At 42.6% G+C, this 108,794-nt stretch overlaps 1 protein-coding gene across 5 annotated transcripts; it reads left to right on the top strand.

Annotated features, from left to right (window-relative positions):
- The first annotated feature begins 16,749 nt into the window (after positions 1-16,749).
- Positions 16,750-93,573, top strand: Spop (speckle type BTB/POZ protein). 5 transcript variants are annotated; one of them, XM_052194330.1, is made up of 12 exons: positions 16,836-17,073; positions 56,029-56,079; positions 61,682-61,790; positions 71,535-71,678; positions 72,213-72,334; positions 75,192-75,343; positions 75,446-75,573; positions 82,514-82,691; positions 85,926-85,981; positions 86,483-86,605; positions 90,860-91,002; positions 92,243-93,573. In XM_052194330.1, exons 4-12 carry the CDS (start codon positions 71,601-71,603, stop codon positions 92,385-92,387), a joined length of 1,125 nt encoding a protein of 374 aa, XP_052050290.1. In that variant the 5' UTR covers positions 16,836-17,073; positions 56,029-56,079; positions 61,682-61,790; positions 71,535-71,600; the 3' UTR covers positions 92,388-93,573. The 5 variants fall into 5 exon arrangements, with proteins under 5 accessions (XP_052050292.1, XP_052050290.1, XP_052050291.1 ...); XM_052194332.1 differs by lacking the exons at positions 56,029-56,079; positions 61,682-61,790 and adding an exon at positions 16,750-16,829 and having other exon boundaries at positions 17,001-17,073; XM_052194331.1 differs by lacking the exon at positions 56,029-56,079.
- Positions 93,574-108,794: the final 15,221 nt, after the last annotated feature.

The following is a 108,794-nucleotide window of genomic DNA, read 5'->3' as shown; positions in this document are numbered from 1 at the left end:
CAAGGTACGTTTTGTTCAGGGCCAGATATGTTATTTCCCTGGTGGCCCAGGGAAGTGCAGTACCAGACTTCATCAGCAGGGGGCACCACTCTCCTAGATGAGATTCCCCAGCCGAGTTGCTGGGGGCTTCAGGAAGGAAAACGTGGGGACACCGAATAGAAGGTTCTATTTGTTGTTCTATTCGCCCCCACCCCCAGCCCCCTGGATCTCATGTCTCACCCCAATACCCTGCCAGAGCTATTTCTGTGGATCAAGAACCTGATCCCGTCACTTGGCTCCGAAATCACTTCCAAGGTTCCACAATTACCTTTTCGACGCAGCTTAAAAAGCCCTTCAGGATCCCACTGGCGTCTATTTTGCCTCCGTCAACTCCCTCTACTTCCAGCCTGCTCTATCCCACCCACCTCTCACTCCCAGCTCTCCCATTCAGCAGGAACTATTTGCAGCTTCCCCTGTATGGTATTTACTGTCATGCCTTTGTGCCCAGCGCTTCCTTTCCTTGGAATCCCCTTTTCCATGTGGTACTTTTAGCCACTCTGCTCATTCAACACTCTGCGGTGGTATGAGCTGAGACAGACCGTGGCAATGCGCTGTGTGGAGCAGAAGGCTGCCTGGAACCCTTCCCCTATGATTCCCACCGGGGGAGGGATGATGCAAGTAAATATATAACAAAATATTTGGACTCCGTTCAAGGGTTGACTGATCTGTCTTCCTCAAATAGAGTTAACCGCTCCCTCTTGGATTCTCTGATGGCTTTCACGTTAAGGGTCCTGAATCCTGTCACCTGCCCGGTCACCGCAGACAATACACATAAAATGAAGAAACGGGTTTAAGTCAGTGGGGGAGGGGGCGTGTGAAGGGGGTCAGGATGAAATTGTCTGTGACAGACTGAAATGCAGGTACCGTCCAGAGGATACCGTAGCTCTTCACCTCCTCCGTTCAATGATGTTTGTCATTTCAAGAGAAAATGGGAGGCGGTGGATGTAGTTCAGGGGGTAAGCCACTCACCTAACATGGACAAAGTCCTGGGTTCAATCCCCAGCATTTCTAAAAGCCAGATGTGGGGGGTGCATGCCAGTAATCCCAGCGCTTGGAAGATAGAGACCTGAAGACCAGAAGTTCGACCTCATTCTCAGCTACATCGTGAGTTCAAAGTCAGCCTAGACTAGGTGAGGCCCTGCCTCAAAGAAAGGAAAGGAAAGAGGGGGGATGGAGGAGGAGGTAGAAGAGGAAAAGGGAATAGAAATAAAAGGTCTCTTTGTTTTTCAAGGACTTTCCCGGGTTTTTGTTTGATTCTTTGCTGGCTTAAAGTAGACGCGCCTTCTGATCAGATATGCTCTGGACAGCCAGGCGGCCATCACCTTCCCTATAGTTGTTCCATCAGAGCCTACTATCAATGCTTTAACGGCAAGACTGACCGGCTCACTGTGCGTGTTCAACAAATGCTTATGAAAAGAGAAAGAAGGAGGGGGGGGAGGGGGAGGAAAGGCAGGAGACAAGGAGTGACAGTTTGCTGATAGAAGTTCTTACTGCCATTGCGTTGGGCTTGGAACAGATGGGACACAATAGCCTGACACTGAATTTATTGCTGAGTGTGCGTGTGTGCATACACGTGTGAGTTCTCATGTTAGCAGGTGTGACAGCTGGAAAATATGTCTAAGAGCCATCAGCTCCATTCTCCAGTGGGCTCTCGGGCTCAGCCCTTCCTGTTCTGGGAGGATGGGGGCTGGGGAAGAAGGCAGGGCTCACGGTGGACTTCCTGGCTTCCCTCCAGGACCTGCAGCCGCCTGCATAGAGATGAGAAAGAGTTTATGTAGGTTTTTGGTACCAACGGATGCATCCTCAGGGGAAGGTGTCTGGCAGCTGCTGCCACCCACTGCCCACACACCAGAGTGCCCACTGCATAACAAGCAGCCTGAGTGGGTCAGAGTTAAAAAGCTTTCTCTTCTCACTTGTCCAAAATGAGATCATCAAAATGACCCTTTCCCCTGCGTCGGGGGCGGGAGGGTGAAGATGTGTGAGTGATCAAAACTTCCAAGTGACAGAGAAGGTGGGGGCGGCTCACACTCCTCCTCGCGGCCCCCAGAAGCCGAGCAGTCTCTTGACCCTGCCTTAGTCTGCTGCTTTTCTGGAAGGCTAGGCTTTTCATCTAGGGAGGACGCTGCTTCCTGCCCACACAGGGCAACCCATAAGCATTCTCACTGCCCCAGTGAATAAGGGCATATCTTTGAAAACATAGATACCTGAGGCTTCCAAAGTCTATTTTATCTTCGAAGTACCTGGATCATTCAAGAAGCAGAGACTCCATCTTGGCCCTGAAATGCCTCTAGAGTCTTTCTGAATGGGGTAAAACAGAGGGGACTAGGGCAGTGGCAGTAGACTGAAATCACTCTCTAGGGGAGACTTTGGAAGCGTCTGCCCCATGCTGTTCTCTCTGATGAGAGGAACTTTGAAAGGTAAAAACTTACCCAGCAGCCAGACTCAGCCTGTGGCGGGCGGATGGCAGGAGGAAGCAAGCAAGACTTTCCAGGAAGCAAGCCTTGGGCAGGCTGTTCTGGCTGGCCCAGGCTAAGCTCTTAGTCTGGTCCTTGTCCCAGAGTGGCAAATTAGGCATGGGTGCTCAGAGAACTGTGGTCCAGGGAAGTACCAGGTCCAGTACCAGGGAAGGGGAGGGGGTTGCGGGGAGGGGAACGGGATAATGAGACACAAGACCCTGAAGCTGGGAGGCTTTTGCAGGAAAAGAGAAAAGAGAATCAAAGAGATCTGGTCTTCCTGTTTGCAGCATCCTTTTGAAAGGGTCAGCTCAGGAACTTTGGGACGGTCACCGAACACTTGCCCCTCCCAGAAGGGAGAGGCTAAATCACATTCCTCAGACCAAGGGGAGTTAGTTCCCTGTGGCTAGGGAAGGCCCAGAGACCATTGGCCAACTACCTCGTTTCCTAACAACCAATTAGATTAAAGGAAACACTGTTCTGCCAATCATATTGTGCCTAATGGCGGCTGCCCTGAGGACTGTATAAAGGCCCACACAGCCAGAATGCTGGAGTAAATAAAATTCCTCTTGTTTTTTACGTTGATTCCTGTCTCCACGTTGTTTGCTCAGGGGGTCTCCGGTAAAGTTAAGGCTCCCCAAGTCTTAAACCTTAACGTTTATCTTTCCTAAACTCCCAGGGACAGGGATGGTGGCAAAAGCAGATTTGGTTTGTTTGTTTATTATTTATTTATATGTGTGTATGTGTGTGTGTGTGTGTGTGTGTTAGAGACCAGAGGACAACCTTAGGTGTCATCCCCTAGGCTCTATACACATTTCTTGGTGACAGGGTACCTCATTCATTAATGATTCATCAAATGCGCTGGCTGTCCCAGGAGCCTGGGGGAGCTGCCTGTGCCTGCCGCCCCAGCAGAGAGATTACAAATGGATACCATCAGGCCTGGGTGTTAGGGATCGAACTCAGGTCCTCATGTTTGCAAGACAAACACTTGAGCTACTAAATCATTTCCCTAGCCTTTATCTGCTTATCTGAATATTCATTTATTTATGTGTGTGCTTTGGTGTATGTATGTGATACCACATGCATGCAGTGTCTGAGGAGGTCAGAAGAAACATTGGAGCTCATGAAACTGGAGTTATGGGTAGTTGTGAGCAACCGTGTGGGTGCTAGGAACTGAACCTGGGTCCTCTGGAAACACAGTGCTGTTAACCACTAAGCCCTCTCTGCAGTGCCCTATATATTTATTGGACGTGTTATCTTGTAATGTAACCCAGGCTGGACTCATCTCATAATCCTGTCTCAGCCCCTCATGTGGTAAGATTATAAGAGTATACCATGACACTCTTCTATAAAGTCTGGGTGTTGAATCACAGAGTAAAAATATTCACGGTTACATTGCCTAGACTTTTGTTAGTGTTTCTCTGTCTTGGTCTCCCTGTCTTCCTCCACCTTCATTTTTCCTTCCCTTCTTCCTCCTTACTTTTCTTCTTCTTCTCTTTCTTGAGACAGAGTCTCATATAGCCCAGGCTGGCCCCAGTATTGCTATGAATCCAAGGATGGCCTTGAACTTATGACCCACCTGTCTTTGTCTTCTGAATCCTGGAACTGCAGGTGTGTGCGAGTACACCTGGTTTCTTGGATGTTGGGGATTAAACCCAGGGCCTTGTGCATGTTGGACAGTATTCTACTAACTAACCTACTTCCACGATCTTCCTCTTCCCCTCCCTTGAGACAGGGTCTTACTGCATGGTTCAATCTGATCTGAAATTTCCAATCCTCCTGCCTCAGTCTTCTAAATGCTAAGGTTACAGGCATGTACCACCATGCTGTGTCCTAGTCACGACTCAGGACGGGACTGACCATCTCTCTGGGGCCACCACCTTAGTCTGACCTGCTCTCTGCCCTCCGCTCTACTTGGATTGAAGAGGTATACCTGCATCCTCTCTTTCCTTTCCCTCGACCCCTTCCATCTCTGCTGTCCCCTCTTCCCCTCCTTCTCTGGGGCTTCCAACCCCGTCCCAGTAGCCCCTCCCCCACTCCTGTGCTCTCCTTCTTCAGCTTTGCAGTGGCCGTACCAAATCCCTTCCTTGGCACAGGCTCTGCCCTGCTGGGTTCCCCTCCTCGTTTCTGCACCTTCTGTCCAATTATCCCTCTGGCCAGGCTGCTTGGGAGCCCTTCCCTCTGGCCATCCTGCCTCCTTCTAACATCCAATGATTAATTTCCATTTGGGGGGTGGGGCTGTGGAAACAAATCTGAAACAAAACAAAACAAAACAAAACAAAAACAACCGGAGCTGGCACAGTTAGACAAGCTACTCTGCGTTTGGCCCTGAGACGCCAGCAGAGCAGAGAGACTCTCAGGGAAGGTGACACCACAGGCCAGGTCATTAAGGGCCACCGGATCTAGTTTTAAGGAGACTAAGATCAAATGCTTTTTAGAGTCGGGCGGGCCTCAAAAACAAGGGCTGGTGATGGGAGGATCCGAGGCTCTTACACACACACACACACACACACACACACACACAAACCACCAAAGCTCTGACTCAAAGGAATCCTTGCTCATCCGCGTTCCTGAGTTTAATGTCCTTGGCTTGGGAATTAACTTTGAGGCTTTCCAGCACAGATAAAAATAGGTCTCATAAATGCCATCTCGGGCACTTTCCGATAAGGTGGCCTTTTAAGGGAAGCTTGGCTCCCAGCAGAGGGTCTGAGTCAAGGAGCCTTTTGGTAGAGTGTTCCTGTTCCCAGAAGCGGCGGAACAATGGATGCAGGAAGAGGAAGCTAATGGCAGCGTCTGGGACCCGAAGACCAGGAGTCACGCTCTTGAAACGAACGCTGATGTCGTTCCTTCGTTTGTCCATTCAGCCCACATGCCATTTATCCGAGGACCTGCCAGGTGCTAGGAGTGCTGCTGGGCTGCAGAGTCACAGAAGAGGGGGAGAGAGAGGGAGAGGAGAGAGAGAGAGAGAGAGAGAGAGAGAGAGAGAGAGAGCTCTGCCTTTAGGAGTAACAGTTTGGCAGTAATATGAGGGAGGAACCAGCCAGACAAGTGGAACGAACACAAAACAAGAGTGCAGTGCAGGAGTCAGAGGTAGAAAGAAAGGAAGGAAGGAAGGAAGGAAGGAAGGAAGGAAGGAAGGAAGGAAGAAAAGAAGAAAGAAAGAAGGAAAGAAAGAAAGAAAGAAAGAAAGAAAGAAAGAAAGAAAGAAAGAAAGAAAGAAAGAAAGAAAGAAAGAAAGAAAGAAAGAAGCTCAGGGATATGAACACCAGACAGACAGTGTCTTGAAGGCATGCTGGGTAAAGGGCCTCAGCAATCACCAGGAAATTAAATGTTTTTATTATGCTAATCTCTCTCCTCTCTCTCTCCCGGTCTCTCTCTCTTTCTCCCTGTCTCTGTGTGTGTGTGTGTGTGTGTGTGTGTGTGTGTGTAAGGGAGCATGCCACAGCACATATTTGCATGCTACGGCATATAGAGTTCAGAGAATAACTTGTGGGTGGTTGGCTTCTTCCATTATCACGTGGGACTTGAACCGAGGTCGTCAGGCTTGGCAGCAAGCACCGTTGCTCACTGACCCATCTTGCTGGCCCATCAGCAGAACATTAAGATGGGCAGCAGTGGGTGGGTAAGAGCCCAGAAAGGCATCATGGGAACGTGATAGGTGCAGGTCCAAGTATGGCTGGGAATCCCATTGCTTAGGGAAGGAGGAACCTGGGGACAAAGCATAGGTCACAGAGGCACAGGTCATCTGGCAAAGAGTCTTTCTTCTTTATGAAAGAGTCTGGACTTTATTTCCCTGAGGGTAGAGTGGCGCCATTGAAGGGTTTTATGCAAACAAGTGATCAGATTAGATTGGTATTTTAGAGGGTTCGCTCCGGCTGGAGAGTTTGGAGAATGAAAGGCTTCGAGGCCTGGGAGGAGGCCTGGGGGGAGGCCTTCTCCATCCACTGAACAACTGGGGATGTGTCAGCAGGGATGGAAGGAAGTGGGCGGGACTGAGGGATGAGTAAAGGTTGATGCATGGCATGTGGCCTGGGGGAGCTGAGCCTGCTTCCCAGTTCCTAGGCTCACCATGCTGGTAAGACAGGGAGGCAGGCTCAGGATCTGCTGTTGTCAGGTGTCTTTAGGTCACGCAGGAGGTATCTGGGCACATCTACAGTTGGAGAAAAGGGCCTGGGTCGAGGCAGACTGGGAATCTTCTTTAGCAGATGGATGGCAGTGAAGTTGAGCGGGAGGGAGCCGGCTCCAGGCAAGTAAGGACACCGTGACCAGAGGACATGAACAGAGCCAAGGGAAGCCAGCCCTCAGAGAGAGCAATGGAAGGAGGAGTCAGAGCCAGAGGGGGAAGCAGGAAGAGGGGTCTTCAGGGGATGGCCTTCCTCTCTCTCCAAGGGCAATCTCTAACAACTTCTCTTTAGAAAGTTCCCTTTAGGGGCTGGAGAGATGGCTCCGAGATCAAGAGCACTGACTGCTTTACCAGGGGTCCTGAGTTCAATTCCCAGCAACCACACAGTGGCTTACAACATCTGTAACGGGATCTGATGCCATCTGAAGATAGTGACTGTACTCACATACATGCAATAAATAAATCCTTTTTAAAAGAGAGTTTCCTTTAGCTCCAGTCCTTCTCCCTGTCCTCATGCCCATGGTTTGTCGCCCAAGGCCTGACTCTGTCCAGCTCCCCAACCCCATCTCACACTCCCCTCCCACTTGGTCTGTGCCCTCCATTCACACACACACACACACACACACACACACACACACACACACACACCCTGGCCGCTAGCTCTAGACTAGCTCTCCCTCTTTGTCTTCTCTATTACCCCCTTGCTTATCAGTTTTCCACTTAGGTCTCTGGCCTAGTTTGCTCTCTGGCTCTGTAATAAAACGCTGACCGAAAGCAGCTCAGGAGGGAAAGGTTTTATTTGATAATCTAGCTTGCAGTTCGTTAAAGCCTTTCCACAATCCCCCTGTCTACAACATGGCCAGGTGTGTCACAGAAATATCCCACAATCCAGATAGCGACTTTTGTCTTCGTTAGGTTTCTTTGGCTGTGATAAGACACTCCAGGGGCAGGTAGGTGGGCCTCTATGAGTTTGAGGTGAGCCTGGATTACAGAACGAGTTCTAGGACAGCCAGGGCTACATAGGAAAACCCTGTCTCAAACCAAACCAAACCAAACCAAACCAAACCAAACCAAACCAAACCAAACCAAACCAAACCAAACCAAACCAAATAAAACAACACCACGACCAAAAGCAACGTGAGAAGGAAAGGGTTTGTTATTTCAGCTTACAGCTTACTCCCTCGTGGTGGGAAGTGAGGGCAGGAACTCAAGGGTAGTACCTGGAGCACGAGCTGAAGCACAACCCATGGAACGTCAGGCTGGCTTGCTCATGGTGGCTCACTCACGTGCCTTTCTTGTGCCGCCTTCCTAGACCATCTTCCCAGAGGTGGCATCACTTACAATGTTCTGGGCCCTCCCACATCAATCATTAATTAAAAAAAAAAAGATGCATGATAGGTTTGCCCAGGGTCCGATCCAATGGAGGCATTTTCTCAATTGAGGTTTCTCTTCCCAAATTACTCTACCCTGTGTCAAGTTGACAAAAAACTCCCCAGGACAGCTGCCAACATTCAGTCAAGTCTTCTCTGACCTTCTAGACGAAGCTATGATCACCATCCATTCTCCCAGGAAATATGTGCTAAGCACTTTCTAGCCACGGTCAGCATTGGGCTACATACCAGGACTTCAGGGCCAGCAGAACTGACCTGTCCTCAGGGAGATGGCAATCTCAGCAGGGGAAGATTCATTAGCAAATGATTACACAGAGACACAAATTATTGTTCCAGTTAAGGAGAAAATAAAACCAGAGTACAATGATGGAACATAATAGAAGATCTGTACTTTGGGGCTTGACTAAGTGACCAGAGAAGGGCTTCTGAGGATGTAGAGGATGTAGAGTTTCTGTTTCAGGCAGAAAGGATAGTGTGTACAAAGAGCTACGTAGGCAGCGAGGTCGAAGGGCTCTCCATACTCTGATGGTTCTCCTGAGTGGAGCAAGATCTGAAAACAAAGCTGCTTTGTGGGATTTCCAGGAATTTAAACATCTGCAGCTGCCAATAAGATGCAGGCACCGTTCGAAGGGGTTCCCCCCCTTAAGATTTATTTGTTTTTATTTTTTGTGTACATGGAAGTACCTACGTGTGTGCATTGCTTGGTAGCAATGGAAGCCAGAAGAGTCACAGGATACCCTGAAACTGCGTTGGCATGTGTTTGTGGACAACCTCCTAGGTCCTTTGCAAGACCAGGAAGTGCTGGTTTTTTTTTGGGATGGTGGTGGTGGATGATAGCTGCATTTTTGTTTGCAGTTCTAGTAAAATATAACAAGTAACTTCTCATTTATTTTAAGCAAGGTTCCCCCCACTCCGCTCCCCCGGCCCACAGCTTTTCTTCAAATAATCTCTTTGCTCTTCCATTAGAATTTGAAGTCTTGGAGATTTTGAATAGCAGGGTTTTGAGTGATAAGCAGTCACTGTAAATCATGTGTTGGCTCTGTGGGGAAGAAAGAATACAGGAGGATGTCAGAGACGGCGGTGAGTGAGTGAGAGAGAGGGGGGAGGGGGAGAGAGAGAGAGAGAGAGAGAGAGAGAGAGAAAGAGAGAGAGAGAGAGAGTGTGTTGTTCCTCGGACACACTGGAAGGCAGCAAGCATCTCAAAGCTGCTTTCCGTATCTCACGGAGTCCCAAACTGCTACTGTGGTGAGGACAAACACTGGTAGCAGCACTGTAGCTACAGGAACTCCACTTGGGTCTCCTCCACCTCCAGGGACTATTGGTCCATTCTGCCCTGGTTACCTCTCAGGCACACAGCACATGCCACATTTCGTAGACGAAAGAGGTCTACGACATCTTGGTACAGCAGGCTCTTCAGGTCTTGGCCATTTACCGGAGGGTCCTCTCATCAGGCTGATCTCTTCCTCTGTGACAAAATAATTGTCCGTTCATATCTGACTGCTCTCTGGGGGTCAGCGGGTGCCCAACGCAGGTGAAGGCGAATTGAGCTCTGCCCCGCCTTCCCAGCACAGCTTTTGCCCATGATGTGCTCTTATGAGCAATCTCTTCAGAACCTTGTTTGTTGTTGTTTTTGGTTTGTTTTTGAGACCGAGCCTTCTGGATCTCAGGCTGGCCTCAACCTTGATTTGTGGCTGAGTGCGATCTTGAACTCCTGATTTCCTTCATCCTTCTCCTCAGTGCTAGGATTATAGGTATGTCCTACCAGTCCTGGCCCATTCAAAGATTTTCATTAGGACTTACAATTGACTTCAGTTTTTGTTAGATTGCCCTAGTTGCTAAGGGAAAAATGGATTAAGGGACACTTAGAAGATTAGGAGAATCACTGGCCATGGTGGTAACACAACTTTATTATTTATTTATTTATAAAAGAATTCTTCATTTTATATATACGAGTACACTGTAGCTGTCTTCAGACACATCAGAAGAGAGCATTGGATCCCATTACAGATGGTTGTTAGCTTCCATGTGGTTGCTGGGACTTGAACTCAGGACCTCTGGAAGAGCAGTCAGTGCTCTTAATCGCTGAGTCATCTTTCCAGCCTCATAACACACCTTTAACATCAGCCTTGGGTAGGCAGACCTCCCCGAGGTCTACATGTGGTCTATATAGAGATTGCTAGGTTAGCTGAAGCTACGTAGTTCTCAAATTTAAAAACACAAAACGATTAGGAAGACCAGTTAGGACTTTCTAGACCCAAGCCAGTGAGGATGTTAGCTAGAACTGGAATAAGTGAGTGAAAAGTTGTAGATTTCAAAGCTATTTGAAATTGGGCTTTATGGGAGTTCCCGAAAGATTTGATGTGAGGTTCTGGGAGGCAAAGTCTAAGAGACTATTAGTACCTAACTTCTGCTCTGAGGAGAGGAAGGTGTGACTTAGTCTAGCTTAGCTGGTCCTGTCTTCTTTCTTCTTTATAGCCCTGTCTGTCCTGGAACTCACTCTGTAAACCAGACTGGCCTCGAACTCAGAAATTCACTTGCCTGTGCCTCCCAAGTGCTGGGATTAAAGGTGTGTGCCACCATTGCCTAACTGGTCCTGTCTTTCTAGGAAGGCCCTGGACAAACTGTCAGAAGCCCAGAGCTAGAGAAACAAGCACAAGTTGAAAATGGCAATCTCTGAGGCCCCTTCTGGTCGCAACCTAGTTTTGTTTTGGACTGAAAATTGGAACAATCTTGTGATGTTTCTGGACTCATCCCGTAGTACCTGTCCGAGCTCCGGGCCTGAGGAGCATTCTACAATTGCTGCTTGAATTTTCATGTGAGTACCAAACTTCTGTAATTGAATTTTAGATTAACTTAAAAAAAAAACAACAACCCCAAAACCTTCTAACATAGGGTAAACTTTCATTTGAAATCAATTTACCTCGAGAAAGTAGAGCCACGGTGAGGCTAATCTAAACCTGTAAAATCCAAAGTAATTCCTACATAAGTGGAAACGTTTTGTTTCCTTAATTATTTGCACCTGCATTTAGTGCAGATGCTAGCAGGCAAATCGATCACATTTGAAGTAGCAAAGAAGGAAAGAGGACAGGTGTGCTGGGTGATGTCCCAGCACCCAGGAGACAGAGGCAGGCAGGTCTTCTTTGAGTTTGAGACCAGTCTGGTCTACCTGGCAAGCTCTAGGCCAGCCAAGGCTACGTAGTGAGATCCTGTCTCAAACAAACAAACAAACAAACAAACAGATAAAATAAAATAATAAAAAGCCAACCTCTTCCAAATACAGATAATAATTGATAATAGGGCATGCAACCTGGATAAAATCTACTCTTTCCTCTTTACTGCATCTTCCTCATCCCCAATTTATTTTGTTTGTTTGTTTGAGATCTGCCTGCTTCTACCTCCTGTCTTTAGTATATTTGCTTAAAGCAAATGTTAATAATTCTACAATTTATTTTGAAGTAATGAGTTGTGATAAATCTTAGAATATTTATTTATCATTGATTTATTTGGAATAGAGTCTCACTCTGTAGCCCAAATTGGCCTGGAACTCGCTACATAGTCCAGGTAGGTCTTGAACTCATGGAAGATCCTCCTGCTTCAACCTCCGGTGCTGGGATTACAGGCTTGAGCTGCTACATCTGGCTTTAGACCAGTCTTGAAAGTTAATGACATGCAGATGGAGTTTTGTGGCTGGTGTGGCCAAAATCTAGGATTTAAAACTGCGCCCCCCCCCCCCCCAAACCCCTACCCCTGCCTTGTCCTTTGTCTGCAGCTTTTTTTTTTTTTTGGCCTGGCGCTCCACCTTTCACATAGCACGTTTCCCAGCCATTTTCTAGGGTTAAAAATTCAGAACCTCAATATCTATAAGCTTATTGAAATCAAATACTCAAGTAAGTACATCATTCCCAGCCTTTTGTTTTATTAACGAGAGAAGTAAGGTGACAGAATACCTTTTATATGCCAAGAGCTTTTGAACAAACACACCGTTCAATGCTTTGTATTATCCTGCAGTGCATGGTCCATTTCACCAAGGAGATAGGGACGGCAGTGACCCTGCTTCCCTCGCCACGGACATCATCTAGGAATAGGAGTGCTTGCAATCTGCCTCACACACCGCGCCACAGCAGGAGGCCTCTCCTCACTGCTCCCTGGGTGGTCAGGGTCTCAGAAGTGGGTTGTCCAGATGGGGGATTGGAGTTGGCGATATAAAGCACAAGATGGTGTGTGTGTGTGTGTGTATGTGTGTGTGTAGACTTGGTATCCTTTATAGGTTGACGTGTCTGATGGTGGCATTTAGCAGCCATGCCCTGAGGCTAGCTCTCTGCACCACACTATCTGAGGGTGGTTTCTTTTTACACCAGCCTTTGGTTTCCAGCTGAATTTCCAAATCAACCTCTTGAGGTCCTGTCAGTATTTCTTTAGGAAATTCTGGTTCAGGTGGAAAGAACCAGAGTTGGCACAGTTCCTGCAACCAAGTACTCTTGTCGAAATGTAAAGAAACTGGCTCCAAGGTCAGAGAGTTTGTTCAACTGGCAGGAGGCGGTGTTCTGGCTGAGACGGCTGTGCTGCCATGTTTCCTTGATTCTGTGCTGCCTGGAGAATTCTACAGAAGGGCACCACGTAGGTGCAGGGTTAAGCAGGGCACGCAGATGTGAGCGGCGAGTGAAGAGCATTTATCCCAAATCCGTGCTCAATGACACGTGCATAAATGAGCAAGTCTACTCGTGTCAGGGATGAGTTGTAATCGAATACTATTTCAGTTCATCCTCATCACCATATACTAAGTCAGAAAACAGTGAGTCTTGGGAAGGCCTATCTATATTCATACCATAGAGAATGTCAGCTGGGTAGTGGTAGCGTATGCCTTTAATCCCAGCACTTGGGAGGCAGAGGCAGGTGGATTTCTGAGTTCGAAGCCAGCCGGGTCTACAGAGTGGGTTCCAGGACAGCAGGGGCTATACAGAGAAACCCTGTCTCGAAAAACCAAAAAAGAAAAGAAAATGTTAGTGCTGGGTTTGAACTTAAGTCTGCAGAAAAGAAACATATTCATTAAGCCACAACTTTACTATGGAATTTGTTTGTTTGTTTTAAGAAGATTTATTTATTTTATGTATATGAATTCACTGTAGCTGTCTTCAGACAGCACCAGAAGCAGGCATCGGATCGCATTACAGATGGCTGTGAGCCACCATGTGGGAGTTGGGAATCGAACTCGGGGCCTCTTAAAGAGCAGCCAGTACTCTTAACTGTTGAGCCATTGCTCCTGCCCCTTTACCTTGAAATTTAATCAACCAATTAACATGTTTCCCTTGTCAGTTTTCTATTAGCCTTATCAAGGCCCTAAACACTGTCAGTGTCTTCTTGGTTTTTTATTTATTTATTTATTTTTCTTGTTTGTGATCTTACAGGTGTCCTTGAATGTGTCACCGGTCTTTTTCTTTAGACTGGACATTGTCAGGACACAGGACTGTATTCCCTACTGATCTTCCTGTCCGTCCGTCTGTACAAAGGCATCTCTACAAAGATTCAAATATAGCTGACGTTGGGTGGTTGGGTGGGAAACAAAGCCATCACTGAAGCAACTGAAGAACTCTACAAAGGCAAGAGACTTACCTTCTTAAAGTGCTTACATAGAAAACAGTAGTTCGTATTTCTCTTCAGGCTGGCCTGCCTCTACATCCCTTATGGTTCTAGGAAATAAAAATGCTGCCTTTGTTTATTGAACTGCTCAAGATCCATGTTGGCAAAATAAATAAACACGAGACATCTCAGGGTCTTTGGGGAAAGATCCCTTGCCCAGACCTGGCTCCTGACAGCCAGTGAACGTTTTGTCGTTTGTGTTCTGGATTAAGAAAACGAGTTCTGCATGCTTCCTAGCTTCACAAGGGGCACTGAATTGAATTGGTGCCATTGTAAGCTTGATTGTTGTTGCATAGATAAAAGCCTCATTAAGTCCCTCATGAGGAGAGAAAAATTTTATTTTGAGGAAAGAGGAGCAGCAAGGGCTTCTTTGCTTGTTGTGGTTACAACAACAAAACATTAAATGGAGGAAATAATTAAATAACTGAACTTTTTTTTTTCTTTACCCAAACCTTGTCAAGAGGCTGGGTGAGTTTTTAATTAGTGCTGCATTTTCAATAAATCCAGATCAGTACGTGGTACCGATTCTTTCCTGGATAAGGGAAAGATAATAATGAGAATCTTATTTTTCAGTCCCACACTAAAGGGATGCCTGGTATATTTAATCATGCTGTAGAAATCCTGGCAGCCTTCTCTGAGCCTGGCCTCTGCTCTAATTACATTTCTAGATTTTAGTAAATTGAAAGGGAAAATGTAGGAACAAAATAATTAAAACCGAAGAGGAAGTGCATATTAAAAAGGAGAAGCTGTTTAAAATTCTTACACGTAGTGCTTCCAAGGACATCCACAATCGCTTAATCAGCTCCACACCAAATCAAAGCCCTTTGTGCAGAGCCTGGAGGGATCATATCTCAGGAGGGCGGTGTGGTCCTTACAGGAAAATGGAAGCCTCATTGCACAGAGCTACAGATGGTGATAGGACCTCTTATGGCCCTCCAGATCACTGGGGATTCAGACCGGGGTATGGAGAAGCTCCTAGCACATATTCCATACCCAGAGGAGCCCACTCCCATATCCTGGGCAGAGTCTGGCTAAACTGTAAGGATTAGTCTCAATTGTAAGGAAGCTGAAACAGCTGTCCATTCTCCATAACCATCTCTTTCTGCACCGCTTCCCCACGCTCCTTTCCCAAGGGTCTCTCTCTCTCTCTCTCTCTCTGCTTTTCTGTGAAATCCTAAGAGAATAGGTGACTAAAAAGCCTCAGTGTCACCAAGAGCTAGTTAGTGACTTGTAACTGGTTACTGGGTTACCTATGGGACAGTTTGAATTTTTACAAGAAGCAAACACCTCTCTGGCTTCAGCTCAAGAGAGGAGGGTTTGTTGACAGTGATGGTAAATGAAATCTAATTGAAAAGTTTCAAGACTCTGACTCAGGTGACAAGAGCTCTTTCTGCTTTAGAGCCAAGCACACGGACCACATCAGTAGAGAATCTAGGCTCTCCAGTTCTTAAACCAACCATTTAGGTTGGGAATAGTGGAGTACACTTGCAAGCCTAGCATTCAGAAGGTAGAGGCAGAAGGATCAGGAGCTCAGTGCCAGCCTCTGTTACATAGTGAGCTGGGGCCAGCCTGGACTATGCGAGATCATCTCAAAACACAACCCCCCCCCCCCAAAAAAAGCAGAAAACAAACAAGAGTAATTTTATCTAGAATATAGGTTGTGTGAGCCCTGGGGCTTTGGAGGGTTTTGCCCATGATTCCTGGAACATTTAACATGGGGATTACGGGGTCGGCTTCTATACTTGAAAGTGGAAAGGCGCTTGGCACTGTCGGGGGTTCTTTCCAAACCCAGTGGCATGGTTCCTGGGCTGCCAGCCTTCCCTGTGAACAGGCTCACCAGCCACCTCGTGCCAAGAAGCATGTGGCAAGAGACAGGAACACAGTCTCCTGGAAACTGTCCCACAGGCCTGGAAAGCAGTAGGGCTCCAGGAAGCTGCTCCCAAACAGGCTGCAAACTTGTTACCTCATGACCTACAGGGTCACTGGGTAGATCTCTTGTGTCCAGAGCTAGGTGTGTGCCTGATTTGTGTGTGCAGGAGGCAGACTACTTTTGATTTTGAGAACTTGATTCAGTAATAAAATCTTTTAAGTTTAAGGTTAATCAAAGAATGTAACAATAACGAATATCCTATTGCTGACATTACTTCAACACAAAGGTGACAGCTTTCTTCCAGGGCCAAGATGTTCTGAAACAATTCTACCCAACTCCAGAATCACTTTTGGTCCATGGGAGCTAAGACATGAGACAGAAATTGTCACAGAATCAGACTTCTTTGTAGGGTCACACACACACACACACACACACACACACACACACACACACACACACACACCTGCCTTTCCCAGAAAGAATGACTCTTTGGTTATGGTTTTCAAATGCTAATTTATTTATTTAGTTTTTGAGACATGGTAATCACCTTGAAATTCTGGCTGACCTTGAACCCAGTATGTAGAACCAAGTTGGCCTTAAATTCACAGAGCTCCTCTGCCTCCCGAGTTCTGGGGTTAAAGGTGTGCCTCATAGTACCCTAGCAAAATACTTTATAAAAGTTAGCATTTGCAGGCTAGGCTTAATGGGCATGGATCTCTATGAATTTAAGGCCAGCCTGTCAACAAAGAGAGTGCTAGGCCAGCCAATCCTACATAGCAGGGCCCTATCTCAAAAAAATTAAATAAATAAAACAAACTAAAACACATGTAAAAAGTTCTTTAAAAAGTCTTTTAGCGGAGAGTTGGCTAAAAAGAAAGTAAGAGCAAAGTCATCAGTAATCCACAAACTGCACATCTAGGTTTCAGTTGTGAAATGCCTGTTGCTGCTCCACCTACTCCGTCCCTGGATCTCAGCTTCCTTCCTCCATTCCGTCCTCGCACCTCAAGGCGAACTTCTGAGCGCTGCACGCGACCCCCTCCGAGTTCCCGCCTCTTTCCACTCTGGCCCCGCCTTCCGCTTAAATCCCCGGGCTCTGGCACCACCTCGCGACGCTTGCGCACTAGGGAAGGTAGGCGGAGTCTTAAAAGAGGAGGAGCTGGAGAGTCCTAAGCAGAGCGGGGTGGGGCGGGGCCGGACGGGGCGGGGCGAGGAGGGGTGGGGCGGGGCGGGAAGCCGGGGGAGGAGGCCGCGCGGGGTGGGGCCCGGCGGGTACGCGCTCGCTGCGTCGACGTGCTGACGACAGGACGCCCAGGCCGGTGTGTGTCGGTGTGTATGTGTGTGTGTGTGTGTGTGTATGTGTGTGTGTATGTGTGTGTGTATGTGTGTATGTGTGTGTGTGTATGTGTGTGTGTGTATGTGTGTGTGTGTGTGTGTTTGTGTGTGTGTGCGCGCTCCAAGAGTGTATTTGTGTATCGGCGGTCCCGCAGGTCCCGGATGTTGCGGGCAGTATGAGGCGAGCGCAGGGGGACAGGGACCAGCAGCTGTCGCCGCCGTTCTCAGGTGAGTGTGTGTGTGTGTGTGTGTCAAGAGTCGAAGAAGGGGGTTGGCCTGTCGGGGTGCGGGGGTTTTCCTTGAGAAGTGACTAAACCCCCAACACACACTTTCCCTAATGTACTATTCTCTGCCCCATTTCCTATGTTGGTTTCATGGCCTGAGGAAGCCAGAGCCTAGTCAGTCGTCTGTTCTTCCTACCTCAAGCATTCTGGAAACACAAACGCGCCCCCTGCCTCCTGCCTCCCTCACCATCATATCCCCAACCCCATCCCCCTTGCCAAATAGTGAGCTGTCGCCTGCGGCGAGATGGTGAACTGCGCATGCTCGAATGTGAAGGAGCTCCGGGTGCCTGTTCGCTGCTTCAGGACGCATGCGCATTGCTGTTTTGCAGGGACCTGCGGGATAAAGAGCCCCTTGACCACGAGCCCGCCTTCTTCACTAGACTTGCCACCCAATAGTGAGCTTGTCGCTCCGATCCGAGAGGGAGAATTTAAATTATGCGAGGGATTTAAGGACAAAGCACTATTTGCATCTGGTGTTGCCCTAGAGACTCCCAGACTACCAACGCCTCCCAGAGCCAACGTGTCCCACACTGACCCCTCTTTTTGAAACTTAACTGCAACTTCTAGTTCTAGAATTACTTCCCTTTCCACCACTCCTGCCGTCATGCTGAAACCTTACTACAAACTTCCCCTAAGTTTAGGAGTAAGTCCAAGTCGTTTGTTTTGGCAGGGGATTTTGTTAAAAAGGACTTGTTAAAAGGTCCATAGAAAAGAAACTACTGTGGGAATTTCTCTTTAGTAAAATTTGGAGTAGGCCTTTACAGAGTAGATTAGGAAGAGATAAGTGCGACACACAGTTTAAGGCTTGAGGTAACAACAAAACGGAAATCAAGACATCAGTAGCTTCATTTCAGCCCTATTACTTCGTGTGACCTATTTGGTCCTTTATGTGTGTGTGTGTGTAAGTTCTTCCATAGTGTTTCAGTTTAGTTTTACATTTAGTTGTACAGTTTAGTTATACATTCTATGACCATAAGAAAACAGAGTCAGGCTGAAACAATTGAACAACTTGTCCAGAAGTATTAGTTTCAAATAATTTGAGCGATAATTCTTTGGCAAGTTTTAAAAAATTAAAATGAGGAACTTCACAAAAATATTCCAGTAACTTAGGACCCAGGGTTTTAGCTGACAGACTCTACTTGGTTCTTTAGTTTGCTGCTGTGCTGTTCCTCTTAGAAACTTTGTCTTAGTTCTATCATGGAGGGAAAAAGGTTTTTTATTTGTTTTTGACACAGTCAAATTCTTGTGTAGCCATGGCTGGTCAGGAATTCCCTATGAAGACCAAGCTGGTCTTGACTATGCACAGAGAGCTGCTTACCACTGCCTCTCGAGTGCTAGGTATACATTTGGTCCCAAAGATAAACATTTTCTACTAGCAAAAAGTTTGCTGAATTGTATTGAAATGAATAGCTAAATTGTTGTTAGGTGGAGAGGATGGAAAGGGGAGGGGCATGTTCTGTTTTTCAGTTGTCTGGCTACCTAATGCCTCAGACTCTTGGGAGTGGGACATGAATCACCCTTGTTTTGAAATTCCCTTTCCTTTGTGTTCTTTCATTGGTATTCTTACAAGGCATATTTTAGTTGGCATTTTAACCATAGAACCTTATGTTCTTGGGCTTTAAAGTGTATACATACTTTTCACTTCCTCATGTAACACTGGGCTTTATGTGGTTCTGCTGCCCATTGTGCTGTTTCCTGTTGCCACGTTGCACTTGGAACCAAGAGATATAACACGAAGCAGCACAGGGGTTGGGGGCAGGAGCACCTATATCATCCTGTGTTGGGAAAGAGCTGGGTACTCACTCCCCCGACCCCTAATATCCCCAGTAGTATAAGTTATTGTGTCAACTTCACATTTAGGATTAGGGCACTTGGCGTCCTTTTGGTATTTTGGTGACTACACCTCTTAAAAGAGGTTATTACAGTGGCTAGTTTGGTAGTTGGAAATATTTTATGTGGTGTACCTCCTCGCCTGGATCAGGCTGTTGTAAAATCTAGAAGTGAAGCTAATGAGGTAATCCCTGTCTTTCTTCTCTGTAGGCTTTCTTCCAGGATGCTTTGTTCTTATCTGGAAACATTTATCTCTGAATTCACTGAAAGCCTTATTTACATTTTTCATGATACAAAAGCATGGGATGCTTTTAGGATTAAGATAAGTTGTTAATTAATTCATATTGGTGCAGAAATTTGTTTAAAAAATAAAAACATGTCAAAAAAAAATCCGAAAGATCCACAGTAAGAATGAAAAGCTTCCATGGTTCTGTCTGTCAAGTTACCTTCTCAAAGGCAGCCTCTCCTTCCAGTGTCTGAACAACAAATGCATACAGAGTTTTTGGTGTCTGTTTTTCACAAATGATAAGACACTGTACATTTTTTATTTTTTTCACTCAATTTATGTTCGTGATCATGTAGTATATGTAGTATCTCCTTTTAAAAAGTGACAAGGGTTGTACTGTATATGATATGCCATCGTTCAACGAGTTCTTAGGAAGCATTAGGTTTTCAGAGCCACAATTTATGTGTACTAGTGTCTATTGGATTAGATTTTTTTGTGTGTGTGTGAAAGTACCAGATGAATGGGTGTATGCATTTTTAATGTTGGCAGTATTGTTTTCCATAGAGGTGTGTGAATTTATATTATTGCCAACAGCTCATCTGTGTGTTTCCTCTGAGACTTTTAATCTCATTATATAGTTTCATAAATTTCATTACACTGAGGAGTTGTGGACAAACTGTCACTGATTTGTATGTCAAGAGTTTTGGAGGGCACTCTTCCGTGAGAGCCATGCCATAGGGACAGCAGACGCCTGGGTAACAGCAAGCCCAGTGCAGTTCTGGGAAGGCGGACGAGACAGATTCCAGTCTCCGCATCGTCACTCTCAGTTCTAGTTTCTTTGTGTGGAACTCCAAAAGCTTATGTAATGTTTTGCGATATCATTTTGGTAGCTATGAGCAAAGGCAAGTGAGCTGTTTTTCGTTGAGTTGAAAAGGTGGCTAAGATGGTTTACTAAGTGTGAATCTTCTCCACCAGAATGTTGGCCTTAGCAGTCTTCTGACTGCAGAATACCTGATTATGAGCTGTAAAGAAAGAGGAAAGGCTGGGTATGTTGGAGCACACCTTTAATCCCAGTTCTCAAGAGGCAGAAGCACACAGATCCGATGTGGGTTTAAGGCCAGCCAGAACTTCATAGTGACCCCTCCCACCCCAGATCCAGCCTCCCCCCTCCCCCGAAAAGGAATGAATGAAGGAACGAAGAGATGTCTGTACCTGAAAGAGATTGTGATCTTACCAGATGTACTGACTGTGAAATAAGAGATAGAAAATAAAAGTAAATAATACTATGGTTGTGTTCTACTCTGAGAAGACCTGAGAGGAGTGACAAAGGGCTGAAAGAGTTAGTTTGGGAGGGCTTTCTGGAGGAAGTGTATGCTGGGGTCTGTGTTGTTTGGTTCAACTATTGAACGTTTCAAACATACAGAAAAGTAAAAAGGTACAGTTATTACCCTTCTGTCTCCCACTTTAATTGTTCACACTTGTTGTATTATAGAGCCACCTGCCTCTGCCCCTCAAGTCCTGGAATCAAAGGCGAGCACCACTGTACCTATCATTGTATTATTCCCCTTCAAACACGTTTCTTTAGTTTCAGAACTATTTGAAGCTACTCAGGATTAGTGACTTTTGCTTTTTGAAGAGATCAGGCCATTTGTGTTCCAGTGTACATCATCTCTTAGAATTTTCTGATTGTTTTCTTGGTTTCAATAATAATCATATAAGATGATCCTGAGACCTACAGGCTTGTGTAGATTCCTGTAAACAGTGTTAGGAGAAACAGCACTAGAGCTTCTGTTAATGTTATACAGTTTAGTTGTATGTTTTAAGGTGATGAAGCTCAAACTTTTCAGTGAAATTTCCTCCTTCTATAACTAGGAGATAGCATTTAAAATGGTCCCATTCTGACTGCTGTTACTTTTTTAGTAGCCTTTCTCCTAATGTAATGACCTTCCTGTTCTCAGTTAATTAACTAGTTGTAAAATGGTGATTTAAAAAATTCTGCCATTCTTTTCCTTTGGCTAGTTTTTTATTTTCTATAAAACTTTCCCTTATCTGTTAGGAGTAAATTACAGTTTCTACAATAAAAGGTTGAGGTGACTCTTTCTTTCCATTTAATATTTTCTGAATAAGGAGGTAGTATAATTTTTTTTGTTTTGTTTTGTTTGCATTTGTTTTTTTTTTCCCGAGACAGGGTTTCTCTGTATAGCCCTGGCTGTCCTGGAACTCACTCTATAGACCAGGCTGGCCTCGAATTCAGAAATCCGCCTTCCTCTGCCTCCCAGAGTGCTGGGATTACAGGCATGCACCACTACTGCCCCGAGTAAGGAGGTAGTGTAATTAATAGGCAATTTAGAAAGGCTACAGACAAACCACAGGCCTGGAGATGTATTTAAGGCCTGGAACATGAGAGGCAAGTAAGCTCTCTGTCTGGGTTCTCCCATAGCTCAAGTTGTCATCTTTACTGGTAGCGAATGAATAGTTTCTTTTTCTTTCTCTTAGTATCATCTTGAAAGCATGGATTTTAAAGTATTGTGTCTTACTAACAGTTACAACATTTTTATGATGCTCAAGATGTTCTCTGTTTTGCCTCTGGAGGCCTCTCAACTCAGCGATCTGAGTGCATTCTTGCTTTCTGGTACAAGAAGTTTCTGACTATTTTTTTCTGTCCCAGATGTGCAGCCCTTGCTTTACCTTTCTTTTTTCTTATTTTTAAATTTTTAACCCTATTTTTATTTTATGTGTATGGTGTTTGGCCTGTATATATGTCTGTGCACTGTATGAATGCAGTGCCCTTGGATACTACAAGAAATCCCCTGAACAGTTATGAACCGCTATGTGGGTGCTGGGAATTGAACTTGGGTCCTCTAGAGGGGCAGTAGTGTACTTAGCCAATGAACCATCTCTCCAGCCCCACACTTTACCTTTCTGCAGTTTCTCTTTTATTACATTAGGTTGTTCATGTCCTTTATGAGGCTCTGCAGCTAAATTATGAAAAACAAAGTTGCCCTTATTTTAACTCTTTATTCCTAGTGTTTGACTCTCTGTGCTGCTGGCATTGCTAAGATCTAGATCTTAGAAATCACAACTTCTTTATCTTGAACATTCTTTGTGAAAGATAGGTAGTGTCCCAAGTGCTATCTTCCAAGTGTCCCATTGCTCTCTTCCATGTAAACATAAAGTTGGTTTTAGAAAATATTGGAGTTCTCTCTCTCTCTCTCTCTCTCTCTCTCTCTCTCTCTCTGTGTGTTTGTGTTTTGTGTGTCCTTCTCTGTCTCTGTCTCTGTCTTTCTCCCGCCCCCCACTCCCCAACCCCACTTTGAAGGCAGTGTTGCAATGTTGCTTTTTTTTTCCTGGGGTGAAATATAAGGAAATGAGTGCTGGGATGTAACTCAGTTCTTAGAGTGCTTACCTAGCATACAGGAAGCCCTGGATTAGATTCCTAGCACCACCAAAACTGGGCTTGCTGGCCCACACCTATGATCCAAGCACTTGGGAGGTCAGAGCAGGAGGAAGTTGAAGGCATTCATTAGCTACATAGGGAGTTTGTCACACAAGCTTTTTGGAGCATGTAGTGTTCTAACATTATATAAAAGAGGTCTTTGTGGGGATGTGCATAAGTATTTGCTTTTCTTTCCTTTTCCTCATTTAAAGCATTTCTTTTAAAATTTCCACATGAATGTTATGTAAGATTCTGCTGTTACAGCATATATTTTTCATTATCATTAGATTTCCATCTTTAAAAAGGAGCAAGACAAATTGTTCTTAATTAGGGAAAAATTTCAGCCAAACCATGACCTCTGATTTCCAGTTGTCTTAACTCAGGGTCTGGAACATTGGTGCATCCTGTGATACTGTGTACTATAGACTTAGGAAAAAGTCTGCTCATCTGAGTGCTTTCTGCAACTCTGTCACACTAATGAAGGCTAATTTGTACCTGTTCTTAGGATCTAGACTAATTCTTGCCTTAGTAAAAAATGTTTAATGAGATGCTTCCTATGCAGTGATACTTGGAATAATTTTATGTTACTAAGAGCAAGACAATAGCAGTACTTTGATACCTATCTAAAATTCATTTCCCAAGTTCTCTTTACCATCTTGCATTTATAAGGTTATTTATTCTCAGTCTGGTTTCATAACAATACTGGCTCCACATTACATTCTGCTTGTGTATTTGAGGAAACACACCTGTTTCTTGTGTTTGTTTTCAGGCATGGTAAAATTACTCTGCAAGGCTCTGTGGACATATTTGCTAATAAATTGAATCCAGTTCCTTCTTTCACTTTTGTATTTATAAAGCTCCCATTACAGGAAAATACTTTAAAGTTAGTTTTGAAGGAGCACCTGGGCCATTATTCTTATTACTATAGTCATACTTTATTTTTGAATTTATTTATTTATTGTGTTTGTGTAAACATGTGCATATCAGGTTACATGTGTACCACAGGGCATGTGTGGAAGTCAGAGTATAACTTCCAAGAGTTGGTTCTCTTTTTCTTTAAAGATTTATTTATTTATGTTATGTATTTGAGTACAGTAGCTGCACAGATGGTTATGAGCCATCCTGTGGTTGCTGGGAATTGAATTCAGGACCTGTGCTTACTCTGGACCTGCTTGCTCTGAGCACCACTCCCTCCAGCCAAAGATTGATTTATTATTATATGTAAGTATACTGTAGCTGTCTTCAGACACCCTTCCAGAGGTCCCTAGTTCAATTCCCAGCAACCACATGGTGACTCACAACTATCCATAATGGGATCTGATGCCCTCTTTTGGTGTGTTTGAAGAGTGACAGTGCACTCACATATATAAAATAAATTAATAAATCTTTAAAGACACACACATACACAAAGTAGAGGCTAGAGAAACTCACTTGATAAATTGAGTATCGATCTCTAGAACCCACTGAAAACCAGCAAGGTACTTCATACCCATAGTCCCAGTGCCAGGAGGCAGAGACAGGAATATTCCTGGGGCTTGACAGTCTAGCCAACTTAGTGAAGTCCAGTTTCAGTGACGAGCCTGTCTCACAGGAGAAGACGATTGAAGAGGACACCTGACATTGACCTCTGCCTCCTCATGCACTCATATTCACCCCCAAAGTGATAGATAATCTTAAATGTGATCTCCTTTAAACATGTAGAAAAGTATAAAGAATAATGCTACTCTCATACCATCACCCAGTTATATAAAATCATTTTTTATGTATGTATGTATGTATGTATGTATGTATGTATATATGTAAAGGCCAAAGGGCAACTTTGGGTATTATTCCTAGAACACTTAACCAAGTTCTTTGAGACGTGTCTCTTATTGACCTGGAGCTTAGGAATTGGTATAGATTGACCAGCAAGCTTCCCAAGGATGCTTTTAACTGTCTTCTCAACACTGGGATTATAAGCCTTTTAAAAAACGTCTTTTATTAGAAAGATTTATTTATTTTTAGTTTATGTTTGGATGTTTGCCTACAAGAGTGTTTGTGCACATGTGTCCACAGGGGCCAGAAGAGGGTGTTGGGTCACTTGGAGAAGAAATGACAGGTAGTTGTAGATTGCCATTGGGCACTGGGACCCAAATCCTGGGTCTCTGGAAGAGCAGCCAGTGCTCTTAATAGCTGAGTATTTATTTCTCCAGTCCCTTTGTCTGACATTGTTGACTTTCAGAATCTAGCTTAGAAATGCTGTGAATAATCGGTATACAAACTTCTCTTTAAAATGTTGCTTTCAATTCTTTAGTGTATAGACCTAGAGTTAGAATTCCTAGATCATATGGTAATTCTATTTTTGATTTTTTTCAAGATCCTTCATTCCATTTTTCATGGTGCCTGTACCATTTTACATTCCCATCAACACAGGCGGTCCAAGTTCTCCACATCCTTACCAACACTTTTTTTCTTCTTGATACTGGCATCCTAACGGGTGTTGTTGAATTCTTTTTTTAGCTTTATCTTTTATTGAAGTTGAGTTGTAAGTTTTATTTTATTTATCTTTAATTTTTAAAAGATTCATTAGGGTTTTATGTATTTGTTTATGTGTATGTTTCTGTGTGCTGAGTATGTGGGTGGCCATGCAGACCAGAAGAGGCCGTGGGATCCCTTGGAGCTGGAGTTACCGGTGGTTTTGAGCCACATGATGTAGGAACTGAATTCTGGTTCTCTGGAAGAGTAGTATGTGCTTTTAACTGCTGAGCCATTTCTCCAGTTCCCTAAGTTTGTTTTTGGGACTGAGTTTCACTCTATAACTGGGCTGGCTTGAAACTCATGATCCTCCTTCCTTAGTCTCTCAAGTGTTAGAGTCTATATTATAAGTGTGAGTCATCATGACCAGGATAAACTATATCAGACCTATTTTGTTGTCCCTTTGATGTTTATATAACCTGGTCTAGCCTCAAACTTGTAGTTTTTCTACTTCCCTAGTACTAAACTTGCAGTCATATGCTACCATACCTGGTTTTGTTGTTTGTTTGGTTTTGTTTTGTTCTGTGTGTTTGCTTTACAAACGGAATTTTCTTATATTAGGGTAATAATTGCGTCTTATTTTCTCATGTGTTTATAGTTGTGCTTTTTACATATAGGTCTCTACTGTCAATTTATTTTGATAGTGTGGGAAGGATTAAACTTTTTTCTATAAGAAAACTTTAAAACAAGGATCTACTTTTCCATGAGAATAACTCAATGACCCAGCCCCATGTTTTAGATAATTCAGCTGTTCCCAACTCTTGTTAAAATGTCATTTGTGTTTGTCTGTGTATGTGAGGGTTTTCTCTCTATTCTCTTTATGTGCCATTGGTTGTTTGGCCTGTCTTGTTCTGTGCTGTTGGCTGGCTGGCCTTCTTGTCCTGTGCCATTGGCTGGCCGGCCTCCTTGTGCTATTACTGTACTGCTTTCCTAGACTTACAGTAATTGTTTTTGTTTGATAAACAAGGCACAGTGTCTCCTTTTTATGTTTATCAAGTGTCTTGAAAAAAGCCCGTCTAGTTGGTTGGTACATTTTAATGTAGTCATTTGCCATTGAAATATATTCATGTGACATATCATAACCTCCAAAAGGGGGAAAAATTAAGCCTTGCTTTCGTATCAAGTAACTAATAACTGTTCTGAATGAGTATAATTTCAAGTCATTTTTTTGTTTTGTTTGTGTGGTTTTTGTTTTTACATAGATATAAGATCTTTACATGGAAAGAGACCTGTTACAATTATATAAAGACACCAATAAAACAGTTTTGGTATTAACATTGGTATTGAACTTGATATAAAAGTCTCTCTCTCTCTCTCTCTCTCTCTCTTTCTCTCATTATTTTTGAGACATGATCTCAGTTTATCTCAGACTGGCTTCCAATTTGTGGCAATCCTCCTGACTCAACTTCCTAAATGCTGGGATTACAAGTGTGAGTCACCCTGTCCAGTAATGTTAAAACCCTGATAATAAGGAAATGGAACCTACTTAAACAAAGAGATTATGGAAAAGATATATAGCAGCTGTATAGCACAATGAAAGCCAAACAACTAGATTTTAGAAAGTCCTGGAACCAAAACAGTTGCATGGACTTCAGCAATAAGAACTGGTAGACTCTGGTGCTCTATAAATAAACTTCAGTTTCCATGAAGCTTAATTCAGATTCCTAAGGGAGATCTGATTTGGCCAGGCCAAGGCTTGATTTCCCATGGGCCACATATGTGCCCCAGGTTCAACTCCAGTTGTTTATGGGGAAGGGGAAGTTTGATATAAATAGAAATGTGGGGGAATGGCTGGATTTAGAGACAATTTTTCTTTGAGTAATGAATCTTTGGACTCTTTAGAATCTTAAAATTCTTAGTGTCTTGAGGGTTTTTTGTTTGCTTTTTAAATGTGGGTTGCATCTATTGGTCATTACTAAATTAGAACATAGAATACAGGATTGGAGAGATGGCTCAGCAGGTAAAGGTGAGCCGCCAGCATAGTGGAAGAAGAGAATTGACTCCTACAGGTTGTCTTCCACCCTTCACTTTGTATGCCATGGCATGCACACTCTAAATTCATATAACATATTAACAAAAGAAAATATATTAAAATATATTTTTAAAAAGTCAAGAAAAACATTTTAAAATTTTTATTTTTTTTTTTAACTTTAAAAATAAAATCTTGTCACCAGGCATGGGGAGGAGTGCCTTTAACCCTAGCACTCAGGCAGGTGGAGCTCTTGAATTTGAGGTTAGCTTGGTCTATGTAGTAAGTTCTAAGCCAGTTAGGACTATACAGTCAGACTCTGTCTCAAAAATAAACTGAAGTCTTCATCTTGTTTTAAACTAAGTAGTATTTAAAAAAAAATTGAGCCAAGTGGTGGTGGTACATTCCTTTAAGCCCAGCACTTGGGAAGCAAGAGGCAGGCAGACCTCTGAGTTCAAGGACAGCCTGGTCTGCAGAGTGAGTTTAAGGACATCCAGGACAGAGAAACTGTCAAAAAAGTAAAACCAACCAACTAAATAAACAAAAGACTTGAAAAATTAATAAGTTTGGTTGAAAATCCCTTTAATGTTTACCTTAATAAAAGACAGATAAACTAAAATTTTATATCTGGTTCTATATTCTTGTTTAGTTGGTTGGTTTTTCAAGACAGGGTTTATCTATTTAGCTCTGACTGTTCTGGCACTCTGTAGACCAAGCTAGCCTCTAACTCAGAGATCTGCCTACCTCTGCCTCCTGAGTGCTGCGACTAAAAGCATGTTTCTTTTTGAGATAATCTTTTTACTTATTTGTGGCTGTCCTGGAACTTACTGTGTAGACCAGATCTGCCTGTCTCTGCCTCCCAGTCCTGGGATGAAAGGTGTGAGCACTCCTAGGATTCTATATTCTTTTATTATTGTTGTTGTTGTTTGTGTGTGTGTGTGTGTGTGTGTGTGTGTGTGTGTGTGAGAGAGAGAGAGAGAGAGAGAGAGAGAGAGAGAGAGAGAGAGAGAGAGAGAATGAGCACATTGTGCTATTGTGAGTATGTAAGGATCAGAGGATAACTTTCAGAAGTCATTTCTTGTCCTCTACCTTATTTTTGAGGAAGAGTCTCTTATTTCTGCAGTGTTGCATACTTTAGTTTAGCCAGCCTCGGAGCCTGTGAAAGATTCTACTGAGAGATTCTCCCATCTCCCCATCACAGTGCTAGATTACAGATGTCTGTCACCCATTGGGCTTTTTTTTTTTTTTTTTTTTTTTGGTTTTTTGGATTTGCTTTTTTCAAGACAGGGTTTCTCTGTATAGTCCTGGCTGTCCTGGAACTCACTCTGTAGACCAGGCTGGCCTCGAACTCAGAAATCCGCCTGCCTCTGCCACCCAGAGTGCTGGGATTACAGGCGTGCACCACCACCGCCCGGCTGGGCTTTTTTTTTTTTTTTTTTTTTTTTTTTAAAAAACAAAAACAAAAACAAAAAAAACCCCATGGATTCGAGAGATCAAACTCAGTGTTGTCAGGGCTTCCTGCCAAGTACTTTTACCAACTGAGCCATGTTCCTGGCTCTTTGCTTCTATATTCAAGCTGATGTGATAGATTATTTTTGTTGAAATACAGGAAGGAAATGTAGTCTCAAAGGAAAGTTAGAAAAGGGAGAGGTATTTTTATAGCCATTTCAGAGAATCACATATATTTGATATTATAATACAACTGACAAACATTAGTTTCCTTCTAAGTTAGTTTGCACTGTTAATCTGAAATTATATTGATGTAATTGTTGTATTGACATATGTTGATATATCTTACATTTGAATAAGTTATTTATTTAAAGAGATCATATCTCCTTGTGTTGCCAAAGCTGGTTCCAAACTTTCAGGAGATCCTTCTGTCTTCCTGAGTAGCTGAAACAAGTAGACAGTTGAATGGATTTTATCAATAGTCTCAGGCACTTGTCATTTGGAAAATTATTGACTCACTGAGTTCAGCCGATCTTCTAAATGTCTAAAACATCATTTTCAAAAAACACTTTAGTTATGATCACCATTCTTTTTATGAAAAAAAAAAATCAGTGTTGGGAAGCTGTCAAGCAGTTACAATTACCCAAAATTGTAACTTTTTTTCATTAAATGCTCAGATTTTATCATTGGCAACAAATACTGTCAGTTGTTTTCCTTAATGTGACAGACTTCATTTTCAAGAAAATCTATTTATGTCTGAATAACTAGTTTGTTCTTTTTCCAGGAAAAAGTAGTGTTTCATGAAAAAGAAGCTAGTTGAGTTCCAAAATCAGTCACAAGTGCTTTTCCTCGAAACCATTGTGCTTGAGGATACTGAGAAGTGCTTTCTTCATACCTCCTGTTTCTGTTCACAAAATATTCATGGGTTTATTTATTTATTTTTTGGTTTTTTGAGACAGAGTTTCTCTGTGTAGCCCTGGCTGTCCTGGAATTCACTCTGTAGACCAGGCTGGCCTCGAACTCAGAAATCTGCCTGCCTCTGCCTCCCAAGTGCTGGGATTAACTGGGACTAAAGGTGTGCGCTACCACTGCCCGGCCCTTTGTAGGCTCTGTATAGATAATGTTTAAGAAAATGTCTGTTGGAGGTCAGAGAGACAAGAGCAGGGGCAAAAGCTATGAGGCATATCTGTGTCTGGTGTGTCCAAAGATTCAGCAAGGAGGCCAACATGGCTAAAATTGGGGGAGCAAGAGACAATGCTCCCTTAAGAACTAAGAAATGAGGTCTAGTTCTTACAGTGCTGTTTGTTAGGATAGCCGACCTAGGGACTCTGCAAGAATTCTAATTCCTGTGCTATGCCTGAAATCTTTGCAGGTAGGACTGTGACAGAGAAGAGGGAGAGAAGTGACTGTGTTTGAGAAGTATGTCAAAGAAGGAATCCATTTAATTATAGATTGAATGTGGGGGTTGTGGGAAAGGAAATGTCATGAATGATTCCAGGTTTCTGGCTCAAGAAACTGGATGGGTAGAGGTGTCACTTACTGAGTTGAGAGTGAAAGATAAAGAGGAATGGGAGTAGGTGTGGAATTTAGATGGAAGATCAGAAATCAGGAGTTCGGTTTTAGACATGTCAGATTTGGGATGTGAAAGAGGCTAAGTATAAATACGTTAAGTAGGCAGATATATGAGTGGAGCTTCAAGTGAAATCAGACACTAAGGTAATACATTTATATACTATATGCTTATTGATGGTCTTTACAGTGTCTAAATGACATCTCAAATGAGATAAATTTAATGGATGAAAATCTTGGAGTGTGGGGACTAGTTAGCCTGTCACAGTTATCTGAACAAGAAGTGTGGTAGTGCAAATCAGGATGATGTTGGCTGTAGAGAACAGAAAGTAGGTTGGATCTGAGGACCTGTGGGACCAGTTCAGGAGAGATGGACACTGGACAAGGAATTGAAGATGGCTTTGGAATGTCAAGCTTAGATGAATGGTGGGTCTGTTAGAAGTTATAAAACAGTCAGAAGGAGCTGGTTTGGAAAGTGGTTGGTTTTAGATTAATATTTAGTAGAAGCATTCCCAGTAGCAGGCAGGTGGGTCTTTTTGCACTGAGTTTTGGAAGGGCAAATGAAGTTCAAAACACAGTCCATTTCCAAGAAAAAATTCATTTGTATAAAAATGATTAACCAAGATTTATAAAAATGGTAACATCTACAGCCAGTTTTGATGTGTTAGTTTGTCTATTATGTATCTTTGGCTGCTTTTTTGTATAATGTGCTTTCATTTGGTCACCATACTTGACATGTACTGTCTTTTTTTCCCTGTAGTTTTAGGATTCCCAGTTAATTCTTCCCTGTAGCTTTTAAAATTATTTTCTTCATCTTGATTCTTCACAAGTTAGTATCTAAAGAATGAAGAAAGTTCCAGAATTGAATGTGGGAGTAGGGGCAGGAGAGATGGTTCAGTGATTAAGAGGGCTTGAAGCAGAATCCTGAGAACTGGAGTTCAGATCTTAGTTCCTGTGTAACAAGGTAGGCATCCCACAGACACCTGTAACTCCAGCTCTGAGGGATCCAACTCCCTCTCTGCCCTTCATTTGTACCTTGATATATACAAACACATTCATATATGCATTTATTCAAACACACATAAATACAATTAGTCTTTTTTTTTTTTAAGATATGGTAGTACAGATGAACATTTGAAATGGAATGGCTATGAAAGCTGATGAAGTCAACAGCCTGTCAACACCAAGGCACAGTGCAGGATGGTCTTAATGTACTGTTCATCAGCGATGCCAAAGCAGTGGGATTGTAGTGATGGTTAACCTTTGGAATTTGACTTGACTCATGGTCATCCACCCTGTTTTTGGAAATATATTCTGCAGAGGTGAAAAACTTCCTTTGGTGAGAATGACTCTAAATTATTTTGGGAACTTCTGGAAACACATTGAAGAAGATAGCTGGGTATGCACCTTAGTTGGCATGCCAGAAGCTCTGGGTATGATCTGCAATGCCACATAAATCAGGTGTGGTGATTTAGGCCCATAAGTGAGGAGTAGGAGCAGGCAGATCAGGAGTTCAAGGACATCCTTGGCTATATAATAAGTTCAAAGCCAGATTGGACTGCATGGGGGGGTGGGGAGGAAAGGAGCTGATTTAGTTAACTAACTTTGATATACTGTTAGAGACTACTACTCTTCATGAGCTACCTTATCTTTCCTTAAGTAGTGATAATAATAGATGATGTGATGAATCCATACACTGGTCCTTAAAGAATTTTTTAAAATCTATTTTCTTATAATAAAAGCATTCTCTTTTTTTCGTTATAAAATAATTCATGAAAAAAAAGTAAAAGTGGGAAAAAACCACACACACCCTATCACTCATTCCATGGAATTAACAACAGTTGGCATTTTCATTTTTCTAAACCATTCGTTTGTTACTGTTTGTGTAAAGTGCAAGTTTATGAATGCCACATGCCACGGGGGTGGGGGGTGGTGTAGGTTAAAGGACAATTCTCAGGAGTCAGGTCTCATCTTGTACTTTGTTGAGGTAGGGTCTGTCTGTTTTGTTTCTGTCCCTCCATGTGTTCTAGGCTAGTTGGTCCTCAAGCTTCTGGGTGATTTCCTTTCTTATTGCCTTTCTCACAGTTAGAACAGAAGGAGCAGTAGAATAAATAGGATTATGTATATGGGTTTGTTCACTGGAGTGCAAGCAGAGGCCAGAGGCATTGGGTCCTACTGGAGCTTGAGTTACAGGCAGTTGGGGGCAGTACACACTCAGAACCACAGAGCCATCTCTCTAGTCCCCCTTGTCTTTTTTTTTTTTTTTTTTTTTTTTTTTTTTTTTTTAAGATTTATTTGTTATTATTATATGTAAGTACACTGTAGCTGTACACCAGAAGAGGGCATCAAATCTCATTATGAAAGGTTGTGAGCCACCATGTGGTTGCTGGGATTTGAACTCAGGACCTTCAGAAGAGCAGTCACTGCTCTTAACCGCTGAGCCATCTCTCCAGGCCCCCCCCCCCCTTGTCTTTTTTTTAGTGGCTGAGATACATCAAGTTTTTAACCCACTGAGCCATCTCACAAGCCCAACATTGTCTCTTATTGTACAATTTTTAAAATATCCACGTGTATGTATTATATATTTATGTAAAGGTATTTTTTCAAAAATTGAGTTATAAGTTATTTTAAAATTTGCCTCTATAGCTAGGTATGTTGGCACACGCCTGTAATTCCAAGACTTGGAAGGCAGAGGGAGACTGATTTCTGTAAGAGGCCATTGAGAGCTACATAGTGACGCTCTATATCAAAAGAAGAAAGGTGCCTTAGAAATTCACTATATCGATGCTAGAGAGATGGCTCAGCTGTTAAGAACACTGGCTATTCTTTTAGAGGACCTGGGTTCAATTGCCAGCTTCCACACCGTGGCTCAAAACTGTAACTCCAGTCCCAGAGGATCCAGTTCCCTCTTCTGGCCTCCATGGGCACTGCATCTACCTGCCAGGCAAAACCACTCAGACACACAAAATAAAAATAAAATCTCAAAAAACCAATATCTTTTCTATGCCAGTGGGGGGGGGGGGAACCACATGATTTTTTAAAGCAATTCCATGGAAAGCAAAGTATAATGGCACACTCTTATAAGCTCAACACTTGAGAGATGGAGGCAGGAGGATTGTTAAGTTCAAACCAGCATAAGCCATATAGGAACCTTAAGGCTATCCTGGGTCACATGAGGTCATATCACAAATGAAAACAAAAATAGTGCTGATAGATGGTTTTGTAGGAACAATGTTTCCTGTGTAAGCATGAGGATCTGAGTTCAAATCCCCAGAACTCATAAAAAGTGTCAATGACTGTAATATACATGTAACCCCAGCACTGGGAAGTGAAGACAGGTGGATCTTGGGAACTCACTGGCCTGTCAGTCAAGGGAAAACAGTGATCTTCTGATCAGTGACAGACACAGTCTGAAGGAAATGAAGCAAAGAATGACAGAGAAAAAGACCTGACAGCCTCATCTGGTTTCTACATATGCACACACTCAGGTGCATGCCCCCCTCCCACACAAACACACACAGACAAACAAACTACAAATAAAGGAATCATAGACATCTATTGTTGTATGGATACATAATATGTTAGTGTTTTGTTTAGTTAGGGTGGTTTTGTTTGCTTTTTATTTTATTTTGTTAGTTGGGCTGTTTTGTTTTGTTTTGTTTCTTTTTGGGTTTTTCGAGACGGGGTTTCTCTGTATAGCCTTGGCTGTCCTGGAACTCACTCTGTAGACCAGGCTGGCCTCGAACTCAGAAATCCACCTGCCTCTGCCTCCCAAGTGCTGGGATTACAGGCGTGAGCCACCACTGCCTGGCTGTTTGGGCTGTTTTGTATTTTTGAGATAGGGTCTCATGTGTGTGAACTGGCTTGGAGTTTGCTGGATAATAGGAATAACTTTGAACTTCTGATTCTTTTGTCTCTAACTCAAGTTCGGTGAGTCCAGGCATGTGTAATCATGTCTAGTTTATATGGTTCTCAGAATAGAACACAGGGCTTTGTGCATGCTAGCCAAACACTTCACTACATAGTTATATCCCAAGTTTCTGAATACATAACTCTTTGTTGATTAAACATTCTTCCCTAGTTTAATCTGTAAATTATACTATCATAGACATCCTTGTGCTTACATCTTTATATGCTGATCTCCTAGGATTGATTTCTCAAATGCCATTACTTTGTGAAAGCTTATGCAATGGGACCCATGCTGTGGCTCAGTAGATAAAGGTCCTACTGCTGAGGCTCACTGCTGAGTCATCTCTTCAGCCCCAGTTTTTTAATTTTTCATAAGCACTTATCCTGGGTGTCATTATCTCTATCAAAAGGATATGTGTGAGACTGGAAAGATGGCTCAGCAGTTAAGAACACTTGCTCCTCTTGCAAAGGCCTGGATTTTCATTCCCAGCACCCACATAGCGACTTACAGCTGTACATAACTTTAATCCCCGGGGGTCTTGCTTTAATTCCAGGGGCTCTTGCTTTAATTCTGGAGGCTCTTGCTTTAATTCCCGGGGTTCTTGCACCCTCTTTTGCTCCCCCCCCCCGCCCCCGTACCAGGCAACCAGGCATAATGTTGTGTGTGTGTGTGTATACACACATGCATACATACATACACATGCAGACAATCACTCTGATGCATAAAATCTTTAAAAGGGGGGTATGTAAGATTTGAGTGAGACATTATAGAAGAATTACAGTTCTGGACATTCTAGTTCATTGTCAGCTCCTGAGTTCTAAATAGCATTTAGTTTACAGTAAGTATAATAGGAATTCAGAGTGAACTGGGGCGGCGAGGTAGAACTTGACCTGGATCTGGAAACGCAATATTCTGATAAGAGGAAGAGGAATGTTTTTAGCTTTCAGAGTGCTGTGAATCAATTTGAGAAAGGCAGGTGAGTGAGATGACAAAGAGGCTACAGTCAGCAGGTTGGAGAGGAGAGTTTATTTGTGATGTAGTTGAAAGGCTTTCTGAGAGCTATGTTGTATCTCAGAGGACTGCTCTTATTTTTAGTATATTTTAACTTGTATAGTATAGAAACATAAGATAAAGTAGACAGCCATGGCCCAATTTTAAACAAACTAGAAACAGTGTGGTCATTTTTTACAAGAAAAAAAAGATTAAGGGTTATTTATGTACAAATTATTTTGCTGTATAGTTTGATAAGCATATTGCTACTACTGTGGATCTTACTCTCCTGTAAAATTAGATTTTAGCTTTTTCTGACAGTGAAATTATTACAGAATTTTCCAAGAATAAAGAGGTTTACGAAATAACTGGTCTGTATTCATGTTGGTACCCATTTCTGGCTCCTCAGGCACAGAACTTCTCCATGCAACTCATTTCTTCTCATCTTTTATTTTCAAATGCCATGTAGAGATTTTAATTTTTAATATTATCTATTTTGCATGTGTGTGAACACACATGGCACATGTTGTGGTTGGTGAAGGTGGTCAGGGGGCAAACGTGTGGGGACTGTGTAGTTCCTCTGACTTAGTTCCTCAGATTTGTGACAGGTGAATTTACCCACTGGGCTATCTTGCTGGCCCAGAGATTTTCATTTAAAAGTGTTTTATGGCTAAGAACAAGCAGCAAGAGAATGGGAGGAGGTCAAAGGGAATTGTTATATAATTGTGTTCAATTTACTCATGCTGGCTTTCTCCTTTATTCCACTCCCATGTTATATTTAATGCATGTCAAGGATATATAAATTATTATTTCATAGGGGAGATAATTATGGATGTAAATCTTTAGGAAAAATGATGTTACTGTGTTTGAAAGTAAAATGTTAAGGATTTTTTATTTAGTATTTATTTTAAATTCATAATTTAAAAAATGCAGTACAGATAATAATAGTAATTTTTAAACTCAAGCGCTTTCAGCTGGGTAATGATGTTGCATATACCCTTAATTCTAGCGCTCAAGGTAGAAGTCTCTGAGTTTGAGGCTATCCTGGACTACAGAGTGAGTTCCAGGACAGCCAGGGCTACACAGAGAAGCCCTAGCTTAGAAAACAAAGCAAAACAAAAACAAAAACTCAAGCACTTTCTCTTTAAAGTATGTAAGGCTGAAAGCTGATTAGTAACTTTTTTTTTTTTTATTTCTTTTCTAGGAGCACTTCCCTAGGTAATTAAATTCACAGGGAATGACAGAGACTAGGCTGGCATTCTGCCAGTGTACGTCAAAGAGTATTTTTCTGTGATAGAGAACATGTCTCTCTCTGGTCCTTTCCCTTCCTAGAGACATAGTAGTGTGAAAAATAATTACAGTAATATTTGAGCACAAGTCCCAAACATTGCATTAGACATTTTACACATTTAGCTCATTCAATGTTCATAACACTGTACTAAGATATTATCATCTGTATTTTACAGGTGAAGAGTCTGAGACACAGAAAGGTTTTTAAGTTACTTGTCTGAGTTATAACTAATATTCTCTGCTGTAACAATCAAAAGATCACTACTACATGGAGAGCCTGAAATCTTAGCCAAGGAAAGTCAATGGTCCAGAAGCTGACTTATCTGAGTCATGATGTATATATTCATTCCTTTTTTATTTACTTCATTTATTAAGCACCTACAATTTCCTGGGCATTATACCTGCGCCTAGATGCCAGACTTACTAAGGCTAATGCAGCATAGCAAGCGCTCTCTAGGGAGTCTCAGTCTAGTGGGAAAGAATAATAATAATCCTAACAGCAAGAGATCTACACATTGAGAGGAAGGAGGAAGCATTTAATTTCCCTTGGAAAGATTACAGTAGGTATTTACAAGGATGAGGGAAAAGCATTCTGGGTAGAAGGAAAACTATCGAAGAAGCCATAACAAAAAATGAGCTCACTGTTAGTAGGCATGGGAGAGTATAGTATTTCAAGGAAAATAATTTCTAGTAGATTGGTGTCCTGGACTGATGTGATCAAGAAAAAACAGATTCGTTTGGGATGTAGTTCTAGGATAATATTGACTAGAATTGGGAGGTGGGGAGTTGAGGTAGAGGTGGAGAGTGGAGTGGAGAGTGAAGGCTGACTCCTCGGATTTTAGTTTGACTCTTGTGCTGTTTCGTTTTTTTGTTTTTCTGAGACAGGAGCTCAATAGCCCTGACTGTCCTGAATTCACAGAGACCTTCTTGCCTCTGTTTCTGACAGCTGGGATTAAAGACACGCACCATCAGGTCTGACTTGAACACTTGGGTATACAGTAGGATTACTGCGGAAGATAATCGGGTTTTTGTGGAAAGACTTTTTAAGTCCAAAGTGGAAGAATAAAGAACTATTTGAATAGCAGGAAGTTACAGTATGAAGAGATAGGCAAATTTACAACTCAGTGAAAGGGCGGATCAGTGGGTAGTTTGGACTGACTTAGAGACAGGATTAGAAGTAGAGAATGACCATTTCTCTGTTTTCATCAAATACTCACCTACATTTTTATTTTATTAGTATAAGTGTTGGGATAGGGTTTTATTATGATGCCTTGGCCAGCCTGGAACTCCCTATGTAGATCTGGGTGGGCTGGCACTCGAGATCTGCCTGCTGATTGCTAGTATTAAGGGTTACATTACCATGCTTGGCTCTGGTCTAAATTTTTAGATCCTGTTTTATCTATTTCAAGCATGGTTAAAAAAATTGCTACTGAAATAAATGCTTTTAGTTAGCTCTTATTAGGTGGTTGTCCCAAAATTTACTGTATTGTTTTGTGTCTTTGTTAGGGTGACATGACTGTAGATATGTGTCAGAATTCACAGAACTATATACCTAAAAGTATAAAATTGTAACAGAAAAGATTATCCCAGAGTTCAGTGGATACCCTTAGGCAGCATATGGTTAGATCTTTTTATGATAGTAAAAACCCAATTTTATTTATTTTAAATCTTGTTTCTTTCTCTTCAATTATTCTCTGTGTAATAGCCCAGGCTGTCCTAGAAATGGCTTTGTAGCCTAGGCTAGCCTCAAACTCACAGAGATCCACCTGCCTCTGCCTCCCAAGTTCTGGGGTTAAAGGTGTACAATATCATGCCTGGCTAAATCTATTTATTTTATGTGTGTATGTATATACGTGCCTGAGTGTATGTGTACTGAATGTATGCAGGAGCCTCCTGAGGTCAAAGGGGACATTTGGATCCCTTGGAACTGGAGATATAGCATGTTGTGAGTTATGTGAGTGCTGGGAATTGAACCTGGGTCCTTTGCAAGAACAGCAAATTCTCTTAACATGTGAGCTATTTCTCCATCTTCCAAACCTCATTTTAATTAATTTGTCAAAACTTTGTAGCCACTTCTGTGGTCAAGTTCATAAATAAACATCCATCGGCTTGGATTGTAACTGTTCTTCTTATACTTGATCATTTATACACTTGAAAAGCAAGTAAGAAAAGTTTTGAAGAGCTACGCACTGCAAAGTAGGTTCTGAATGAACTCCAGCCTGCCTTTTCCATGTAGTGTGTTTAACATAAATACTTTTTGCTTGTTTTGAGAGAGGGTCTTACATATTTCAGGCTGGCCTCTATCTTACAGTGTGGCTGAGGATGACCTTGAATTTGTTATCCCCACTTCACATCCCAAGTGCAGGATTACAGGTGTGAGCTGTCACATCTGGCCAAAAAACATTTGTTTTCTTTCCTTGGTTGTTGTTATTGTTTTGGTTTTGGGTTTTTGAGATAGGCTTTCTCTATGTTACACCCCTGACTGTCCTAGAAATGGCTTAGACCAGGCTAGCCTGGAACTCACAGAGACCTACCTGCCTCTGCCTCCCAAGTGAATAGTTTGTTTTCAAATTTCTTTTTTAATAAGCTTGTTCAACTGTGGTTGATATATGAATCAAGGTCATAATTTTATGCCAGAATAAAAATAAACAGAATCATCTTTGTTTCTAACTATAGTACAAAGATATGTTAATATAATTTGTGAAAATTAAAGTTTATAAAAGCATTGAGTCGATTAAAAATAACATAAAAGTATTAAAACATTGGTCATCAGTTTTAAAGTTACTTATTTTTGTAAATTATTTGTATTATATAATCTGGTTGGATAAAATTCTCTGGTATTTAGTGACTAGCAGCCAATGAATATACACTTTAGTTATCAGGCTGTATATAGCAAATCATGACCTTTTCTTTTTCCTCTTATGACATAGTAGTTTGGCATTTAACATAGCTACCCAACTTAACATTGCTTTAGTTTGCCTTTTACACATTAAACCTGCTCTGTGTTATGTTGGATGTTTTTGGATTTGGTGTTGGGACTAATATCAGGTAGCTTATTTTTGTCTCCTTGAGCCACTGCTACTTAATACTATTCTTAAGTCCAAGAAATATTTTTTTGTCTCTTAGAAACAAACAAGAGAGAATATTAAATAATATAATTATTTTATCTCAGCTCATTGTATGATTAGAACATTTGTTTTTCTTTTATTTAAATTTTTTTTATTTGAAAATTCTTACTTGCTAATGTGTAGAATTTGTCTGGTAGATGGAATGTTGGGCTGTTAGGTAGAACTTGCTGACACATCTGGAAGACTTCACTTTTTCTTCAGCCTTCAGTCAATCTTCAATAGCCTCCCAAGTCACGAACCTTCAGGTCAAAGCTTAATAGTCTTAGAATTTTGGGACCACCCACACTTTGGCCTGGACCTTACACCGGGCTGCCTTGTACTTACAGATTCATCTGCTTATGCCTTCTAAGTGCTGGGATTAAAGACATCTGCCTGGCCTTGACTTCCTTTTGTGTGTTGTTGATTGTGTGAATCTAGGTGTGTGAGTACTAATGCACTGTGTGTGTGTGTGTGTGTGTGTGTGTGTAAGCCAGAGGTCAACCTTGGTATTATTGTTCCTCAGAACTTGTCCCACCTTGTTTTTTGAGACAGTATTCCTCACTAGTCCTTAATGTTCATTGATTATAATGCTAGGGTGGCTGGTTAGCAAGCCCCCAGGATATGCCTTTCTCTTCCACCTCAGTGCATAGATTACAGGTGGGTTCTACCACTTTGGGCATTTAAAAAATATAAAGATCCCCCCCAAACAAAGAATCAAATAAACAAACATGGATACTAGGAATTGAATTTAGGAAATCATGTTAATAAGGCAAGCACTTTTCTGATTAAATCATCACTCCAGCCCCTTATTGACACTACATCCAATTAATGTACATATTGAAGTCTCTTTGGGTGACTGGAACTAATTGCTGTCCCTGTCACAGTTGGCTGTACTGACATAATCAAAGGCTGAAAGACAAGCCTCATTCTGAGAAAGAATTCTGGCCTCCAGCACTGGATTTAGCGCACAGTTTTAAGGGTCGATGGCCTTGATTCTGAGTATTTCCTGTTGAGTGTCTACAATTGTGAGGCTTGTACCTTGGTGATCCCTGATAATAACAGAAATGAGATGCAATATTCTTAAATAGTTTAATGTTAGATGTGGCTGGGTACATCGATGAGGAAGAAAGAACAGATTGAGAATAGTCATAGTCATGTTGACTATGTTGTTTCTTCCTTCATATGAAACTAGACAGAGCTTTTGCTGAAATTACTTTTATTTTTTGAGTCAAGGGCTTGCTTTGGAGCCCAGGCCAACCTTGAGTTCAAAATTCTCCTGCCTTAGCCGCCTTTTTTTTTTTTTTTAAGATTTATTTATTTATTTATGTGAGTACACTGTTGCTGTCTTCAGACACACCAGAAGAGGGTGTCAGATTTCATTACAGATGGTTGTGAGCCACCATGTGGTTGCTGGGATTTGAACCTGCCTTAGCCTTCTTGAAAGTAATATTTTTAAAGCCAGGCTGTGGTGGTGCATGTTTTTAATCCCAGTATTTGGGAGGCAGAGGCAGTTAGATCTCTATGAGTTTGAGGCCAAGCCTGGTCTATAGAGTTCCAGGACAGCCAGGATATACAAAGAAGTCCTGTCTCAAGAAACAGAAACAAAAAAGAAAGAAAATATTTCTTAATCTTTGTCTAAAACTTGATAGTGGGCTATAGTTGAAATATCATAAATGTATATAATAGCAAATTGTAGAGAAGTAAAATAGGAACTTTATTTTATTTTGCTTTTAAGAACCCATATACTGGGCTAGAGAGATGGCTCAGCAGTCAAGAGCACTGACTGTTCTTTCAGAGGTCCTGAGTTCAGTTTCCAGCAATCACAACCATCTGTAATGGGATCTGATGTCCTCTTCTGGATGTCTGAAGAAAGCTAAACATATGTACTCACATACATAAAATAATACATAAAATAAATTTAAAAATACATTAAATAAATATTAAAAAATACCAAAACCCACATACCCCTTTTCCTTATACATATAAGCTCTTAGGGTTGTCTGGTGTTTACATATTTTTTTGCAAATGCTCCATTACAAAATTAGATGACAATATCCAAAATAGATGCTATTAATTAAATCAGTTATAACAGGATATCCATTACATGTTAGATGTTGTATCAGTTGTTCATTAAAAATTATAAAATACCAAGAGCTTCTTATATGTTTTGTTAGCACGTTTATTACCTTTGGAATCATAGACTAATGTTCAGAAGACAGCTGAGTTAATAGGTGTTCTTTCTCAGTAACAAAGGCAAGGAACCAAATCGTATTTACCATGCTGTAGCCCCTTTTGAGCAAAGTGGCTAGGTTAGCATAAATCTTAGTAAAGTACATCTTGATCTGAGACAGACCTGGCCTTTCTTGTGGTTGATAGAATCCACAATACAAGGTGTTTGTTTACCTGCTCTCTGAATAGAAGTGTATTTTCTGTCAACAGCAGCATTTCAACCTTACTAACAATAGATAGTATTATAATCATGTCTGCTGTAGTTCTAGTTGAAGTTCGTCCACTTAGTTCATAAAAGACAGTTTGGCCTGTTTGTTTTAGTCTGAACCTCACTGACTCTTTTACTTTAAAATCCGTTTATTCCCATTTTCTCTCTTCCCTGGCCATCTTGAATGAATAGATACTCTGTGAGGAATTACACTAGAAGTATGTATTAGTACATTTTGGAGGACAGTTATTTTGATAAAATAGTTATCAAACAGTGTGCCAAGACTCCTGGGACTCCTTATAGAGTGGTTTGTTAAATTGGTTGTAGTAGCAAAAACCTGGAAACAAAATAGGTGGGTTAGAAGGGAGTTCTGCCCTTTTAATAATCATTAAAAGGAATAGGTGTGCTGGGTATGGTGGCACAGTCATTTCACCCCAGCACTTGGGAGGCAAAGATAGGCAGATCTTTGTTAGAGGCCAGCCTGGTTTACATAGTGAGTTCCAGAACAGCCAGAACTACAAGGTGAGACCCTGTGTCAAAAAATAAAACAACAAAACAAAAACAGCAATCCCTCCTTCCAAAAACAAAATAAACAAGAATTAGGAAGTTTGCACCTACAAGAAAAAATTGTTGGCACAGAGCTTTTGTTTTGTTTTTGGATTTTTTTTAACTTAAAAAATTTTGCCACTTACCATTTTTATTGGTGTGTGCATGCATGTCTGTACATACATGGAAGTCCCAAGACAATGTGCTGAAACTGGTTTGCTTATGCAGGGACTGAATTCAGGTCATCAGGCTTGGTGGGCCACTAGAGAGTGTCCTTAAAACTTTAACATTTGGATTATAGATTCCTGTTACTTTCTGTCTTCCCCTTTTCTCTCTCCCTCTCTCCCTCCAAAAAAGGAAGTTCTTTGAGTTGAATACAACTACTCTCCTGGGGGATAAGTACCATACCCAGTGTGTTCTATACTGTGCTTGGCACATAAAATGCATTCCATATTAATAAAATCACTCTGAAACATAATTTTGTACTATAGATCAAGAAGTTGAACTCCAAAGCAACTTAGTAGCTTCCCAAATGTGACATTGACACTGAAGCCAGTAGCAGAGCTGAAACCAAATACAGTTATATTACGAAAGGGAAGCACTGAGCAGAAGACTTTCAAAGGGAGCAAATGAAAGCTAATGCACTGACAATAGACCATCCAACTGCAGTTATAGTCAACTCAAAGAGCTTCCTACTCTCTTACTTCTTAAAAATTACTATTAGTGAATTCTCTCAATTTTCACTTTGTAAGGTATTTATTAAAGTGGTTGGTACAGGAGGGAGAGTCAATTTTCTTTACAGACATGGTTACAGGTTGGTTCTCATACCCCAGGGGATGACACATGCCTCTATGTATATGGACAAGAGTAATTGGACCCAATGGGTTAAGAAGGGAGGGAGAAAGAAGAGAAGACAGGAGAGGAGAGGAGGGGGAGAGGAAAGGAGCAAAACCAGGGGAGAGGAGGAGAGGAAGGGAGCAGAAAGAATATAAATATGAACCTAGAGGCATAATTTTCCAAAATACTCATGTTGCTACCTCTCCTCAGAATTCTATTTCTTTATTATTGTTTTTCCTGAGACAGGGTTTCTCTGTGTAGCCCTGGCTGTCCTGGAACTCACTCTGTAGACCAGGCTGGCCTTGAACTCAGAAATCTGCCTGCCTCTGCCTCCCAAGTGCTGGGATTAAAGGTGTGTGCCACCACTGCCTGGCTCAGCACTCTATTTCTATAAGCAGTCTTTTATCCTGGAAAAAAATTCCAGTCTTCTTGTCATGTCTCATTATAATTAGTTGTTTTCTTTTTTGAGATAGAATATAATGCTATACTATACTATGTAGCCCTGGTTGCCTAGATCTCCAGAGTATGAACCAGCTACTATAGGACTAGAGAGATGACTGAGCAGTTAAGATCCTCAGCTGCTCTTGCAGAGGACTAGGGTTCTGTTTCTAGTATCTACATGGTGGCTCATTCACCATTTGTAACTTCATACCCAGGGGATTTGATGCCCTCTCCAGTATCCTTGGGCACGAAGCATGTACATGGTATACAGACATACTTGCAGGCAAAATATGCATACACATAAAGATTCAGTAGTCAGAAAAATTAGTCTGCCTTTCTCTCCTCCCTGTCTTCATCCCTCCTTCCATTTTTCTCTGGTGGGGGATGAGTCCGGGACCTTTGGAATGCTAGGCAAGAGCTCTACCTAGGAGCTGTGCCCTCATCCCTAAACTGGTGATCTTTCTAGAAGTGGAGGGGGACCTGTGCCCTGAGAGTGGCACAGAGTCTAGACACTTCCCCTGCAGCCTAGCAACCTGAGTGTTCTATCCATAGAACCCAAGGTGGAAGGAGACTCCTGAAAGTTGTCCTTTGACTTCCACATGCACACTGTGGCGTGTATGTGCCCCTCCCCCTACACACTGTCAAGGAAGAGCAGCAGCAGCTCAAGAAGACCTGCCACCTTAGCTGAGGAGCTAGTGACGGGCAGTTGATCGCTTCTGGGGAGGGAGACGTGGTTTTCTTTACAAGTGGAGCTTCTGGTGTATTTCTGCTCAGATAGAAGGGCATCCTCGAGACATGGGAACCCAGGAAGCACACAGCTCTGAGAGGGAGCCTCCTCAGCAGAAATGGTGCAGTTCCTAGGGGAGGGCGCCCCAGCTGAGCTCTGGATCCTCAGCTCCACATTTTCACCTCTTCCCTTCTCTGTATTGCTTCTTGACTTCTTCTGATGAGAGAGTCACACCAGACAGCAAATCTCATGAAAGAGGTTTGTTGTAGGGTCCAGGGAGAGGATGAATCCAGACATGGCTGCCCTCTGCTTCTGGGCGGACAGTGGGGGGATTGGGCAAAGGACAGGGCATAATAGGATTTCTTAGGGAGCAGAAATTTTTAGCGCAGTGCTTTCCAGATTGAAGATTGGTGGGATTTTAAGTTCTGAGCTTGGGATCTCAGGTATTGGGGTTTTTCACACACACCCCTTCCCTGTATTGGGCCTGTGGGTTACGATGAAAAGCCTGCAGGCAGCTTTAGCTGAGGCGCCATCTCTGTGGAGCTGCTGGGGAGGCTGGAGGAGAAGTGCTGCCACTCTGAACAGTTCCTGTGGGGCAGCGCCTGCGAGTGGTATTTCATGACAGCATGCATGTCATTGTGCATGCAGATAGCACTAATTGGACTCAGTGGGTTAAAAGAGAGAAAATCTAGAGACAGAATAATTATTTTTCAAATCAGACCCAAATAATTATAAGAGAATTTTCTGAGATTAAATATAGCCTAGAGTTGGACACAGAGGCATGCAGCTGCCTTCAGCTACTCAGGAAGCTCAAGTAGGAGGGTCACTTGGCCTTGGGAGATGGACACAACCTACGTAGCATAGTGAATCCCTGACTCAAACATACTCACTCTGTATCATAAGTCTATGGCTTTGTTTTAAAAGTTTATGACCAGAGTAACAAGAAAATCCTGTTGGATGCCAAAAAGAAAAGAAGCAAGGCGCTGTATAAAAATCAGCATTTTCTCAGGAGAGCCTTAGTGCCCTCACTGCTCTGTTCTCAGCTCTGTAGAAATAGAATGTATTTGTTAGTTTTGCTTTTTGTTCGTTGATATAGGTCTGACTACATAGCTCAAGCTGTCCTTTGAGAACTGGAATTTTAGGCCTGTCTACCACACTTGTCTAGACTATCATAGCTGCACCAAGAAGATGGTTAGGCTGTTGGCTGTAAACAGCATTGTAGGTTAATACACACAGAACAAATCATCCACGGTGTGGATAGAGACTGAGCTGTTGTTACCCTTGAATGAGGCCAGAAAGTCTTTATAAAAAGGACACTTTGCCCACTACTAGCCCCTTTCTTTCTACCCCTTAAAAGGTGACTTGAATTAATAAAAAGAAGCTACCAACAAGCCAATGGGGTGACAAACACCTTCAGTCTCAGCACTAGGAGGCAGAAGCAGAGAAAAGAGGATCTCTTATGAGGGCAGTCTGATCTATCCAGGCCATTCAGGGCTACCTAGTAAGATCTTGTCTCAAAAAGCAAGACAAAAAGGAGCTAGCAATTTAAATGTCTAGGAAAATGGCCTTTAAGAACTTCTTGGCAGGGAAGAGAGAGTCAAAGGCCTGAGCTGGAAACAAGCTTAGCATGTTTATAGAAGGGCAGTGTTTGTTAAAAGATGGGCAAGAAGGGTGGGTAGGCCACAGATTTAACATAAGCTGCCTCCCATATATAAGAATCCTATAGGGTGTGATGATAAGGGCTGCATTTTATTTTAAAAGTGGTATGATCTGGTTGCCATTTTAAGATGTTTACCATGACTACTTTGTAGAGAATAGGCTGAGCTACATTCCAGGAATCTGATAACACTGTTCAGTGGATGGAGCACAGTGACTTGGACACAGTGGCTAATAGGGGGTAAAGAAGCCTAGTGACTGGAAGAACTTGACAATGGTCGGGATATGCAAATACAAGGGTTTGGCCCGAGCATCTGCATTGAAGTTAGTGACACTTAATACTGTAGTTATACTGGATGCCACATATAAATACAAAGAGCCATAGAAAGTCTGCTTTTTTAATTCTGTAACTTTTGGCAGAGGAGTAGTTGAGGTCTTTAGAAGGAAAGGTACTGATTTCCTAAAAACAGTAGAATATTATTGTGATAGGTTGGAATAGTAAACATTTTATTTTAAAGAATTGATGATGAGGCTCACAACCATCCATAACAAAATCTGATGCCCTCTTCTGGAGTATCTGAAGACAGCTGCAGTGTACTTACATATAATTTAAAAAACAAAACCAAAAACTGATGATGAAATGTTAATGTGTGGAAAGTTATTCTAGAAGAAAGAGATATATAGTATCTGTTCTTAGGTGAAGGTATAAACCCAGTCAATGGCTTGCTGATGTCTCCATTTTATTAATGATACTAATAATTCACTAGAACCTAAGACCATTTCCACAGTTGCCACGTAAAAATGAAATTGAGTAAGGTACAGTGGCACTTTCTAACAATGAGATGGCCAAGGCAGGAGACTCAGAATCTCAGCCATCTTCAGTTGCATAGTGACTTTGAGGCTAGCCTGTGCTCAGAAGATCCTATCTTAAAAAGAAAATGAAATAAAAATCAAATCCAAATTTGTTTTGTTTTGTTTTTGTTTTTCGAGACAGGGTTTCTCTGTGTAGCCCTGGCTGTCCTAGAAGTCACTTTGTAGACCAGGCTGGCCTCGAACTCAGAAATCTGCCTGCCTCTGCCTCCCGAGTGCCGGGACTAAAGGCGTGCTCATATCAAATTTCTTTTTTTTTATTTTCTTTTTTTGGGTTTTTTTTTGGGGGGGGGTTGGATTTGGTTTTTTCAGGACAGGGTTTCTCTATATATCCCTGGCTGTCCTGGAACTCAGTCTGTAGATCAGGCTGGCCTCGAACTCAGAAATCTGCCTGCCTCTGCCTCCTAGAGTGCTGGGATTACAGGCGTGCGCTACCACTGCCCAGCCCTCAAATCAAATTTCAAGCTAGAGTATTTAAACATACTGTCTGTGAGATATTTCCCCAAATTTCTACATGTTGAACAAAAGACATATTCTTACATATAACCTTATGTAAGGATCAGGAAGTCAAAGGATTAAACTGCTAGATTAGTAGTTAAAAAGCTCGTAGTCTAACTTAAGCTGCTTACTAACCATGTGACAGGACAGCTGGGAAGCCTATTTCCTTGTTTGTAAAACGCTTGTTTTGCATGCTTCACCAAGTTGGTAAAAATCCTAAATAAGATCATAAATGTCAGAGTGCTTTGAAAATAGGACTGAAGCCACTTAGCACTCACTGAATGCAGTTCTACTTTTGAGGGAGCCCTTCTATTGCCCCAAGCATGGACTACGTAGGTCCTTGGAAGAGACCAGGAGGATGAGGCAAGGATACATAGATTGAATCACAGCTCTGAATTTTGAAGTTACAGATTCTACTGTAGTAGTCAGTTGTCCAGACCTATTCAGGTGCCTTTATCGTTCATAAACAAAATGATCTGTAAAAGAGGTAGTTCTGAATTCATTGAATGTTAGGATGTGTGAGTAAGTTTGATTTCACCCCTTACTTAATAATCAGAACTTTATTTCTAGTCTTATTGCTGAAATGGAGACAGCAATATAATTTTTTTCTTACTTTTCCCTTTTTCTCCCTTTATTTAGATTTGGGCTGTAAAATGAAGTTTTATTTGGTTTCTTTAGAATTATATTTTTGTTCAAGATATGAAAAGTACAAATATGCCAGAGACAGAACAAACAGAAAAAGCAAAGGAAGGAGAAATATTAGAATGAAGAACGACTTAAAATGTTTCAAAGTAGTCTTCCCCCCTCAAAAAAAAACAAAACAAAAAAACAAGTGTTTTTTTCACACACTAAAATTTTGAGGTCATTAGAAGAGGAGGGTTGGTCTTTTTTCATAGCGGTGTGGCAGAGAGGGGTAAGAAGGGGCTCTGTGAAAACATTCCCCACGGAGACCAGAGGCTTTTTGAAGGCCTCTGGGTTACTGAGCATCACTTTTGTTTCCAAAGTGCTTCCTTACTAAAGTATGAAGCCAGTCTCATTGTACTCTTTACTCAAGTCACCCAGTGCTACATTATTTCTATCAGTTACAGGAAAGGTATTTTACTAACAAGGTTCTCACTAATGAGCTCTAGTTAGATTCATTGGCTTTGTGGATGTGATGGGGCTTCATTCAGACTACATTATTGTGTATTTAAAAGATTGCTCTGTCTTTAGCTTTTCTAATTCTCTTTCCCCCCTGAATTTTGATGAAAGCCCAATAAAGAACATGAGGAATATCACCAGTTAAGGAGTCACCTCTAGTTCCTGTCTCTGTTCCTCAGAAAACGGTATACATGTCCTTTCAGTGTAGCATAGGGACGTGCATATGGAATTGTATGCTGTGTGTGTTCTGTCTTCATATAATACATTTATATAGATATGTAAGTACGTACGTATGTATGTATGTATATACATATATATGGATACTGCACATATTTGAAGATTCTTTTCTCTTTTCTTTCTTTTTCCTAGACAGGGTCTCTATGTAGTCCTTGCTGTCCTGGAGCTCACAGAGATAATTCTGCCTCTGGCTCCCAAGTGCTGGGATCAAATGTGTGCCACCACACCTGGCTAAAGATTCTACAACAATGACTTCTTCATTTATCCTTATTTCCCGACCTCTGTCCATGTTGGTATACATATGCTTAGCCCTTTATATTTTGTTTGGTTGGTTTTGAGGCAGGGTCTCACTATGTGGCCCTTGCTGGTCTGAAACTCTTTAAGTGGATCAGGTTAGCCTTGAACACAACAGAGATCCTCTGCCTTCTGAGTTCTAAAAATTAAAGACATGCATCACCATGCCTGGCCCTAGGCTTCATGTTCTAATGATACAATTTTTAATTCATAGTATCACAACTATGTTATGTTAATGGTTATTTAATTTGCCATTACAGACAAAATATCAAAGAACATAGCGCTCTCTCTCTCTCTCTCTCTCTCACACACACACACACACACACACACACACACACACACACACACACGCACCTGCTGCTCCCTTCTTTTTCCCTTCAGTGGTTTAAATTTGTTTTTCTTATCTAAAGTTTTGTTTGAATTTCCTGCTTATTCTAATACCTTATAATCATTATTTGAGGGCATCAGATCTCATTAAGATGGTTGTGAGCCACCATGTGGTTGCTGGGATTTGAACTTAGGACCTTCGGAGAAGCAGTCAGTGCTCTTAACCTCTGAGCCATCTCTCCAGCCCCCTTAATCATTATTTGAAAGAGGGAGAAGAATGAAAAAAACCTTTTATAATTTGTAATATTTCTCTCTTTTTTTTTTTACTGGTATGAAAGGTGTCGAAAAATTTTTTCCTTATGGACCCTTTATAGAATTTAATAATGATAGCTTTGCATTTTAATATTTTACATTTTATTGTCTGACATCTAATATATTTTCATAAACTTCTATACTACTGGGATTTGCCTCTTCTATGTAAACTAGGCTGGTTTTGAACTTGTGATGATTTCTCCTATTTCTACTTCCCAAGAGCTAGAATTACAGGCTGTATTAATTTGGGTTCTCTAGAGTCACAGAACGTACGGGCAGTCTCTATATAGTTAGGGAATTTGTCGATGATTTACAGTCTGTAGTCTAACTCCCCAACAATGGTCAGCAGCAGCTGTGGATGGAAGTCCAAGGATCTAGCAGTTGCTCAGTCCCTCGAGACAAGTTGGCAAGAAGAGTGAGCAAACCTTCCTTCTTCCAATGTCCTTATATATCTCCAGCAGAGGGTGTAGCCCAGATTTAAGGCCTGTGGGTCTCCAGCAGAGGGTGTGGCCCAGATTAAAGGCTGTAAATCTCCAGCAGAGGGTGTGGCCCAGATTACAGGAGTGTGGGTCTCCAGAAGAGGGTGTGGCCCAGATTAAAGGTATGTGCCTCCATGCTTTTAATCCCAGATGATCTTGAACTCGGAGATCTCCTTGTCTTAATCTTCTGGAATTCATAGGCACTATGCTTCAAGATCTCCATGCCAAGATCCAGGTCAGAAACTTATATCTCTGAGCCTCCAAATTAGGATCATAGGTGAACCTTCCAATTCTAGACTGTAGTTCATTCCAGATATAGTCAAGTTGACAACCCGAAAGAGCACCACCCAGGCTCTCCCATCATGTTCATCTTACTACTTTTTAACTACTTAGATGATTTAGTTCACCAAATGTGGGACTGTTTAATGACCTCTGGCCTGGTTTGTGCAATTCTTGTGTTCCCTCAGATATTCAGTGTGTTTTAGTCACAGCTGTTAAACTACTGGGCTTTCACGGAAATATAACATAAAAATGCAGAGTCCCAGATATTAGTGTTCTTTGAGATTTGTTCTCATCTTAGGATATGGTTCAGGTCATAAGTACCCAGGTTGGAAAGTACCTTGGATTTAGGCTTAATCTCATTTGTATGTGGATGAAGTATTCTCTCAAAAGTTCAGATGCAGTGAGGGACAACACATACATAGCACACATGCATACATGTAGCCAAAATACTTCATGCATATAAAATAAAAATAAATCTTTAAAAATATGGTATTTAAAAAACAAAAATAGGAGTTCAAGGCCAGCCTGGTCTATAGTACTAATTCCAGGACAGCCAGTGCTACACAAAAAAACCCTGTCTCAAATAAGGGAACTTTTTCTTTCTTTATTATTTTGGCTTTTTGAGACAGAGTGCCACTGTGTAGCCCTGAAACTCTCTATGTAGACCAGGCCATGAGTTCACAGGAATCTGCTCACTTGGGTATGCCTCCCAAGTGCCCGGTTAAGAGTGCCACCACTTAAGGCCTGCATATTTTGTTTTGGTTTGTTTTGGTTTTTTGTGGGTTGTTTTTTTGTTGTTTCGAGATAGGGTTTCTCTGTATAGCCCTGGCTGTCCTGGAACTCACTTTGTAGACCATGCTGGCCTCGAACTCAGAAATCCACCTGCCTCTGCCTCCCAAGTGCTGCAATTAAAGGTGTGCGCCACCACTGCCCAGCAGGCCTGGATTTTTTTTTTTTTTAAGTTTTATTTATTATATCTAAGTACACTGTAGTTGTCTTCAGACACATCAGAAGAGGGCGTCAGATCTCATTACAGATGTTTGTGAGCCATCATGTGGTTGCTAGGATTTGAACTCAGGACCTTCAGAAGAGCAGTCAGTGTTGTTACCCACTGAGCCATCTCTCCAGCCCAGGCCTGGATATTTTTAAGGTTATATTTTGTTTACGTATTTATTTTTAAAAATATTTTATCTTATAATAAAAATAAAGCATACTGTTTTTATAAACTTAAAAGTAACAAAAGGCACAAAGGGAGCCCTGTATTGTACATTGTCAGATGTTCCAGAACACAGGCCTTCTTAACTCTTTTTGCCCTCAGGGATGTTATCATTAGAAACAGGTATTTTGCTTTGTTGGAGGAAAAGATAATTATGCTTTCAAGGTTCTGGACATCTATGTTCCATTAATATGAACTACATAAACCTAAAATTTGTTAATTAAAAATTGTTAATTTTAAGAGGCTGGAAAGGTGGCTCACTGTTTAAGAAAGAGTGCTGGCTGCTCTTCCAGAGGCCTTGGGTTCATTTCCCAGCGTGCATGTGGCAGTTGATAACCCTCTATAACTAGTCCCGTGGGGTCCGATGTCATCTTCCATTGTGCAGACATAAATGCAGATTAAATAGCCACTTACATTAAATAAATAACTCTTTAAGGCCAAACGTGTTGGTGCACACTTCCAGCCCTTGGAGGCAGAAGTAGGCAGATCTCTGTTGAAGGACAGCTTGGCCTCACAGCTCCAGCGCAGCCAGGGCTACACAGAGAACCCCTGTCTCAAAACAAAAAACAAAAACAAAAAAACAAAAACAAACAAACCAAAAATTTCTAATTTATAAAGAGGTAATTTTTGTTTGTTTTGAGACAGGGTATCCTTATGTATTCCAAGCTGGATGGAAGCTTTAGTCTGTAACCCTTAGTAACAGCAAACTTATCCTCAAGCCTCATCTTTCCCCATGCTTCGGTGATAGGCATGTGCACCAGAGGAATGTATAGAATGAATTACAGTGAAATCTTTAAGGGATTGAAGTTCAGAAGGAAAGTTGATTCATTCATTTATTAAATAGGTTTGTTTCTGGCTTTCCATGTGCCAGACACTGTCTAGGTGCAGCACCAAAACACATAAATCTGCCTTTATACAGCTTATTTTTCAGTGAGAGGAACAGATTGTAAAAAATATAGTATGCTAGATGACTTTAGTATAGAAAAAAATAATGAGGCAGGAATATGACTGTGACTGGGAGAGAGGATTGCATTTTAAGGGTATCAGGGAAAGCTCTCATAGAGATGGTGACAATTAAGGAGTCTGCAGTGGGGGGAGTGTGCCCTATAATCTCTCAGGGACTGGAGAGCCTTAACCCAACTGCAAGTACAAAGCCCTGAGACAGGAATGGGCCTGTGCTGTGAGGAAGTGCAACAAAGAAAAGTGGTGTGACTGGAACATAGTGAGCTTAGGAGCTGTAGTAGGAGATGAGACCATAGACGCAAGAGAGTACAGCTCGTACAGGGCTCTTCAGGCCTTTGTACAGACGGTGTGGCTTTTACTCACTGAGATGGGGTGACTGGAAGTTCCCTCAACCACAGTGACATTCCACAAAGCAAAAAATAAAACAAAAAAACACTGTGTCCTGATTTTGCTTTTTGTCAGGGTCCTTATATAATTGGAATAATGGCTCCTGGTGTATAGTCACATGTATTAGATTTCAACATTTATGTCAATAGAAGAAACTCCTGAAATATAAATCTTAGGTATTAAAATTAAATTTTAAGTAACATGATAGGATATCAGCCTGTAACTATCCTTGGGTGACACTGCTTTATTACAAAGTTTTCAATCCTCAGTTATCTTTGAAAAAAGATAAAAGAAAGATAAAGTCCAGGGTGTGTTCTGTAGAGACCTTTGTTAACTTACTTAGTAGTGGGGAGCTGGATAGCTATATACTGTAGTGTTACTTTAACAACATGTGTTTCAAACAGTTTTATTATGTATCATGATTAAAAAAAAATACACAATGCATGATATCCTAGTTAGCTTTCTGTTGCTGTGATAACTGCTCTAAACAAAAGCACCTCGCAGAGAAAAGGGTTTATCTGGTTTACAGGTTACAATCCATTATCTGGGAAAGCTGAGAAGCAGGAGCTCAGAGCACTGAACCTGGAGGCAAGCTCTGAAGCCGAGACCACAGGGGAACACTGTGTACCGGCTTTTTCAGCTCGCTTTTGTAGACAACTCAGGACCGCCTCCCCAAGGGTAGTACAGCCCACAGTGGACTGAGTCATTCCATATCAATCAATAATTTAAAAAAATACTCAATATGCCCACAGGCAGATCTGGTGGAGACAGTTTTTCAGCTGAAGTTTACTTTTCCCAGTTGATTCTAGTTTGTGTCAAATTGACAAAAACTAAACAGCAATATGGTTATATAGTTCAAGGATTAAGTTTTTTTAAAAAGCAAATAATTATATAATTATCAGTTAAATGCCTAGAAATACATTGTTGCCTGTATCAGAAGAACACTCTGTCTGGCTACATCTTAACTCCTACCATTGTTTAGAGAGACCCATGTCTGACATGGTGATATTGTTCACTTAACCTTCATCACAGTTTTACCACTCAGGTTTCATGCCTACCTTCTGGTTTGATTTTGTTTGTTTTTGAACTTTGTACACATGGAATAATGATACAGTATATGTTTTGGGGGGCTTTTTTAGAACTCCAAAATGTGACTTTGTACTTTAAATGAATAAACCATAATTTATCCATTTCATGTTGTTTCAATACAGGCACTTAGAAAGGTTGCTACACTACTCATTCACGATGGTAGATACAAGCAGGCGTTTTTTCTAGGCCACATATTTGGGGGGTAGAATTGCTGGATCTTCAATATTAATAATCAACTATCTTATGTACACACAAAGGCTGACTTTAATCCCATCATTCAGGAGGCAGAGGCAGCTGAATCTTTGAGTTAAAGGCCAGCCTATAACTCGAGGGAGTTCCAGGACAGCCAGGTGCTATGGAGAGAAACTTTGTCTAGGGAGAAGAAAAAAATTAATTGAAAAAAGAGAAAAATAGTTGATTAACTATTAACTGTCCTGGTCTGAACACACAAGTATTGAGATACCACATTTAAAAGCTTTTAAAATGAAAGTTTATTATATTTTAGTTTATTTTGTGTGTATACGTGCGTGCATGCATGCATGCGTGTGCTGTGGCAGATGTGTGGATGGAGGTTACAGGATAGCTTGACAAGTCAGTTCTCTCATTTGACCTCTGACTCCCTGGAATTGAACTAGGTCACAAGGCTTGGAAGGCATGTGCCTTTACCCACAGAGTCATGAAATTGCCAGCCCCACTTAAAGGTAGCCCAGTCTACATAGTGAGTCCCGGACAGCCAGAGCTATGTAGTGAGACCCTGTCTAGGAAGGATGGGGGAGAAAGAAAAAAATCACATATTCAGAGAATTTTCATTGTAAAAGTTGGTCATCTTCTGCCTGTCAACTAGTATTTAAAGGCATTTCTTTCCTACCTTTGGGATGTTAGGAACATTGTCCCTTTCACTGCTTCCATTCAAAAACTGTCTTGTTCAGTGGTGCTCACCAAATAGTTGTTGGATGGATTTTATCTGACTGCTGCTCTCTTGATAGAACTTTGTGACATTTTTCTGAGTTTTGTTTCATGGTATCTGACTGATTAAAGCTGTCCTGCTGCAGTATCCCATTGAGGGCAATGCTCTATCTGTTACTAATAGTAACCACATTTGGCTTTACCAAGATGTGTTATACTCTTGAGGGAAATTAATTTGAGTCAGTGTGTTAAAGTTCACATGCACATGTTTGAGAGACTTTGAAGGCTAACCAATAAGTTACACAGTGCTTCATTTTCCCACATGAAAGGAAAGTAGGTTCTCCTTCTACCTGTTTTTGCCTAGGTTTTGTTCTTAGAAACACAATTTCTGTCGTAGGATATGTGATAGATTTTTTAGAGCTGTCGTGCTACAGACAGCAGCCAAGATAGCTTGCCAAACTTCAATAGACAGTTTTTTTTTCTCCCTTAAATGATCAATATTAATAACCTGGTCATTTGTGGACTCCTTCTTGCTATTTCTTAAAACCATAGGATAAGTAACTTTGTTTAAATGTGTTTTGCTTTGGTATAATTTGGTATAATTTTGGCATAATTATCCCTTTAATAAAGGGATAATTTTTCATGTTGTCGTAATATTTTCTTAACAATATTGATACGGGGTAAGTGATATTTTATTTTTGCTTATAAGCAAGAGTATTAGAACCAGCTATGGTTTCTGACTTTCATTTTAAGTGTACTCTTTTTGAGAGCTGAATATGAAATAGATTGTTCAGGCTAGAGATATTAGAATAGTAATTTTGTCTAGTAAGTCCTTTTATCAGTCATTTCATTGCAAATATATTATCTGATTTTTGTGACTTTTTCACTTTTAAGAATAGCAGAAGTAAGACATGTATGAGACTCAGAATATAACTAAGCTGACTCATCATCTCTGTTTCCAACAGAAATTTCCTGCTAGACAAGACAAATTAGAGTTTTCCTACAGATTTAACTTGGTGAGTTTTATGTAGTTTTATTTATACAATTTAAATGAAAGGATAAAACAGAATGAGATAAATAGAACTATTTACCATGCCTGAAAAATGCATATGTTTAGTGCAAGCTACTGTTTGATTTTAGTGCCTACGGTAAAGATGAAGTCATATAAAGAAAACATCTAAGTTTGACTTTCTTTTTAATGTGTGTGTACTTGAATGTATGTGCAGGCAAAAGGCCAGAGGTCACTCTCTGAGTCATCCTTAGTAACAGTGTCCATCCTCTTTGACACAGGGCTTCTTGATGGCCTAGAGTTACCAGTTTGGATAAACTGGGGTCACCAGTGAGTGCCAACATGCCTCGCTTTATATGGATTCTGGGGCTTGAACTCGGGTCCATGTTCTTACAAACTAAGTATTCCAGCCCAACCAAAGAAACATTTTTGTGACTGACTTTAATAAAGATTTTATCATAAATATCTCTGGGATATTAACCAGAATCTTTTAGTCATATATTTTCTGGTGACTGTTATATAACTAGGAAAATATTATACATATTAATTGGGGGAAGCAATTATATTTTAATTAAAAAAATTTTTTTTGAAACATAGTGTCACTATATAACTGGCCTCAAACTCAACTTCCTTCTGCCTCAGCCTTGTCAAATGCTAGGATTATAGGTGTCCCAGATGGGTTTAAATTTTTAATTAAAGGTTGATAATACATGATATGGAAGCAATAAAGAGAGCTCCTTGGTAGGTTAGGGACACATTGATAGAGTCAAAAACCTAAGCAGCGTGGTAGCTTTCAATCTGTAAAAAGAAGTTCGAATTTTGAGCCTTTTGCCTTTTTATATTGTACTTTAGAACTCAGGTCTTTAATATTAACTTAAAATCTTGCTACCAAAATGGCTACTTTCTTAAAGTGTTTGTGCTCTGATTTATGTTTCAAACTTTCACGTATACTTTTACAGGGTTTTACTGGGTAAAATAGTATTATTGCATTTTAACCTTTCTGACCAAGGCCATCAGGAACTAAGGACATTCTCTTATGATAGATATCCTGGCCAGCTTTCCCCTGTTTTGTTTGCCTGTGTGTTTTTATTTTCTCCTTGACTCAAAAATTCGGAATAAATGCTGGAGACTGAGAACTTCTGATTTTCCCTTATTCTGTTGAGTTTATTTAGATCCTTAACATAGTTCATTGCCTGGATGGACTAACCTTTGAGCTCCCAAGACTCTTTATCTACCTCCTAGTGCTGGGGTTTCCAGTCTAGGTCCCTGGTAACACTTTACCCAAAGAGCCATCTCCTCTGAGTGTCCCCTATCTCTCTTCCCTTTCCTTTCTCTTTGTTTTGACCCTCTCCATCCCCAACACACACCAGTATAGAACTCTCTTATCCCTGTCCTCAAATGATGCGACTGAGGATGATCTTTTAACCACTGGTTGTTTTGGCTTCCACTTTCCAAATGCTGAGATTATAGATATGTGTTATTACGCCCAATTTACTGGTGCTGGGAATCCAATGCAGAGCTTCCTGTGTGCTAGGCAGAACACCGAGCTCCAGGCCTAGCTTGGAGTTTGGTTATTTAAGACGGAATTTATTTTCTATGTTAAGGTTTTAAATAAGGCACCTTGCTTCATTTAATCAGAAGATATCTTAGTTAAGACCCTAAATGAGAAAATAACAAGCATCCCCTCCCTCCCTCCCTCCCTCCCTCCCTCCCTCCCTCCCTCCCTCCCTCCCTCCCTCCCTCCCTCCCTTCCTCTCTGTCTCTGTCTCTCTCTCTGTCTCTCTCTCTGTCTCTGTCTTTGTCTCTCTCTCTCTCTCTCTCTCTCTCTCTCTCTCTCTCTCAATCTTTGTGATTATTTTCCAGCTTTTGTTTAGAATCAGTAAATTTTCTTCACCTAGGAGAAAAGTTTTTGACATGTGGGAGATGTTGAAATCTTTACCTTTACCATGCTTGCTCTTTGAGGTCTTGAGGGTTTTGTTCATCCTGATCATTGGAAGTAACACATGGTTTTAATTTATGAAAATTGAATCATTGCTTATTGTTTGATTTTTGCCTTTCTACATTTCTAAAGATTTCTTTCTTTTGGAACTGAGACCCATTTTTGAAGTGAAACAGCCCCTTTATACATAAATTTGTCTTTTGATTTCAATTTGAGTTGTTCCATTTTGGACATCTCCCAAATGATGGATTTGAAAGTGATGTGTGGCGATCATATTCTAATGAGCCTTATGTACTGTTTTTTGATTGTTTTGTTGCACTATTCTTTTTTTAAAAGTAGCTAGTAGAGTTTTTCTTCCTAGCAAGGATTCTGTAATTAACAAAGCAACATATCACCTGGCCAGGGCTTCTTTGGACATGTTTTGTTCTTCTGGATCCCCCATCCAAGTTAAAGATTTATTTTCCCCTCATATGCTGTTATATTGCATGGACTTTGTTTCATAGATATTTCTGCCTAAATTAAAAAGCAAAATGGAACTCCAGAAGTCTTTCTAATATTTGTGGAGTTTTCAGTTCTGAAAGGTAGTTAAATGGAATGTCGTTTCCAGGTCCAGCTTGAATTCAGAACATAGATGCCTTCCCCCAGCGTATATTTTGAGGGTAGAAGATGGTGGCCAGTTTGTCTGTTTCAGTAACTCTTCAAGTGGTGGATAGATCTTATGGGAAGGAAATTACTTCCAGACCCTTAAATTGGTAATAAAATTGTTTGTTTTTGTATTTTAATTAATTAATGTATTTATTTATTTTGCTATCTAGAAAAGTTGTGCCTAAAGTGAACTTTATTCCATATTTTATCCTTTGAGTTGGCTGCTGGATCTCTTAGGGAACAAGGACAGGTTGTGGTAATTTTTTCTAAGGAGGGCAGTAAGCTGTAAACTCCCAGCATACTCTGAAGTTTGGGAATGAATGGGGACATTCTGCTGTTAACCAGTTGCATTTTGGGAAGGACTTGATAGTTTTTCATGTACCTTCCTATTCATTGCTAGCTTAACTTGAAAGCCTGAGTCCTGCCAGTCGATTTCTGTAACACTCTAGCTTATAGTACTGGAGAAGGAAAAATATTGCTTAAAGGTACTGACTTGTACATTAAGTGCCATCTTTGCCTCAGATTTTTCTGCATATACAATATTTTGAAAAACATTTTAACTCTTTTTGAGATGAGAGTCTCACTATGTTGACTGGGCTGGCCTTGAACTCCTATGATCAACGGATTGTTCTGCCTCAACCTTCCAAGGAACTAAGTGAGACTGGAGTTGTACACTGACATGCCCGGATTTGAACCTTAAATAGGCAAATATTTAGTTATGTCAGAAAAATAGTCTGCATCTTAACCGGCTTTAGGAAAACTTAGTTAAGTGCCAAACAGATGTGTCTCCCATTGTACATAATTCTACAAGTTTAATTTGATCATTTTATTGGAATTTTATTATATAGAATTTAACTCGAAATAACATAGATTTAGACTGGCACCCTTGCTGTTACTGTAATGTCACATTCTTCGTGGGTTTTTTTTTTTTGTTGTTGTTGTTGTTGTTGTTGTTGTTTTATGATGGGGTCTCACAGTGTAGCCCTAGCTGTCCTGGAAGCCACTATATGGACCAGGCTGCCCTCAGATTCATAGAGATCCACCTGCCTCTGCCTCCAGTGGCTACCCATAATCCCAGCAGACAGAAACAGGATCCAGGAACAAACTGACTCATTAGACTAATCATAACTGGCAAATTTCTGGATTCAGTAAGAGACCCTCCCTTAGTAATCAAAAGGGAGAGTGATGGAAGGTGTCTGACATCAATTTTTGGCCTCGACACATGCACATATCAGAGCAGGTTCACCTGAACATAGACACATGTACTCACTCACATGTGAATGCATATCATGCATGCGTGAATATATATATATATGTGTGTGTGTGTATACATATATATGTATATATATATATATACATACATATATATGTATGTATGTGTATGTATGTGTATGTATGTGTATATATATATATATATATATATATATATATATATATATATATATAGTGTGTGTGTGTGTGTGTGTGTGTGTGTGTGTATGTGTCTGTGTGTGTGTGCGTGCACACGCTGGCCAGAATTTGTATGTCTATATTTATGAAGTTTAGCTTACAAAGTAGAACACACTAAGGGAACATAAATCACAAGAGTCTTAGCTATTCAACAACAGGCTTATGGAACAAATATTTATTGAGTGCCTGTAATGTCACAATTGGAGACACAGGGAGATGCTATTCTTCCATAGAACATAAATTCTAGTGGGGAAATGTGGAAATACAAGCAAGATAATTTTAATTAGTAACAATAAAGAGAAAAATGGGGTAATATAGTAAAAGAAGCAGGCTTAGAAGTAAGGATTGCCCCAGACTGGGTGGTCAGAGTAGAGATCTTTCTGGATACTACTTCTTATAGGATATGTAAATGGCACGGAGGAGCCAGCTGTAAAAGACCCGATGGAACAAAGTACTGTGCCTCATGCTTCTAATCCAGGAATTGGGAGGCTGTGGCAGGAAGATGAGGGTGAGATGAGGGCCAGCCTGGGCTACAAAGTTGAAACCTTGTTTCCACCCCTGCCCCCATAGTAGGTGAACACGAAGGGAGAAAGCTCTATGGTCTGAGAATAAAGTCCATGTGCTCAGTAATGATTTGTTCCAACAAAATTAAAGACTAAATAAAGCATATTGATTGAAAAGAACTATAGGCATTATTATGAGGCAGAGAGGCCGTGGTGGTCAGGACAAGGCTTAATTTACTCAGAACAGTATAAAATGCTGAAGAATTTATGTCTTGTCTCATTTGGATTAAAAATGTATTATTAAAGGTGTGTGCGTGTGTAGGTGTAGAGGGGTGTGTGAGTGTGAGTGTAGGTAGGTCAGTGGTGTAGACGGGGGTGTGTGTGTGAGTGTGAGTGTAGGTAGGTCAGTGGTGTAGACGGGGGTGTGAGTGTGAGTGTAGATAGGTCAGTGGTGTAGACGGGGGTGTGTGTGTGAGTGTAGGTAGATCAGTGGTGTAGAGGGGTGTGTGTGTGAGTGTAGGTAGGTCAGTGGTGTAGATGTGTGTGTGAGTGTGAGTATAGGTAGGTCAGTGGTGTAGAGGGGTGTGAGTATGAGTGTAGGTAGGTCAGTGGTGTAGACGGTGTGTGTGTGTGTGTGTGTGTGTGAGTGTAGGTAGGTCAGTGGTGTAGAGGGGTGTGAGTGTAGGTAGGTCAGTGGTGTAGAGGGGTGTGAGTGTGAGTGTGAGTGTAGGTAGGTCAGTCTCAGGTTTCTTTCTCTATTGTTCTCCATTTTGTTTTATTTATTTATTTTTCAGACAGGATCTTTTCCTGAACCTGGAGCTCACCAACTTGGCAAGACTAGCTAGCCAGTAGGCTCCAGGGCTCTCCTTGTTTCTACCTCTCCAGCACTGGGGTTATGTGTGTCTGTTGCCATACTCAGCTTTTTATGAGGGTGTTAGAGATCTGAGCTTAGGTCCTTATTCTTGTTTTAAAAAGCTAGAATCAAGAGCACTCCCAAGATGATCCCTGCCCTGTGTTGCTGGATCCAGGCAGGCAGAGGACCCTTAAGACAACCCTTACCTTGTGCCTTGCAGCCGGAGCACCCTAAGATGACCCCTGCCTGATGCCATGGCACAGGTGGGACATAGCACTCCTGAGACATCCTAGATACCCAGAGGCCCTGGGTGCCACGAAGATGAGCAAGTAAGTGATGGAGAAAGAGAAGCAGAAGGTTACGGGCACAGTGAAGAAAGGCAGAACTGAGATTCGAGGTTAGTGAGGAACAGCCTGGTGTGAGGAGTTGGTGATGTCACCTTGCCACCTAAGGCCATGGTGAGGTCCAGGCCCATATTACTGATGAAGGCCATGTCTGGGTCTGTGGCCCTCCAGTAGCAGGAATCTGTTAGCACCAAAGGCTAGGCTAAAGTTCCTGGTTTGAGCTCTCCCTGCACCTTGCTTGGGCAGTGCTGGAGAGCTCACCCTAGTGGCGTGGATGCAGGAGAACTGGCAGGCTGACCAGCTCAACTACCACAGAGGCCCAGATTCAGGGCTTTGAGTTGGCCCACCCCAACATCTACCCCATCTATAAACTGCTGGAGCGCAGAAAGGGACCAGTCCTGCAGATCCAAAGTCAGAGATCTCCATGACACAGGGCAACAACAGGAGTCCAGGTGAGGATCCAGCATCGATGGTGTAGTAGAAGCCAGAGGCCTCGGACAAAACCAGTGACTCATTGCAATGAATATGTGCAAGTAAAGATGTGTGGACAAAGGGTGTACTGTGGGACACACTGTGACACTCTACAGCTTACACAACACGATTTTTTTCTTTTGGGAGAAAGGTTGCAAGGTTGGAACGCAGATATGAAGGGATAGGGAGATGAGTGGGATTGGGGTATATGATGTAAAATTCATAAAGAATCAGTGAAAAGTTAAATAAAAAAAGCCAGACTCTGCCGGGCAGTGGTGGCACAGGCCTTTAATCCCAGCACTTGGGAGGCAGAGGCAGGCAGATTTCTGAGTTTGAGGCAAGCCTGGTCTACAGAGTGAATTCCAGGACAGCTAGGGCTACACAGAGAAACCCTGTCTCAAAAAATCTAGCTTAAGGCAAGGAAATTCATTTATGCCTCAGACCCTTCTACACTAGGAACCAGCATTGTTACATTATTTCCATTAATAAAATCTGATCTAATTAGATCTTCTTCATCCTGGTGTAATTTCAAATTCTGTGACATCTTCCAGCACCATATTGACACAGTCATCAAATCCTAGAAGTCTATGAACAATTTCGTTATCAAATGTGCATAGCTGATCTTATACACTTGTCCACAAGCTCCAGCCGCAGGACTTGCAACAGGTACATGGTTACAGTGGCTACCGTGGTCATGCTGGATGTAGTTGCCTTATTTTTTATAATCTTGTAAGATTGTATAGAATATGAACTGGATAGACATACAAGAAATCCCAACCTTTCTTTTGCTGATTGAGATCTCTCTTCACAGTGCTTTTAGTTTCATTTTAAAAGTGTCTGTCTCGCCAGGCAGTGGTGGCACACGCCTGTAATCCCAGCACTTGGGAGGCAGAGGCAAGCGGATATCTGAGTTCGAGGCCAGCCTGGTCTACAGCCTGGTCTACAGCCAGGGCTACACAGAGAAACCCTGTCTCAAAAAAAAACCAAATCCAAAAAAAAGGTGTCTGTCTCTACAAAAACAAACAACAACAACAACAACAACAACAAAAACCCAGCATTTTTAATATTACATTACATTAGACCAATCATACAAAAGGTTTACTTATAACAAATATTCAAAACTCATTCAAATATTGCAACAAAAGATGTCACTATGACCTGTCATAGCTGTCTCTAAGATAATTAAAAATTATTACCTCCTTGGCTAAATATGCTTGAGCACACTAACAGAAGAAACAGAAACTCCTTTTAGGTCACATTAGCCTCTTGAAAATGAATATACCCAAGTCTATTATACTTTTTTTTTTTTTTTTAAATCAACAGTGTTTTTTGGCATCTTCAATTTTGAAGAATGGAAGTGTCTCTCAGGTTTAAAATATGTATGGCCTTGGGAATCTTCTTTAGAAACTGTACAAGCCTTTAAAGCACACACACACACACACACACACACAAAGGTAGAGGTAAGCTTTTTAAAGTTCTTACCTATTCTCTGGCAGAAACCTGTGTTCCTAGTTCACCTCCATTCCCAGCTCATTTGTGCTGGGTATTATGTTGTACCACATGGAGTTGCCAACACAAACCTACTTTGGCATATAAAAAAGTTTCTTGATTCAACTTCATATCTTCATGATCTTATTCCTATCATTTAAAACTGATGGATATACAACTGATTCAGATAACATTTAATCAGAATATAGGAGCTATATGTCTGGGTACATTGATATATTTTTTAATTCTCTGGATGAGTAGATTAGATTGATGAAGGAATGCTTATGAAAGATTAAACAAAATAGCTGCACAAGCTGTGTGTTTTACACTTTTCAGAGATATTCTGTCTTAGCTTAGTGAATACTATTGGCTTTTCTGTTTATTATTAATAGCATCTGTCTATATCTGTCTTGAAAGAATTCTCATTAAAAAAGAAGTTAGCCCAAATTAATTATTGGCTAACCCCAATTAATTAGCCCACTTGATTCCCATGTTTCTAAAATGAAGGAAATTCCAGCCAGTTTTTTTTTTCTTTGAAAAAAAAAAGATATACTTCATACTGGCTAAAAGTACATTTTTCTATGTAATCCAGGAACCTCTTTCCTTATAGGTCAGGATTTTGTGGAGTCAGCAGAAAAATAATATGGTGGTATATAAAGGCATCTTCAACTTAGAGTTGCCAGTGCAGTAGAGTTTGGTAATCTTGGGAAACGTCTTTTCTCATTAAAGAACTTGGATGATCATGTCTTAACATGTTTGAAGCTGTGAAGAATTTATTTTGGCTCAAGTTGTTTCTTGCAAACATTCTCAAAGTATGACCCTCAAATAGGTCTCCTCTTCTTCCCAAAACTGTTCTTGCAGAGCTGCTGCAGCAGCCAGCGTGCAGTGCTGTAGAGCTCATGCAGCACCCGCGTACTTTCTGATGAACACTTTGCCCATGGTGCTCACTGTGAGTGAAATTAATTAGACTGCTGCCATCACAGTCAATTTCTCTCCCAGCAGGTTGTGTGGTTAGAGCTAGCTTTTCAGAGCTGAGATTGAGTCTAGTTCTCCTAGGTGCTGGGTTGGACATTTAGATGATAAGTGGTTTCCTTTGTTTGGTTGGGTTTTTTTGTTTTGTTTTGTTTCAAAGAAAGACTTGGTTATAAAACAAGTCAAACACAAAAATTGGAGAAAAATGGCCAAGACCAAGATAGTATTTCTTTTAAAAATGTTTTTATTTTAATTTTTAAAATAATAGACTAAAATAGCCACTCAAATAAATACTTTCCCAATCCCAACAAAATAGCATTTCCTTATTCCTGATCATAATGCAGTAATAATTCAGTGGAAAGAAATTAATGAATTAATAGAATGTCATTTGAAAAAATATGTTTTTTTTCCTAGACTTTTAAATTTTGTACTTGTTGAAGTAATGGGCATTGAACCTAGCAAACGCTCTGCTACTCAGCTCCCAGCCTCTAAACCGGCAGATGAATTTGAAAGTTAAAAAACTAAAGAACTTCAAAATAAGTTTAGATCAGTATTTTGTGATGACTCATTGTGAGTATAGCCTTCAGCACACGCCTCATGAGCTGGGTTTCAAGCTCTTAACTCACATGTAAAATTCACTTCTTCATTGCTGCACTGCCTAGAAGTGGGAAATCTGAAGCTTCATTCTAGGCAGCAATGATAACTGGGATTTGTAAAACTACCTAAGTTATGTTACTTGTTGCTAGACAAATGAGCCCGAGACCAGGTCTTATGACTGAACAAGCAGTGGATGCAGTGGTTTGAAAGATTAAATGAAACAGTGTGCCATGCATATAAGACACTTAACTTCACCTGTGATGGCAAATGATGCTTTAGATATAAACGCTTCTAGGGTAGTGTTTATGACCAATGGAACTTTTTATTAAGTTTATAACTATATTGATTCTGGATAGGTACAAATATATCTTATTAATCCTATCAATGCTATCTAATGCAAATGTTTGTGAATTGAATTATTTCTGGATGATTTTGCTATTACTCATTTGAATTTGAAGCAGACTGAAAAAATGCTTGGGAGACAGCTTAGTCAGTAAACATGCATGTAAACATAAAGGCCTGAGTTCTGGTCCCCAGCACCCATGAAAAGCCTTGGATGTGGTAATGTCTGTAATCACAGCACTGTGGAGGCAGGATCCCTGGAGCTTAGGGATTCGGGACAGCCATATATATACATACACATACACATACACATACACATACACATACACATACACATACACATACTCATACACATACACATACTCATACTCATAAAATGCATGGAATTGAAACTAACATAGAATGAATGTGTGATTACATATAAAGCAATGCTTATAGAGCAGGAATATAAGCATGTCATTTTAGGAGATGAGTCAAAAGATTTTGTTTTACAGCTTTCAAGTAGCCAGGCTAAGAGGACAGACAGCACCATATTGGTGAGATAGCCCAGGAGGTAAAGCACTTCCTTACCATGTAAGCCTGACTCCCTGAATTGAGTCCTTGAAATCTATATAAAAGGGAGAAGAGAAAACTAACGCTAAAGAGTAAAGTGTTGTCCTCTAACTTCACATACATAACATGGCATGTGCTCACACACACATAATACACACACATAGTCATCATTTTAAAAATTACTTAAGCCAAACCGTTTCACTTAAATAAAGCAATAGTAGGTACTCAAGCAGCTGTTATCTTTAAGATTTGTATTGTTTTATTTGTTTTCTATCACCCTTATTATAAAGTAAACATCAGAGAGCCCTCTGTAGGCTGCTCTTCAGAGGACCTGGGTTCAAGTCCCTGTACCCACATAGCAACTTTCGTAACTCAGCTCCAAGGTTTTCTTCAGGCCCTCTTCAGGGCACTAGGCACATATATGCACACATACATATATAAGGCAAAATACCGGTATACATAAAATAAAAATAAATCCTTAAGAACAAAAACATGAGCGACAAAGTTAAAGTGTCTTCTCTTCTTTTCTAATCTCAGTTCTCCTGGTAACAATTTGCCATGTCTTTGTTATTCTTGTTTTGCTTTCACAATATGTCTTTATCTGTATCAATACTTATATTTGCAGAAATAATGTACCACACTGTTTGATGATCATGGTGTAACAGATCTAGTTGTTATTTTTTTTCCCATAAACTTTTTCTTTCTTTCTTTCTTTCTTTCTTTCTTTCTTTCTTTCTTTCTTTCTTTCTTTCTTTCTTTCTTTCTTTCTTTCTTTCTTTCTTTCTTTCTTTCTTTCCTTCCTTCCTTCCTTCCTTCCTTCCTTTCTTTCTTTCTTTCTTTCTTTTATTTACATTGCAAATGATTTCCTCTTTTCTGGGTCCCCACTCCCCGCAAGTCTCATAAGCCTTCTTCTGTCCCCCTATTCTTCCATCCACCCCTTCCCACTTCCCTGTTCTGGAATTCCCCTATACTCTTGCACTGAGTCTTTCCAGAACCAGGGGCCACTCCTCCATTCTTTTTGGACATCATTTAATTTGTGGATTATGTCCTGGGTATTCAAAGTTTCTAGGCTAATATCCACTTATCAGTGAGTGCATACCATGATTGATCTTTTGAGACTGGGTTACCTCACTTAGTATGATGTTCTCCAGCTCCATCCATTTGTCTAAGAATTTCATGAATTCATTGTTTCTAATGGCTGAATAGTACTCCATTGTGTAAATATACCACATTTTTTGTATCCATTCCTCCGTTGAAGGACACCTAGGTTCTTTCTAGCTTCTGGCTACTACAAATAGGGCTGCTATGAACATAGTGAAGCATGTGTCCTTATTGCATGCTGAAGAATCCTCTGGGTATATGCCCAATAGTGGTATAACAGGGTCCTCAGGAAGTGACATGCCCAGTTTTCTGAGGAACCGCCAGACTGATTTCCATAGTGGTTGCACCATCTTGCAATCCCACCAGCAGTGGAGGAGTGTTCCTCTTTCTCCACATCCTCACCAACACCTGCTGTCTCCTGAGTTTTTGACCTTAGCCATTCTGACTGGTGTGAGGTGAAATCTCAGGGTTGTTTTGATTTGCATTTCCCTAATGATTAATGATGTTGAACATTTCTTAAGGTGTTTCTCAGCTCTCCGAAGTTCTTCATGTGAAAATTCTTTGTTTAGCTCCGTACCCCACTTTTTAATGGGGTTATTTGGTTCTCTGGGTTCTACTTTCTTGAGTTCTTTGTATATATTAGATATTAGCCCTCTGTTGGATTTAGGGTTGGTGAAGATCTTTCCCAGTCTGTTGGTTGACGTTTTGTCCTTTTGACGGTGTCCTTTGCCTTACAGAAACTTTGTAGTTTTATGAGGTCCCATTTGTCAATTCTTGATCTTAAGAGCATAAGCTATTGGTGTTCTATTCAGGAACTTTTCCCCTGTGCCCATGTCCTCCAGGGTCTTCCCCAGTTTCTTTTCGATTAGTTTCAGTGTGTCAGGTTTTATGTGGAGGTCCTTGATCCATTTGGAGTTGAGCTTGGTACAAGGAGATAAGAATGAATCGTTGTGCATTCTTCTGCATGCTGACCTCCAATTGAACCAGCACCATTTGTTGAAAAGACTATCTTTTTTCCACTGGATGCTTTCAGCTCCTTTGTCGAAGACCAAGTGACTATAGGTTTGTTGGTTCATTTCTGGGTCTTCAATCTTATTCCATTGATCCGCTTGCCTGATATTGTACCAATACCATGCAGTTTTTATCACTATTGCTCTGTAGTAGAGTTTAAAGTCTGGGATATTGAATCCCCCTGAAGTTCTTTTACTGTTGAGAATAGTTTTAGCTATCCTGGGTTTTTTGTTATTCCAGATGAATTTGAGAATTGCTCTTTCTAGCTCTATGAAGAACTGGGTTGGGATTTTTATGGGAATAGCATTGAATCTGTAGATTGCCTTTGGCAAGATGGCCATTTTAACTATATTAATCCTGCCAATCCACGAGCATGGAAGTTTTTTCCATTTTCTGAGATCTTCTTCAATTTCCTTCTTCAGAGATCTGAAGTTCTTGTCATATAGGTCTTTCACTTGTTTGGTTAGAGTCACCCCAAGATACTTTATGCTGTTTCTAACTATTGTGAAGGGGGTCATTTCCCTAATTTCTTTCTCAGTCTGCTTATCCTTTGAATATATAAAGGCTACTGATTTGTTTGCGTTGATTTTGTAGCCAGCCACTTTGCTGAAGTTGTTTATCAGCTGTAGGAGTTCTCTAGTAGAGTTTTTAGGGTCACTTAAGTATACGATCATATCATCTGCAAATAGTGATAACCCGGTTTGCTTACCTGTTACTTACTAAAGTGTTTTTACTTTCTTTCTAGCGTTTTCCTGCTACAGTGTCACATTGGTACTCTGTGCATACCACATGTTGGTACATGTGGTAACATGTGCACGAGTGCAGAATTTCTCTAGGGTAGTGGTTCTTACTGTGGCTCCAGGACTAGCACAGCACGATTACCAGGGACCTTGCTAGAAATGTAGTTTCTTAGGCCCATCCCAAACTGCTGACTCAGAAGCTTAGGGGTAGGATCAACATTCTTAAGAGGTAATTCTGTTGCCTTCCAAACTTGGAAATCCCTGCTGCAGTATGCATTCTGTTCAAAGTGGGAGTGCTAAGTTCTGTGGTATGTGTAACTTTGCTAGATATGACCAAATTCCTACACACACAGTATAATTCTTGATCTACTGTCTCACCAGCAGTATGAGCGTTTCTTTGTCTGTTCTATATCTCTGCAACTGTGCATCCTTTGACTTACTTTATTTGTTTGTTTGTTTGTTTGTTTTGAGAGACAGAGTCTCATTGTTTAGCTATGACTGGCCTATAATTTTCAATGTCGACCAAGTTAGCCTTGAACTCACAGAGATCTGCTGCTTCTGACTCCCAAATGCTAGGATTCAGTTATATACTAGCATATCTGGCTTAGCTTACATTTTTAAAATTTTTGTTACATTTACTTTATTTTGTGAGGGTGTCATGCATATGCCACAGCACACATGTTGTCTGAGAACAGTTTGTAGGGCTTGGCTCATTCCTTCGACTTTGGGTTCCAGGGTCAGTAGGCTTGATGGCAAGCACCTTTTTCTGCAGAGCTGTTAAGCTAGTCTACCACTTAACTTTTTAAAAATAATTTTGAGTTGGATTTTATTTGTTATGTTACATCCCATCAAGGTGTGTAGCATCTATTTGAAAGGGGGCTGGAGCTGTGAGAAAGGTATAGAGAGTCTTGGAAATGTTTGTGTACTGACTGTAAGTTGATATTGTTGAAATGATTGATCTCCATAAGAACGTAAATTGAGAAAATGATTGAAAATTAAACTATGGGGCGTGATAGTGAACAAAGAAGGTCCAATAAAAAAAAATTGAGGAATTTATGGTGGTGCTTGCTTTTCATACCTGTGCGCTGAAGGCAGAGGGAGGTGAGAGAATGGGAAAGGAAAGGAAGGGAAGGGAAGGGAAGGGAAAGGAAGGGAAAGGGAAGGGGAAGGAAAGGAAAGAAAAGAAAAGAAAAGAAAAGAAAAGAAAAGAAAAGAAAAGAAAAGAAAAGAGATTGAGGAGCTATTGCAGAGAAAGCAAGAAAAATGCACAAAGTCAGGTGAAAATTTGACTTGATGTTGCAGAGAAAGGAACACATCTAAGGGAGGTGTAAAAACGCTGCCCTTTAAGAGAGCAGCTGGCAGAGGAGTGGAACAGAAGGCTGTTCTTAAGTTTGTAGGGAGGCACTGGAGACCAGGAAAACTGGAGGGGAAGGTGCCAAGGTCATTTTCAATGGGAGTACAGTGTTTGTGTCCTCAGAGCAGGTTCTGGTGACGGGTTCTGGTGACGAGGAGGTATCTAGTATTAACCATGTTATCTGTTTGTCAAGCAGCCTTTTATAAATCTACTTTAATATAGCCTTTAGTTAAGCTTGTCTCTTTTTGTTTTTCCAGACAGGGTTTCACTGTGTAGCCTTGGCCATGCTGTAATTCACCCTGTAGACCAGACTGGCCTTGAACACACAGAGATCTGTCTACTTCTGCTTCCCAAATGCTAGGATTAAAGGTGTGCACTGCCATACCTAGCTAGTTTGTCTCTTTTTGTTGTTTTATTTCACTCTGTAGCATATGTTGGCTTGATACTGGCTGTATAGACTAGTTTGGCCTCAAATTCAAGAGATCCACCAGCCTCTGTTTCCAAGTGCTGGGATTAAAGGTGTGTGTGCCACCCTGCCCAGCTGGGTTTTTCTTTGTTGTGTTTGTTTGTTTGTTTGCTTGCTTGCTTGCTTGTTTTTTAAAAATGTTGAATATTATGCCCAAGGGCAAGGCACAGTAATTGAATTTTATTTATTCAGTTCATTTATTTGAGACAGGGTTTCATATGACACTAGCTGGCCTGGAACTTGCTGTGCAGGGCTCTGATTCACAGAGATCCACCTTAGTCTGCCTCCTGAGTGTTGGGATTAGAGGATTAGAGGTGTAAGCCACCATGCCTGGACAATAATATAATTTTGCCCAGGAGACTACATGGTCTTCTCTGAAGTTAATTTTTAAATCAGGATAGAACATTTCAACAGGCCACAAAGTTTCCAGTCTCATCGAAGATTAAACAAATCATAGGATAGTAGAGGGAAGGGAGAGGTAGGATGGGCAAGGGGGGTGGGGGTGGGGAGGACGAGACTGCAGTTGGGATGGATTCTGTGAGAGCAGAATTTTAAAACTGAGAAGCTGAGATGTAACATTAAAGTAATCAATTTTTAAAGTCTAATAAATCTTTTTAATTATTGGGTCTTACCAGGGTGAAGAAAATCCAGGAATCTTTGCCCCCTGACTTTGGAGACTCAGCTTAACCTTCAAACTGGCGATGTCAAGGGTTCCAAGTCCTCCACCTCCGGCAGAAATGTCGAGTGGTCCCGTTGCTGAGAGCTGGTGCTATACACAGGTAAGTTCAGGTTTCACTGTGGGCAAAAGCACCACAGTCACTTTCTAACGTTTCCTAGTTTCTCTGGCAAACAGCACTAGATGAGGACCTTGTTGACCTTGTTTTTCTGACATAGAGTCTGACTCCCTAAGGCTAGTGGTTTTCTATGGTAGTTGAAGGGGACTCTGGCTAAATCATTCCTGGATGGGGTGTGTTCTAAAGCTCCGGACAGTGCTCGTTGAGATCCACGGCTCCAGGAATGGCAACAGCATCTCCATTGCAGGCTCATTTAGGACACAGCTTTAGACGTCCCCACCCTGTCCATGGTGCATTCTTATTGTTGCTGTTCTTTCTGGGACTTGGATTTTCTCACTTCCAGCCAGTTTTCAGAAGTTGAAAAGTTATAAAACAGTAGGTCACTGAGATTTCTTTAATTTCTTTTAATGGACTGATGTCTTCCTGTGGGGATAAGAGAAGGATACTTGTCTGATTTTCAGCCTGTTTTTCCCAGTTGCCCACATCCTATTTAATTCCTTCCTGATTTTCTATCAACAGATCAAGGTAGTGAAGTTCTCCTACATGTGGACCATCAATAACTTTAGCTTTTGCCGGGAGGAAATGGGTGAAGTCATAAAAAGTTCAACTTTTTCATCAGGAGCCAATGATAAACTGAAATGGTGAGGAAGAACACCTCTAGTTGTAAACTTTTTCTATAAGTTACCTGTTTTGCTTGGTTTGAATAGGATATGGGCAGGATGTAACTTCTTAAAGGCAGGGATCTTACTTTATTCCCATTGCCTAGAATAGGTGCAGATACAATAGGGACTCAAACAAATGGTTGAAATAGTTTAATGAGTTTAGTATAATTTAGCAAGCTCAAGTTGAATAGGATAACGTAAATGAATAAAGAGGGCTGGTGTTAGCTGAGGATCTGAGTTTGACTCCTGGGGCCCACATCGTGCAAGGAAAAGAACTGGTTTCTGTAAGTTGTCCTTTGACTTTACCTGAGCTATGGCACTTATGCACACACCTATGGACACACTTGTGGACACACAAAAGAATTAATAACTATACTTTGAATTTTTTAAAGGACTACTAAAGGCTGTACATGTAGCTCAGCAGCAGACTGCTGGCCTAGCGTGTGTGAGGATCTAGGTTCAGTTCATGGCTCTGCAGTAAGTCTGTGAAGGACTGGTAGCCACCGCTCGAGCTAACCAGACTGCGTGTGGAGAAGGGCCCGCTACCATCAGGTTTTCTGTATTTTTCCCCCCAGGAAAAGCAAAAAGTCTAATTTTTGTGACTTTTTGTTTATTTTGAAATGTGGACTCACTATAGTATTGGCTGGCCCGAAACTCGACGTGTAAACCAGACCGACTTTGACTCACAAAGATCCACCTGCCTCTTGCTTCAGGAGTGCTAAGATTAAAGGTGTGTGTCAGTGCATCTGGCAATGCATCTAAGTCTTTTAAACTTAAAATCTTGACTTTTAAGTTTTCTGCACACATATAAAGACTTAGACTCCAACCCCAGAACTCATAAATATGGTGTGTGGTAGATACTTGAAATCCCACCACTCAGAGCCAGAGGTTTTCCGCCTCTCATGTGTTCAAGGGTAGGCTGAGTATGCTGGTGCAGGCCTTTCATCCCCATACTGGAGAGATGGTGTTGGAAGGGAACAGGTGGATCTCTGGATTCAAGGACAACCTGGTCTATATAACACGTTTCAGGGTAGCCAGGGTTATTACATAATGAGACTCTTTCTCAAAAAGGGGAACAGGACAGTGGTTTAAGGTCATCCTTACTATATGGGAGTTTGAGGCCAGCCTGGACCACATAAGATCCTGTCTCAAATAATAATAATAGCTTACTTTTAAGCAATAAAGCAGATTTCTTTGGCTTTGTAACTGGCAGGGTAGAGATAAGCTTCTTCTAGGAGACACATTCATTTTCATTAAATGTCTTAAATGTAGCTTCCCTATGTTTGAAGTAACAATGGATATATCTACCACATGCCAATAAATCTTTGAGCTTTCTCTTAATTGGCTGTATAGTCAAGTGTGTGTAGTTCATGCACTGAATGGGTTAAGTCTGGGATTCCTGAACTAGTTCTGTTGCCAGGTGAATACGATCTGGGAGTGAGGATTAATGCCTTCTAAACCAAGTATTATCTTGAGGTATAGGAGCAGGTGGTTAAGGCTACAACCATATGTCCCCAGCAAAGATCAAAACATTTTGTCTCTGAACCACCACTGAAGAGTTTATTAATTTAATATTTGTTGACTTTGTACATTAAGTGGCAGACTACTTACTGAGTGAAATGTTTGTTCTAGGCCTATATTTAAATCTCTCTAGCATCTTGTACAGTGATATATATAGCATCTGTACTCCCTAGAGAGGCACTGGATTAGACCACCTGTTTGAGAGAAGTGACACAGCCTTGGCAAGGCCTGAAGATACATGTGACTTGTGTTCTGTGGTGGTAAAGCAGTGTCTGAACTACATGCATTTCAGCTAATGACATTTATAACTTAACTCAGTTGAACCTATTAAGTTCTGTGTCTAAATTCTGTTTTGAATCATCCTTAACAGATTGGCATCCCAAACTCTTATTTAGAAGCTTGGAATATTCCCCTGTAGAATAAGTTTTACTTTTATCCATGCTTCTTTCACAATGCCTCTGTTATTTTAAATCTTAAAATATAATTGCTGGGGGTTAGAGGTATGGCTCAGCAGGTAAGAATACTTGCTGGTTGTGAAAAGGATCTGAGGTTAGTTCCTAGCACACACATTGGATAGCTTATAACTCCCTGACTCCAGCTCTGGAGAGATCCCACATCTCTACAGGTGTGTCACACACATACACACACACACACACACACACACACACACCTACACACCTACACCTACAAAGGTATGTATCAGTCAGGCATGGTAACACATGCCTTTAATCCCAACACTTGGGAAGCGGAAGCAGGCAGATCTTTGTGAGTTCAAGGCCAGCTTGGTGTACTCAGCGAATTCTAGGAGAGTCAAGGTTATTTATGCTGAGAAACCCTGCTTTGAATAAAGAATATATATTATGTGCATACTTCTTCAGAATACATTTTTCTCCCACAGTGTTACTAAAAGGCTCTTTGACTTAAAAAAAAAAAAATTATTCCTTCATGAAAAACTAAGGTCTACCTTTTCTGAGTTTGAAGAATGAAAAACCGACTAGTCTGAAATAACTCTAAATATTTTGGGGTGAGACAGGTTAATGATTTGGCAGATATTAAAGAAATGGTGGAGACGTAAGGGATGTGAATGCTCTGTGATTCTTGTCTGTTTTTTAAAAGTTGATCCAAATTGGTGTGGAAAAGTTGTTTCAAGTTTCTATTGAGTCAGTCTCCTGCTAAGGGGCTTAGAGTTTAAAAAAGCAAAACCTAACAACAGCATCAACAGAAACAAATCTTCCCCTCTGGATTCTGATGTTCATACAAGGCTGAGGGAGCCATAAGTGTTCTTTTGATGCACATTCCTTTCTGTGATGAGCAGGTGTTTGCGAGTAAACCCGAAAGGGCTAGATGAAGAAAGCAAAGATTACCTGTCGCTTTACCTGTTGTTGGTCAGCTGTCCAAAGAGTGAAGTTCGGGCAAAGTTCAAGTTCTCCATCCTGAATGCCAAGGGAGAAGAAACCAAAGCTATGGGTAAATGTTCTCTATTTTCACATCAGTCTTGACATACCCTGATACGTTGTGGATTTGGGCTTGTCTTGGTGTGACTAAATATGACTTTCTTTTCTATCCCAGAGAGTCAGCGAGCTTATAGGTTCGTGCAAGGCAAAGACTGGGGATTCAAAAAATTCATCCGTAGAGATTTTCTCTTGGACGAGGCCAATGGGCTTCTCCCTGATGACAAGCTCACCCTTTTCTGTGAGGTGAGTTCTTTTGCCCTGCTTTGAGACTGGCAATTCCCTGACCTGATGTGTATTGGTAGACTTAATTGTATTGTGTCAAGGATGTGGAATGAGAAAAATCCCCAAGGGGAGTGGTTCTCTACAAATGTTATTTATGTGACTGATTGAACTGCCTTATGATTTCAAGGTTGCTGGGCACCTGAGCTCTCCGCTTGTTACTGTTCATAAGAACCAAGATTGTATCTGTCAGTTTAGAGTTGCTTGAGTCAGGATCCTCACTTTTTTTTTAAACTGGGTTTTTTCACATAGTATTTGGAAGGTCTGACACTTCAAGCTGAGCAGTAGCCAGCAACTGCAACTAAATCTGTATATCTGTTGCTTAACCTTCCTGGCTCCTTCTGAAGTGGCAAGTTTCGGTGTATTTAACTGCTGCTTGCTCTCCTGTTTTACTCTTTGGACTAGGTGGCTCTTCATAGGAGTTGAGTGTACATGGTTTGTCTTGCGGGAGTCATTACAAAATTGGAAGGTGAACAGCCACTTTTTCTAGGATGAAAGCTGTGGAAACTTGAAGGTTAGAGGGGGAGAGTTAGCTGTTGTCAGATTTAAAGGTCAGTCTCTTTCACCAGAGGCCTAAGAGCCTTTGGGGAAGCTTAGAAAAACTCCTTTACCCAAGATCTAATCGAAAAGGAATTTTTTTAATATGGGTATTGCAATGAGCCATTTTATGCCATTTTTCCATACAATTAAAAATGCAACTTGGGTAAATAAGTAAAAGTTCTATTCCATAAACTAAAATATTAGTGTCCCTGTATATCTCGTAGGCAGGGAATTACTTCCTAAGAGCGAAGCAAACAGCCATTGTACTTTGAGGAGGCAGAATGCAGGCCGAGAGGCCCAACTGCCAGTTAGCGGTGAAGTGGCAGGCTTGCATTGAGTTAATGACCTTTCTAAAGGAACGTCACACCTGCGTAGTCCAGGAACGCGTCCCTTCTGTGAAAGAAGCGTGGCCAGCAGTAGCGGGCCTCTGGAGGGTGACCAATGCTGCTAAGGACTAGAGAGCTTCGCATGCTGAAAAGGGAAAGCTTAGTTTCCATAATGGCCATTCCTCTCCATTTTAATTGCAGAGTAACTGAATGAAATGGTAGAGTATCAGCATCTATATAAGTGCATGAAATGTGGCAGTTGTTTTATGTTTAATGAACTTGAAATGGGAGTTTCATGTTAGTCTGATTAGCTGCAAGTCACACTCACTTAGAGCAAGGAGAATAACTGTATGGCTTTGTTTGAGGTTAGCTGTTGTGTAAATAGCATCAGTTTCAATCTTTGCCTGTTGCCTATCCTAGGGATTTCTGGGGGTTTTCTTTGTGTGTTTGTTTGTTTGTTTGTTTGAAGGAGGTTTCTCTGTAGCCCGGGGTGAACTCAAGCTCACTGCTATTTTCCTGCTTAGCCTCCTGAGTGCTGAAAACTTGCATTTCAAGAAAAACTTGAAGATAGTGGAAAATTCTAATTTTGTTAAAAAAATGAAAGCTAGTCTTCAAGTTTCTCTGAAGCGAATCTTCTCTAAATATCACCTCTGGCATTTTAGGTGGCAATGCTGCACCTTACATTGTAGCACTTGCAGGTCTGCAGTGGGCCCATGTTTCCTTATGTGCCTCCTTCTCTTCCCCCACATTCTTCTAGCTGCTCCAACCCCTGGATTGTCATCGTGACTTGGAAACTGTTGGCCTGCCTTACTTGGTTACTCTTACCCTGGTTAGGTCTGAGGCTGAGTTCCAGCATTCTCTCTTCACTTCCCCATATGAAACTCTCTTAGGAGAAATCCTGTGGTTAAGTTTAGATTTGCCTTACTGACTTAGAAGGGAAGTGAGATGACACATTGGAGATGAGGAGATGTTGAACAGGGAAACGTCTGCTGAGTTCTGCTGATGCCGTGCTTTCTTGCCATAGAACCAGGTGTGCCATCTGTTCCGCTCACACTTCCCAGTTGGCCACAGGTGCTGAGTGTTGCTTCTCGTACTTGGTCTTGTGCCTAGTGAGACTCATTCCTGTTCCAAGGCTCTCTGTGGACTTAGTAGCATTCAACACTGCAAGACGGTTGCGTGGGGGTGTGTATGGGATGTGTGGGTTTTAAAAATGTCTGCAATTCATCCAGGTTCTTAGCACTTTTCACAGCTAAACTGTTTCCCATTTAAGTCCTGTTCCTTTGACCTGTTTTCCCCTATGTCAGGGAATATTTATAAACAAGTTTATTTTAATTCATGTTTATATTTTATTTTCTATTTTAATTATTTCCTAATTATTTAGAGATTTTAATGAAAGGAAATTTAGTTGCAAATGCCTACTGTGCTGCATTGCTCTCTCAGACTGTGCCCAGATACCTCTGTGCTATCCTGATGTGCACTAAGTACAGCTGCTTCAAGGATTCTTGGTGCACCCTGCAGTCATAGGGAATCTTAAAGTTAAACACTGAGAAGCACACGTGCGTACTTGGCCTTTATCTAAGTGGTATTACTGCGACTTAATGTTTAAACTAGATTGTAAACTGAACGTACCAGGTGGGTGGTCTTGTTTGTAATGTGCCACACAGGGTTCACGTTTAGATCTCTGTGATTTTTGTCTATTAGGAAATATGGCAATTCTTCCAAGTTGATTTTGTTTAATTAACATACTTAGAAGTGTTTTCTAAGCATTTCTTGAATCGTCCCTTATCACCATCTTTAGAACTGAGACCTGTTTTCGTCATTTCTTGTTATATAGAGAGAAGTAGTGCCTCGGGAGGTCAGGTAATTTTTCCTAACGTTGTACAGCAAATTAATGTCAGGGCCATGTCAACTTTCCGCTTGCTCCCCCTGCCTGTCTGCTGCGCTGTACTCTGTGGGGCTGGATGGCACTCACTCAGGCGAGCAAGGGCTCTCCCAAATTTTAGCAGAGAGTATTTACTTTGGTAATGAAAGGGAGCACATAAAAGCATGTCTAAATTATATTTTTAATTTCTGTAATAATTTGGGCCATAGAAAATCTTAATGAAAATTTTCAGCTTCTGTTAACCCTTTCTAGTTACTTAATTGAGAACAAATACTCCTTAGCAATGAAGGTACATGCATTTCCCCTTCATTGCTTATTAAGATGGAAGAGTCCTCTTTGTAAGGTGGGAGTTAAGGTGAAATAAGAAAAACCATATGAAATACCACTTATAAAATATCTAGACATTAGCTTATGCTTCTAAAACTTAACTTTCACTCTCATACATAGAATATTCCTTTGGTTACCTGAGAATATATATTTTTACCTAATTTTAAGTAAATATGTCTTCCTTTTTTTTCCTTTTTATTAGTGAATTGTTGGTATGCATTAATTACACCATATGAAACAACCATTTTGTTCTTGACCTATGAAGACATTAGCTTGATACGCAGCATCTTTGTAGGTTATAAACTACGTTGATAGTAAACACACATCCACACTTGAAGTTAACCTGTGTGTGCTGTTCTCTTAGTTTTGAGCTTTGTAAAACTCATAAGACATGGACTATTGTCATTTAGGACTTGCTTGTGTGTGTGTGTGTGTGTGTGTGTGTGTATGTAAAACATTGTCTCTAAGATATATACTTTGTATGTAACCACAGTTTGTTTTTAGTGCAGGGGAAAGTGTTTTATGTTTGTACTGTGTGCTCTTACTGATTGACATTCTAGTTGTTGCTAGTGTTGCTTTTAATGATGTACTACACTATAAACAGTGTGTGGCGGCTTCTTATTTTTTTCAATTTTTAAAATGTTTTTCAAATTATTTTGTTTTTTGTTTGTTTATTTGTGTTTTGTTTTGTTTTGTTTTGTTTTGGATTTGGCTTTTTTGAGACAGGGTTTCTCTATATAGCCCTGACTGTCCTGGAGCTTACTCTGTAGACCAGGCTGGCCTCAAACTCAGAAATCTGCCTGCCTCTGCCTCCCAGAGTGCTGGGATTACAGGCGGGCGCCACCACTGCCCGGCTACTTTTTTTTTTTTTTTTAAATGTATAGGAGTACATTTTAACTATCCTTCAGATACACCAGAAAAGGGTTTCAGATCCCATTACAGATGGTTGTAAACTACAGTGTGGTTGCTGGGAACTGAACTCAGAACCTCTGGAAGAGCAGGCAAGTGCTCTTACCTGTTGAACCTTCTCTCCAGCCCCTATTCTTTCCATTTTTAATTATTATATAGCTACTAAAGTATTTTTCATAGAATTTCCTTTTTATGGAGATTTGTGTACAAAATTTGACAGTCCTTATTTGTTAATAGGTACTGAATGTTTCTATGAATTTCCTTCTTGTGTGGATGAATATATAATACAGCCCTTAGTCATTCATGAAATTTCCTTTAAATTTTTTTATTTTAAATTTCCTTTTTTACAAAAGAGAAGTTGAAGCCCATGCCTTTAATCCCATACTCAGCAAACATAGTTAGGATCTCTGAATTTGAGGCCATTGTGGTCTACAGAGTGAGTTTCAAGACAGCAAGGGATACACAGCAAAACCCTTGAAAAACCAGAGGTGGGCAGGGAAGAGAAGTTGACTTAAAAGTGAGACCCTTGAGGCTAGAGAGATGGCTCATATGGTTGAGAGAGAGCACTGGCTGCTCTTCCAGAGGTCCTGAGTTTAATTCCCAGCAACCACATGGTTTCTTAACAGATCTATAATAAGATCTGGTGCCCTCTTCTGGCTTACAGGTATATATGCAGACAAAACACTCTGTAATAAATTTTTTTTTTAAGTGAGACCCTCCTTAACTTGATGCTTGGGAGATTATACAGCCTTCCTGAGACATTTTCATGCATTCATTTATAAGACAACATAAATGTCACAGTCCCGTCATCCTCACAGCTGCAGTTTTGAATGAGTCTCCGTAGTCAACTTTATAGGCATAAAAACATCTTTCGTTTTTCTCAAAATGGTCTCATTTTAGCATCATCATTTGCAGAGGAAAACAATCCCTCTCTAAGTTAAAAGTTTGGGCTCTGAAGACTCATTTGTGAGTGCCATTTAAAATTTATTTTTAATTAAGCGAATTTAATGTTGGTAAGAGGTGCCAGACACTCAGAGCTCTAGAGAATGCAAGCAACCATATATTTACAGAATAAGCCTGGCTCACACCGTGAAGGTCCATTCTCCTCCTGCTGTGTTCCTGTCTGTGTCCAGGGAGAAGAATTGCCCTCCTGAGAGCTGTCCTAGGCTTGGGCCCCACTCATTACCAAGCATGTATCTAGCCAGCAGAAGGTCCACTGGCAACCATAGTTCATTTGAAACTCGGCTTAGCTTTTGCCAATTCATTTCACCCACTCTACTCAGTTGCTATTAAGTGTTAATGATTTTGGGCTCCTGTCAGCCTGGTTTAATTCAAACTAGAAACATAGTGCCAAAAGTTATCTCTATTCCCTTCATTGACCATCCCTGGGGATTCCTGCCTTTCCCTATGAGGAAGTTGGATTTAATTGGTCTTTTCCTTTTTTTTTTTTTTTTAAATTAGTATTTAGAAGTATTACTGGAAACAGACAACTTTCACTTTTAGTGTTAATATATTATCAAAGAAATGAGGGTGCCAGTATGAGAAAAATAAATGGTTGAACCAAATTAGAAATCTTACAAAGGACAAAAGAGGATCTCTGTGGGGTGGTTTATGCTGGGTTCTGTGTTATTAAAATATTGTTATAAACTGTCTCTGATAAATGTTCTCTAATGCTGAGCACATTCATAATTGATTAACTTGACTCCCTCCTTGTGCAAGATCATAACAGCTTGTTTTAAAGAAATGAGTAAGTTTCTTGACCTGGTAGTAAATATCTCACTCTTACAAGAAGGTATTATAGGTCATTTGGATCAAGCATTAACTTTGCCTCTGGGTTTATGACTGCAGCTGAAGAATGACTTGCATCTTGAAGGTCAAAAGAAATCTGGGTCATCAAGGATGTTCTTAAACTGTCTTTCTCATCAGACTCTTAGCAGTAGAAGAGCAGGGAGTTGATTCTCAGGGCTTGGGTTTTGCTTAGACCTAACTTTTCTAACATGTTATGTGGTTGTAGGGGAGAAAACCGTGTTTCTGGGGGCATGGCTGCTTATTTTTTCTTTGATGGCTATAATGTTTTATAATGTTAATGTGGTTTCTAAATCCTTGTAATTGGTATCCTAACATCTGACCTTCACAAACTTATCTATAAATTTAGCTTGGTTTCTATCTTGGTTGAATTATCAACTAGTTGAAACATGCTACTGAAGCCAGAATGGGAAGTTGGAACTTTTCATACAATCGGCATTGCTGTTCTGTTCTAGGAGTGTGAATTCATGTGTAAACTGAAGTTAGTCATCTTGAATGTCATTGTCACAGATGATGGAGTTCAGGTGTAAAGTTTATGGCAGGCACGCTCATCTAGTTATCCCTACTGGAAGGCCTTTCTGGCTCAGGCCCTATGGGAACTGGACCATCACGTTCATTAGTCAGACATTTTTTGAGAAATGCTGGTTACTTACCTTGCTCTATAGAAACTATACTTTATCTGTGTTTCCTGACCTAACTAAAGTAAGTGAGATGCTTTTGGACTTAGTCACTAGGTGCCTTTTGAGAGTTCTGCATGATAACTTCTATAGCAACTCTCTTGTGTAAGCTTTCTTTTAAGGTGGGATAAGGGGAATACTTGACATTTAGCATTTGTTCTTACAGGTTCTCCTTGGGCTGTGCTTGGGTGTGAGAGTATGGGACTTATTAGAAACTGTAGAACTTATTCTGTGAGGCTGTCATTATCCTAAGGTGTGGTCTGAAAGAAGTGTGTTAGTAATAAATGGAGAAACAATTGAGCCAAAGGAGAAAGTCTTGATTTGAGGGGGTAATTTCAAGAAAATGTGGTATCTAAATATCTGTAGCACTAAGGTAAAAGTCCTTTCTCTACCTGCTGGTAACAAAAGCTTTGTTTCTGTCTCTTTATATTTCACAGGTGAGTGTAGTACAAGACTCTGTCAATATTTCTGGGCAGAATACTATGAACATGGTAAAGGTTCCTGAATGCCGGTTGGCAGATGAGTTAGGAGGGCTGTGGGAGAACTCTCGATTCACAGACTGCTGCTTGTGTGTGGCTGGCCAAGAATTCCAGGCTCACAAGGCTATCTTAGCAGGTTGGTGTTTATTCATGATTCACTTTATAATGTTGATTCAATAGAAATAGTGGCTACCAAATTTGACTTTTGGAACAACTTCAACTTATGAACTCTGCACCTAAATATATTTTTAAAATTTATTTTCATTTTGTTCTTTTGAGATAGGGTCTCATTTTATGGCTTAGGCGGACCTAGAACTTATTGTCAGCCCAGACTATCCTCAAATTTTAATTCTCAACCCACCCCCACTTCCAGCTCCCCCCCAGCCCCCACTGCTGGAGTAGTAGATATACGCCACCGTACCTGAACTGTATGTTCTCAGAACCAAAAATGCTAGTCTTCATAAAAATGGCATTTCTGGTTTGTCTCGGGTGGACTTGGGTACTATTTTAAAAGTATAAATGGTAGTCATACAAAGGCACTACATATCTTTGCACTGGAAAAGTAGCTCTTGGAGTACCAAAGAGCAGGTGGTAGCTCCTAGCTGGACTTTGGATGCCATAGAGAGGATTCTGTTCTAGGGACTAAGTACTATGAGGCTGGGACCTAGGCCTCTCAGATGGCTAAACCATCCCTTCACTATAAACACACAAGAAGACTGAGACTGCTGCTGACCCAGAGGATCAGCTCTGTTCTGTCAGGTTCTTGATCTTTAAAACCAGAAGGACTCACCCTGAGGAAGAACTGAGAGAGGGCTGACTTCACCATATAGAAAAGCGGAGTCACAGCCACACACTGCTCTGCAGACCATAGAGCATGTAATAGTATCGAGTGACTCTTCAAGTAACAAATGTTTTCCCAAGACTCCTCTGCTAAGATGTCTCAGCTCCATCTTTCTAAAGTACACACTTGAGATGAGCTCAGCCTGTCTCGTGTGACAGCTTTCCCTTCTCTGCCTCAGCTAGGTACTGTTGGCAGTGCTGAAGGAAGTGAGGAACTTAGGCTAATACCTACCTGTGTGGGGAGACCCTCGACATGCTTGCGTCCCCAGTGCCCCCTCCCTTTTAGTGTTTGTTTCTTGCTTGTGTATGTGGTACAAACATGTATTTGTGCATGTCTATGCTAGTTCGTATACTCTGCATGTCTATGCAGAGGCCAGAGGTCAAATGTTTTCTTTTGTCCCTCTCTACCTCACTTTTTGAGATAGTGTCTCAGTGACAGAAAGCTCACTATTTTCACTGGACTGACCAGCAAGTGAGGCCCAGGGATCACTGTGGCTCTGCCGTGTGCTCACTTAGTGCTGGAGTTATGGACACATGCCTGGTTTGTAAGTGGATGCTAGGGATCCAAGCAGAGGTCCTCATGCTTGTTCAGAAAGCGCTTTATCCACTAAGCCATCGCCTCAGCTCCTCCCCCCCCATACACACACCGTGTCTTTCTGTAGTCAGTTTCCCTTTTTTCCCCAACATTAGATATTTCAGACTTCAGCCTTTCCCCTCTGTCTCCTTCAGCTCCTAAAGGATGCCCTTGCCTTCCAAGATGCCCTTTTGTAGGAACACCCTTGCTGTGTACTGTTCTGTCACCTGCCTTCACACTGTCAAGGAGGGATTGCCCATCTTCAGAATCAACCGTTCTGTATACTTCTGCTCTCTGAACTTGGCCTGCCTTCCCGGAGACCTCGCCCTCTCGGTGTATGTGCCCCCTTTCTCCCCACACACTCTGAGCCAGCACATTCACTGCCTGCTTCCTTTCCCCACCATGTCCTCGCTTCACCTCCTTGCCAGAAAAGCAATTTTCCAAAGTTAGATGAATGACCTGCTAGCTTCTAAGTTTGAGAGGCTCTATCATGTGCTAGTTGACTCCATGCTCCGGTTTTTTCCTGGTTCTTCAACTATCTTGTTCTTTCCCTTTATGGCTCAGAAAACTGAACCCCAGGCCCCATGTATGCTTGGCAAGCACTCTGTCTCTGAGCTGTATCTCCAGCTTGCTCCAGCTCTTTCCACTGTGTGGCTTCCCTCCCTCTCCCTCACTGTCCCTTCAGACATCAGCCAGCCCAAAGGTCTGCTTCAGTGTTTCCTGTTCTCTCTGGTGATTCTGTTCCCATTGCATCAGCTGCAGTCTGTCTACTGATGACTTTCTAAACACTGCCTGCTGCTGTGCACCCTCCTATAGTGAAGGGCCATCTCATAAGTACCATATAGCCTGTCACTCTTCTGTGATAAGAACATAGAAATAACCTCCTACAGTACCTACAGTAGAGTGAGACACTGAGGTTCACATTTGAAATCGGAAAAAGTAGGGAGAAATTTCTGCTACATAACCCAGGCTGAGCTCATGTGCAGAATTCTCCTGCCTTAGTGTACACTACTGTGCCTGGTTAATTTATAAATTTTTTTTTAAAAAGGAGGGGGCTCAGAGGGTTAAATGATTCTTCCAAGAAAATGGTTAGAAAATGACAGGGCTTAAATGAGCTCTTTCTGATATAAACTACAGGCCCAAAGCTCCAGGTCTCTGCTGCCTTCCCATACTCTCCACCCGTCCTTTATTCCTAGGTACTGGGTTGGGAGTTCCAGTGTGACCCCAACCCCTGATTTTCCAGCAACTTAAAATTTTTTGACTTCTCAGTCATTTTATTACTTTTCATGGTTGAAAGTAAGTTGTTTGTGTATGTGCCTTTGTGTGTGTGTGTGTGTGTGTGTGTGTGTGTGTGTGTGTTGTTTTCATGGGTGTTCATAGAATGTACATAGGCTCTGTTTCTTGGATTTTTTTTCTTCATTCCCATTCTAAAAGGAAAAACTGAATTCTCCATAATGAAAGAAATTAAATGCTAAGAAAGATGGTTTTACCAAAAAGAGAGAGCTTTGAAGGGCCATAAGACATTATACTTAATCTAAGGCTTTACAGCCTTTGGGGGATAATACCAACTTCATTGAGAATGCAGAGCTGTTACCAAAAATGTTTATCACCAAGCTAGCACGTGCCATTGAGCCCAGCTCTTGACCTTCTCACTGTGAGGTCTCTTTAGAGGTGCCCGTGTTCCAGCCAGACGTCCAGGTATTAGAACACCCTGCTTAGACAATGGAATTTCAGGCTATACAAGTAGTTCATATACCATTGTTGTCAAACACAGATAAATCATTTCTGTAAAATGTAAGTGATTAAAATAGAGCTAGTGAAATGTTTTGAAAGCATATGTTTTATAATTCTGATGTGATTTGAGTCCAAGACAGGAAGAGCAAAGATCTTCATTATTACAGGGGTAATGGGGTAATTCCCATGTGATAACCTCATTGTTTCCCTCTCATGTTGTAGCTCGGTCTCCAGTTTTCAGTGCCATGTTTGAACATGAAATGGAGGAGAGCAAAAAGGTGTGTACCAGGATGCATGTGCAGCTTTTCAACCCAGTGATTAAACTCAAACCTTTCCAGTCTAGCAGACTTGCTTTCCTAATTATCTTTCTCTTGCTGTGTTGTTAAAATACAGTTTCTTGAACAGACACCTTCTGAGAGCAGAGAGGTGATCTGAAATGTCCCAGGTGACGTGGACTTACTTGCACAGCGGGTCATCTGAATAAAGATACTAGGAAGTCCAGAGATTTAAAAAACCAAAAAAAACAAAAACAAATGACACATTTTAGTGCTTGTGTTGCTGCTGTGTTTGAGAAAATAAAGGTAGTATATAGTGGTGGGAGGAAAGCTACTACAGTAAATAATCATGGGTAGGGGGAGAGAGGGGGAAGGCATTTTCTACCATGGTTTTAGGTTTTAACTCATACAAGCTTCTTTCCTCACCAGAACTTAAAATCATGAATATAGTCTAGGAATTTTGTTCTGTTAGGATGATTCTCTTTTTCTGCTTTTCTGGCACAGAATCGGGTTGAAATTAATGATGTAGAACCTGAAGTGTTTAAGGAAATGATGTGCTTCATCTACACGGGGAAGGCACCAAACCTTGACAAAATGGCCGATGATTTGCTGGCAGCTGCTGATAAGGTAAGATAAGAACAGGAAAAGAGTCAGAAGACCAGGTTTTACTGTGACCTCTTCAGTTTTGTGAAAGGGCGTATGTGTTAGCATTGTGGATGAAGTGAGCATACATATATCTTAATTTAGGCAAGACAGTCTCAGAGATTGTTCCAACACAGTAGTAACCTTTTGGTACTAAAAATGTCCTGCTCAGAATGGTAAACTCTCAGGGTCACCTTAAGTATGGAAAAGAAGGGTATGCTTGATATGCACCCATCTTCTTGTTCTACCTGAAATTTAACCCTGTCAAGAATTAAATAAGTAAATAGATGTGATTTTTTAAATTTTATTTTATTTTTTCTGGTTTTGTTTTGTTTTGTTTTGAGACAGGGTTTCTCTGTGTAACCCTGGTTTCCTAGAACTTTCGATGAAGACCAGGCTGGACTTGAACTCAGAGGTCTGCCTGCCTCTGCCCCTCAGGTTGTACACCATCACCACCTGGCGTTTGAGTTGTTATGTGGGTGCCTGGAATTGAGCCCCAGTCCTTTGGAAGAGTAGCCAGTGTTCTTTATGACTAAGCCATCTTCTCAGCCCCAAATAAATGTAGTTTTGAGAGAGAAAATAGCCAGGTGATTGAGGCATACACTTTAATCCCAGAACTCAGGAGGCAGAGGCAGGTGGATCTCTGTGACTTGGATGACAGCCTGGTCTATAGAGCTAGTTTCAATACAGTAAAGGCTACACACACACACACACACACACACACATTCACACACTCACACACTCACACACACAGTTGAGTTGGTGGGGGAGGAAGGGGAGACCTTTATCTGCATCTTGGTTCCCATTTTACTGCAGGATTCCTCAGAAGCTAGACCATCTTAATGTATATTGGAAGGTTTGTTTTCTTCTTTCTTCCCTTCTTGAGACAGAGTCTCTCTATGTAGCACTGGCTGGCCTTTAACTCACAGAGATCTCCTGCCTCTGCCTCCCAAGTGCTGGCTGGGATTAAGAGTGAGAGCCACCACACAGCGTTTATGCAGCGTTTTCTGAAAGCAAGTATTGCTGGATAGTATGCCTCCAACTCAGTTAACACTGGAAACACAAGAGTCACCTCTGGTTAGGGAACTGACTCGCTTTGTAAAGCCACCTCATCGGCTGGAGCCCGAGGCTGTGTCCTGGGGCCTGTGCAGTCCAGTGGTAGGATGGACAGTGTGATTGACAACTGCCCTGTAGAAGTGTTCCCTATGTCTTAGGCAGGGGCAGCTGAGATAGTTAAAAGGGCTTCCTTATTGTAAGCAGTAGACCTCAGGAGAAAGCAGATGCCTTCCTAGGAGCGCAGCCTCTTCCTGTTGTGTTCTGAGTTCTAGTACTTTTCTGAGGAAAAAGTTTCTATAACAAGAGCACCAGAGCCTTCCAGTTTTGTTCTGAAAAACCGACTCCTAAGGACAGAGGATGGTGCCTAGATGTATAACAGAGGTTTTCTCTGTGTTGATCCATATTTTGAAGTACTATTGAAGGTAAAGCATATAGCCCCAGTTGTCTCTCTTGATAAAGACTGGGACAGTAACTCTGTTCTTAACTACCTTTAAGACTTGATTAATATTAACATGAAAATGCCACACTCTCCCAGTCAGCCTCATTTCTGACTAGGAGAAACTTACTTTCATTAAAGACAATAAGAGAGTATTAACTTTAAGCTGGGTAAAATTAGCACCACCTACTGCTCATTTTATTTGAGACAGGGGTTAGCTGTATGTGCCCAAGCCTGGCCCAGGTCTGCTTCACAGAGTAGCTGTGCTTCTGTCTGACCTGCCGCTAGTATCCAGTGAAGTAGTCATTTGTGCTTCTATACCTCAGGTCTGCATTCTCTTATCTTTGAGGTCCTATAAGGGTGATGAGTACTGTAAAGTTCACATTTTAGACAAAAATACTAAGGATCAAAGTTTTATATCCTTAGAACCAAAGTGAAAACTTCTTTTTTTTTGTTTTTTTTTCGAGACAGGGTTTCTCTGTGTAGCCCTGGCTGTTTTGGAACCCACTTTATAGACCAGGCTGGCCTCAAACTCAGAAATCTGTGTGCCTCTGCCTCCCAAGAGCTGGGATTAAAGGCGTGCGCCACCACTGCCCGGCTGTGAAAACTTCTTTATCTCTGGGTTTTCATCAATTCAGGAGCAAGGGAATCAGCCTGAATTGCCACTCAAGGGTGAAGTTTTTAGTGTACCATGTTTCCTTCTGATTTTAAAAAAGAAAGCAGTTAAATCCAACAATGCTATAAATTTATAAATGACAAGTTGCCAGGTGGTGGTGGCAAGCACCTTTAGTTCCAGTGCTCAGGAGGCAGAGACAGGCAGCCTGTGAGTTTGAGGCCAGCTTGATCTACAGAGCCAGTTCCAAGACCGTTAAGGCTGCACAGAGAAACCTTGTCTTGGGGAAGGGAGTGGGTGTCAGCAGCTAATTCACGCATTTTCAAATTCCACTCAGAATTTCCCACTGGGAAGCCTTTGGTCCAAGACTATTTGAAAGCAAGCTTTACCTTTATACCTCTCTGTGAGTTTAGGAAAACAGAGTGAAAAATCCTTCGTGGAAGGATCTAAATATCTAGAATTTACCCAGGAGGCAGAAACAGCTTCTTCTGAGCCTTACCAATCTCCTGGGGACATGTGTAATTAGACTTAAAACAAAACAAAACACACTGGCCAGGCCTAGGAGACACAGTTTCAATCTCCAGAGTAAGTACTGCCATTAGGCAAGGTTTTCAGAAGCATAATTAAGAAAAAAACTTTGCCCCCCAAGAGACAAGAGTGGCTACTTTTGTCTAATTGTGCAGGCGGGATCAGAGCTATTCACAGCAGAAGTCCTTTTAAAAGAATGTGTGAAGAAAGACAGAGGGACAGCCCTGATGGCACTACAGAAAGACTGACCCTGTACTCAGCCCCTCCCAGCACCTTCTTGTCTATGTCATTTTCCCTTTTCCATGGAAACTGTTTTTCATTTACTTAAATGTAAGAAATTAAAGTAGTACCAAACCCAATAAAACTCCTTTTTGCTCTAGGAGATCACAGTGCCAACAGGTTTGCCTCCTTGCCTGAAATTCATAATACAATTGTAGTGGTTTGATCGCCATGATTCAGCCTGGAGGGGCACTGTGCCATCGAATCCTGAGGCCCTCAAGGTGGAGGCCCTGTGGAGAGACTGTGGAAAGCCTCAGAGCAAATGCTTCTCCAGTGAGCAAAGTAATGGCATGTTGTTTCATGCCTTCTTTACTCCTCTGGAAGTTCACGCTGCCGTGAAGAGCAGGCAGCTGAGGGTCGTCAGACCTAATCAGCGGGATTGGCGCACCAGCGTTGACCTAGACCTCTGCTTCCAGAACGTGCGTGCTGTTTATTTAGAAAATAGGAGTGTTTAACCTGAAATTGGAACCAGGATATCTGCTGCTTTGTCCCTTTTCACCCTCAGAATCTTCACCTCAGCCCCCAACAAAATAAGACTTGATTTATCTTTTCCTATTTCAAAGAAGCCCTTGTCCCACCCTCACTCAGGAGCAATGTGTGTCAGAGATTGGCGAAAACCACCACAGGGTCGGTCCCTTTGCACAGCTTGATAGGTTAGTTGAGGGATTTTGCCAGGGTAGTGACAATGTTTAAATAAAAATAACTGTGGCAAATGCTGTGGCACAAGCCTTTAAATCCAGCAATCAGAAGGAAGAGGCAGGCAGATCTCTGAGTTCAAGGCCAGCCTGGTCTACAGAGTGAGTTCCAGGACAACCAGGGCTACACAGAGAAACCCTGTCTCAAAAAAAACAAAAGAAAAACAAAAACAACAACAGAAAAAAGGGGGGGTGGGAAGGAAGAAAGGAAGCACATCCCAACAAAACAGTCCTTCAGCTCTAAGCAGTAGACTGCAGAATCTGTGACAGTGTCCGGCTGGCTGCAGCTGGCTAGCACTCCACTGTCAGAGTAGGTGGTGGTTTTGTAAGAAAGGCAGGTGAGACGGGAGCGTTGGGATATAAATCTTCTCTGGTTGTCATTTCTAATAGGTAAGCTTTAGCATTTGATAGACAAGGCTAGCCACATTGTTCCAGTTCTCTTTACTTCAGGCTTAAGCAGCTGCCCTTCAGACTGGGTGTGTTGACTGTGTTGGTGCTTTTCCTGCACTCTGCAATTGGGTTCAGATGCCTAGTTTCCCAGCCACACGACCGAGGAGAAGGCTTCAGTGGCGGTTAGCCACTGAAGCCGTGTGGCCATGGCTGCTCTGACCACAGCGCTGCTTGTTTCTCAGTATGCCCTGGAGCGTTTGAAGGTCATGTGCGAGGATGCCCTCTGCAGTAACCTCTCTGTGGAGAACGCAGCGGAGATTCTCATCCTGGCTGACCTCCACAGTGCAGATCAGCTGAAAACGCAGGCGGTGGATTTCATCAACTAGTGAGTAGCATCTTCAAAGTCCCTCCTTCAGAATAGTTGGGGAAAAGAAATAAAGACTTTGAATTAGTGGGTAAAGTGAGCAAGCCGCCCATTAGCCTTTTGATAGGAAACAGAGACGCTCTGTCTCCTCAGTCAGCTCAACAGTGTGAAGGCAGTGCTGCTCGCATGGACCAGGTCTAGATGTGAAGCTCCTCCCTCTGTGCTGGAGCTGAGTGGTGCCTGCCGGCCTGGAAAAGCTGTGTGCCCCGGACGACAGCAGCTTCCCTTAGCTTTGACTAACAAAATAAATCCCAGGAGAACAGAGGTTTCTATTAATGAGTTAGTAAACTATATTTTATAGTCTCTGGTGGGAGCGGGGAAAGAGAAGGGGACATTAACTGATTGTCAAAGACTATTTTGAAAAGGAGACAGTCTACCAGATCTGTTACTTAATTCCAAGTGACAGGTGAGCTCAGCACAGTACTTTCTAGAGTACTTTGAAGGAGCTGGGATGGGTTATAAGTATAGTCCTTCTCATTGGGATGCACTTTATTACTCCTTTGCAGAATAGGGAGCAAAATTTAGATGGAAAAAAAGCCCTCCTAACAGCACCTCAGGTCAGCAAGTCTAAGATATTTAGGCAGATGAGTGAACAGTCTTAACACAGAAAATACCCAAATGTGGGAGATAAAGGTCTTCTAAGTCTAGTTAGATACATGGTTGTCTCTAAGGTGTTAGCCTGAGGTAGAAGAGGAAAGGGAGGCCCAGTAGTCAGTCGGATCTGTTCAGGGTGCACTGATAGGTGCTTGCTACTTTCTAGAAGGTAGCGGCCATTGAGCAAAGAACGGCTGTCCTCTTCTCTCTTCTGACCCTCAGTGGGCCCTGGCTGTGATGTGCCCTGTAATCAACAAGAATATAAATGACAGGAGTAGGTGGGGTCAGAGTACGCACTCTTTCCCTCCGTTAGCATCCCTCCGTATAAGTATCTTCAACCGTGTTAAGAGTCTGATGGTACAAACCACATTTTGAAAGTATAGTACCTCAGAGTCCAAGTTTTCAGAGTTAGAGGAGCCACAGCCCAGTCTTCCGGTCTGCACACGGTCTAGGAAGCCCATTCTTAGGCATGTTAAGAGTCCTGTGTGGGTCGTGCTGACTGCATTAACACCTTCTACACCATACACTGGAGAAGGGTGCTGTCTAGGTAGCTGTGTGGTCGTGTGCATACTCCCTTTGGTAACCTCTCTCTCCATATTCCTCCTAGTCATGCTTCGGATGTCCTGGAGACCTCTGGGTGGAAGTCCATGGTGGTGTCACATCCCCACTTGGTGGCCGAAGCATACCGCTCTCTGGCTTCGGCACAGTGCCCGTTCCTGGGGCCGCCACGCAAACGCCTGAAGCAATCCTAAGATCCTGCCGGTTGGGAGACGCCAGTTATTTTCCAGAAGCAGCAGCCACGATTGCTGCCACTGACTACCAGGTAGACAGCGCAGTCTGTGAGCTTCTACTGTGTGTCAGGGGAAGGACTGCACCGTGACCCAGACTTTAAAACAGCACTAAATAACTTAGGGGAACTGGGGGAGGGAAGGGCCCAGGACCCGGGCCACTCAACCTAATGAAACCCTGTTGCTCTGTCACCATGTGCCCTTTGGCCCAACCAAGTTTGACACTGGGACTCAGCTTAGGCGCTGGCCCCAAGCACACCCCAGCAGTGGTACTTCAGAGAAACGTGCATCCGACCAAGCAGAGCAGATCGCCAGGTGCCTGGAGCAGAATGGAAAAAAAGCAGAAACAAATGGACATTTATTTTAAGAGATGGAAAAAGGAAAGAAGAAAGTTTTTTTTCCCCCAAAAATCAGTTTGTGGATTCCAGTAGTATTTATGTTGAAAGAAGCAAATTTTAGTCCTTCCAACTGTGGATATTTGTGAAAACTTCTCACTACCATCCAAGTATCAGAAGAGCTCTCTCGTTAGCACTTACTGTTTGCAAGAACAAGCCTGTCCTTTTATCCTCTTATGAGAAGTGCTGTGTGATGGCAGGGGGGGGGTCATCTGATCTGGAAAATGAGTGCTTGGCAGTAATGGCTTCTGTAAAAATCCTTATTGGTGTTAAAAAAAACTGGAAAAACAATAATTCATCCAGAATTCATACGGTCTTGATAAAAACTATGGTTCTGTTTTTTAGATATCGTGGAAAATGGATTTTTTGGGGGGGGCATTTTTCTCTTTTATTTTTTCTTCCCTTCCCTTTTTCTAAGAGAGAGAGAGAGAAAGAGAGAGAGAGAGAGAGAGAGAGAGAGAGAGAGAGAGAGAGAGAGAGAGAGAGAGAGAGAGAGAGAGAGAGGAGGGAGGAGGAGGAGGAGGAGGAGGAAAAACAAATCCAGAAAATACATAAAACAAAAAGAAGAGAAAAGGAAATTTTATTATTATTGCTATGTGAAAAAAATCCCAGCCCAGTTGGCCTGGCCGTTTGTACCTGACTTGTCGCCTGCATAGGAGCCGGTCCTATCACTTCTGATTAGCCCCTCTTCCAAAGGGGAGACTTCCAAATGTTAACTTTTTCTTTTTGAAAATATAAATAATTACTATTTTGTACTGTGTGGTATCTCTGGTCTTTTGTCTCATTCACTTGGTTTGTCTCTTGGGTGTGAGTTTCTTGCCTGTGAGATTTCAAAGCCCTGGTTTGATCTTCATCTTGCAGGGATTATGTTAAAATGTCTAAGAAGCAGTAGGGATTTCTTTATTCTCCATAGTCTCAAGCATCTGCCAGGCTTTTGTCCTCCTTGAGGATCTGCCAACTGTGTCCTGGGGAGAGTCTGGGACCAGGTCCTGCTCTACCAAGGCAAGCAATTGTAGCGGGCACTTCTGCACCCTGTGTGTTAACACCTAATCCCAAACTTCCTTTCTCCTAACAAAATAAAAAAAAAAAATCTAGGGGACATGAATATGGAGATTAAATAAAGGGAAATTGTTGTGTCTTCTGGGTCCTGTCATTGACTGATGTATTTCTGGAAAAGCTAAGGTGTTAACTTCCAGTGAGCTCACAAGAGTGCGGTGGGGTTCCAAGCGTTACAGCACCAGTCAGATAGAGGAACACACTAAAAACATGCATTGTTTGGCCAAGGTTGCATTATTTACCCTTAGACGGAGCTTCAACCCTTTTCACATGCCATTGTCTTTCAGTGACTTTACTCTTGGCTAATTTTCTGGTTTTCACTGTCTACCTACTATTGGTTGGGTATGTGTGGGCGAGCAGCAGTTTGTACACCAGTGGGACTTGTTTCTTGTTCTCTGTGGTGCTTCCCAGTGTCCTCCTGGGAAAGGAAGTGTCTGCTTCCCTGCGTACTGGCTGCTGGCCACTGGCACTTCGGCCCCCACTTCCAAATTGATGCATAGACATAGTGATACAGGTGGATACAGCCTCTCCTCTGCCCGTGCTGCCCCTGTGTTGGTTCTGTAATTCTCAGTCCTCAGCAGACCTTCATCTATAGGGTCCTTTTCAAACCTTCTGACCTCTCAGGGAGTTTGTTTGGACAGGTGATAGGTGGTGCTGGTCTGTAGCTGGAAACAGTGAAACCCGAGGGAGGCGCATGCCTAAGGTCACACGAGTACTGAGCCCTAGCTCATCTAATGTCACATCCTGACGATTACATAAGGAATGGGGGAAGTTCCATTTCTGGAGTGCTTAGGTACGAAATTGGAAGTGAAGCCTGCTTCCTCTGGGAATAGTAAGAACAAAGCTCCTGGAAGGTGCCTCGCTGGCTGGGCCTCAGAGCACCCAGCAGGGCGGAGCAGGTTTGCTCCCCTCAACTTCCCTCACTCGCAGCCTGGGGTTGAAGATGGAAGACTCGGAGCAAGCGCTTTCAGGAAGGGAGCTGTCCTGACATCTGGCTTTTGGCAGGATAAAGGTCTGTTCTGGGATTTTCCATACTTGTAGAATTTCCAGCATGAACTTCACTGTGCCTCAGAAACTGGTGGAATTTCAGGTATAGATGAAGTGGCCCAACGCTTCTCCTGTTATCGCATTCTTTCTGGCCATGTTTGTTTTTGTTTAAATGATACAGTTGAAGCCATCTGGTTACGACAACATCAGAGCCCCAGCATACTGTTCATAAACCTCCCACTGCCACCACCTCTTCCCTTAGCTCCCCCACATCTGAAATTTAATTCAAGTTAACTCCACAATCTGGGGCATGTGCTGTCACTGCAGAGATGTCCGTGCCAGTGGAACAGTTGGAGATTGCAATTCCACAAGGATATGGCTTATTTATCAAAACAATATTTCAGACAAGTAGTTCCACAGAACCTTTGGAGTTGTCGTTTGGGGGCCAAATAGAATATCTGGCAATGTCCCATCTCCCCACCTCCCTGTGGTCAGCCTCTGCCTCATATCTGACCATCCATGGGGGAAGATTTTTTTTTTCCCATTTCCTATGTGGAGATTAAACCTGTCTGTTGCTATTAGGCAGCTTGGAGACCTTTATAGGTTTGAACAATTTAGGAAAGAAACATCCCTCTTTCCCTTCTCACTGATAAGGCTGCTGGCCTTCAGCTGTCAGAGAGCTACTGCCGCTTTTTTCTTTTCTGTTTTAATTCCAGCCAGGAACATGAAGATCCTACGGCAGGCTGGCCAGAAGATCTCTGGCTGGACCAGTGTTCTGATAGTTCCTTTTTAAATGTGGCTTCAGCCTATTATGGGATCTCCATAGTGGATGAACCCATGCAGATGAAGGGAAACAGCGTCTGTGTTTGAGAGCAAACACCCAGGCTGCACGAGAAGCTGACTGGAGCTTTGTTCTGGCCCTTCAACTCCTATAAAAGAACTACTAAATCAACATGCGATGTGGCCACATTGCAGCTTTCTGTATACCTTTGTCAAAGACAAATTCTTGGCTAGAACCCAACCTTATTTTCCACAACCAATTATCTTTTTAATCAGCCTGGGCCCGTGCGTTTGTTTCCTTTGTCTCCTGACTTTTTGCCGTACTGTGCCCTCCATCCTTTAGATTCATTTCTGATGGCTTGCTGACTAATCAAACCTTCAGGTGAGTCTCACGGCCTGCTGTGTACGTGCATGTACAAGGTAGCCATACTTTCCTGCTTTTAATTTCAGAGGTGACTGTGCCACTGGGAGACCTTTGACCCGATAGGTGCAATGCCTCCTGGATACAGTGAGTGAGAAACCAGATGTAGAAGATGAGTCTTGGGGATAATGATCTGGGAGAACCAGAAGCTCTGACCTCCAGACGAGAACAGAAACTTGAATGTTGTTGGCTGATGGGATCTCTAAACCGTTAGCAATGTAGTGGAGGCTCCCCCTCTGTAAATCCTCTAATGCTGGAGAAGGAAGTGACATCTGCAGTACTGTTTGCTCATTTCTGAGAAAGAAAAGAATTCTAGACTTGAGGGAATTCAATATAAGCAGCAGAAATGATTAAGGAATTGAACGGGATCAACTCTAGGGGAGAGACATTATGAAGGTAAAGTACATGCCACTTCAGTATAGGAATGTACCTGGAGCTGACAGATGTCACGGGCATTCTGAGCACTTGCTGGTTTGTCTTGTGGCTCTCATTCATTCCAGTTGTGTAAGCTGGGAAGGTAGAGATGTCACTTCCTCAAGGTCACACCTCCTGGCCCAGAGCCAATAACTGCGGGCAATAGAATATTTGGTGCTTAGACCCAAGGACCAAAGAGAAGGTGAAAAGCCACCATGGCCTGGTGGTAACATGGAATTGTCCACTAATGCTCAGGGAAGAGATCTTAATGGTGACTTCCCAAACTGAAGAAGGAGGTGGCCAAGAAATTCGTCTTTCCATATCAGAGAAAACAGACATCCAGGAAAGAGAAGATGTGTGCTCAAAGCGACTAAAACAGAGACTAAAACATGGGCCGCTAAGAGGGTAAATGGGAGAGCTAGCTCTAGGATAGAGGATAGAATTTCTGCCCTACCGATGGAGTAAAGCAGAGGAGCCTTAGAACTAAGGACTAGGACGCATGCGTTAGGAGGAGTGGCCACCATAAAGCACGTTCAGCCGTGATGGAGGCAGAAGCCAAGGCTAATAAGGATAAATCAACAAATTGAGTACAAACTACTGTTGGCACAAGAGAAGAACCAACGCCTAAGACGATAGCTCAGCCAAGTCAATGAACACATTTATTTTTGTGTGCAATGGTGCACAGGTTGTTCATGTGGTTGGCTGATGTTGTGAGAGTCATGTTTGTAGAATAACTGGATCTTTCAGTCAAGAAAGAAAACAGCCAGATTCAATCTGCACTCTTTTGAGAAGGAATCCCTAAAGACTCGTTTCTGTGCTTCTTCAGCCTATCTTTCAAGAAAAAGTTTGCTTCACACCTTAAATGTTTTCATGGGCCAGTGGTTGGTTCACTGGTGTGCTATGAAAGGCATGTTATTCAGCTCCTAAATACAGAAGCCCTTTGCCAGGATGCAGGATGGCCTGCATCTCTCACCATGGCCAACTTCACATCTTCAAGGTGACCTTAATAGGAAATAGGAGGAATAGGAGAAATAGGAAATAGATGTGCTCTGTGCCCTTTTCTAGAATCTTCCCTGTACTGACACCATAGATGCAAACAACCTCATGTGCATAGTCAGTAGTAAGATGTAGTAGAAATGATTGAGAAGAGATTTTGAATGTTGATTGTCTTTGCTAAGTGTATTGTCATACAATTCTTTAATTCTTTAAATCTTTTTTTTTTTTTTTTTTTGGATTTGGTTTTTTTCGAGACAGGATTTCTCTGTATAGCCCTGGCTGTCCTGGAACTCACTCCGTAGATTAGGCTGGCCTTGAACTCAGAAATCCGCCTACCTCTACCTCCCTCCCAGAGTGCTGGGATTACAGGTGTGTGCCACCACCGCCCGGCTAATCTAATTCTTAATAATAGCTATTTAGCAGCTAGCTCTTAAGATTCCTGAAAATTTAGCAGTTGACACCAGAAAGTGTCAACCAGCTGTCACACACCACTTGTGAGGCTTAGGTTGTCCTCTGAGCTCTTTGTGCCTGGTTATTTACTGTTACCCCACAGTACTTTAAAATAATGTACTTGTGGGACTGAAGAGCAACTCTGAGCACTGGCCACTCTTCTAATTTCCAGCGCCCTCTTCTGACCATCTTGGGCACCAACATGCTTGTAGTGCACAGACATTTATTGCAGACATAATCTCCATACACAGAAAATAAAAGTAAAATGGAAAATGCACTTGTGTCATTTAATGGCAAAATGAAATAGTGTGTCATTGTTCATCTTTAGATCTGTTGACATTGATACATGAACCCAATAGTCATGTTACGCATTTTGATCTCTCTGGGTAAATTAACACATTTTTATTTCTGTCTCTCACCAGTACTAGAAATCTGTGTTGATTGGCGCGCTAATGGAAAGCCGACATCAGAACCAAGGAGCTACGCAGCATCACCAGCGGTTCTTCCAGGGCCGTGGCCCCCACTGTGCGTCCTTTCAAAGTTCTCTAGAAAAGAAAGGGCATTTGAGTGTGTCCAGGTGGCAGTGGGCGGTCCTGGGGTCCCCCCACTAAAGTTGAGAAATCTTTGCCTTGATTTGGCTCCACCAAGGTTTCAGAGACGCTAGAGTGGTAACTCAGTTTAAGAGTTTGTACCTGCTCCTCCAGAGGACCCACATCAGCTTCCCAGCACCCCTGTCAAGTGGCTCACGACCACCAGGAACCTCAGCTCCGAGGAGTCCAGTGCCCTCTTCTGGCCTTTTTGAGACCCTCCCACACACGGCATACAAATACACACACATGTACACACACACATACACACACATACACACATATAAATAAATAAAAATAAATCTTTGGGAGCTGGAGAGGTGGCTCAGTGGTTTACTGCTCTTGCAGAGGACCCAAGTTGGAATCCCAGCACCCAGCTCACAAATGCATGTGAAAAAGATCAGTCACCTCAGGCCTCTGGGCACCTGCACTCACTTGTACATATTTGTACATACATATACATATATATATACATAATTAAATATTTTTAAAGATTTTATGCTGTTTCTGTTCTCTACTACTAATTCACTTATAGATCCAACAGTATGCCAAGGACTGTGCTGGTCTCTAGGCACATAACCACAAGTAAAACTGATTTTTCCTTGTTAAGCTTAGAGTTTAAAATATTTATTAAAGGAAGATTTATCAATGGAGAAGAGATGATGATAACCAGAAGAAAATACAGTTAGGTGAACCAGGACAAAATATGCTAAAAGTGTCAACAAAGGAAAAGTAAAAAAAAAAAATGTTCATTAGAATTGTCAACCTGGCAGCTGGGTGGTGGTGGCTCATTTGATCCCAGCACTTGGGAGGCAAAGAAGAATTGGGCACACAGCCATCCTTGGTGTCTGTGGTCATTCCAGGGTAAGGCTACAAATGGGACAGGAAGTACACAGGCAAGGTATGCAGGCAAATTCTTGAGGTGCCCTGTGATGTGACGGATAACGGAAGCAGAAGAGCACATGAGGATGCGACTCTGTGTTTGTGTGTGTGTGTGTGTGTGTGTGTTCTACAGAAAGTTTTAAGTTTTTAATTTTTGAAAATTATGTGTAGGGATATATAGAGAGAGCTCAGGGGTTAAAACCACTGGCCACTTCTCCAGAGGACCCAGGTTCAATTCTTAACACCCACGTAACAGCTCACAACCATCTATAACTCCAGTTGCAGGAGATCTGATGCCTTCTAGCCTCTAGAGACATCTGGCACACATATACACAGACATTCAGGCAGCCAAAACATCCACCCACGTTTTTAATTATGTGCAGCATATCGGGTGGAGTGTGTGTGCACACGAGTACAGGTATCTGTAGAAGCAGCTCTGAGATGGCTGGGCCCCTCAGTGCTGGCATTACAGGTGGCTGTGAGCTGCCAGACATGGGTGCCAGAGGCTGAACGTGTGTCCTCTGCAGGAGCAGTACTTGCTCTTAACTGCTAAGTCATGTCTCTAGTCGGCATGTTTAGAGATGGATGTGATGGGGTAGGACAATAGAGGGGAAGCCATTAAAGTTTGACTGAGCTCAGTAGAGAGGGGACAGTCTATAGTAAGGCTAGGTGGCCTGGGCTCAAGTGGTGCAGAAACTAGCAGGCCTTTCCACTGGTGGGAGACTAAGCACGTTTGTTTGTATCTAGAGACTCATTGTTTGTTTGTTTGGTCTGTTTGAGGGTGGAGGGAGTGGGGTGGGGACAAGGTCTCTTTATGTATGTAGCTAAGGCTGTTCTGGAACTTGCTACGTAGACCAGGATGACCTGGAACTCACAGAGATCCTCCTGCCTCTGCCTCTTGAATGCTGAGACTACAAGTGTGTGCTACCCCCCACCCCCGACTTACGCCACTTGTAGTTAAGTAGAGGTGAGGAGATTGCCACAACTGGGAAGGAGCTAGCCACGGAAGAGGAGTTGGAGGTGGTGCACCCAGCACCAGTGAGTGCTGCCATGCGGGTCAGAGCCTTTAGTGACACCGGTCTGAGTACAGACCAGGGTAAAGTTTTTACTTTCTTACCTGTATAATGGATGTATCAGATGTCTAAGAAGCTGGGGAGCTAATTAAGTCACGTCCCTAACCCAAGATTTGGCATTGAATAAATTCTCCAGAAAGAAAAACAGCTGGCAGTGTTGTGGGTGTTTCTGTATGGTGGCTTCCGTTCCTAACCTGGGCCACGGGGGGCTCTTAGAGCCCAGCTCCTTTCAGGATTTCTTTGAACACAAATCTATAGTGAGGGCCCAACAGATGTAAGTACCTCTGGGTGTACAGGGGTCTTCGACAACAGAATTCACCCTAGAAAAAAATGCCTTGTGCCTGGCTAGCCTGTATTCTGTGGGTTCAAGGTGTCTCACTGTTGTAATGTCCAGAGGAAGATACCCCTGGAGTCCCAGGCCTGCCCTGAGCTTTGGTCACCTGGAAATCCCTCTTGGGTCCTCCATTTATGATTCTCATTGTCATCATTGTGATATCTCCAAAGGTCAGGAGAGCAGACATTCCGAAAGGAGGTAAAAGGCAGGACGGAGCCATTTCAGCCCGCAGTTATACAAAAATAAAGGTTGGCAGGAGGAAGTCACTTGACGCCCAGAGCCCTGCCTGCTTCCTGGACTGCTGCTGCCTTGGGCGGCCCAGGAAAGATGGAAGCTAAATCAAGCCCCTCTCTACACGATCCTCCTCCTCTTGCTTCTCCTTTTCCTGTCTTTGCTGATCCCTGTTCCTCCCTCCTTCTGGAGCACGGAAGCTTCCATTTATTTCGCCCCTGTTTTCCTAGACATTTTCCTCCTCTCTCCAGTCCTGCTCACCAGAGTGACATCTCGAGCCCAATCCTGCTGCATTAAAAAAAAAAAAAAAAAAAAAAGGAAAAGGAAAAAAAAAATCCTGCCTCCAATGAGCCCTTCAGTTCTGATCTCCACGGAGATGTGGCAGATGGCAGAGCCTGACTGAGCGGCAGTCGCCCCCCATCCCAGGCCAGGGAACTGCCAGGGCTGGTAAATGGGTTAGTTATGTGCCTCTCTACACGTATGTATTTCAACTTGGTGCTCCCCCAAAACCAGAAACACTGTCATGTCCTTAAAAAGCAGCCTGGAGGAGTGCAGCCCCTCTCTAGCTGCTTCTTTGTCCCTATGGAGGAAGGCTTCTACATAGCTACAAAGTTCAGGACTTAGCTGTGATTGAGACTTTCTAAGTCTTGTGTCCTTCATGACCCTTAGTCCTCCCAGGATGTAAAAGAAACGGTTCATACAGGGCTCTGAGAGAGCTCACCATGAGAGAGCTCAACAGACAGTTCTCACCCTCAAGGCCCTCCACCCAAGGCGGAGCTGAGTTTAGTTTTCTACGCTAAGGGGGTACCAACAAGGGACCATGGGGCCATCCACGCCAATGAACTGGCCATGCACAGGGGAGTGGGGAGAGGTCTAAGACTCAATGTAACGTGCTTCAAACACGCTGGCTGGACCAGAGAAAGAGAATCCTGGTCACCTTGGAGACCATTCTTTCTCAAGTGGGTGAAGATGATATAGGTGTCCAAGGAGAAAGGGAAGGGGCTGAGTTTGGCCTGGGCACAGCTGAGGAGCCAGGAGTGGGGTTGAAACCCTGGTGACGTGGGATGGGAGGACACCCTGGGGCCGAGAGTGTGTTTGGAGGCTGCACTCCGGCTGCTATCTCATTAAATAAAGCCCCTCTGGCCACCACATTCTCCAGACTGTGTTGTGTGTGTGTGTGTGTGTGAGTAGAGGTGTGGAGGGATATGCCACTCGCTCATGCTGGAAGGGGCTTCTCTAGAGCCTGCGGGGGGGGGGGGGGGTTCTTGACCCACGAAGCTGCAGGATACAAACAAGGGCCCTGGTTTTATGGGTTTTGTAAAAAGCCATGGCAACCTTCTGACCTTCCCTAAGATTTTTTTTCCCCTTGCACATTCCATGGTCACCGTTCTCCCAGCCTCCTACCCAACTCCACCATGGGGAGCTGTGACACGAGGCTGGAGTCTACAGCCACGCTGCACACATTTCTTGATACTTAACTCATTCTAAAAGCAACCTTCTGAGAGAAAGAGCAGCCCCTTTTCATGAATAAAGACATTCAGATACAAGCCAGAGACCTGCTAGATCCCAGCACGGGGGGGGGGGGGGGGGGGGCAGCAGAGCCAGGCAGATCTCTGAGTTAGAGGCCAGCCTGGTCTGCAGAGCTGGAACAGGTGACAAGTCAGAGGTGACAAGTTCCAGGGCAGCTAGGACTACACAAAGAAGTCCTGCCTCCACAACCCTTGACCCCACCCCCAAAAAAATTCAGATACAAAGTTGTTGGCCAACTTGTCTGAGGCCCGCAGTAAGGAAGTGTCAGAACAAGAGTTTGAATCCAGGCAGCCTGGCTCCAGACTTGATCCTCAGCTGCTGAGCCTGTACACAGCGTGCCCTGTAAAGGAAAAAAAAATCATTCCTCCTCCTGTGAGATGCTTGTGAGTTGGAGGTGGGTAGTTGAGTGGCAACAATCCAGACCCTGCCACACTGGCATGGTGCCCACTATGGGCGGGGTGCTTCCTTCCAGCCACCATGTGAGCAGCTTTAGATGGAAGAACTTACTGCACCCCCCCCTCAGAGCGGCCAGGGGACCATACCAAAATCACCTAGCAATGAAGACTCAAGCCCAACTCCCCTCAGACACATGCAGACTCTACACAGCCTAACCCTAACTCCAGGGAGAAGGGACTCCAGGTACTCCTCTCCCAAGCACAATCCTCTGTTGCCTCCTGCAATAAAGAAGATGGCAGGGAGGGGGCTAGAAGACTTATTTTCCAATTGATGATCCTAGCCCCTCATCACCATTTCCCAAGAGTGAACTGTGGGGCTTTGAAGACCATTCTACAGAAGACAATAGTCCACTGAGGATGAGAAGGACGGCTGGGCGGTGGTAGCGCATGCCTGAAATCCCAGCACTCTGGGAGGCAGAGGCAGGCAGATTTCTGAGTTCGAGGCCAGCCTGGTCTACAGAGTGAGTTCCAGGACAGCCAGGGCTATACAGAGAAACCCTGTCTCAAAAAAAAAAAAAAAAAGGACGTTGGCAACACTGTGTTTCCTCTGTTGCCCTCGCTCTTTGTAGGAATGCAGGGGTACCAGTGGCACAGAAGCCACTTCCTATCCTCCTGAGAAGGAAGGTATTCACATTGAGTACCATCCGGTACAACTGGTGTGATGTCACACACACACACACAGCTCAATGGCTTCAGGGAGCTTCGCACTACAGTCCTGGGGAAGTACCACCGCACCATTCAGATGGCCCCACGTCCCCTCCCTCAGGAGCCTCCAGGCTGACAACAATGTCCACATGCACTTTCTCTCTTTCTCCCGAGTCCACTGTGGATGTCCACATTTTCTAAGAGTCCCAAGGTGAGTAGGTGCACAGTGCTGCACATACAGTCCAAGTTAGGATCAGCTCTGCAGAGGCTGGGGAGAGGAGATGGTAGAGGCTGGGGAGAGGAGATGGTAGAGGCTGGGGAGAGGAGGAGACGGCAGAGGAGGCAGGTTGGGGGGGGGGCATCGGTATAGGAGGACAGGAAGGATGTCATACAAAGGCCTTAGGTATTAAAAGACCCTATCCATAAAGATCCTGGGCTGTAGCTCAGGAGAGGGACGGGTGGGGAAGGGGTGGGCCCTGTGGCTCCCACACCCTGGAGCCACCTCCTCCTGAGGCTCCTGTTTCTGTTCCAGCCCCTGGTGGCTCATTGACCCCCACAGGACACTTCCTTGGAGTCGATGCCTCCAGTGTGAACCCATGCCTCTTATCTGGGTCTCCTGGCCCAGCGGAGACCAGCTGGAAGTTTGAGAGGCTTTATTAAACAATATTTGTTGAGTGAATAAGTACCAAGGAAGAACAGAAGGGGTATTAACGGATGATGTCCACAGGCCTATAAATAGCCTAGCTCACGAGTCTGGGTTTCGGTCTGTCTTGCCAGGCTTGGCAGGCTCCAGCCTAGCTGGACTCTTTCTGCCATTACAGGAAAGGGGTCCTTAAGCTACAAACGCCCTCTGCAGCCCACCCAAGTGATCCTTCTCCTCTTCCACACCTAAGACCATGAGACTGAAGAAAGATTGTTATAGGCACCGCTTCCCTTTGGTGGGTAGAGGTGCCCTGTTTCTTCAACCAAGGAATCCGAATGGAGCTTTCTCCTACCCAGATTGGCCCCGGGCAGGGCCAGGGTCCCATGACCAGACCATGCAGGTCCTGCTTTCAGCTCAGAGCCAACACAGACAGCGTCAGGCTTCAGAGCTGGGTACGCTGTTTCCCAAGGATCTGTTTTGCAAAACCACTCCCTACCATGCCCCAGCTGTGCCCTATAGACCAAGCCAGAATTCTGGCTGTGCTGGCTATTCCAGGCATTCTGTGGCCACCACAATGGGAGGCACGGGAGGCAATGCCAGCTCCCTCAGGGCTGAAAGACCATCCACTCCTCCGCCCTGTCAACAGTGCCCCCTCCCGTCACTAACCCCCTTCTGCCTCTGGACTTCCAAAGCAGTGTTGTTGCAGGTAATTAAAGGGTTTTAATTAAATTAGGATCCCATCTGGCTGGGATCAGTCAGGCCCTTAACGAGGAGTGTGTGTCACCAACATCAGAATGTGTATGGGGACTTAGATGCATGAGGACTGAATTTGGGGCCTGGAGGTCCTTCAGATGGGAAGGGGGGATGTCGAGAATCCTGAGCTCCCTGGGGCCCCCTGAAATAAAGCAACCTGCATCACCTCCAGAAAGGAGGCCACGGAAGGGGAGAGCAGCGCTTTCCTTCTTTCCCAGGGGTCTCTAGCATTTCTGAGCTGTGTTGAGATGTGTGGGTGTCATCTTGGTTCTACGGATGAGGAGACCAAAGTCCACTTCAACACCACATTTAATGACAGCTTCAAGAAATGGAGATCCTGAGGGCGAGAGGGCCCCTACCTGTATCCCTCGCCCTCAGAGACAGGTAGGAGGGACTGAGAAGAGTTCAAGGCTAGCCTCTGGCATATACAGCTGGGGTAGGTCAGCCTGGGCTACATGAGACCTTGTCTCAGAAAGAGGGAGATGGGACGGAACCCTAAAACAAAGGGTTAAAAATGATGGGAATTAGCTGGGCGGTGGGCGGTGGTGGCGCACACCTGTAATCCCAGCACTCTGGGAGGCAGAGACAGGTGGATTTCTGAGTTCGAGGCCAGCCTGGTCTACAGAGTGAGTTCCAGGACAGCCAGGGCTACACAGAGAAACCCTGTCTCAAAAAAAAAAAAAAATAGATGATGGGGATTTCATTTTTCTCACACACAGAAGCCTGCAGGCAGCTTAGGGTTTTCTCAAAGACTGTGTTCTCACCTGGCTTACGTCTCCGGCACCTCGCCATGGTGCGTATGCTAAAGTCTACAGGCTAGTGTTCACATCTCCAGATAGCTGGGTGGATGAGGGACCAAGAAGGAACAAAAGGGAGCACCTCTGTCTTAAGATGCTTGAAACTTACTGTCTAAGCCTAAAGGTCTCCGGCCAGATCTCAGCCACAGGGTCACATGCAAAAGACAAGGGTGTGGGGTGCGCGGCAGGGAAATAGAGGATCATGTCAGGCAGCTGTGCACCCATTACAAAGGAGGCAGGGGAGACTGATGGTGTATTAATTTTCTTTTTCCTACAACAACAATAACAAAAACAGATAGAAATGTAGGCTTTGTTTAGGCTCACAGTTTGAAGAGACACAGTCCACCATGGCAGGGACGGGATGGCATCAGGGGTGTGGGGCGCCTGGTCGCATTGCACCTGGAGGAAGCAACGAGATAGATACTGGGGCTCAGCTTTTTCTTTCTTCCTATTTGGTCTAGGACGCCAGCCCATGGGATAATACTTCCCACTCCCAGGGCCAATCTTCCAACTTCGGTTCCACCTCTCTGGAGACACCTTTTTAGGCACTACACAATGTTATAGGTATGGCCGCTACACCATTCTACACCCAGTCAAGCTGACAACACAGATTAGCCATCGCATAGATTATGAGACAATTAGCCATTTCTGCCCTAGGTATCAGGTAGCAGAACCAGAATAGGAAATCACGTCTCGCCATGGCCCAGCCTTGGGCCAACACGTTTCCCAACACTGCACCAAGGTAGGGAGAACTCTCACTTTGTTCCCAGCACTCAGGAGGCAGGAGCAAGTGGATCTCTGAGTTTAAGGCCTGTCTGGTCCATTTAGCAAGTTCCAGACCAGCCAAGTTACACAGTGAGACCCTGTCTCAAAACAGTTAAGCCAGAGCCAGGCAATGGTGGCGCACGCCTGTGATCCCAGCACTTGGGAGGCAGAGGCAGGCAGATTTCTGAGTTCGAGGTCAGCCTGGTCTACAGAGTGAGCTCCAGGACAGCCAGGGCTACACAGAGAAACCCTGAATCAAAAAATACAAAAACCAAACAAACAAAAATAGTCAAGCCAGGTGGAGGTGGCGCATACCTTTCATCTTCAATCTCTGGAGGCAGAGGCAGGTGGATCTCTGAGTTCGAGACCAGCTAGTTTCAGGACAGCCAAGGCTATACACGAAGAAACACAGTCTCAAAACAAAAAACACTCTCAAAGAGGCACTTGGAGATGGTCCTTTGTCCAAGATGATGCGGCTAATCCATTCCACTCTGGGGACCAGCCCCAGCTCCCTGCGTGTCTTGTAGCCATTTCCTTCGAAGCCACTGTGGCTCAGGAGGAATTAACGCGGTCCTTGAGACACCTAGCCTAGTGGCTCTGAGATAATGAACCGAGAAGCCTGGGCTCAGCAACCTTGACTCCACTCACTGGATCAGCTCGCACAGCTTAACAGGTCAACAAGAAACAAGGTTCCCGGCGGAACCAGAACCTGGCCCCTTTCCAGCAAGACCCAGGTCTCTTTTGTGGCATTTGTGCCACTCCAGGACTTTGCATAATTGGCAGGTGCTGCCCCCATCCCACCTTGCCTCTGCCTGGTGGGACTGATGGCGTCTCTTGTCACCTGTCACCCCAGCCCCCGGTTCTCCAGGCAGCACCGCAGGACTTAGATTCTTTGGGAGTAATATTCCTCTCTCCCACTCCCAGCCAAGACATTGGATCGCTTCCCAACTCAGAGTAAGTGGTTCATTGAGTTTCCTGCAACCTATTGCAAAAGCCCACTCAGTGATCCAAGTCCCTCATCGCCTGACGACCTTCAGCTGCCTCCGCCCCCATAAACCCCTTCCTCCAGCCTCCCTCTCCACCCACCCACCTTGTGCATCTCTGAGCAATGGGCCTCGCCACGGGAGACTGCCACATGCAAGGTCATCAGCTCTCCTGCCAAGGATGGGGAAGGGGGTGACTCAGTTCCCGCTTGCTCATCTAGGGAAAGAGAACGAAGGAGAGGGAGGAGGGACAGAAACCCATTCAGTTTTGCCTTCAGCTTCACCAGGAAGAGAGCTAACCGGGCTTTGCTGACAGGGAAGTCAGAGAAAGTCACTGCAGTATGGAGACTGCTGAAGCCAGGTGGCGCCTGTGTAACCAAAGAGCAAAGTGACAGCCAGGTGTCCTGGAGGTCGGGGCTGAGTGGTTCTCCTTCATCCACAGTACAGTTCTTAGCCTCAGAAAGAAGCTCTGATAGGGAGGCACCGCCTTTATCTCAATCTAAAGTACCACCCAGATCCTCTTCAAAGAGGCTCACGGTTCGAAAGAGACACAGTCCATCATGGTAGGGAAGGGATGACAGCAGGATGCCTCAGACACCCTCCCAACTCTGATGGAGAGACATAAGCCACATCTCTTGAAGAGAATGTGGGGCTGGAGAGATGGCTCAGCAGTTAAGAGCACTGACTGCTCTTCCAGAGGTCTTGAGTTCAAATCCCAGCAATCACATGGTGGCTCACAACCATCTGTAATGAGATCCGACTCCCTCTTCTGGAGTGTCTGAAGACAGCTATGGTATACTCACATAAAATAAATCAATCTTTAAAAAAAAAATATTAAGCCAGGTGGTGGTGGTGCACGCCTTTAATCCCAGCACTTGGGAGGCAGAGGCAGGTGGATTTCTGAGTTCGAGGCCAGCCTGGTCTGCAGAGTGAGCTCCAGGACAGCCAGGGCTACACAGAGAAACCCTGTCTGGAAAAAAAACAAAACTATATATATATGAAAAAGAAAAGGCTGTGGTAGGCTTGCCCCAGGGGCTATACCTACTGGAGAGATGAGACCCTGCCTACTTGGGAGGGGAGCAGACCAGAGGTTGGATCCCCAAAGACAAGGTTGCAGGTTGGCCCTCAAGGTGTTGCAGGAAGGTCAAAGGGTTGGTGTTAGGTAGGAACCTTGACCTTTTGGAAGGCTCCTTC

Source organism: Apodemus sylvaticus, chromosome 10, assembly GCF_947179515.1.
Source record: "Apodemus sylvaticus chromosome 10, mApoSyl1.1, whole genome shotgun sequence".
Taxonomy (NCBI): domain Eukaryota; kingdom Metazoa; phylum Chordata; class Mammalia; order Rodentia; family Muridae; genus Apodemus; species Apodemus sylvaticus.
Note: the sequence above shows the minus strand (reverse complement) of the source record. Positions and strands in the feature narration are given on the sequence as shown.

Bases quoted from the DNA above. Each gene is read 5' to 3' on its own strand.
- Spop (XM_052194332.1), top strand. From the start codon at position 71,601: ATGTCAAGGGTTCCAAGTCCTCCACCTCCGGCAGAAATGTCGAGTGGT. The intron at 71,679-72,212 runs GTAAGTTCAGGT...TTCTATCAACAG, and splicing joins AGAGCTGGTGCTATACACAG to ATCAAGGTAGTGAAGTTCTC. The intron at 75,574-82,513 runs GTGAGTTCTTTT...TATATTTCACAG, and splicing joins AGCTCACCCTTTTCTGTGAG to GTGAGTGTAGTACAAGACTC.